At 46.4% G+C, this 144,179-nt stretch overlaps 1 protein-coding gene across 1 annotated transcript; it reads left to right on the top strand.

The window, feature by feature from the left end:
• The first annotated feature begins 63,078 nt into the window (after nucleotides 1–63,078).
• Nucleotides 63,079–118,930, top strand: IVNS1ABP (influenza virus NS1A binding protein). The gene is made up of 15 exons (XM_086956018.1): nucleotides 63,079–63,465; nucleotides 67,583–67,788; nucleotides 68,210–68,324; nucleotides 68,962–69,131; nucleotides 69,222–69,297; nucleotides 70,552–70,725; nucleotides 71,425–71,550; nucleotides 74,562–74,666; nucleotides 76,991–77,114; nucleotides 78,999–79,220; nucleotides 79,691–79,812; nucleotides 97,744–97,870; nucleotides 98,749–98,880; nucleotides 99,178–99,351; nucleotides 117,840–118,930. Exons 2-15 carry the CDS (start codon nucleotides 67,745–67,747, stop codon nucleotides 118,091–118,093), a joined length of 1,965 nt encoding a protein of 654 aa, XP_086812144.1. The 5' UTR covers nucleotides 63,079–63,465; nucleotides 67,583–67,744; the 3' UTR covers nucleotides 118,094–118,930.
• Nucleotides 118,931–144,179: the final 25,249 nt, after the last annotated feature.

Raw genomic sequence — 144,179 nt, 5'->3', positions numbered from 1 at the left:
ACCCAACCATGTGCAACTTAATATTTGGAAAAGGCTAGTCTGCTCTAAAGCAAGATTTTTTGGCATTACAGACACGGATAATGATTCAATTGCTTAGGTGCAGCACCAACTCAGCATCAGTGCACCAGCACATTAGCACCAGCGCAGAACCATCTCAGCATCAGCACAGCACCACCTTCGCACCAGTGCACCACCACCAGTGCAGCCTCACCTCAGCAGTAACTCAGCACCACTTCATCATCAGCACAGCAACACCTCAGCACAGCACCAACTCAGCACCACTTGAGCACCTCTCTCACCACCACCACCACAGCATCAGTCAGCATTACCTCACAATCACTCAGCACAGCACCACTTGACCAACGCCAAAGCACCATCTCAGCATCAGCCCAGCACCACCTCCTCAACAGTGCACCACCACCACTGCAGCACCAACAGAGCACCACCTCAGCACCAGTGCAGCACCACCTCAACATCAGCACAGCACCACCTTCACAACAGTGCACCATCACCAGCGCAGCCTCACCTCAGCATAAACACAGCACCACTTCACAGTCTGTGCAGCACCATCTCCAATGTCAAAGATTCACCCCAGTACAGAGATCTGGGCTTAAATCCATCGTTTTTTGCTCCCCATGCCTTTCCAGTTTAGACCCAGCCATATGCAAATCAGTCTTGACCATGCTTCCCATGGGAACAGTCCAGCCCGAACTGCCAGGCCAGTTCCTCTGTGGACCGGAAACAAGCACCCTGGGACCAGTTTCAGAGCTGTAGCACTTTCTGCCCTAAGTGGGATGGGTATGCCCCAACGTGGGTCCCTTACTCTCGGTGCCACTGGATTCAAACTAGCCTGGCTGATGAGGGGTGAAACCCCGAAACCGGTTATGGATGCTTGTTTCTGGTCCAGGGAAGAACTGGCTTGGCAGGAAGAAGTTGGCATCATTGCAAGGACAAAAAAAATAGGAGACTTTCTTTATGTTAATTCTGTTTTTTAATAGAGTTGTTCAATTGTACATAATGCCTTCTTGGTTATATATAAGGTAACAAAAATGCTTGAAAAACTTACAACTTTTCAACATGCTGGACAGCAGCCACAATGCTCTGCAGCATACCTTAAACCTTTCCATGCGGTGGACATGTGGGCATGTGCGTCTGACGGCCGTCTGAATCACGCACGTGTGGAATTCGCCGGCACCGCAGGGGAATTCCACGTTCATTCAAAAAAGATATTCGCAAAGCCAGGAGCTCTGGCTAAACACTTATAAAGTCCCAAAGGCAAGACCTATTGGCTATGCCAATGCTTGTTGCCACTTCCTTTCCCAAATTATTTCATGTGTTCGTGTCACAGGTAGCTGTACCATTTGAACATGTGTGCAAACACTATAAATGGATAGCCTACCTCCTCCACCATAGTTCATACCAATATAAATGTAAGTGTAGTAATAGTGTGCTTAACTTAAGATGAGTCTTACACGTTCATCATTAGTGATGTCACTGTTGATGTAATTTTGAATGCCATCATTGCTGTTGTTTATTTGGGTTCTAAGCAGTATAAGGTAGGTGCTCAACTTATAGTTGTTACAGGACTAACATCAAGCACATACACCTTCTCCTTACAAAATAAAAACAGGTATTCCCCAAGGACCTATAATCTCTCTTCTCCTCTTTAATATATACATCAAACCATTTCCAGAGCATTCAACAGTTTTGATCTTATCTGCTACAATTATGTGTCTGACACACACATAAAACTCAAATAGGAAACCCATAAAACCTAACAAAGTCAAAGATAAAGACATATACTAATGAATGGCTTACGGCAATTTGAAGTTTTGATCCATTAACTCTCTGCCCGGATGAATTAGGATGGCCACCAAACTATTATAAGAAGTATGAAACCTTGGACATGTCATGAACTCAGAATTCTCACTGATTGTCCAAATGAGAAAACTAACAAACTCAGTCTTCTGCACTATGAAGACACTCTGTTGAATATTTGCCCGTCTTGGATTTCCACAAAAGATTCAAGCAACAACATCACTCATCTTCTCAAAAATTAATTAGCAAATAGTCTGTACCACAGGATTCCTCTCTTAATCAAGAGACTACTCCACAGAATTTCAAAACTCAGCTGCAAGATTAACTTTGCATGTAAAGACTCACACAGATATCTCCCCTTTCCCAGGAGCACCCCAATGGTTACAAGAAGATCTTCAAACTATTATGCATCACTCAACTCATACATGATAAAGGTTCCAATTCCTTCTGGATGACAATCAACAAACACTTCCAACCTAGAAATGTATGTGCTAAACTAGTACAACAATTGATCATTCGAAGTGCTTGTTTCTGGCCCTGGGAAGACCTGGCTGGGCAGTTCGGGCTGGACTGTTCCCATGGGGAACATGGGTCAAGACTGATTTGCATATGGCTTGATCTAAACTGGAATGGTGTGGCATGCAACAAAACAATGGATTTAACCCAGATTTTTGGCGGGGGTGAATGTTTGATTAGTTCAGCATTCCGTCCATCATCTGTTCTTTTTGAAGTTACCCCACCAGTCATTTGCAAGAACAAATCGATCCCACGGATACAGACATTCACACAGTTTAGTCACTAACCCATGCATTCAGTAAGATACATTTAATCACTCACTTATAGAGTCAGTCAAGCAGCTACTAAATCATCCATTCAGACACTTATACACCCACTCATTCTTCAATATGCCTTTCCCTATATATATTAAACATATTTAAACTTTACAGAAACACACAGTCACTGGATGATGTCATCAGTGATGTCATTTGCAATGTCATCAGTGATGTCATTAGCGATGTCACTGACCATGTCATGAGTGATGTAATATGTGATGTCATCAGCAGTGCATTGCAAGGGCGCGAGTTATAGTTAGCAGAACTAACTATAACGGAGGAATTTCTATGGTATTGCATGAGTGAAATGTCCAGCTAACTATAACACCCCTGAAACCTATGGCTTTTTCAGTGAATTTCTAAGGTTTTTTAAATGCTAATTTCTAACTATAACGTGCCTGAAACCTATGTTTTTTTCAGTGAATTTCAAATGTTTTTTAAATGCTAATTTCTAACAATACGTGCCTGAAATCTATGTTTTTATCAGTGAATTTCAAAGGTTTTTCAAATGCTAGTTTCTAACGATGCCTACAGAGGTAGGACATGTGAAGTAAGAAGAAAAAACGCACAGAAAGAAGCAAAAGAAATGCAGAAAGAAGCAACAGAAGTCCACAAAGACGAAGAAAAGTGCAGGAAGAAGTAAGACATGTGCAGAAAGAGGCCTTGTTACAAAATCATCCTGTGCCCACAACTTTTTCAGACGGGGACTGGTGGTAACTGATTCTGACTAACCAAGCCTAGAGCCAGTGGTATGCTAAAAGACACTTAGAATACAGTGAAAACACCTACATACACTAGGAAACACTATGTGTTGGGGTACCCCTGTGATTAGCATGACCTCCTCTGTAAGGCCCTAGTACATAATAGGGCAGGGAGATTAAAACTACCTCTTAAAACGTGCTATGGAGCGCATTTGCACAGTGGTGACGGGGGGCCTGAGGTGACATGTGTGCAAACACTCCCTGTGGCCGTTTTAAGTTGAGAGATTAAGTCCCCCCTTTTTTTTTTATTTCAGTAAACTTTATTGAAAATTATATTTACATGGTGCGTGACATATACATTGGAAGTAATTTGGGTAACGGACAAATGGAAAAAGAAGACGCCCTGGGGGGGGGTTAGGGGGGGTCAAATCGAAAGTAACATAAGTCCATCATCTTGGCAATTAATACTTCTGACTGTGGCTTCTCAGTTCTGGCAGTGTGTTTGTGCTCTCTTGTGGGTAGCCTTTCGGTTTTTTCCCCCGTCCCCCCCGATCTCTGTTCGATTGTCTCTTGCGCGGATGTTGATTCCCAACTCCCACAGTGGCTAAGAAAGAGAGAGAGTGGAGAAGCACAGGGTGGGAGGAATAGGTAGAGTGCTGTGCAGGTGCCGTTGCTTGTTGCTGTGGCTATGGCGGCTTGTGTGAGGACATGTAGTTGTGTAGCGAAAGCCACATTTCGCACTTCTTGTGTGTCATCGGTGTGTTTTTTGGCCGTTATGGTGTCTGCTCCCCTTAGGAATGTAACCCAATTGAACCATGCCTTGACTGTGGCTTTCGCGATGTCCTTCCAATTGTTCAGAACTGTCTTGACTGCTGCCGCCAGTAGCAGGTCTATCAGGTCCCTGTCCTCTTTGGTTTTGATTGAAGGAGCCATAAACCCTGTGGCCAGGCTGTGGAACTCAAATTGAAGTGAGGCGCCTGTTATGTCATTTATCAGTGTGCCTATCGTGTTCCAGAACTTCTTGACCTTGGTGCAGTGGAACAGAAGGTGCGCTAGATCTCCTGTTTGTTTGTTACAGTTCCAGCAGGAATCGCTTTCCCGGATTCCTATGGAAGCTAGGGGGGCGGGGGTCCAGTATGCTTTGTGTATCAGACAGAATTTGGTTTGGTCTAGGGTAGTTGTTACTTTCTTTCTCGACGTGGATGTCCAGAGGTCGATTTTCTCTTCCTCGCTGAGCTCCCTGCCTATAAGTGTTTCCCAGTATGCTGTGACCTTGTTGTTAAGTTTGGTGGAGTTGGGGCTTAGGGCTTTGTAGAGGTGTGCTACCTGGTGTCCCAGTTTGTTTAGGTTGATCGCGTATTGCAGGATTGAGGGTGTGTGTTTGTTGAAGTCTGCCTTGTTGATCGCCACTTTGATCTTCAGGAAGTTGTATAGTTCGATGTTGTCAAGTTTGTGTTCTTCTTTGAGTGTGTCTAATGTGGTATGTGAGCCTTGCTGTTGTAGTTGGCTTACTGTGGAGATGCCATGTTTGTACCAAGAGTGCATGTCCAGTGTTCTATCTCTGTATTTAATTCTAGGGTTGTGCCATATGGACTCCAGCTGGGACTTCTTCACGCTCGTGTCTAGTAGCCTGTCTATCTTGAGGAGGGCCTTCCTAGTGTTCCTTAGTATGGGGTTGTGTCTAATTGCGGGGTGTTTGGTTGCGGTGAGTAGGGCAATGGGTTCCATGCCACCTAGTAGTCTTCTCTCTAGTGAGAGCCAAGCCGGGGTGTAGTCTTGTTTAGGGGTGAGCCAGTGTAGTCCTTGTTTCACTATGCATGCGGTTTGGAATGTTTTAAAGTGTGTTATGTTGAGGCCTCCCAGGCCCTTGGCTAGTCTAAGCTTTTGTAGGCTGTCTGGGTTTCTTCGCCTTCCGTAGGACGGTGTTGAACAGCTTGTCCAGTTTTTTATGGAAGTCCGCTGTGTTGATCAGTGGGAGCATGTTAAGCATGTAGTTTACTATTGAAGTGAGCATCATCTTGACCGTCTCCACCCTCCCCCACCATGTGGTGAATTTGGGTGACCACCCCTCTATCCTTTCTTTTAATTTTTGTAGTATTGCTTGTTCGTTCTGGTCTAGTGTGGACCTGAGGTCTCTCTCGAAAAGGAGGCCCAAGTATTTAATGGACTTTTTTTGCCATGTAAGTCCTGATGCGCCTAGTACCGTCTTCGTGGTGTGGATATTTAGGGGTTTGCACTCTGATTTTTCCCTATTTACCTTGTATCCTGACACGTGGGCATACTGTTCTATGGTGTCCATGAGGGCTTTTATTGACTTCTCTGGGTTTTCAGTTATTATTAGGACGTCATCCGCGTTGGCAGCTAGTTTGAAAGTTTCTCCTTCTATTGGTATCCCCGCTATGTCGGTGTTTGTTCTTAACATATTGAGCAGTGGCTCTATCGCTAGGAGAAAGAGGGCCGGTGAGAGTGGGCATCCCTGTCTGGTGCCGCGTTCTAAGCAGAGTAGTTCGGATGTCCCCCCGTTAACTACTATGCGTGCTCTGGATTCGTTGTACAGGGCCAGGACCATCTTCCTGTAGTTAGGTCCCAGTCCGAATTTCTGCATGCACTGGTCTAGGAATGGCCAGGACACTCTGTCAAATGCCTTTTCTGCATCCAAGGCTATCATTACCGCAGCGTTGTTACTTTTGCCGGCGTGGTTTATTATATGGCAGAGCAGTCTTGTGTTGTTATGGGACATTCTGTTTTTAAGGTAGCCTACCTGCAAGCGGTGTATAAGCTTAGGCAAGTATGCGTTTAGTCTGGTCGCTAGAATTTTCGCATAAATCTTGCAATCTACGTTTATGAGTGAGATTGGCCTGTAGTTTTTGGAATGCTGTGTATCTTTGCCTTCCTTAGGTATAACTATAATGTTGGCTTCTGCCATTGTTGGTGTCATGCTCCCGTTGTTGACACAGTTTGTGAGTACGTTTGTCAGCGTGGGTTTGAGTATCGGTAGGAAATGTTTGTAGAACCTATCTGTGAATCCGTCCGGGCCTGGGGCTTTGTTGTCTTTGAAGCTGGCTAATGCTCTTTCTATCTCCTCGCCTGTGATTTTTGATACTAGCATTTCTCGCTGGGTGTCAGTTAGTACTGGTGTAGTGATGCGTTCGAGGAGTTCCTTACCTCCGTCGCCGCCTAGGGTGGTGTCTCTTTTGTAGAGTTGCTCATAGAAATCTCTAAATGCATTGAGTATCTCCTTGTTAGCTGTCTGGGATTTGTTATTGCTGTCTCTGACTGCTGCTATCGAGTGTTGTTTCTGTTTGCCCTTGAGGTAGGACGCTAGTGCCTTCCCTGCTCTATTGGCGGTACATAGGTTTATGGCTTTGTACTTGTTTATCCAGGTTCCCGCCCTTTCGCTGAGAATTCTGTTTAGTTTGTATTTCCTTTTTGTTAATGTTGTGAGGGTGTTCCTATCTTCTAGGTTGGCTATATGTCCCGTTTCCAGGTTTTTTATCTCCTTTTCTAGGTCCGAAATCTTTTTATTCCTCTCTCTGTTTAGCCTGCCTTTAATGTTGAGTATTATGCCTCTGATCGTGGCCTTTAGGGCATCCCATAGGGAGTTCCTGTCCATTTCCGGGGTGTCGTTAATTGCGAGGTATTCTTTTATTGCCGTCTCTATTTCTGCCTTGGCTGTTATGTTTTCCACCTGCGTGTTGGCCTTTCGTTGTGTTTGCCTGTCAGCACTAGGCTGATGTGTGAGTGATCTGAGATGGCTCGCGTGCCTATTTCTGTCTGGTCGATGAGGTGAGTGTGTGTGTCTGATATCAGGATATAGTCTATTCTGTTGTAGGAGTTGTGTGGGGTTGAGTAGAACGTGTACTCTCTGCCGTCTGGGTTCTGAAGTCGCCATGGGTCTTTGAGTTTGAGTTTTGTGCAGAGGTTCCTCAGAATGTTCCCTTTATGTTATGTCTGGCTCAGTCTCTGCGGGTGTCTGTCTATGGCTGGGTCTAAGACCTGATTCATGTCTCCTGCTACCATGAGGAGTTCCCCCAGTGGTAGGGTGTCTAACTGCTCTCCGACCTTGTCCCAGAAGGACCTGTCATCGTTATTGGGACCGTAGATGTTAGCTGCGTGTATAGGTTCTTCCCCTCTTGCTAGACTGGTCACTAGGATTCTGCCCTCTGTGTCCGCCTGCAGGCCTTTCAGAACTAGCTTTGATTTCTTGCTTACTATTGTGATGACCCCGTTCTTTTTATTTTGTGCGGGTGATCCTATGACTTCGCTTATCCAGCTGGCCTTTAGGCGGCCTATGTCTTCCGCTTCGAGTCTAGTTTCCTGTAAAACATATATGCGCGGCGTGAGGCGTGGGGTTGAGGCCGGCGGACAGCGAACAGCCGCGGAAGGAGGAAGGAGGAGGAGGTAACATCTGAGCTAACTGAGGGCGCGAGCTGCAGGGACTCTCAAGACCAGGAGTCCCTGCGCTGCACAGGTGTGCACGGCCGCGCCCCCAGCAAGACACGCCCCCCGGCCGACCAGCAATCAAAAGAAGGAAGCCTCGCAATAGTAAGCGGGAACCCTTGCACGAAGGAACTTACCGGGTGCTGTTGCTACATAGAACGCCATATCGCCATTCTGCCATTCTACCCCTGCTAGCCAGCTGGCCTCCCCGTATCCCAGGAGGGATTGACCGCCCCGCCGCATGGTAACAGCTTGCAGCACCCGCTTCGCGGGTGCCGCTGCGCGGCGTGAGGCGTGGGGTTGAGGCCGGCGGACAGCGAACAGCCACGGAAGGAGGAAGGAGGAGGAGGTAACATCTGAGCTAACTGAGGGTGGGAGCTGCAGGGACTCTCAAGACCAGGAGTCCCTGCGCTGCACAGGTGTGCACGGCCGCGCCCCCAGCAAGACACGCCCCCCGGCCGCAACGCTCGGTATAAAATCAACGGGCAGGCACTCAGCGGGACGCGAGCGGGACGCCGAGCGAAGCCCGGGCAAAGGGCGGGCCCTCTGTGGCCCTCAGAGGCCTGAGGAGCCTGGCCTGGGCCACAAACCCTGGCCGGATTCCCTTAGCTCCCCTTATCTACCACTGTTAGGAAACACTGGTTATGAACTGTAGGGAAACCAGAAGTATGGCTGCCGCAGGAGCTAAAAAACTTACTGGAACTCTGGATGACTTTATCACCCGCACCCATGCATTAATTGATGAGGGAATAATACTCATGGATAGGAGAGTTTCCCAAGACCTGGCCATGGCCAAGCGTTCCTCTCTGGGCCTCATCGCCCAGGCACAGACGCCTATCACCGATTCTCGGTCGAATATCCAGGCCTTGGTACATAGCACCGGGGCGACTGGAGACCCGGACGTTTTAAACACCCAACAGGACCTGGTGGCCTCTCCTAACCTTAACCTCCTAACAGAGAGTGGAGCGCAACAAAATGAGTCAAACTCCCCTAACACGACAACTGCTATAAATGAAAGGGGCCGGACAGAAGCGGCAATCCCTAAACAAAAACGAAAGGTTAATAAATCATCCATTCCTAAAGGGAAGAAGGCGCAAACTGTCCCTAACGACCAAAAGGTTACTTCCGATCCCGCTATTATGGATAATCCTTTAGTAGTCTTATCCATTCCCACAGGGGGTTTGCAATCCACCAAGAATGGCCTACCCTTGAGCCTACCAGACGATACCATTATCGATCAAAGTCTGGAGGAAATTCTGGAGTTGAGTGTGGAAGCTGGCAACCCAGCAATATCATCACAGGAAGAAATGGTTTAAGCACAGACAATACTACTATTCTTAATATGCTAAAAGCACTGCTTGAACCTATAGAGGGTAGGTTACGCTGCCTGGAAACTATTCTAAAGAACATACATAAGGAAATAAGTGCTCCCAGTTTCACCTTGAATAACAAGACAGTCCAGGTCACCAACCCATCTAAAATGGCCAACAAGCCATCTGTGGTTGCTAACAGAGCTCTGGAGATTAAAAGTGCTGCCCCTAAGAAATCAAGTAACACCCCAATACAGGACGGCTCTAAAATTAAGACCTCTGTAACAGACCAAACTCAAAAAACTGATCAAATTCCGAAAACAACAAAAACTAACCCAACTCTACAGGCCACATCGAGCGATGGCATATCACAGTCCTTAAATCTTGATGCACCCGTCAGAGCCAAGGGCACGACTCGCAGAAATATCCATCTTCCTCCTGATGCCTGTCCCTATGTGGTTATCCTTACCGGTGTTAACGAAACATCTCCATCAGAAGTAGAATCGTATCAGGCTCTAAAAAACAAAGTATGCCACTGGCTATCCAAAAACTATCCCCTCCCACCAAACATACCGAGCAACATCCTAATGGTAGAAAGAACTCCGTGGGTGGGAGGTAATAGAAAAAACCTACTAGGGGACTGCGTAGTGGTCACCTTCGAGAACACGGAGGCTGTAGACTTCATATGTAACAGTGGACCCCCTAGATATCAGGAAAGCACTGTGACTGCTAGACCTCTTTCCTACTTCTATCTACCAGAAAATCAAGTCGATAATCGTTGGAGTTGGCTAAAGGGACCACATGATTCCAAACCTAGACAGAGCTTCACCCCCCCATGGGAAAGACAACCCCACGGTTGGGAGGAGGGGGGGGGATGCGGGATGGAACCTGGTAAGGAGAAGAAGAGGTAGACCGCGTCAAGGCGGTCCCTTTGTTGGTCCACATCATATCCAACCTCACTATTACCATCAGTTTGTAAATGGGTTAGACAATCCTTTCCATTTTCCTATGGCCAATCGCTTTGAATGCCTATCAACCACAGACTGGGTTGACTGACAAACACAGGACCCCCCAACCGGACAGAGCCACCAGATCACTCCGACTCATCTAAGAAGGGATTCCACTATGATGGCTCTGGAAAAATTAAATTCACCTCCAACGCACGACAAAAGCCTTGCTGTTGGCGAGATTCGGGGAACGCATACCCCGCCTAACCATGATCTACCATATTGCAAAATTATTACCTGGAACGTGGCGGGTCTATCTGCAAAGGCCTCCGACCCCATATGGCAAGGGTTCGTAAAACAACACGATATCCTGGCACTCCAAGAAACATGGGATACTACTAAGAGCTTTTCTCTGGATGGTTTCTGTAGTTTTTCTACCCCAGCAATTTCGGGAGTAAGAGGAAGAGCCAAGGGTGGCCTACTTACATTGTGCTCTCTGAATTTGGTGGGGGTTTTCAAAAGACTAGATTCAGCACCCACAAACACGTTAGTTGTGGAGTGGACTTTACCGGATTCACATATTTTTCTGCTTATTAATTTTTACAATTCCAAAGAGGGTTCCTGCGTGAATGAGCATCTGACCTCCCTGTCAGATTTTTTGTCAGTTTATAGACAAGACTGCATTTCCGTCCCAGAGATGGTTATCCTGGGTGATTTTAATATTCACCCCTGTGAGGGGGACTGCTACAATGATAGATATGGGGGATTACCGACAGAGGGCATTCCCCACTTTGAACACACGAAGGAGAGTGAGGGCTTGGAGACTTTCCTCGCGAATTTAAATCTATTTGAACCAGACCAGGGCAAACACGAGCTTAGAGCGCCTACTTTCATCGGGAGAGACGCCAACACCGTCATAGACTATATCTTTGTATCAACCGGGGTCTTGGAAAAGGCTTGTGAGTACAGGGTGGTAACCGCTAGTCATAGTGATCATCACCCTGTCCTCCTAATGCTGGACTTAGACTGCTTCCGGAATGGTAGAATGACAGGTGTGGCAGCTCCAAGAGATCTGACGTCTAAGGACCAGGGAAGGCGTTTAAAATGGGAGAGGATTATCCCTGATCAGTTCTTCCAAATATTAGCACAAGAGACGGAGGCTAACATGGCAGTTTGCTTAGATCCAACTGCCTTGGGCCCAGATGTAGTGGCCGCCTACGTGGATATATGTGCAAGGATCTCTAAGAACCTGGAGGCAAGGTCTGGCGCGCAAGACTGTAAGAAAACCCACAAATGGTTCAACAAGGAATGCTCGTCAAAACACAGTGCCTTGTTGAAAGCACTAAAACATAAACCCAGAGACAGGGTATTAGTGGCTAACCTAAGAAAAGAATATAAAACTGCGGTTATTAAACGCAAGACCCAAATTAAGGAGGAAGCTTGGGACAGCTTACTAGCCACTGATGTATTGAGATTCAGCAAAAAGTTTTGGGCCATCGTGAATCAGCCTTTTTTCTCTGAGGATGGGAAAAATGACACGGACTGTATGATTGAAGATGATTAATGGCTTTCCCACTTCAAACAGATTTATGAATCCAAGGCACCAACCTCGCCAGTCAGTGCTCACGGTCCGTCCAATCTGGCTATGGAATTTAACATCATTGAGGTAGAAAGGGCGATCAAAAACACAAGTAAACACAAAGCCCCTGGACCTGATGGGGTCCCTGCTGATCTCTACATCCAGTATCCGCAATTTTGGTCAACTATATTAACTAATGTCTTTAACGCGATACCTATAGCTGGTTTCCCTTCTTCCTGGTCCACCTCCATTATTGTTCCCATTTTCAAGAAGGGGAACAGGGGAGACCCTGCCTGCTATAGGCCAATCTCCTTGCTGGACTCTGCTGTTAAAATCTTGGGCAGAGTCATCTTGCAAAGACTGGGGGATTGGCTTGAGGAGAGCGGGATCCTATCTGATTTGCAGTATGGTTTTAGAGCACATAGGGGGACCATGGATCAATGCTTAAACCTTCACCTTTTTATTAGCAAATACACTGTGGTGAAAGGGGGGCTACTTTATTTGGGTTTTATGGATTTATCTTCTGCTTTCGACTTGGTTAATCGCTCAAAACTGTGGATTATTTTACGAGACTTGGGTTTGGACACTACCTTGGTTAACTTTTTGCACGATCTCCATCTAAATTTGTTCGCCTCTGTCAGGGTAACAAGGGAAGGAAGATGCACGACGAAGTTTAGGTCAGGGAGAGGGGTCAGACAAGGCTGCATTCTGGCCCCTCTCCTTTTTACATTGTACATTAACTCCCTGGGGAAATCCCTGAACTCAGCTACTTTGGACACGCCGCGAATGGGGGGGTCACCTATCCCGGTCCTTCTATACGCGGACGATGCTGTCCTTATAGCTCGCACAGGTACGGGCCTGCAAAGACTTTTGGATCACTTTGGTGGTTTTATGGAAGCCCTGGACCTAAAGATTAACACAGCTAAATCCCACGTCATGGTTACAGGTTCACGGAAGAAAAACATGAAGCTCAGGTCTTTCAGTTGTAATAACTCTACAATCTCGAGGGTACCTTTCTTTTGTTATTTAGGCGTCACCTTTGACGAGAAAGGCACTTGGGGTGCTCAACTGAAACTAAAGGAGAATGGAGTTAGTAGATCTACCGCAGCTCTCATGCATTTCTCTAAAAGATTTGGTTCGAGACCCATGGAGGCCATGACCCGCATCTATAGATCCAAATGTGTGCAATTGCATCTTACGGGGCAGACATCTGGGGCTATGTTTCAGCCCCAGGAATTCAAATTGTAGAAAATAACTTTATTAGAGCCTTGTTGTCACTTCCGAAATCATCTCCTATATATTCCATCCATAATGAATTAGGTTTGGGATACGTCTCTGATCTCCTAAAAATGTCCCCACTGTTATGTTGGATTAAAACTTGGACAAATGAGGAGATCACATTGAATCACTGCATTCTCAAAGACTGTTGGCTCTGGATAAAGCAGATAGCATACCCTGGCTGGCATATGTTAGAGCGGCATGTGCCAGGCTAGGGCACCCGGACATGTACTCTTTACCGCAGAGCCTCAAGAAAGAGGATGTAAGGTGGGTCAAGCAACATTTTCGAAATCTGCTGGAGACAGAGAGGGAAGCGGTTGAGCTTTGCAAGCCAATGGTAAGGTCTTTATACCAACTTTCGTCATCCTTGGCTATGGAACCTTATCTCAAATATGTAACTAAACCATACCGCCGTTTTCTATTAATAAGGTTCAGGTTCAACCTGATACATCTTGTGCTTGGCTCATATACAAAGTGGGGTATTCCAGAAAACACCCCACCCTGCACCTGTGACTGCTTTTCCACACAGGATACTCTCCATCTAGTCATGCTTTGTGAACATTACCTGGCGGCCCGCAAAAAATTCTTCTTCCCAATTTTGAAAGACTTAAACTTTGCCCAGGTACGGCCGGCCCTCCTATACTTACAGATGTTGAACTCTGTGCAGGTTACATATGGTGTAGCTTGCTTTTTGGTTGCAGCCGTCAGACAAAACAAAACAAAACTTTCTGCTATAAATCATCACCAAACCTGACACTTTCTGTAAAAACATGTTCGGGGGGAACGCCCAAAACTATTGGAAAGTGTATTCCCTATATCTACCTTTTTAAATTTGTTTTTATCTTTAAAAAATGTTTTCCCTTTTATATGTCTTTTAATGGATTTACTTAGGATCTGCAATCATGTCTAAATTTGTTTAATTGTATTTTATTGTATTATGAATTATGTATTGCTTTTATGGTTTTAATTAACCGAATAAAGTTCTTTGACTGACTGACTAACATATATGTCGCCTTTGAGTTTCGCCAGGTGATCTAGGATTTTCCTTCTCTTCACTGGGTGGTTGAGACCCTTGACGTTCAGGGACACTACCTTGATGTCAGCGGTGATGTGATTGTGTTGGTTGGGTGTCATTCTATGTGGTGTTTATCTGGCGGCCTTTCTGGTTCTGTCCTGTCTTTGTCATTATAGTGTGCACTGCTGCACCTTCGTCTGTCCCTGCGTGTCGGAAACTGCCTACTCTTTCTCCTGTGCTTAGAGTTCCAGTGGATAGGAAGGGGTAAGAGATGGAAAGATAGAGAAAGAAACTGAAACAACCCAAGTATGTGCTCCCCACACCCCCCTCCCTCCCCCGTGGCCCCCTTCCTCCCCTCCCCCCTCCCCCCTTACTTGCTGAGTGGGTGTGCGACGACAAAGTTCCTTTGCTCCGCATAGTCCCTGAGGTAGTATACTCAGACTTCCAATTTTTATCCAGCTTGAGTGGTGTGGCTTCCAGCTTCGCTGCCGGTTTGGCGCGTAGGTGTTTGAGGTATGTGGATGTGCATAGTTCGCTTTTTGTCAAGGCACTTTTTGTTTGTTTCCCCGTTGACTCTTTTGTTAAAGGGGTGCTTGTTGTCTCTGAGGTGGAATGTTGGGGTGCTTGTTGTCTCTGAGGTAGATCGCTGTGGTGCGCCCTGGTCTCCCATTTGCATAGACCATAGATTAAAGTTCCTTAATTGGGAGTGCTTCTGACGCGCATTTGAGGTAGATATTTGTGAGCTAGTAGCTTTACATGTGGCTTTTATTCCGATTTTCCCGCATCATCCGGTGATGCGCTTCTCTTTGCTGCTCCGGTGCCTTTGGTTTCCATCTCTTCTGTTGGTGGTCCTTGTAGGTATCTTCTCAGTTCTTCCGGGTCGTCAAAGAGCATTGTCCTCTAGTTGTCAGTGATCTTGAAGCGTGCTGGCCCTGCAAAACTGAAGTTGAGCTTCCTTCTGCGCAGGGAGTCTCTTAGTGCCAGAAAACCCTTCCTGGTTTCTACTGTTGGTTTGGAGTAGTCGTGTGTTAGCACTATTTTGCTGCTTGCCTATGTTAGGTTTTGATTTTTTCGGGCAAATGCGAAGATGGCATCAGTGTGGCTTGCTCTTAGTGGGCAACAGATTATTGGTCTGGGGCCTTTCCCATGTGTTGGTTTTCCTGCTGGTACCCGATAGGCTTTGTCAACTTCGAACTGCCTGTCGAATTTCAGGCCTGTTACTTTGGGCAGCATGTCTTCTAGCATGGCAGCGCAGGTCCCTGCCTGGCCTTCAGTTCCTTCTAGGACGCCTAGTATCCTTATGTTGCCTTTTCTAGCCCAGTCGTCCTGTTCGGCTAGTTGTCTTTGTATGGCTTTTGTACTTTTAGAGCATTCCGCTATTGCTTTGGTGTGTATGCTGGTTGAGTCCTCAGTGTCGCTTATTCTTCCTTCTGCGGCCTCAATTCTTGTGTTGGTGCTGTGCAGGTCCGCTCTTATCGCTGCTACCTCCAGCTGCATATTGTCTATTGTGAGCTTTGTTTCCTTTGCTACTGCATTGCCTTCGTTGACCCTCTTAAGAATAGTCTCTAGAGTGATTGTTTCACTTTTCAGCTTCATTGGTGATTCCGGGTTCTCCTTTCTCTGTTTTTTTAGGTCGCCTGCGGACTTCCGCTCGTACCCTGCCATTGTTCCAAATCCTCTCCTCAGTTGGACGCTTCCCAATCTGCCCTCCTGTTTTGTTGCCGTTAGGGCTTTGGCTGGTTCTGTTCCAGGCGCTGAGGTTGTGTTGTATGTTCGGTACCTGCTTGGTTCTCTAATGTTCCTAGTCCTTGTTTTTGATTTTGCCCCTGCCAGCGCGTGCTTTGTCTCGTTCGCTGCTCCTTACAGGTTAGTTTTGTGCTCTGTTCTTTGTGGCCCACTGGGAGGTGTCTGCTCGCGCTCCGTTTCTTGCACTGCTCAGTCCGACCGGCTTCCTTTCCCTGTTCGCCCTCGCAGGTGTGGCTGCGCTCGCTCTGAATTGCGCTGCCTCTATTGCGCTGCTTAACTCGGAGTGTTTCTACACCTTTCTCGCCCCCTCCGGTGTAGCCGCGCTCGCTCCGTACTACCGCCACTTCAGTTTTGCCTCCCCCTCATATCCGGGATGCTCTTGCCGTTATTCGTTGTGGGCGTCTTATTTCCCCTACGACTTCTCACTGCTCCTGTGCGGGCGCTTAGACCCTAGTGGGCTTTGCACGGCACTCTCCTGCGTATGGGCTTGTCCTCTGTTTCCGTTTCCTGTTTCCTGCTTCTTTGTTCACCCCCGATAGCTCCTTCCGGTTATGGCGGCGCCCACAAGTTTGAGGCGGTTTCACTTTCGATGCTGCATAGATGCCCCCACGGTAGGTGAATCTTATGGCGTCTTGGTTGTTTATCGGGTCTCCCCCTTTATGTGGCTTGTGTTTATCTTCTCTTTTTTATTTTTTTTCTCCCTTCGTTCTGTGCCGTTCCCTTCGCAGCCTTCCCTCCGCCCAGTTCTCTGCCTTTTTGCTGATCTGGGCTTATTCCGCTGTAGCGGTGTGAGCGGGCGTTCGGAGGAGTCGTCGGTGGGTTTATGTGGATCGTAGCGCTGGGACTAGGAGTCAGCTCACCTCGGTCCTTCTCTGTTGCTTGGTGGGTTCGGGTTGAGTCTCCCTGCTACAGACAGCTGGGCGCCATCTTGCCTTCTGTTTCCCCTTGCGTGGTTGGGAGTCGAGGGGGTCAGTTTCTTTGAAAGTTACTTCTCTTCTTTCGCCTTTCTCAGCTCTTCTCGTTGCCTGACTGTTCTGATGCCGGATTTTTGCTTCTGACGCTTGATCCGTCTAGTATGGCTGGTATAAATTCGCCATTGTTGGCCTCAGGGCTGCGGAGCTGACGGACTCAGACGACCGTCCACATTGCCGTCCAAGCCACGCCCCCCAGATTAAGTCCCCTTGAATCCTGACAGTCCCTGGGGTCCAGCTAGCCAACCAGGTACCCCCAGTAAGCGCCACAGAGCTGCATTTCAGAGGTGTAAATAGGGGCATGGTCTGGACCACCTCTCTGCAATGCAGGCCTCTGGCACTTATTGGAGGAACCTGGTGGGCTATTTGGCCCCCAGGGGCCCTCATGATTGAAGGTGATTTAATTCCCCAACTTAAAAGGCACCACAGGGCGTGTTTGCACACATCACCTCATGCCCCACCCCTCCCTTCATCACTGTGTAAACACACCCAGTGGCACGTTTTAAGTTGGGGGATTAAGTCCCTTTGAATCCTGAGGGTCTCTGTGGTCCAACTAGCCCACCAGGTACATCCAGTAAGCTCCACAGACCTGCGTTGCAGAGAGGTGGTCCGAGGCTATGCCCCTTTTTACACCTGCCTTACCGTTTAAGTGGTGAGTGATCTTTCAGAGTTCAACTGTGCTACTGCTTAGCATGTTCTGAATAATTTCTACATTTGCACAAACTGTTTGCAGAAATATCCTTGACAAACCTTTGAAAACGGACTGAGGCACTTTCATAGGTCTGAATGGAGGGCTCAATTATGTGACATCGCTCTAGTGAAATACTTTTCCTCACTCTAGAGGCACGGAAACAAACTATGCTGAAAGCGAAACCGTGAAACTGCAAAAAGATATCTTTGTAAAGGAGGATACAAAACAAGGCACTGCATAAATTCCTCATCATGTAGGGGACATGCTGGGGTAGTGTTTTAGGGTTTAGGGTAGTACAGTGGTATTTGGGTAGTGTAGGGGGTCATGCTGGGGGTAGTGTTTTAGGGTTTAGGGTAGTGCAGTGGTGTTTGTGTAGTGTAGGGGGTAGTGTTTTAGGGATTAGGGTAGTGCAGTGGTGTTTGGGTAGTGTAGGGGGTCGTGCTGGGGTAGATTTAAGGTTAGGGTGGTGCAATGGTGTTTGTGTAGTGTAGGGGGCCATGCTGGGAGTAGGGGTTTAGGGTTTAGGGTAGTGCAGTGGTATTTGTGTAGTGTAGGGGGTAGTGTTTTAGGGTTTAGGGTAGTGCAGTGGTGTTTGTGTAGTGAAGGGGGTCATCCTGGGGTAGTGTTTTAGGGTTTAGGGTAGTGCAGTGGTGTTTAGGTAGTGTAGGAGGTGGTGCTGGGGGTAGATATGGGGTTTAGGGTAGTGCAGTGGTGTTTGTGTAATAATAATAATAATAATAATAATAATAATCCACATTTGTAAAGCGCGAACAATCACCCGTAAGGTTCTCTAGGTGCTGGGGGCCGTCCGGAAGATTAAGCAAGCTATTGCCCAGAGTCACATGGTGCTGGGCTAACCTGCCGCTGGCGCCGGGGATCGAACCGTGATCCCCAGATTCCAAAATCAGTCGCCCTGGCTGCGGTGCCACACTACACTAGGGGGTAGTGTTATACGGTTTAGGGTAGTGCAGTGGTGTTTGGGTAGTGTAGGGGTCGTGCTGGGGTAGATTTAAGGTTTAGGGTGGTGCAATGGTGTTTGTGTAGTGTAGGGGGTCATGGTGGGGGTAGGGTTTTAGGGTTTAGGGTAGTGCAGTGGTATTTGTGTAGTGTAGGGTGTTGTGCTCGGGGTAGGGTTTTAGGGTTTAGGGGAGTGCAGTTGTGTTTGTGTAGTGTAAGGGGTAGTGTTTTGGGGGTTAGGGCAGTGCAGTGGTGTTTATGTAGTCTAGGGGTCGTTCTGGGGGTAGTGTTTTAGGGTTTAGGGTAGTGCAGTGGTGTTTGGATAGTGTAGGGGATCATGCTGAGGGTATTGTTTTAGGGTTTAGGGTAGTGAAGTGGTGTTTGTGTAGTGTAGGGGTTGTGCTGGGGTAGTGTTTTAGGGTTTAGGGTAGTGTAGTGGTGTTTGTGTAGTTTAGGGGTTGTGCTGGGGGTAGATTTAGGGTTTAGGGTAGTGCAGTGGTGTTTGTGTAGTGCAGGGTGTCGTGCTGGGGTAGTGTTTTAGGTTTTAGGGTAGTGCAGTGGTGTTTGGGTAGTGTAGGGGGTTGTGCTGGGGATAGATATAGGGTTTAGGGTAGTGCAGTGGTGTTTGTGTAGTGTATGGGGTCGTGATGGGGATAGTGTTTTAGGGTTCAGGGTAGTGGAGTGGTGTTTGTCTCGTGTACGGGGGTAGTGTTTTAGGATTTAGGGTAGTGCAGTGGTATTTGGGTAGTGTAGGGGATCGTGCTGTGGTAGATTTAGGGTTTAGGGTAGTGCAGTGGTGTTTGGGTAGTATTTGCAGGTTCGTGCTGGGGGTAGTGTGTTAGGGTTTAGGGTAGTACAGTGGTGTTTGTGTAGTGTAGAAGGGTCATGCTGGGGTAGTGCTTTAGGGTTTAGGGTAGTGCAGTGGTGTTTGTGTAGTGTATGGGGTAGTGTTTTAGGGTAGTGCAGCAATATTTGTGTAGTGTAGGGGGTCGTGCTAAGGGTTGTGTTTTAGGGTTAAGGGTAGTGTGGTGGTGTTTGTGCAGTGTAGGGGGTTGTGTTTTAAGGTTTAGGGTAATGCAGTGGTGTTAGGGTAGTGTAGGGGGTTGTGCTGGGGTAGTGTTTTGGGGTTTAGGGTAGTGCAAAGGTGTTTGGGTAGTGTAGGGGGTCGTGCTGGGGTAGTGTTTAGGGTTTAGGGTAGCACAGCGGTGTTTGGGTAGTGCTGGGGGTCGTGCTGGGGGTAGAGTTTTAGGGTTTAGGGTAGCCCAGTGGTGTTTGGGTAGTGTAGGGGGTCGTGCAGGGGGTAGTGTTTTAGGGTTTAGGGTAGCGCAGTAGTGTTTGGGTAGTGTAGGGGGTCGTGCTGGGGGTAGTGTTGTAGGGTTTAGGGTAGCGCAGTGGTGTTTGGGTAGTGTAGGGGGTCATGCTGGGGTTAGTGTTTTAGTGTTTAGGGTAGTGCAGTAGTATTTGTTTAGTGCAGGGGGCGTGCCCGGATTAGTGTGTAAGGGTTTAGGGTAGCGCAGTGGTTTTTGGGCAGTGTAGGGGGTCGTGCTGGGGTAGTGTTTTAGGGTTTAGTTTAGCGCAGTGTTGTTTGGGTAGTGTAAGGGGTCATGCCAGGGGTAATGTTTTTGGGTTTAGGTTAGCGCAGTGGTGTTTGGGTAGAGTAGGGGGTCGTGCCGGGGATAATGTTTTAGGGTTTAGGGTAGCGCAGTGGTGTTTGAGTAGGGTAGGGGATAGTGCCGGGGGTAGTGTTTTAGGGTAGCGCAGTGGTGTTTGGTAGTGTAGGGGGTCGTGCTGGGGGTAGATTTAGGGTTTAGGGTAGTGCAGTGGTGTTTGTGTAGTGTTTGCGGGTTCGTGCTGGGGTAGTGGTTTAGGGTTTAGAGTAGTACAATGGTGTTTGTGTACAGTAGGGGGTCATGCTGGGGGTAGTGTTTTAGGGTTTAAGGTAGTGCAGTGGTGTTTGTGTAGTGATTTAGGGTTTAGGGTAGTGCATTGGTGATTGTGTAGTGTAGAGGGTAGTGTTTTAGGATTTACGGTAGTACAGTGGTGTTTGTGTAGTGTAGGGGGTCATTCTGGGGGTAGTGTTTTAGGGTTTAGGGAAGAGCAGTGGTGTTTGTATAGTGTAGAGGGTAGTGTTTTAGGGTTTAGGGTAGTACAGTGTTGTTTGTGTAGTGTAGGGGGTCATGCTGGGGGTAGTGTTTTAGGGTTTAGGGTAGTGCAGTGGTGTTTGTGTAGTGTAGAGGGTAGTGTTTTAGGGTTTACACTAGAACGGGTGATGTAATATGTGACATCATCAGCAGTGTATTGCGGGCGCGCAAGTTATAGTTAGCTGAACTAACTATAACGGGGAAATTTCAATGGTTTTGTATGAGCGAAATGTCCAACTAACTATAAGGCCCCTGAAACCTATGGATTTTTCAGTGAATTTCAAAGGTTTTTTTAAATGCTAATTCCTAACTATAACGTGCCTTAAACCTATGTTTTTTTCAGTGAATATATATATATATATATATATACACACACACACACACACAAGGCACTAAGCATTCAAGAATAATTCATATTCGTTTCCATAACCAGGATGATTTAAGAATAGTCACAGTGTTCTTTGTAGATTAAACTCTAGTTCCAATATTGTAAACAGTTCATGTTCAAAGTTTGTTTTTCCTCAGCAATTACTAAATTGAACCTTAGTTTCAATAGTTGAAAATGAGTTCAAGTTCAAACTTTGTTTTCAACAACAGTACGACTTTACAGTGTTGGCTGTAACTCCTTAGGAAAGTAAACTCAGTTTCACAATGAGTTCAAAGTCATTGTTTTCAGCAATGAGATTTCAGGATACTTTTCTGTGTCTCTGGTAAAGGGATCTGGGATCAAGTAAAAAGTCCTGGCTGCAGCAACATTGTAGCATGACTGCCTACCAAGGATGCTTTTATCCATTAGGACAGTTATAGCCAGTTATCTAAGACGTCTAACCCCTCTCGAACAGGCAAGAGCTCGGCCTGCTGGGAATCGTATTTGCATCTAGTGCACTGACACACACTGCGTTGTCCATGCGTGTGCTGCTTCAGTCCACACAGCACCAGCACTCTGTGATTACTGCTGAACGTCCATGGAATGCCAAACATGAAGTGTGAGTGCTCTTGACACTTCCTCCAAGTCAATGAAACAAACTGAGTGGTAAACGACCCCTCCTGACGACCAGGGCCGGACTGGAGAACCAAAGCAGCTCTGGCAATTGGGGGGGGGGGGGAGTTTGCAGGTGTGAAGCACTGCAGCTTTTGATAGTAAGGGCTGATATTGCAGTACTGCTGCAAAGCCGGCCCACACTACTACAAAACAGGCCCCCACTCTTCTAGCCTCCCGGATAAATACCCGATGCCCGTTACGGCCAGTCCGGCCCTGCTCTTGCCTCACTTCCTGATAGGTCCATCATTAGCGCTGCCTGGGAGGTCCCTAGTGGTACAATAGTAGGGGGTTAAGCATTAGGTCAGGGTTGAGGTGCATTGCTAGAGCTGATTATGAAAGCTCTGATGATAAAGTAGCAGTGTAGGGGCTACAGGTCATGAATGAAGTGCATTTTCAAAGTTACTTGCAGGGCCCTGGTACTAGGATGCTAGGAAAGGGGCTTCACGTTAGAATTGAGGTGCATTGTCACCGCTGCTTGCAGAGCCCTGGTAAAGAAAAGCAGGAGTAAGTACTGCAGGTCAGAGTAAAGTTGCACTTGGCTTTTGATCTATCCTGTGCAGGTGCAGCCATCTGTTGCTAGCATTGCTGACCCGCCAGGTGGAGATTTAAGACAAATAGCTCAAGATCTATTCACAAGAAAAAAAGCTCAGATGTACCCACGTGATAAAAGATTAAACAAGCATTTGCAATGCAATAGGTCTCGCATTAGGAAAGTTTGAGCTATTGGTATTGTAAATGACAATTTTTTTATTTATGTTTTGTTTTTGAAAACAGCGAAATTAATAGCTTTGTCATTTACAATGCCAATAGTTATAACTTTCGCAAATGTGACACCTATAGCATTTGAAATGCAATATGTGTTGTATTTACGTGACTTACATGTATTGATATTACAAATAACAATGGCTTTTATTTTTTTTAAATAATTAATACTTAAATAAAAGTTATTGTAATTTATCATAGCAATAGCTTAAACTTTTGTAAATAACTTTTGTGAAGATTATGTGCAGTGTATTTTATTGAGACAAAAACCCAAGAACAGAAGTAAAATATTAACATCTTTTTGTTACACTTGTAATAAAGCTTGAAACATTGAGAGAACATATTTGAACCAGTTGTTGTTGAATGGTTGCACAGATTGATGCTGTGGTGGCGCTGAGTGATGTTGTGATGGCGAACGAGTGATGCTGTGGAGTTCAGTGATGCTGTGGTAGCGCATAGTGATGTTGTGGTGCCCCTGAGTGATGCTGTGGTGGTGGTGAGTGATGCTGTATGCTATCCTATGTTTTGTTTTACTATCCTATGTTTTGTTTTGCTATGCTATGTTTTGTATCCTATGCTTTGATTTGTTATGCTATGCTATGCTGTGTTGTGTTATGCTATGCTAAGTTTTGCTATGCTATGCTATGTTTTGCTATGCTATGCTTTGTTATGCTAAGCTATGTTTTGTTTTATTGTGCTAAGCTTTGTTGTGCTATGTTTTGTTGTGTTTGGTATGCTATGCTGTATTTTGCTATGCTATTATATGTTTTGTTTTGCTATGCTATGTTTTGTTGTGTTTTGTTAAGCTATGCTATGTTCTGTTGTGTTTTGCTATGTTTTGTTGTGTTTTATTATGCTATGCTTTGTTTTGCTATGCTGTTTTGTTATGCTATGTTTTGTTATGCTATGCTATGCTTTGTTATGCTATGTTTTGTTAGGCTATGCTAAGCTTTGTTTTGTTATGCTATGCTATGTTGTGTTTTGTTATGTTATGCTATGTTTTGTTGTGTTTTGTTATGCTATGTTTTGCAGTGCTTTGCTATGCTATGTTTTCTTATGTATGCTATGTTTTGTTGTGTTTTGTTATGTTGTGTTTTGTTATGCTATGTTTTGTTATGCTATGCTTTGTTTTGTTATGTTATGCTATGTTTTGTTATCTTATTCTATGTTTTGTTCTGCCATGTTTTGTTGTGTTTTGTTACGCTATGTTTTGTTATACTATGCTATGTTTTGTTTTGCTATGCTTTCTTATGTTATGCTATGCTTTGTTTTGTTATGCTATGTTTTGTTATGCTATGCTAGGTTTTATTATGCTATGCTTTGTTGTGTTTTGCTATGCTATGTTTTGTTTTGCTATGTTTGTTTTGCTATCCTTTGCTTTGTTTTGTTATGCTATGCTATGTTTTGCTATCCTATGCTTTTTTTGTTATGCTATGCTGTGTTTTGTTATGCTATGTTTTGTTATGCTATGCTGGTGAGGGTGTGTGAGGGTGAGTGAGGGTGAGTGAGGGTGTGTGAGGGCGTGTGAGGGTGTGTGAGGATGAGGGTGTGTGAGGGTGAGGGTGTGTGAGGGTGTGTGAGGGTGAGAGGGTTGTGAGGGTGAGGGGATGTGAGGGTGAGGGGGTGTGAGGCTGAGTGAGGGTGTGTGAGGGTGAGGGGTTGTGAGGGTGAGGGTGTGAGGGTGAGGGTGTGTGAGGGTGAGGGGATGTGAGGGTGAGTGAGAGTGAGGGGGTGAGGGCATGTGAGGGTGAGGGGCTGTGAGGGTGGGGGTGTGAGGGTGAGTGAGGGTGTGGGAGGGTGTGTGAGGGTAAAGCTGTGTAGAGGGTGAGCGGGTGTGAGGGGGTGTGAGGGTGAGGGGGTGTGAGGGTGAGGGTAGTGAGGGTGAGGGGGTGTGAGGGTGAGGGGTGTGAGGGTGTTCGAGGGTGAGAGGTTGTGAGGGTGTGTGAGGGTGTTTGAGGGTGAGGCAGTGTAAGGGTAAGGCTGGGTGAGGGTATGTGAGGGTGAGGGGGTGTGAGGGTGAGGGGGTGTGAGGGTGAGAGGGTGTGTGAGGGGGTGTGAGGGTGAGAGGTTGTGAGGGTGAGGGAGTGTGATGGTGAGGGGGTATGAGGGTGAGGGTCTGTGAGGGTGCGGGTGTGTGTGAGGGTGAGGGGGTGTGAGGGTGAGGGAGTGTGAGGGTGAGGCGGGGTGAGAGGGTGAGGGTGTGTGAGGGTGAGGGTGTGTGAGGGTGAGGGTGTGTGAGGGTGTGGGGTTGTGAGGGTGTGGGGGTGTGAGGGTGTGGGGTTGTGAGGGTGAGGGGGTGTGAGGGTGAGTGTGTGAGGGTGAGGGGGTGTGAGGGTGAGGGGGTGTGAGGATGAGGGTGACTGGGTGAGGGGGGGTGAGGGTGAGGGTGTATGAGGGTGAGGTGTGTGAGGGTGAGGGTGTGTGAGTATGAGGTTGTGTGAGGGTGAGAGGGTGTGTGTGAGGGTGTGTGGGTGTGAGGGTGAGTGAGGGTGTTCGAGAGTGAGGGGTTGTGAGGGTGAGGGTGTGAGGGTGTGTGAGGGTGAGGCGGTGTGAGGGTAAGAGTGTGTGAGGGTGTGTGAAAGTGAGAGGGTGTGTTAGGGTGTGTGAGGGTGTGAGGTGAGGGTGTGTGAGGGTTAGGGGGTGTGAGGGGGTGTGAGGGTGAGGGGGGTGTGAGGGTGAGGGGGTGTGAGGGTGAGGGGGTGTGAGGGTGTGAGGGTGAGGGGGTGTGAGGGTGAGAGGGTGTGTTCCTAGTATAGGTAGCATGATTTCTGACTGCGAGGTGGGTCGCCAAGATTTCGAAAACTTTAGTTAAACTCGCCAAGATTTCAAAAACTGCAGTTAACCTGGCAGAATTTGCTTATGCCAGTTAAACTTGTTTTCATTTACAGCGATGACAGCCTACTTTGAGAAATGCATCGCAGCCCATTTAGTTTCAAAGTTTCCAACATTGTACCATTTATTGCTCTGGAACATGTTCATTTACAGAAATACTTTGGTGAAAAACTGCAAGCAATTAGAGTGAGTATTCAATGACAGGCGTGTTACAAAATGTCTCTATTGACCCCCAATGTATACTTTTCGAGTATTTTGGCTCTGCCATTTCTTTTGCCCCTACTGTTAAGTCTAAACAAGAAGCAATGTTTTAAAAAAATAAAATAAAACAAAGAGCTATGACTTGCACACGCATATGCCTCTTGACACACACATGGATGCGTCATGATACTACAGCGGCCCACCCTGATGACGTATGCATGTGCATATGTCACTAAGCATGCCCATTCATTAACGTGACACAGCGGTGCTGACACATTGGCAAAGTCAAGAGGTCTCAACTTTGAGACCCATTGGCTTTGTCAGTGCCTTTTGTACATGCTTTGAGGCATGGGCAAAAATGCTGCTACTGTACTGCATGAACAAAGGGACAAAAGACGAGATGATGGGGACACGTTAATTTTTTAAGTACAGGTGCATAATTGTTTAGGCACACAAATGCACCATTTTATTTTATTTACCAATCCGAAATGGAGTGGAAATGTAAAAAAAAAATGAAAATGAAGTACATTGAAAGCAGTTGTGTTAGTAAAATGGAAGGGCAGGAAGCAATTTACTGCAGGACACTCCTAAAAAAGCCTAGAAACTTGCATTGCTGTAGGGGTAGGGGGCAAAAGGGTTGGCGGGTGAGGGAAGGAAGGGAAAGAAAGACGAGAAGGAAGAGCAACAGGGAGGGCAGGAGGAGGAGGCACACGCACAAAGCAAAGAACAACATGGATTGAAGGGAGAAGCACATAGGCGAGAGGAAAACGAAGTACGGCGGGAAAGCAAACGGGCGAGAAAGAGCCACTCGGAGCATGGGGGAGAGAATCGCACAAAAGCGACTCCATAAAAAGAGCAGCATGGCAGCAAATGGCAGCTGCCGGGACCTCCAAAAAGAAAGAACGCACATAAAAAAAGAACGCAAGGTAACGAATGGTGGAGCAATGGAGGTTGTTTTAGGGTGGAAGAAATTACAGGCTGAGGGAAACTACTGGGAGTGATCTGCCAGGAGAGCAATGCAGGCAACTGTGTGGGTAGGGCATCAAAAATAAAAGTCAAAAAAATCCAGGCAGGGGTGTGAGATGTAAAAAGGAGTGCCCAGGCATCCACATTCCAGATGGCGGGGGACGGCCACAATAGTTGCAATTCACAAACCGGGCAAGCCAGTGCAGGAGTGCGGCTCATACAGGCCAATCTCGCTGCTTAATGCAGAGGCAAAAATATTAGCGAAGGCTGTGGCCACCAGACTCCAGCCCAATCTGGCCGACATAATCTACCCGGACCCATCGGGTTTTATGCCCCACCGTAACACGGCACTCAATCTGCGGCGGTTGTTCGGTGTGCTAGAACGCAGAGAGCTCCTGGAGGAGGAAGCATTCATTCTCTCCCTGGATGCCCGTATGGCTTTCGATCTGGTGGAATGGCCATTCCTGTTTGCAGTCCTCCAACATCTGGGCTTCGACCCTAAATTCTGTAAGTGGGTGGGATTATTATACGAGCAACCACTGGCTAGGGTGGTGGTAAATGGATGTCTGTCCAAAGAGTTCGGCCTGGGAAGAGGGACGCGGCAGGGGTGGCCGCTATCCCCCTTCTGTTTGCGATATTTCTGGAGCCATTGGAGGCATGGGTGAGACAGGACGTAATGATAAAGGGTATACAGTGGGCGATGGGATGGGAAGATAGAATCTCATTATATGCCGATGACATACTGCTGTATCTCTCCTCCCCGAGGAGGTCTATTATTTTATATTGGACATCTGTGCGGCGTACGGGAAGGCGTCGGGCTATATGATAAACTGGGACAAGTCGCTATTATATGTCCTCAGTGGCCCGCCACCTCGGTTACCGAGAGGGTGTGCGCTACAGATAGCTACAGACGGCTTCAAATATTTAGGGATCCTCATTACGCCTGATAGGGCACAATTTGTGGATGAGAATCTGATGCGACGGCTACGGTGACTCAAGCAGGATGTCCAGCATTGGAGCACGCTGCCCCTCACGCTCCTCAGCCGAGCGGCACTGTTTAAGATGATGGCGCTGCCGAGATTTCTCTATGTTTTGCAGAACACCCCGTTTATGGTCCCGTCCACGTACCTCAGAGCAATAGAGGCAGAAATGTCCACGCTGCTGTGGGAAGGGAAGACACCACACATTGCCTTGAAGAAACTGCATAGAGGCTGGTCTGATGGAGGAATAGCTTTACCCGATATTAGGGCCTATTATTGGGCTGCGCATCTTGTCCCGATTAACCAATGGTTGCATGTCCCCCAAGACAAGCCAGCTTTCAGGTTAGACAGATATATACTACAACAAGATGGTATCATGGATGCCCTATATAATAAGAGGCGAAAGCAGTCAGCCACCGGACCAATGCTTCATACGATAAGCGTCTGGTTCATGGCGCAGCGCTCGCTAGGTTGGGAGGGGGTGATTACATTGGCAACGCCATTGTGGGACACTCGAAAGTTAGGAAGACTAAGGAACTCTAAGGGGTTTAGGAACTGGGATGCCATTGGGATGTCGACGGTTGGAGATTTATGGCAGAAGGGAGCGGTGATTCCAGTTGCGCAACTACAAGCCACCTATGGCCTGGCTGAGACGGAGCTCTTCCGCTATACACAAATTAAGCATGCTCTGACAACGACTTTGCCGCCTGGCGAGACCCCAGAGGAGTCTTCGCCATTGGAGGATAGGCTCCTGACTGACCACCTTCAGAAAAAGGCGATATCGATGACATATAAAAAAATCATCAACAACAGACCAGACCCCACAGGATTGTTGAAGCAGGCATGGGAAAGGGATGTGGGAGACATTGACGAGGCAGATTGGAGGGAAGCGCTCGCCTCCCCGCGAGAGGCGGCAATCCCGTCCAGACTACGTCTAGTGCAACTCAAAAAACTACATCGCACATATTACACGAGAGTGCTGTTAAATAAATTGGTAGCGTAGATACTCCACAATGCCTGAGAGGATGTGGGGAACAGGGGACCTTCTTCCACACGATATGGGCCTGTCCGGTGATTGGGCGGTATTGGGCAGCGGTACTGAGAACGATTTCCCAAGTAACAGAAGTCACAATGTTACCTGAGCCAAAATATTGCTTGTTAAATATCTGGGAGCCAACAGATCTAAATGGGACAATGCAAGACTGGGTAACCATGGGGCTCGGGGTCGGGTCCGACTCTGGCCCAATGGTGCGCAGATATGGATCTGGCAATGGTGGCGGAGAAATCTGTCTTTGTATATAGAAGGTGTCCCCGAAAGTGGGAAAGAGTGTGGGGGAAGTGGAACTCGTATAGGGGAGACATATGCGGCCCACCGCCTCCGGAAGATAGCGACTCAGATGGGAGTGAGTGAATGCCCTTTTGTTTAGGAGTCTGAACTGCTGAGCCGTAAGCCGGGTGGGCTCCGAATTTCGATGCGCAGAAAGGGGTTCCGCAAAGCTGTAATTCTGAAGAATTTGGTGTATGTGATTTCTCATCTGTATCCACTTCATGCATACATAACTGTACTGTTTTGCTTATATTCTCTAATATAAAGTTTTACAACAAAAAAAAAAGATAGCGGGGAAGTGCATTCCTTTCAAGTCTGATGTGGGGGCGGGGGAGCGGCAGCCTTTGAAGTCTGATGCAGAGGCACAGGCAAATGGTGGTGTGTGATGTGGCTGTCGTTGTGCATGCGCCTGTCTCACATGAACTGTGTCTAATCCGCAGCTAGGTAGACTTTTCAGACCGCTTACTAGAATCTCGCCGAACAATGCTTACGCATTGCTTCAGCGAGACCTAAAAAAGAACGAGGACCATTGGCTTTGTCAATGGTTGTTAGTTGCATAAGATATATAAGCAACAACCATGACTTTGTTGTATATAACATTGAGAATGTTTCAGTTTTGAAATGTTGAGACAGTGAAAGGACTACATCCAGTCACTTTGTAGTTACATCAAAGGCAGTGAAGGGTGGTGCTACTGCAGAATTAAGATGCATTTTTTTCATCCTGAGGGTGAGGGCAAAAATGGAGAGCCCGATCGGGACCCGTCTCACCACCTGCTTTTGAAAATTGCCGGTGCTGAGCACCTGCAGGACCGGCCCACTTAAAGCCCAGGGAGTGGGTGCTGGGCAAAAAGTTTATCGCACTGACACTCAGCGCTAAAGCAGGCCCCACCTGAAACCACAAGGTGGCTCATGATGCACCATACCATCATCCGAGAATCACATTCACTTGAGAGATTTGACATCTGATTTCTAATATTTTCATTAAGGAATTTAAGTCTGAGATTGTTGTTATTGGGAATAATAACAGAAAAATCAATATAAAAACGTTTAAATTAGTCTTTCAAGTTTACACTCAGTAGGTGCTAGAAGGGATTTCTAACTGCAGATAATGCCTGTTCTGTTTGAGCGAAAGACTGTATTTGTCTGGCAGGATGAGTAAAGTTTAAAAACGATCACGTCATATTTTTCAATTATTACTGAAATGTTAAATGTATGTACCTTTTATATATACTTAGAAATGCATATGTATATATAATAATAAAGACACAAATACATACAGTTCTAATAAAATGTCAGACCAACACACAAACAGACACACACAGACACTCTGGCATACACACACACACAGATGTGCACCTATGCACACACAAAGTTAGAGAAGAGCCTCTGCAAAATCCAGTAAATTGAGTGAAATGGTTTGTACATCATCAAGTGGCATAAATGGTATATTCTTTCCTACGTTTTACCATGTGTTTCCCTGCCAAAATAAAAATCAGAAATCAAATGGAGTTTTTCACCCATCCATATTCAACAAATAGATAAACTGTGGTTTTGATGGCGTGCCTTTTAGAGAAAAGCGACATGGAATATCTCAACTAACTTTTCAACGGTGCCTTTCATTGCCCAAGTTTTACTTGCTTAGTTAAGTGCTCATTAGAAAGCTTGTGGTTTTCATGCAGTAAACAACTCAGTGGAACAAACACAGGTTGTCTCTTGTGTCGCTGTTGTGCCTAAAAAATTACTTCGGTCAGACTACGTGTCTACGTCGTGTTTTGGTACCAGCAGCACCGCACGCAGAGCATGGTGTGAATGCGCCACGGCTTTCAAGGCACTCGGTGAAGCCCCGAGAAAGTCTAGACTGGTTCGCGAGGGTGTTTACAGTACGACTTGTTGGTGTTGTGGTATCTTTCGGCCTACGCTGTGCGTGCTCTACCTGGTCATTGCTGACTTCTGCCATTCTGCCAAGTCCTCATTTATTCCATTTTACTAATTAAATCGTATTAACCTTTAGCTTGGAAACCTAGACATGGCAATTTCACAACCAGCAAAGTCCTGTGGTTAGAGTCTTTAACTTTATAAGACACTGAAGGGACCAAACACGACACTGAAATTAAACAAGTCTTCTCGGCTCGATGCTGTTTGGGAGGTGGGAGGGGAAGTAGGAGAGGGGGGAGTGATCGGGATGAAAGCGCTAGTGGCCGCATGCTGGCAAATGGTGACCTGCAGAGCGCGTGAATGGGAAGAGCGGCCGTGGGAGGTGGGAGGGGAAGTAGGAGAGTGGTGGTGTGCGATCTGATGGGGAAGGGGCGGGGGAGAAGCGAGCGCGCACCCGTCGCACATGCACTGGCCATAATCCGTATTCCAAAACGCTCTTGGTAGGATTTTCGGGTGGCCCTCTATATCTCTCGCCAGCAATGCGCAAGCGCATTGGCAGGTGAGACCTAAAAAGGACAAATTATTATTAAACTTAGCGAGTTGACAACGTTGGAAATTTGGTAGAGGCATTGCCTTTTTATGTATAGTCATAATAACTAGCAGCCCGCCCCGGCTTTGCCCGGGGCATAAGGGGGCTGGGGGAAGCATTTTTAGCCTCTGTGCACCCCCCATGACATTGCCCAGACCGCATCCCTCCTGCTTCCCGCCCCGACATTGGCGACATTGGCCATACCGCCTCCCGCCCGCCGCGACATTGGCCATACCGCCTACCGCCTCTCGCCTCCCGCCTCGCGCCTTGTGCCTTGAGCCTCCCGCCCGCCTCCCACCTCCCGCCTCTCGCCTGCCTTTTCCTTACCTGAGCCGCCACTCCTCGCCGCAAGTCACCGCTCCTCCCCGCATATCGTCATACCTGAGCCGCCACTCCTCGCCGCAAGTCCACTCCTCGCCGCAAGTCACCGCTCCTCCCCGCATATCGTCATTACGTTACGTGTAGGTCGCGATCAGCGCTACGTCACGGCCGGCGCTTGTTTTAGGGGACTACTTTGTTTACAAATGTTAATTTTTTAATTTACGTTTTTTTTTATTTAATGTCGCCTATGTCCATCTACACACCCTGACATTTTCATAGATGTATCGGGTGTGTAGATTGGCGCTGTGGTTCCCGAGTTTACCTTGCCAAAAGGTGCAAGTTCTCTCTTTATAATAGTAGTATAGATGTAAGAGCAAAGATGCAGCCTGAGCTTCAATAGCGTACTGTGACATAGCTACATCCTACTGATGAGCCCCAAGAAGGGCAAAACCAGTCTGGGGTTCCTAATGTTATTTCTGCACGAAGCCTCGCCCAGCAGTTCGAGACAGTGTTCCCAAAGAGCAGGAATTGGTATTGATTCACATCCACCCAATCCCTACATAGTGAGAGCAGTGTCGGGATTGGCAGCACGGGAAGCTGGGAGCTTCAGCCTTTGCCCAGAGGAGGAGAAGACCGGAGAGCAGAAGACCGGCAGGTACGTTTAAAAAAAATTATTATCTCAGCTCCCTCGCGCAGGCTCACGAGGGGCTTCCACCACCCCACGCTGCCCCAGCCAACCACATTTCCCTGAGGCCAGCCACTACTGTGAGATTAATTCAAGCATTCCATCCATCACCTTGTTGTTTTTGCACAAGATGTTGCACAGACAGGTCTGTTCACACAAGGACTGGATCTTACCTGCCACCCGTCTGTTCAATTTTTGAAACACAAAATCTAATCATGTGAGAGCAAAGTGTCTGCAGACTGGACTGGCCAAACCACAAAGGGAGAAGCATCAGTGGGCTGGACAGTATGAGGGTGTCTTAAAGAATGATCCTCACCACATTTAGCCCAAAAAGTAGTTCTTAACGAGGAGCATAGAGTTACATGATTTGATACTACACAAAACATGCACGCTGATACTCTGTGAGTCCATACAGTCATAAAATATGTCAGGAGTGTTCCTTTTGAGCTTCCTAAACCAACAATGGCTTTTAATGCCATATATTTGGTTACTTGTGATGTAAAGTGAAGCATTTGGATAATATCAGCAGACAAGCAAATAGAAACACAATCACGTGTTCTCCAAAAGGTCAGCCTATTTGGTGAAATTGCGAGATTTTGACTCGAATTCAGGTTCCAAAACTAGCTGAGCTTGCCTCGGACAGGCCTCAGAAAATAGTTTTTAGGTCTGGCTTGACAGCACAGCTTTTGCTAGATCTTATCCAGATCAACGAAAAATAGCTTTAAGAAGCACTACTGGAGAGGGCGTTGGCTCCTCCTGCATGTTGATTCCCTTAACTACAGCACTGGATACGGCAGAAGTTGTATGCTTCTACTTGAAAAGAGTGCTTGTATTACACAGTATGCCTTGTAGGAAGGCTTATGCTCAACACAGTAGGACTGAATTGGTTATAGAAACAAGCCATTGATGCCACTTGACCGATGCCATAGGTCTAATATTATGAAATGTCATGACAAAGATAGTACTACTGATTTATTTGTTATGAAAAGCAAATGTTAAAGTCATTAGGCCTGAAAAAGTGGATTGTTTTACACTGTTGTAAAGCCTGCCCACAAGTCTTCTGTTACATGGAATCTCACAGAATATCATAGCAAGCAAAGGCTCAGGTGCTGGTTACCCACTGTGATAAACCCTGGGAGTAGAAGCTTTGCACTATGATACTCTTTGTTAAGCCTTCTAAAGCGGGGTTGTATACATTTCTGCCAAATGTAAATTTTACATATTTGTTATTCTATGCTTGTATGCCTGAAGGTACCTTGTGGCAAAGGCTGCGCTCAATACAGTAGGCCGCTGTTGGTTATGACATGACTGGTTAGTTAGGAAAAAGGTATGTCAGATGCCTTATATCTCCTCTGTTTATTATTAAAATAATTATGACAAAGGCAGTTGTTGCTTACTTATAGTCAAAACAATATGTTACAGATATACACATACATACATAGGGTTCAATGTGGAAAGTTTGAAATAAAAATGTCAGCTGGTGATTTCAACTCAGCAAGACGAACTTTAAAGAAAGGATTGGGTGCCTATACCTTACATTTAATGGGAGAAAAGACTGTTTGAGATAGGATGTGTTTAATTAAATCATGGAGAATGGAATAAAATGCATTTTTAAACGTCATTCAATTTTATTTTCAAATACATTTAATTTTGAAAGTGCCAAGTCTAAAAATAAAAAGTTCTCCTGTCCCGGCATGCAGACTTTAGGGAAACTTTCTGACAAGCTGAAGTAAATGTTAACCAGCCACTAGTTATTGGACATAACTATGTAACATAAGGAAAAAAGGCCTTACAATGAAAATATTAAAAATGTAAAGCACACACAAATAAAATAAATATATATATATATATATATAACCTACAGGCTGTTGCCAGTAGGTAGTTATGGTTAGGACGTAGTTTTCATAGGAAAAACGTTTTTGATTTGCCAATAACTTTGGCGCCATTTAACAAATCTTCGCGAAATTTCCAAAACTAATAAGGAGTCCACTTCAGCTTCTGTTCTGAAGATTTTGGAGTGATCATAAAGCAGGTGCCGAGAAAAGGGGGGGGGGGCCGAAACGCTTTTTCTCCAGGTTAATTTCCATTGGAAACTTTAGACACAGCTACAGCCCGAACTGCTGAACTGAATTACACCAAATTTGGCAAAAAGGAAGCTCTTGGTTCAGAAAGCACTCTTTTTGTTAAATGGTGTAAACCGTTCAGTAGTTCCTGAGAAATGTAAAGATTTCTCAGATATACTACTGTGGCCGCAGAGGGTCCACGAACCTTCCCGATCTCAAGCCTGCAAACTGATTGGCTGCCAACACTTCAATCCAGGAAGTGTTGGCAGCCATCTTGTGACTCGGTTGAACTAAGTCACAAGAAGAAAAGTTTAAAAACCTAAAAAAAACAAGAAAAGGGGTCAGGGTAGAAACTCCCTGACCCTCTAAGCCTGTTCAGAGGGTCTCAAAGGGACCCCAGGGCCAAAAAAGCATTATTTAAAATTTTCCACAGGATTCGCGGTGGTTCTGTGAATCGTCTGAATTATTATTATTTTTTTCAAAACGAAGTGCGGGCTCCTGCAATTTGTTTCCTTTAGGCCCCCTGGTGGGCCAGGTCCCGGGGGCAATTACAAATAGAGATGCAGGGGCCCGCGGGGGTCCCCGCAGCCCCAGAGACTGCCACCTCCCCGGGGCTTATACATTGGAGAGCCGGGGGACCACGCGGCCCCCTACAACCACAGGAACTGTCACCTCCCTGGGGCTGTGTATGTGTAATGCAGGGGGCCTTTGGGCCCCCCACAGCCCCGGGGACCGCCACATCCCCGGGGCTAAGTAGATTATAATACGTGGGGGGCTCCTGCCCCCCACACAGCCCCGTGGACCACCCCACCTCCCTGGGGCTACTTTCCAAATGGAAAGGGGACACGCAGCCCCTAGGGCCGGCTCCAGCAATGTCCTGGGGTTCCCACCCCGGTACATTGCAGTTTGCTGTGGGATGGCGGAGTGCCATATCATAGCAAACAGTGTGCTCGCTTTGAACAAGAGAGAGCGCTTTGCTCTCACTTGTTCAAAGCGAGCACACTTTGCTTTTTACCCGAGGGAGCTGCATGTTAGCAGTTCCTTGGAGGTTAAAGGCCATGCCACCTCCTACAGGACCACGGGGGCCTTCAGGCTCTCCCGCGGCCTCCAACTAGCTGACCATGCACCGGGGGGATGGGGTCCCTGGGGCCAAAAATGACCCAGAAGGAGGGCTGCTCTCCCCATCCCTTTTTTATTTTGAAAAAAATGGCCCTTTCGCTCCTGAGGGTCCTAAGGAGCCAACTAGCCTACCTGTCACCTCCAGTAAGCCCCACATAGTGGGATTGCTGAGAGGTGGTCGAAGGCCACACCCCTTTTTCCACCACTCGGCAAATGCGCCTGTCAGGGCACTGTTGGTGGGGCAATGAGGTCCCTTTGCGTCATGAGGGGCTAAAGACTAAAGCAACAGTGCACCAGGAGGCAAGTTTGCAGAGTGGTGGAGAAAGGGGTTGTGGCCTCTGAGTACCTCTCAGCAATCCAGCTGTGTGGTGCTTTCTAGAGGTAACAGGAGGGCTAGTTGGCCCCTAGGTACCTTCAAGAGGCAAGGGGACTTCATCCCACTAAGGACCCCCAGCAGCAAAGGGGACTTCATCTCCCAACCAAGAGCCCTCTCCTGGTGCACTACTGAGAGAAGGGATCTTTGGGGTGTGTGGAACGAGAGGCAGTGGTTCAGGGGGGTTTGGTGGGCGTGGGTGAGAACGTGATATATGCTAGAAAAGGCCATAATATGGGCTCATTTATCTAGATGAAAAAGTTAATGCAACATGCAAATTTACAGTATAGTATGATGGAAGCACTTCAATCTCTTCCTCTATAGCACAATGCACTTTTACATTGATTGATGTAGATTTGCGTACTGCACTGATAGGTCTAATTCCAGTATTCTGACTCCCAGATTATTTGATGATCTTTTTTGAATTTTTATAGCATTGTGTATATTTATTATCATCTTGAAGGTCATGAATTATTTTGTCCTTCTGCTTTTCTATTATCTGAGGGTGGTTGGGTGGAGATGGAGGGGGTGACGGGTATTATGCCTTGGATGAAAATGTGCACTAAAGATATTTAAAGAAAGGAGACTTGTCCACGCCCTATCGAATCGCTAGTATTATATTAAAGACCAGGGGCAGTGTTTGATGCACAGTTTCAAAATTCACAATATTTTTTTATAAGAGTTTTATATATTGCGAACTTGGGTCGAAGGTTATCAGAGCGCCTCACATGAGCAGTTACGTTACAGACGGACACGCTCATTAGGACTTACGTGCATTGCAGCGCCTAGGGCTGCTCCGCCTCCATGAGAGATTTTGTAGGAGAGGACTTTCAGAAAAGGGCTTTAAGCCCTGCCCCTCATTTCCATTGGCCGGGGTCACCGTTTATGGTGAACGGTGGCCTGCCATTGGAAATGAGGGTTTTCTGTTCAAGCCCTTTGTGTTCGAGCCGGACTGGCTTGCCTGCTTTGCATCTGTTGTGAAGACATTTCTTATCAGCTTGTTTATTTAACACTCTGATAAAATATGGCTTCACAAGAACTGTGAAGGAGCATGCACCAGGAGTCCTGCAACCACGCTGGCTTCACGCCTGCAGCATGCGCCATTCAGCTCTCTCATTTGTCTGTCAGCGTCACTGAAACAGATGCCCCGGGTCTCAGCCAGCAGAGGGGGGGGTCTGCAGCAGACACTGTGCAAACATGCAGTGAATATCAGGAGTAGATGCTGCTCTATGAGCAAGAGAAGTGGAATTGGCTCGTTCACGCCCTCAACGCGAGCGGAGAGACCTCTGAAAGGTTACTTATATGTGTGCGGTTTTCATGAGCACCCGAAGCTACAGCATCGAGCTCTATCACTGTCGCCGCAGGCTCTGAAAAGACACCAGGCTTGCGGTGAGCATAACGTGTCGCTCCCATTCTATTTCGGAGAAAGGGGCCTCCATGGCAATCCGAGCGAATTTCCTAAAGGTTTCATACATAGAAAGCACATTGGGGCTGGGCTTGGGAGGAGTCAGTTGCAGGCTCTCTCTGGTTGTACCGAGCTGGCTAATCAAGGCCCCTGATCTGTTTTTAAGTCGCTGGATTTCACTTCAGGACAGTTTACGTTTGATCTTTTTTGTACAACACTAGCTCCTGAAAACAGGCTTGGTGAAGACGAACTGAAGAAAATGATAGGCCAATATACTTAGTAGGGTGAGCCAAGTCTCTACCCTCACCTTGGAGGACTAATTGGTGTTAACGAAAAACAGGCATAAAATTGTATTCAAAGCACATCCATTCCATTGCTATTGATCCCTTACTGCTCCTGAAATTTAAATAAGTTCTTCAACCGACGAGAAGACGACGCCATGGATAGTTTTCTCTACGCACTACTGTCAAGGGACTCACCCCTTCCAGATGCGCTGTCTCCTGAGTATGTCGCTGTGGCTGCCTCTGTACACTTGCGCTGCGTGCCAGGAACCTGCACAGCAAATGATTGACAGGTGTTCGTTAGCACAGTAACTGCTGGCAGGAGTGCCCTTGTGGCTAGTCGCTTCTTAATCACCCCCCCTTCTAATTTTTGTGGGCTGTTTATCCACTTTCATTCATGAATTATTTAAAGGTTGCACGACACCCCGCCTTGTAAAGTTATCAAGTTCAAATGTCATGTGATATCATGCGGACAAAAGCTGTCAGATGTCTAGCAAGCCTTTTAGTTTCTTCTTTTTGATAGGGGTGGGCACAGTTGGATGAGATGAAGAAGCTTGAACATGGAGTAGATATGTGCAGTTGCTCCTCTTTGCTGGAGGCGAAGGTTCATGTGCCTAGCCACTATCTGTGATTTATTTTATTTAAGAAGTTTTATATAGCGCTGGCCTGACCCGAGGGTATCGGAGCGCTTTACAGCAGATACATTGCAGAGATTCCCAACAAACAAAACAAAAGAAAGACACTTCAACATTGCAGGAAGCTGGTTGGGAGATCTGCTTCGTAGTCTTGAGGACATTGAGTTAGAGCACTGCGAGGTGTCTGCTTTCCCGCTCCGATTGATCCTATCGACTCCCTAGAGAGCGGTTGAAGAACAGGATTTTGAGGTGGCTTTTACATTTTACAAAAGAGGGAAATGGTTCTGATGTGAGGGGGAATAGAATTCCAGACTTTAGGCGCGCTTCCAGCGAAGGATCTTGGTGCAGTTTTTTGTTTTCGAGATTTTGGCGGGATGAGTACTAGTGAGTTTGAGATTCTGAGGTTCCTGACCTGACCGGCTTTTTTGAGTTTGGCCGCCAAATATTCGGGTTTGCCGGTATGTAGGGCTTTATGAGTGAGGCAGACTGTTCTGAAGCTAATACGAATTTCGACTGGGAGCCACTTAAGTTGTCTGAGTGCAGGAGAAATGTGGTCGAATTTCTTGATTCCGATGACCATTCTGGCTGCCGCATTCAGAGTTGTTTTGATGGGAGCCTGATGTGATTTTGCTATTCCTGAGAGTACTGCGTTCCCATAGTCCAGTCTTGACAGCACCAGTGTTTGAGTGGCCTGTTTAAGATCACTGGGCGGAATGAAAGTTTTTATTTTGTTCAGTAGTTTGAGGTTAAGGAAAGCGCTCTTGGCCGAATTCTTGATGTGTCTGGTCATGTTCAGTTTGGGGTAGCATGATATCTAGTGATTTGACAGAGTCTGCGAGGGTGAGATTCCCATTGAGAACATCGACAGCCTTTAGCCATTCAGCAATTTGGGGGTTCTCCTCGTTGTTCGAGATGAGGAGTATTTAAGTTTTGTCAGGGTTTAGTTTATGGTGCTTACATGACAGCCAGTTTTGAACATCTCTCAGTACGTCATTGAGTTTTTGAATGTCTCTGAAGGAGGTGGTTTCCAAATATATCGTCAGCATAAAGATGGAAGCGGATGTTGGCTGTTTTGAGTAGTTTGGTGAGAGGTTCCATGTAGATGTTAAAGAGTTGTGGGGAGAGCACAGAGCCTTGAGGGACTCCCTTGTTGACAGGGTGGAGGTCGGAAGCAACGTTTTTTATTTTTTGAGTGCGATTGTGCAGGAAGGAAGGAAACCATTGGAGGACCACCTCGCCAAGACCGGCTCTTTCTTGGAGCACCCTAATGAGGAGTTTGTGGTCTTCCGTATCGAATGCTGCCGATAGGTCTAGGAGAATGAGGAGGCAGCATTGGTCAGTCTAGTGATTTGTGGAGGACCTCCAGGTCTCCAAGCAAGCCTGACGAAAACTCGAAAAGATATGGCACAACGAACAGCCACCGGACAGCTACGTGGCCCACAAAACCCCCACCCGCAGACACCATCTGCTCATCAGAGCCGCCAAAAGGACTTCCTTCAAAGACCGCCTAGACAACAATGCACACAACAGCAAAGAGCTCTTCAACATCGTGAAAGAACTCTCCAACCCCAGCTCCAACACCAACGACATCCCACCTTCGCAAGACCTATGCAACTCCCTTGCCACCTTCTTCCATCGCAAGATTGCAAACATCAATGGGAGCTTCACCGTCTCGTCTACCCCGACAGCCACTGAGACCTCCATCCCCACGACTACCACCAGCACTGACCCCCTGCTCTCCTGGACCAACATAAACGACGACAACACCATCAAAGTCATGAGCACCATTCACTCCGGCTCCCAGTCAGATTCGTGCCCACACCACATCTTCAACAAAGCCAGCACCACCATCGCACCCCATCTCCGGAAAGCCATTAACATCTCCTTCGAGATCGCTACCTTCCCGGAGAGCTGGAAGCACGCCAAGATCAACGCATTACTCAAGAAACCCAAGGCCGACTCGAAGGACCTCAAGAGCTTTCGACCCATCTCACTGCTCCCGTTCCCGGCGAAGGTCATCGAGAAGACCGTCAACAAACACCTGACCTGCTACCTCGAGGAGAAAAGCATCCTGGACCCGTCCCAGTCCGGGTTCCACAGCAACCACAGTACCAAAATGGCTCTCATCGCTGCCACTGACGACATCAGGGCTCTGCTGGACAACGGCGAGACCGCGGCCCTCATCCTCCTAGACCTGTCAGCCGCCTTAAACACTGTCTGCCACCGCACCCTATGCACACGCCTCCACAACGCTGGAATCTGGGACAAGGCGCTGGACTGGAGCACCTCCTTCCTCTCCAGCAGAACCCAGAGCATCCGCCTCCCCCGTTCCACTCAGAAGCCACCGAGATCACCTGCGGCGTACCCCAGGGCTCATCCCTCAGCCCGAAATTGTTTAACATCTACATGGCACTGCTCGCCCACGTCGCCCGACTGCACGACCCTAACATCATCTTCTACGCCAACAACACACAGCTGATCCTCTCCCTCACCAAGGACCCCCTCACTGCCAAAACCAACCTCCACGAAAGATTGAAAGCTGTCGCCGAGTGGATGAAGAACAGCCGCCTAAAGCTAAACTGTGACAATAAAGAAGTCCTCATCCTCAGCTCCACCCCTTCAGCCTTGGACGACTCCTGGTAGCCGACTGAACTGGGAACAGCACCGACACCAACCGACCACGCACGCAACCTAGGGTTCATCCTCGACTCCTCCCTCTACATGACAAAGCAGGTCAACGCCGTCTCATCCTCCTGCTTCAACACCCTCTGCATGCTCTGCAAGATCTACAGATGGATCCCCACCGAAACAAGAACGGTCACCCAAGCCCTCGCCAGCAGCAGCTTGGACTACGGAAACGCCCTCTACGCAGGAGCCCCGGCCAAACTCCTGAAATGTATACAACGCATTCAGAATGCCTCCGCACGCCTGATCCTCGACATCCCTCGCCACAGCAACATCAAACCCCTCCTGAAAAACCTAGACGGTCTTCCCGCCAACAAGAGGATCACCTTCAAGCTCCATACCCACGCACACAAGGCACTCCACAACACCGGACCAGCATACCTCAACAGACGTCTCACCTTCTACAACCCCAATCGACAACTCCGATCCGCAGACCTTGCCCTCGCACCGTCCCCCGCTTCCGAAGAGCGACCTCCGGCTGCAGATCGTTCTACCACCTCGCCGCCAAGACCTGGAACACTCTCCCCATTCTCCTATGGCAGACCCAAGACCTACTTACCTTCAGATGACTACTCAAGACCTGGCTATTCGAGCAGTAAGTAAGTAAAACTTTATTGACTGTGCGATTACTTAAAATCTATACAGTATAGAACACATAAACATCACCCCCCACCCAAAATATCCTACCCCATTTAAAACCCTATATTCAGCTTTAAGATTGCGTAATAACTGTTTTTACTGCTTTATGGCCGTTAAAATTTCAGTTAAAAGACAAAGCAAGCAAAAAAAAAAAAAAAACCTCCGAGAGTCTCAAGTTGTGTGGAAGTTCAACAGGGTTATTCTCTCCATAGTGTCAATTGTCAATAGAAAAGTTCTTAAAAAGCCCCCTGTAAGACCCTGGTTAGATTTCTGATTCCAGTGATTCCCATGGCTTTGAAAGAAATTCCGAAATTAGGTGACAACTATCATGATTAGAACACCAGGTGGTTCTCGTTGCTAAATAACAGGGTCCTTAAGTTCTGTGGCCTTTTGATGGGAATCAAGTGCAGTTCTAACTTGATGGATAAACTTACCAACCCTAGCAAGTAGACAAGACGTAATTTCTGAAAAGCACCAGTCTGAAGCCTCTCTGCAAGTTCTATGGCCCAAATTTCGTAGGGCTGGGCACAGCAAACGGTGGCGATCGCTGGCCAGTTTTGTTCAGCAGCATAAAAGGTGTAACCAAGATTCTCTACGGTAGTTGCATAATCGGCAGGCAATGGTACAGTCAGTTTGTGCCCATTTTGGGTTAAAATCCACGATCCTAAGGGCCAGGAGGCGCAGATACAGAATTTTCTTTCTTGCTTGAGTAGAGACTGAGTCTTGCAAGTATGGTTGGGGTTTGCCGGGAATGTATGACTTATCCAGGGCCAGTGTGAGAGGGTTGTCCCGGAGTGATGACCGATCCAGTTCAAACGAAATGCTTTGGACTTGGCGCTTTACAGCTTGGGCCCAGGCAGAATAAGAAATTTCATGAAGGGGCAAGCTCTTTCCCTCAATTTTCAGTAGGTCAATTCCTTGTTCCAACTTAGAGTGCCAGGGGGAGTCCGCTTCTCCAAATGTAATTTTTAAGAAATATTTAAGATTATTTTCAGGGGCTTTCAGTACTCTGATATAATATTTTAACAAGTCCCCCTGTAATACCAACTCCGGGCGTTTCAAGCCTATTTCCAGCCTTAGCCTGGTGTTCCTTGCCTGTCTGGGAGCCTGTAACACAGACTTGTAGGCTTTCATCTGGGCCGCATTGATAACTTTCTCAAATGCTCCTGGATAGACTAGGTGGCCATACGTGGTAGCAGGAATCAGTTTTGCCCTAAGTACAGTCAGCATCGGTTCTATTGATGGACTAACTAGGCGATGACTAAGGCGTCTAAGGGACAGGATTATTTTGTCAATTCTCGGTTTTAACTCCTTTAAATGTTTGGCTGCAGTAGCCCTCTATGACACCCATACGCCCAGATAATTATAGGATGTGGCTGTACTGATTCGGTGCTCACCCAAAGACCATGTTGCTTGTTTTTTGTGATGGTATTTACCAAAGATTACTATCTTTGTCTTGCTCTCGTTGATTCGTAGGCTGTTTTCCTCGTTGTATATTGCAAGATTGTTTAATGCTCTTTGGAGCCCCACCCTGGTGTGGTCCATGACCACTGTGTCGTCTGCATACTGAAGTGTTCCCAAGACCAGCTTCCCCAGTCTCAGAGGTACCAAATTGGCATCTTTCAGGGTTTGCTCCATGTCCGCTGTATACAAGTTGAAGAGTAGGGGGGCCAAGACACATCCCTGCTTTAGTCCAGAATTAGTTTTAATTCTTGATGTTGTGATTGTTGGGCTTAATTTCACCTGGACCCATGTCCCCTCATAGAGGGCTTTTATAGCTTTGAGCAGGGCTTGAGGGATCCCCCAGGATTCAAGTTTTGCCCATAGCCGACTTCTATTTACTCGATCAAAGGCCGTGGAATAGTCAATAAAACAACAAAACAGGGGCAACTTATTCCGCAAAACGGCTTGCTTTGAGAGGTAGGACAGCGTTATGATATTGTCCAAGGTGGAACTATTGGCCCTAAAGCCAGTCTGAGAAGGCGGGAGAATGCTGTTCTTATCCACCCAGGCCTCTAAGTCCCTGAGTAATAGGCCGGCATATACCTTGGCTTCTATATCGAGAAGGGCTATGAGCCTGTAGTTAGCAGGGTTCAAGTGGTCACCCTTCTTATGTATTGGAAATAGGACCGAGCCTTTCCAAGATGTTGGTAAAATTGTTGTGGGGAATGAATGATTATACAGCGGGGTGAGTATAGATGCAAAAAAGGCAGGGGCAGTTTTAAAGACCTGGGCAGGAATACCATTTGGGCCGGGGGCCCCGTCTGATCTTATGGTTCTAATGTACCTTACAGTGTCTTCCTCTGTGTATATGACGGACTGACTGGGCCCCATGATGACTTTCAGCGCGCTCTGAGATTTAATAGTTACAGCTGCCACCTGCAACCACTCTGAGCTGCGAGGGTCCATCTTGTTTACCCCGCAGGTGTACAGCCCCTTCACATACTGTTCCCACACAATGCCTGCAACACTGTTTTCCTTGTGCTCGCTTCTGGGGCTCAGACTATTAATGTATCGCCATAGCTTACTATTATCTTTTTCTTTAATTAGGGTGAACACTGTGAGAAGTTGGCCCGATATGCAACGTTCGCTATTCTAGCGACCGCTATGTATCGTTCCAACGACCCTTATGGTGTTTGGTTGTAAGTCAACCTATAGACCAGCTATCCTAGTAGCGTGGATACGAGCAGTCTAAGGCTAAAGACTCGAGAGGGCGCGTTAAGCCAGCTGTTTACCACACATGTACCCCTTGAACACCCAGTGAAAGGACACCACACAAGTGTTATGAAAATAAACAGTATATTTATTAAGAATCACAACAGCCCTGTACTCTTTATGAGGACAGGGTACTAAGCACAAACCAAATCTCTTTAGCAAATACTTCAAGTGCACAATTAAAACAAGTGTCCGAGGACACGGAAAGGTTAAGGTCTCGGGTGGACCCGATAAGGCAAGTCGGAAGCGAGGGACTCGGGACCCTAGAGTAAAGAGGCTATGCAGGCACCGAAATGCCGAGTTACCTAGCCACGAGGGCTGCGGCTGCACAAGTCTTACAGGCGTCGGGGTCTTCGCTGACGAGCCAGGAGCCGGAAGAAAAGGAGTTGCTGGCCGGCGACCAGTGATGAATAGTTCGTAGAGATCCAAGCCTGGATCGGAGATTGATGATACCTGAAAGCAGAGGGGACCAAGTTCGTACTACTAGCCAGTAGTCAGAGGGTACCAGGAAGGCACCGGTTGGCCGTCACCTCGACCAGGTGAGTGGGCGACGCTAGGCTCTGCAGTCTCACGGACCAGGAGGCGTTATCGGCGACCACGGTGGAGGTGCGAGCTGTCCCACGAAGGATGATGCTGTCGGCGTCGCTGGGCCCAGGATGGGGCAATAAGCCTTGGCAAATCTCAGGGCCACGTGGTGGGCCTAAGATGGCATCTTGAGTGGACCAGGAGGGTCCGGGGTGCTTCTCGAAAAGATGGAAGCAAGGGCCGGTCTGGAGCAACCAGACCAGCAGTGTTGATTTTCGGATGTCGTCACAGAAGGGCACAAGCCAGCGGCTAGTGACCAGACAACGTGCTGAGCAGCGAGCAGAAGGGCCCCACGCAGATCGTGGAGATGCTGGGAGACTGCACTTCGGTGCTGGAGCGGCTCAGGGTCGGGGCTTCTCGGACCCCAGAGCACTCACCAGAGAGTTACCTTGATGGTCGTGCTGGTTAAGAAAGCGTGCAGGTTTTGATGATGGCCGGTCCCTCGAGGTCTCGTCGCACCCACAGATCACAGCTGAGCTGATGACGTGGGTAGAGGTCAGAGGTGCCAGGGAAGCCGGTTCTCGTCGAGCTGGGCCGTCGGATTCCTTGAGGAAGGACTTACAGCAAACCGCAGAGTTCTTAGGTGGTGCCCGCTGATGCAGGGTGACTACTCCTTAGTCACAAGGGAGAAATCTTGAGAAGAGTCTTGAATGTCCTTTCGTAGAAAGTAGTTCTTGAATCAAAGATGATCTAATTTGGAAGGGTCCCCGCTCCGGCCTTTATTCTAAAGAAAGGGGTGGGTACATGACTAGGTCCTGCCCTAAGGGTGGGACCAGGAAGGGGGGTAGTTACACCCCTCTCCCCTGCCGGACTTTCCCCAGGCCAGGGCTGTCGCCCCTGGAACTGGTTCTAACCGGCAGATGCGTAGTGAGCACCGGGGTGCCACTCCGCAGTCACCTTCTCGCAAAAGCCCTACCTACCCAGAATACACAAACCCTGTCTGGGACGGTGCGAACACCGCCCTCGACAGGAAACCCTTTGTCCAAGCTCTCCTCGCTGGAAGGACTCCCAGCAGCAGGAGGTCAGACTCGTGTCTGTGGTGGCAGCATCCATTTTGTGGAGCTGAGGCTTTAGTTAACTTTAACCGGGGTTCACAGTTACGTACATGTCGTGTCCCTCTAGAAGGGCGGAATGCTAACCTCGTCGCCAGAGTTGGGGAGAGGGCAGCATCCCGATTCGTATGACACCTTACTCGACATGTCTTGATAACGCGACACCGAAGTTACCGATATGGTACGCGTTATCATGGAACAGCCATTGGGTCTTGATTCCGCAAGCTGCAACCGGGCTCGGCTCGAGCCAGAGCTTAGTTCACACGAGCCCATGCACTCTGCCTTCAGGATTGTCAAGGCCTGCCATAGGAGTGACTGATAGGAACTCGAGTGTCCATTGTATGGTTAGATATAGTGCTACTATATCTAAAGCAAAGTGTGTGTACACGACTTCGCCCCAGCTGTCACGCAGCCAGTTGTGTCAAATTTAGGAGGCCAGCCAGGGGTGGCATAATACATGCTGCAGCCCCTGGCGGCCCTGGGTACACCTATGCCCTGAGTTACAGGGTCTGATAAGGTGGCCCAGTACCAATTGGTAAGTGCACCTAGGGTACATGTCGTAATTTTAGAAAGAGAACAGCCAGGCTGTGGGTCTGATTAGCAGGCCCACAGCCAGAGAAAGTCGTAAACCAGTGAAACAAAAGCGAAAAATCTGGGTGATCATGGGATTGCAGGCCCTACTCTCCTACATGACCCCCCCCCAAACGTCGGAACAATAAGCTAACCTTGACCAGGTGAGTCTTCTTGTTCTAAGTGGAAATATCTGGAGAGCCCATCGGCATTGCCATGATCAGTACCAGGTCTATGTTCCACTGTAAAGTCCATCCCCTGTAGGGAAATGGACCACCTAAGCAGTTTGGGGTTTTCACCCTTCATCTGATTTAGCCACAAGAGGGGCTTATGGTCGGTCTGAATCTTGAAGTGAGTGCCAAACAAGTATGGCCTCAACTTCTTCAGGGCCCAAACCACAGCAAAGGCCTCCCTCTCAATAGCTGACCAATTCTTCTCTCTAGGGGTCAGCCTTCTGCTTATAAAAGCAATGGGCTGGTCTTGACCATCAAAATTCAGTTGAGAAAGAACAGCTCCCACACCCAACTCAGAAGCATCTGTTTGGACAATGAATGGTTTGGAGTAGTCCGGACTCTTGAGGATAGGCGCCGTGCACATGGCCTGCTTTAGGTCATCGAATGCTTTTTGACAGCTCGCTGTCCACTGAACCTTTTTTGGCATTTTCTTACTTGTCAGTTCATTTAATGGTGTCACAATTGAACCATAGTTCCTGACAAACTTCCTATAGTAACCAGTCAGGCCCAAGAAAGCTCGAACCTGAGTCTGGGTGGTTGGAGGAGCCCAGTCCCTGATTGACTGTATCTTGCTCTCCAGTGGCTGAACCTGGCCTCCACCTACAAGGTGGCCCAGGTATACAACCTGTGTCTGCCCTATCTGGCACTTGGTGGCCTTGATAGTGAGGCCTGCCGCTTGCAGAGCCTCTAACGCTTTCCGCAGGTGGACCAGGTGATCCTCCCAGGTGGAGCTAAAGACAGCAATATCGTCAAGATACGCCGCACAGAAGTCATCCAGCCCGGTAAGGACTTGATTCACCAACCGTTGGAAGGTGGCAGGTGCATTTTTCAGACCAAAGGGCATCACCACGAACTGATAATGCCCACCAGGGGTTGAAAATGCGGTTTTAGGCTTGGCGTCCTCAGCTAACCTGATTTGCCAATACCCAGCTGTCAGGTCAAACGTACTTAAGTAGTTGGCCGAAGCCAATCTATCGATAAGCTCGTCTGCCCTTGGTATTGGGTGGGCGTCAGTCTTAGTGACTGCATTGAGACCCCTGTAGTCTACGCAAAACCTCATCTCTCTCTTACCACCCTGGGTGTGAGGTTTCGGCACTAGAACTACGGGACTAGCCCACGGGCTATCCGAGGGCTCAATGACTCCCAGCTCCAACATTTTCTGCACTTCACTCTTGATGCAGTCTCTAACGTGATCAGGCTGCCGGTAGATTTTACTCTTAACTGGCAAGCTTTCACCAGTGTCAACCTCATGGGTGCACCAATCGGTCTGACTGGGTGTTAGAGAAAACATATGTCTGAACGACTGAAGAACCTGTTTACAGTCGTTCTGTTGATGTTCGGAGAGGCTGCCACAAAAGACAACACCATCTACCGATCCATCGTCAGGATTCTGAGTGAGCAGGTCGGGGAGAGGGTCGCTCTCCTCTTCCTGTCCCTCATCTAGGGCCATGAGCAAACTCATGTCCTTCCTGTCGACATATGCTTTTAGCCTGTTGACATGAAGCACCCTGTGGGGGCTCCGGGGAGTTCCCAGGTCGACCAGGTAGGTGACCTCTCCCTTTTTCTCCAGGATGGTGTGGGGCCCGGACCATTTGTCCTTGAGTGCTGCTGGGGCCACTGGCTCCAACACCCACACCTTCTGTCCGGGCTGGTAAACAGTCAAGACAGCCTTTTGGTCATGCCAAGCTTTTTGGAGTTCTTGACTGGCCTTAAGGTTTTCAGATGCCTTCTCCATGTATTCAGCCATCCGCGAGCGGAGGCCAAGCACATAGTCCACTATGTTGGCTGCAGGCTTTTTGAGAGGTCTCTCACATCCTTCCTTCACCAAACACAGGGGTCCCCTTACAGGATGTCCGTACAAAAGTTCAAAAGGGCTGTAGCCAACCCCCTTCTGTGGGACTTCTCTGTAGGCGAACAAGAGGCAGGGGATCAGGACGTCCCATCTACGCCGAAGCTTTTCTGGTAGTCCATGAATCATCCCTTTTAGGGTCCTGTTGAATCTCTCAACAAGCCCATTGCATTGTGGGTGATAGGGTGTAGTGAACTTGTAGTTGACACCACATTCCTTCCACATAGCAGTTAAATAGCTTGACATAAAGTTTGCACCTCTGTCGGAGACGACCTCCTTAGGGAAGCCCACTCTGGAGAATACTCCAACTAGGGCTCTTGCCACAACAGGTGCTGTAGTGGTCCTAAGGGGAATAGCTTCAGGATACCTGGTGGCATGATCCACTACCACCAGTATAAACTTGTGCCCTGATGCTGTAGGTGGTTCCATGGGACCGACGATGTCGATCCCCACCCGTTCAAAGGGCACCCCCACCACAGGCATTGGTATAAGGGGGGCCTTTGTCGTGCCACCTGACTTACCACTGGCTTGGCAAGTGACACAGGAGCGGCAAAACTCCTTGGTATCTTCGTTCATGTGAGGCCAGTGAAAGTGCGAGACGAGCCTGTCCCACGTTTTCGTCTGGCCTAAGTGACCTGCTAAGGGAATCTCGTGGGCCAAGGTAAGTAGGAAACCATGCTGAGACAAGGGTACAACCAGCCTCCTGGTCATGCCAGGCTTGGGGTCTCTTGACTCAGTGTACAGGAGTCCATCTTCCCAGTATACCTTGTGGGTACCTGTGGCGTTCCCAGCAGCCTCAGCAGCAGCCTGCTGTCTGAGGGGTTCAAGAGAAGGGCAGTCTAACTGGTCCTTCCCCAGGTCTTCCCTTGAGGGTCCCCCTGAACCCAAGAATTCAACTTGATCAAGTTCGAACTCCCTAGGCTCAGTTTCCCTCAATTCCTGTAGGTCAGCCTCCTCTGAGACTTGATCCTCGACCTGGGGCAAGGGGGAAGGCGCAGCCTTAACCCTACTGCTCTTTTTCTTGGGAGGTGTCTGGTCCGTTGTTCCAGGATCCAGCACCTGTTCAGTGGGGCATTTCCTGACCTGTGACCTGGTCACAGCGAACACATGTGCTGGCAAACCTAACATTTCCATGTGAGTCCGGTGCTCCACTTCTGACCATTGTGATGACTCCAAATCATTGCCCAACAAACAATCCACTGGGAGGTCTGGACTAACTACAACCTTCTTTTGGCCAGTTACCCCTCCCCAGGAGAAAGCTACAATTGCCATACTGTGATTGGTAGTGACATTGCTTGCATTGGTCACCAGGAATTCTGTACCTGGCATGATTTGTCCAGGGTCCACAAAGTTAGGCGTCACCATGGTGACGCTGGCACAAGTGTCCCTATAGGCCTGAGCCATCTTTCCATTTATGAAAGGCGTTTGTCGGTATTTGCCCAAAGTATTGGGGCTTACGTCAGGGGACACGTCCGCGTCCCCTGTACTGACAAGGACAGCCTGAGTGAGTGTGCCAACTAAGTTGTCACGCCCCTCAGAACCCAGGGTTAACCCTACTAAACCCTTGGGAGGCGCACTACCACTGCTGACTGTACTAGGGGGCACAGGTGCCTTAGGGGCTGCAGTGGCAGGAGTCTGCCCTCCTCCTTTCTTGGTGCACTCACTAAACCAGTGAGATTTACTTTTACAGTACTGGCACCATCTTTTGGATTGGCCTTCTTTCTTCTTTTGGGGAGCCTGACCCCCACCCTCTTTGGGTTGTTGGGGACCTGTCGAAGACTTCTGGTCATTTTGTTCCCCTTTAGAATCTTTACCCTTCTGGTCTGCTTTCTTCTGACCACCTTGATTCTGGCCCTGGTTCTGTTTAACTCTCGTCCGAACCCATCTGTCTGCCTTCTTTCCCAATTCTTGGGGAGAGGTCAGATCCGAGTCGACAAGATGCTGATGCAACAACTGGTTCTGACAATTGTTTAAAATTTGTTCTCTCATCATCAAATTATACAATCCTTTGTAATCAGTAACCTTACTGCCCAGCAACCAGCCCTCAAAAGCCTTAGTGGCACAATCGACAAAATCAGACCAATCTTGAGACTGCGTTTTCTGGGTATCCCTGAACAGCACCCTGTACTGTTCAGTGGTTAGGCCGAACCCTTCAACGAGTGTATTTTTCAAGACTTGGTAATCGTTAGCGTCCTCTACCCTTGTGGTGAGGAGCTTGTCTCTTCCTTTTCCTTCAAAGGAGAGCCACAAGATAGCTGCCCACTGACTCTGGGGAACACCCTGCACAGTGCAGGCCCTCTCCAAAGCAGTTATCCATTTGTGGATGTCGTCCCCTTGTTTAAAGGGGGGCACTATCTTACCAAGGTGTTTCGTATCGAAACTCTTTTCCCTATTGCTAGGTACATTGCTGCCACCAGTGGGGACTACCCCACTTAACTGTTGCTCTCTCGCAAAGGCAAGCCTCTCTTTGGCCAGGGCGAGTTCTTCCCTTTCGATCCTCAGATTAGCTGCCCTTTCCTTAGCTTCGTACACTCTCCGCTGAGGGGACGTCATCCCTCTTTGAGAAGAGTTGTGAGAGCCATTGGTTTGAAGGGATCTGCCAGAGTCTCTTGACAGAGATCGGGCTCGTCCATTCCCAATGTTAAGCGGACCTGACAGTAGCGCTGGGGGCGCCCCAGTACCACTATCATGTTTGCTTAAGTTGGACCTGCTTAGTCTAACGACTTCTACCTGTCCCTTATCTGCCTCATCCCCAGAGGGATCCTCATCCTCATCGTCCTCCACATCTTCGTTCTCAGTTGCGAGGTGGATGAGGTCAGGATCGTCTCTGGTTCCCTCAAGGGGAGGCATGTCTCCTTCTGGATTAGAATGGCTAAGAAGCTTCTCAGCCTTTCTGGCATCATAAGTCTCTAGGAGACCAATCAGAAAGGAGGTGGTGGGGTTAGCCCCTTGCTTAATCTTCCTAGAGGTACATACTTGTCGTAACTCATGGAAGTTAAGCGCAGTATATCTTGAGGAGATGACCTGTGGAGGGTCGACTGACACAAGGGGAGACTCAGAGTTTCCTCCTTTGTCCGACATACTGCTTCTAGTGTGGTGTAAGTGATGCACCTACCTACACTACGTGTTTACCTACTGTTCCCTTGCTAAGAGTTGCAGCCAAGGTGTGCTAAGCCTTGAGGAGCTACAACAGCTGGTTCAGTAGAACTCAGAGTATTCTAAGCTTTAGTTATATGTACTAACAGTACTTGTGTGATCTTTCAACAAGATATTCTTAGGATACGTGTGGTAAAACAACAGCAAGCTCAAATCCCAACCGCTGCTCACCAATGTGAGAAGTTGGCCCGATATGCAACGTTCGCTATTCTAGCGACCGCTATGTATCGTTCCAACGACCCTTATGGTGTTTGGTTGTAAGTCAACCTATAGACCAGCTATCCTAGTAGCGTGGATACGAGCAGTCTAAGGCTAAAGACTCGAGAGGGCGCGTTAAGCCAGCTGTTTACCACACATGTACCCCTTGAACACCCAGTGAAAGGACACCACACAAGTGTTATGAAAATAAACAGTATATTTATTAAGAATCACAACAGCCCTGTACTCTTTATGAGGACAGGGTACTAAGCACAAACCAAATCTCTTTAGCAAATACTTCAAGTGCACAATTAAAACAAGTGTCCGAGGACACGGAAAGGTTAAGGTCTCGGGTGGACCCGATAAGGCAAGTCGGAAGCGAGGGACTTGGGACCCTAGAGTAAAGAGGCTATGCAGGCACCGAAATGCCGAGTTACCTAGCCACGAGGGCTGCGGCTGCACAAGTCTTACAGGCGTCGGGGTCTTCGCTGACGAGCCAGGAGCCGGAAGAAAAGGAGTTGCTGGCCGGCGACCAGTGATGAATAGTTCGTAGAGATCCAAGCCTGGATCGGAGATTGATGATACCTGAAAGCAGAGGGGACCAAGTTCGTACTACTAGCCAGTAGTCAGAGGGTACCAGGAAGGCACCGGTTGGCCGTCACCTCGACCAGGTGAGTGGGCGACGCTAGGCTCTGCAGTCTCACGGACCAGGAGGCGTTATCGGCGACCACGGTGGAGGTGCGAGCTGTCCCACGAAGGATGATGCTGTCGGCGTCGCTGGGCCCAGGATGGGGCAATAAGCCTTGGCAAATCTCAGGGCCACGTGGTGGGCCTAAGATGGCGTCTTGAGTGGACCAGGAGGGTCCGGGGTGCTTCTCGAAAAGATGGAAGCAAGGGCCGGTCTGGAGCAACCAGACCAGCAGTTTTGATTTTCGGATGTCGTCACAGAAGGGCACAAGCCAGCGGCTAGTGACCAGACAACGTGCTGAGCAGCGAGCAGAAGGGCCCCACGCAGATCGTGGAGATGCTGGGAGACTGCACTTCGGTGCTGGAGCGGCTCAGGGTCGGGGCTTCTCGGACCCCAGAGCACTCACCAGAGAGTTACCTCGATGGTCGTGCTGGTTAAGAAAGCGTGCAGGTTTTGATGATGGCCGGTCCCTCGAGGTCTCGTCGCACCCACAGATCACAGCTGAGCTGATGACGTGGGTAGAGGTCAGAGGTGCCAGGGAAGCCGGTTCTCGTCGAGCTGGGCCGTCGGATTCCTTGAGGAAGGACTTACAGCAAACCGCAGAGTTCTTAGGTGGTGCCCGCTGATGCAGGGTGACTACTCCTTAGTCACAAGGGAGAAATCTTGAGAAGAGTCTTGAATGTCCTTTCGTAGAAAGTAGTTCTTGAATCAAAGATGATCTAATTTGGAAGGGTCCCCGCTCCGGCCTTTATTCTAAAGAAAGGGGTGGGTACATGACTAGGTCCTGCCCTAAGGGTGGGACCAGGAAGGGGAGTAGTTACACCCCTCTCCCCTGCCGGACTTTCCCCAGGCCAGGGCTGTCGCCCCTGGAACTGGTTCTAACCGGCAGATGCGTAGTGAGCACCGGGGTGCCACTCCGCAGTCACCTTCTCGCAAAAGCCCTACCTACCCAGAATACACAAACCCTGTCTGGGACGGTGCGAACACCGCCCTCGACAGGAAACCCTTTGTCCAAGCTCTCCTCGCTGGAAGGACTCCCAGCAGCAGGAGGTCAGACTCGTGTCTGTGGTGGCAGCATCCATTTTGTGGAGCTGAGGCTTTAGTTAACTTTAACCGGGGTTCACAGTTACGTACATGTCGTGTCCCTCTAGAAGGGCGGAATGCTAACCTCGTCGCCAGAGTTGGGGAGAGGGCAGCATCCCGATTCGTATGACACCTTACTCGACATGTCTTGATAACGCGACACCGAAGTTACCGATATGGTACGCGTTATCATGGAACAGCCATTGGGTCTTGATTCCGCAAGCTGCAACCGGGCTCGGCTCGAGCCAGAGCTTAGTTCACACGAGCCCATGCACTCTGCCTTCAGGATTGTCAAGGCCTGCCATAGGAGTGACTGATAGGAACTTGAGTGTCCATTGTATGGTTAGATATAGTGCTACTATATCTAAAGCAAAGTGTGTGTACACGACTTCGCCCCAGCTGTCACGCAGCCAGTTGTGTCAAATTTAGGAGGCCAGCCAGGGGTGGCATAATACATGCTGCAGCCCCTGGCGGCCCTGGGTACACCTATGCCCTGAGTTACAGGGTCTGATAAGGTGGCCCAGTACCAATTGGTAAGTGCACCTAGGGTACATGTCGTAATTTTAGAAAGAGAACAGCCAGGCTGTGGGTCTGATTAGCAGGCCCACAGCCAGAGAAAGTCGTAAACCAGTGAAACAAAAGCGAAAAATCTGGGTGATCATGGGATTGCAGGCCCTACTCTCCTACAAACACTGTAAGCCAGTTCCTTTCTGTCCGCTGTCTTTTCAACTCCCAGACTTTCTTCTTGTAAGTGGCTCGCAGAACAGGGATGGAGGACATCTGTGACCAGTAGATGCCTTTCTTTTTTGCCTTGATTGCCTTGTTAAGGGCTTGTTTGCTTTGAGTCAGGCTCCGCGATTTTTTACGTCTTAACCTGGAATGTTTTAGACAGCTTCTTGCTTGGTTGGTATTACTCAAGTTCTTCCAAAATCCATGGTCAGTGTTTCCCAAAAATGTGTGATGTTCTTTATGTCTTGTGTATTTAGTTCTGCCTCCCTTTTAGCTACATACTCCAACAGGCTGTGACTGAGGTTAGTCGTCCATTTTATTCTTTTGAGGATAAGATGACGTTCGTCGCCTGAGGTTCCTCCGATTATTTCCTGGGCTTCCACCTGTTTCCGCGCTGTTCCCGCGCCAAATTGAAAGAGGCGCATAGAGGTCTGTGTTCACTTTCATCTCTATCGTCCACAGTGAAATCACATAATTTATGGGCCAGCCATTCATTGGTGAAAATATAGTCAATGGTGGAAACATTCCTGAAGGTCGGTTTGGCGATCCATATGGGATGGCTGTTTTTTTTTTGTCCCATGTGTGGATTGTAGATTAAAATTTGTGAGAAGTGAAATCAGTGGGCCCAACTTCTTACTTTGGGGTGCAACAGGGGTCTGACCCAGGCCTCTTATATTGAAGTCTCCCGCCATTATCCCATTGTGATGCTCAAAGCTTATGAGTAGGTTTTCCAAAGTACTGGTAAGAGATTCCATGGCCTGATACTTTTGATGTTTGGTTGGGTTAATGTAACAATTGATTAATAATAGAGGGTGGGACTCTTATCCCGTTTTCAGCCCCTCTATTGTAATTGCTTGAAGGTCAGATGCCACCACTTTTAGTTCTCTGATTTTAAGTTTGCAAGTGTGACTTACAAAAATGGATAGGCCCCCAGACGGGTGTCCAAAGATGGTCCTTTTGGTCGCTGATATGAAGTATTCATAGAAGCCGCCAATTGGGGTAATGTTCCTCGCCCAGGTCTCCTGAAAACACAATATGTCCCCCTTTGCGAGATAGTCAAGTGAGGCCATGTCTCTAAAAGGTTACTTAGCCCAGCAATGTTCCATGAAATAATGGTTAACCTACGATCTTGGCCGCTAAATTGGTTTGAGCATGCTCTGTTTTCATGGTTATATATTTGGTTAGGGACCCTAACGCCATGTGACCTCCGTATGGTCCAGTCCTTGTTGGAGCCGCTGCACTCTTCGCTGTGTGTCTCTAAGCAAGATATTAATTTTTAGCGGGGATCTTGACCTCCCTGTATTCGCCCCCCACCTGCGAGCAGTAGCAAACACTCCCCCCCCTCCCAGCGCCTTGAGACCCTCACGGGTAAGTAGTGAGTGCTACAAATGCTGTGATTGATTGATTGATTGATTGATGTTGTTGATGATGTTGAGCATCTGTGCTACAGCCTTTTCTGAAGCCAGATTGATGGAAGTCCAGGACGTTGATGTTGTCCAGGTGTTGGGTTAGTTGTTAGGGTACGCATCTTCATGGATTTTGGACAGAAGGGGAAGGTTAGATACAGGTCTAAAGTTATTCAAATCTGATATGTCACGGCCGGGTGATAAGTTGATGCAACTGGATAGCCCATTGGCTGGCAGGAAGAAGTGTCTGTTAACCTCCCTGCTCTCACCTAGGGTATATGGAGCAGTGGCCTACGGCAAATTGGCACGGGGCGTTGGTGGGAGGCAAGCAGGACCTTAGACTGAGAACTTAGCCAATCAGTGTGCATGGCATGAGACCAGCTGCTGCGCAGTGTTAGTCCACCCGCTGCCATGGGGGGAAGTGGACCCTTCCACTGTCCCAAAAAGTTACTTCTGCAGTACTTTTTGAAAAGTGGTCTAAAGGGTGGAATACATGATCCTCAGATGAACTAGCAAGAGACTCGAAAATGCTTGGAATTTTAAACTGGTAAATACATGTTGAATTGTGAGAGTGAACACTAAAAAGAACTAACAGCCAGATATAGTCATATAAAGCTTATGAGTAGGTTTTCCAAAGTACTGGTAAGAGATTCCATGGCCTGATACTTTTGATGTTTGGTTGGGTTAATGTAACAATTGATTAATAATAGAGGGTGGGACTCTTATCCTGTTTTCAGCCCCTCTATTGTAATTGCTTGAAGGTCAGATGCCACCACTTTTAGTTCTCTGATTTTAAGTTTGCAAGTGTGACTTACAAAAATGGATAGGCCCCCAGACGGGTGTCCAAAGATGGTCCTTTTGGTCGCTGATATGAAGTATTCATAGAAGCCGCCAATTGGGGTAATGTTCCTCGCCCAGGTCTCCTGAAAACACAATATGTCCCCCTTTGCGAGATAGTCAAGTGAGGCCATGTCTCTAAAAGGTTACTTAGCCCAGCAATGTTCCATGAAATAATGGTTAACCTACGATCTTGGCCGCTAAATTGGTTTGAGCATGCTCTGTTTTCATGGTTATATATTTGGTTAGGGACCCTGACGCCATGTGACCTCCGTATGGTCCAGTCCTTGTTGGAGCCGCTGCACTCTTCGCTGTGTGTCTCTAAGCAAGATATTAATTTTTAGCGGGGATCTTGACCTCCCTGTATTCGCCCCCCACCTGCGAGCAGTAGCAAACACTCCCCCCCCTCCCAGCGCCTTGAGACCCTCACGGGTAAGTAGTGAGTGCTACAAATGCTGTGATTGATTGATTGATTGATTGATTGATGTTGTTGATGATGTTGAGCATCTGTGCTACAGCCTTTTCTGAAGCCAGATTGATGGAAGTCCAGGACGTTGATGTTGTCCAGGTGTTGGGTTAGTTGTTAGGGTACGCATCTTCATGGATTTTGGACAGAAGGGGAAGGTTGGATACAGGTCTAAAGTTATTCAAATCTGATATGTCACGGCCGGGTGATAAGTTGATGCAACTGGATAGCCCATTGGCTGGCAGGAAGAAGTGTCTGTTAACCTCCCTGCTCTCACCTAGGGTATATGGAGCAGTGGCCTACGGCAAATTGGCACGGGCGTTGGTGGGAGGCAAGCAGGACTTTAGACTGAGAACTTAGCCAATCAGTGTGCATGGCATGAGACCAGCTGCTGCGCAGTGTTAGTCCACCCGCTGCCATGGGGGGAAGTGGACCCTTCCACTGTCCCAAAAAGTTACTTCTGCAGTACTTTAAAAAGTGGTCTAAAGGGTGGAATACATGATCCTCAGATGAACTAGCAAGAGACTCGAAAATGCTTGGAATTTTAAACTGGTAAATACATGTTGAATTGTGAGAGTGAACACTAAAAAGAACTAACAGCCAGATATAGTCATAAAAACACACCTGTAAGAGATAGATACTAAAAAAGTAGAGTGTTAGTTATAATTAACATATCTGCATAACAACAAGAGGATTGAGGAAATATTAATAACACCATATTCGGAAATTCATCGAGTCAAAATTCTGATTTTAAATGATTCACTTCAAGAGTATTTTGAAAGAATAAGGTAGCCAGACATGTTTTGCCCATTATTTCCTAATTCAATAACTGTACACCTCTGGTCTTCTCCCACCAGGTGTTGGTATTCACTTCAGCCTTTAAGTAGCTTAAAAGCCAAGTATTGTCCATCTGGGGGCAGCTTGGCACTCGGTGCTGTTGTGTTAATTTCTTTGACTCTTCTGTCTTGCAACCTTACTAGACGCATGTCATTTTACCTGGTAAGGGCTGGAAGACAATGACGAGAGTGCTCGTGCTCCATATTGGCTCTGGTCACCAAACACTGCCTGGAGCGGGACAGTAAGGGAGGTGGGTAACTTTCAGAGATGGTACTGTCATGTCCTGAGGTAAAGCCTTTTTCTGCATCTCTGATACACGATCACTACAATAACACTGTTTCCACCTGGCTCTCTGCCTCTGGACTGCTCTTTCCTGACAACTGAGAAGCTCAGTTAGTTTAATAAACCCTCAGGGCACACGTCCTGAAAAAAGAAGTAGGGGGACTAACCTAGTTAATCAGTATGCAAGTGGCATCGCATTGTGTGACATCATGGCGCGTGACATCACAGCATGTGACATCACAGGAACTGGCATCACAAGAAATGATATCAGATCTTAAGCCCTCACATATATGTTTAGCAGGTGTATCATGAGTGCATTTGAGCACATTTCGAGTATACTTGCAAATCCTCCTGATTTAGGCAGAAGATTCTCACTTTTGTATGCTACAAATATAACAATGTTACCTTTTGTCAGTGTTAAGCTTTCTATAGCCATAGTGCTTTAAAAGAAATAGTGCTGTTAAAATTATTACAACACCTTCTCAACGGTAGTAAGCGTATATAAATGCTATTTATTTTGTGCAAATACTGGGAAAGATCAACACATCGGATGTTCTAACAGTGCATGCAAATCTCCTAAACAGACCCTGAACAAAGTGAAAAGCTGCCTCTCCTAAGTATGTGTGAAGTGCTAACAAGGTGCGAGCCTTTGTTTCCCCTCTACTGCATTTGCATCAGGTGTGAGGCTCCTGACTGATGCCAGCCAGGAAACTCCAACAAAAGGAGGCCTGATGACCGCTGAGACTCGGCCTTTGTTAAGGGCCCAGCAGGAGTCAGAAATAAGAGACCCCGTCCCTGCCTGCACGTTGTTGTGATCGAAAGCAGACAACAATGTGCAGGCGCTGCTGAATGTGTCCCGGTATTTGGAAATTACACCGGGACAAATTCAGCATCTTTTTCATTGGGGCCAAACTTCTTGGCAGGGTGGACGGCATCCACCCTGTGAAAGAAGTGGGAACGCGTGGACCCCCGACTCGTGCTCTGATAAACAAGGACAACCTAAACATGTTAGCAGCAGATATAACCCCACGAATACAGAAACTGCTGGGGCGACAACCTACATCGAAAGCTAAAGAAATTCAACGTTGTGTGCTGTGAAAGTTAGGTTTTTTGAAGCAGCCACGTCACTTTTTCAATTCTTCTAATATATTTTCTTGACGTACTTGCTCATTTCTTTCTCTGCATTAGCATGTCATTCCGATAACCTTGAATGTGCAGCAGAACTAAAAGTTCCTACTACAAGCAATTATAGGTGCTTGTACTATGAAGTCAATTTAGATAAACCCAGATAGGGGCTCATTGATTCCTCGTTTATATTCTGCTAAATCACAGCTCCTCCTGGAGAGGAAAGTGTGCCACGCGCTGTGACATAAAACAGTGATGGATATAAAGAGAGCAAATGGAGGGGTGAAGAACGAGGAGAGAAAGAGGGAGCTAGAAAGCCAGATTTTAAAGGAAGGGTGATGCAGGAGAGGAATCACAAGAAAAAGAATGTTTGCTTAGGGAGTTTGGGAGAACTCCAGGGGATAGACATGTGGATAGATCATGGAGTGGGAAGCACTTAAAAGAAAAGGAGGCGTGAGAAACAAGGATACCCAGAAAAGGAAAACAGAATATAAGAAACATAAAAGAACAAAAAAGAGGAGCAGCAGTGAAAAGACTGCAAGATGGGCAGAGGAAAGACTGAAGACAACCAGTAGAAAGAAAAATAGGAGACGCAAGTTTAACACAGAGAAAGACGAGAAAGTCAGGAAGATATGAAAAGGAATATTAGAAGGCAGAGGACAGAGACGAACACAAAGACTGAAAACTTAAAAAGGAGGAGACAGACAGTGGCACAAAGGAACAAGCATTTGCAATGCAATTAGGGTGACCAACTGTCCATAAATTTCACGGACAGTCCGTAATTTGGACCTCACGTCCGTTGTCCGTGAGGAAACCTTTTACGGACGCCTTTTGTCCGTAATTTTGGCCATCACATTGAGCAACACGGCTCTCCTGTGAGAGGCCTCACCTTCCTGATGGGGCGCCTCGCGCTCCTCCTTGAGCAAAAGAGCCGCCCCACCCCGCCCATTGTCATGCTGTATGGGGCTGATTGCCACAAACAGAATGACAATGGGGCAGTCTGGGCTGGTAAATCATGTGGCGGCCTCCTCATGCCTCGGTGTACAGCAGGGCGTTCTGTAAAATAAAAGGCAAAACACTAATGCTGCAACTTTAGCACCGTAAGAAAACAGTTTATATAAAGAAGCCTGTAAAATAAGTTAAAAAGAACGGGTTATCGTTCTTTCACTGTCTCAACATTTTTTAACTGAAGTATTTTCAATATTATATCCAGTGAAGCCATGGTTGCTGCTTTTTGTATTTTAAGCAACTAACAACCATTGACAAAGCCAATAGTCCTGGTTTTTGTTGGTGTAATGATACTTGCTGTATTATATATCTGGATGCAATGACAGAAATAACATAATACCAGTCGGGTGGAACACTACGCTAGCGCTGATTTTTACCCTAGGTGTTTTAAACTACGCCCTTAATTACATCGAACACCCCCTTTAAAGGGACCCCCCAGTTTTTTTACACCCCTCAAGCCCTGGAAACAACACCATATCACAGTCACCTCACATCTTGGCACTGTGCATCATGTATGACTCATGAATTCTACATTTTCAGACTGTGCAGGGGCATAGTGAACTTTCTCCCACCCCTTGCTTTAGGAACTACAGCGAGGGTGAAGTTCTTCATGGGCCGCTACTGTCTGCAACTCTGTAGACAAAGGCTCAGCTCATAATGTGAAAAGGTGGGTGAGTAAATAAGTGAAGGAATGCGTGAATGGCTGGATGGATGACTGAAAGGATGAATGGATGAATGAAAGGGTGAATGGATAGATAAAAGAAAGGATGGATGGATAAGTGGAAGTATGGATGAGGGAAAAGTTAATAGATGGATATATGGGTGGAAGGGTAGATGGATGGGTAAAAGGGTGGATGGGTGTATGAAAGGATGGATGGATGAGTGAAAGCTTAGATGGGTGAGTGAATGGGTGGATAGATGAGTGAAAGGGGTAGATGGACAAAAGGATGAATAGATGAGTGAAGAAGTGAAAGGGTGGATGGATGAGAGAACGAATGGATGGATGAGTGAAAGGATGGATGAGTAATAGGATCAATGGATGGAATAAATGAATGGATGAGTAGATGGATGGGTGGATGATGGGTGGATGATGGATGGATGTATGGATAAGTGAAAGGGGGATGGAGAGAGAAAGGGAGGACGAATGACTGAAAGGGTGAATGGGTGGGAGGATAAGTGACTGGGTGGATGGATGAGTAAGTGAATGAATGAATGGCTGGATGGGTGAAAGGGTAAATGGCTGGATGGATGAGTGAATAGATGGATGGGTGAAAGAGTGGATGGATGACTGTACGGATGGATGAAAGGGTGGATAGATGAATAATGGATGGATGACTAAAAGGGTGGATGGAGGAATGGGTGAGTGTAATGATGGATGGAAGGATATATGGTGGATAGGTTTGCAAATGGTTGAATATGTTTGGATATAAATGGGCACATAGATGTAAGGACAGAATGAATGGTGAAAGACTGAATAATAGATAAAAGAATGATTACACCTTGTAGCACCACTTATCTTAAGTAGCATTTCCTATACATTGACTTTCACGTTAATATGAGTCATTGTCTCTATATAATGTGTGTGATGTAACGCACTCCGACACCCTGCTCTACATAATTGGGATGAGTAACACTATAAGAGAAATTAAATACACATGAGAGACGGTCTAAGTGAAGATGAGGGGCACCATTGAAGGGTGATAGCAAGGCAGGACTGGCCGGACCGGGCATCAGGTGTTTCCCTGGGAGGCTGGAAAGGGGCTGGGGGGGTTTTGTTACTGGGGGCTGGCACTGCAAAGTTCCTTATATATCCAGTAGTTTTCAATCAAGAATAAAAGCGGCTTCACTTATATTCAGGTGTGGTTCACCATTGTCTGGTGATTAATGTACCTGCTGGAGCAAGATGCAAATTTTAAATTGTCTAAGGCAGCAAGCTGCAGCCATACTGAAAAACCATGAAGTGCACGATTGCCTCAACCTAATATAAACCTATTTTGACTTGTACTTAGATGGTTGTCTATTTACTTACATATATACTATTGCGCGACCACCTCGGACGTATCTGTAAAACTTACCTTTTGTCCCCAAGTTTTGTCCTGAATTTTGATCTTTTGTACTGAATTTTTGTCCTGAATTTTGACCCTTTGTCATGAATTTTTACGCTCACCGTCCTGAATTTGCACCTATGCCAGTTGGTCACCCTAAATGCAATAGGTCTCGCATTTGCGCGAGTTTAAGTTATTGGCATTGTAAATAACAATGCATTTTATTTAGGTTTCAAAAACCAAAAGATAAATAAAAGGCACTGACATTTACAATGACAATAGCTGAAACTCGCGTATATGCTAGACCTGTTGCATTGCAAAAGCTTGTTTTTGGTGGTGGGCACGAGGTCATTAAGATTAAGTGATTTGCCCGGAATCACAGGATGTGGAGCCTCCTTGCCGAGACTGGAACCCAGCTTCGACGTCCGCTCTAGCCGAAAATAAAAAACACAAAAACTGTCGCTGACCCTTTTTGAATCGTGGTTCTGCGCTTGGTTCTGTAATTCACACGTTGAAGCGTGACAGCTTTCTAGAAATAAACCTTTCCCGCCATTTTAAAATACGTGCGGCAGCCTCAGGCTCGTTGGGTTGCTGCCGCTAGTCAAATCCTGTCTGTCAGGACGTCACGTGAAGGTACAGTCCTTTTTACCGCCCAAATGACCCAGTTTCTTAGGCTAGTCTGACACGCCCGACTGCAGATAGGTGGGTGGAGTCAAAAGTGACAGCGCAGACGCCATATTGAAGAAGGGCAGTTTCAGAGTTCACTGTAAGTATGCCGAAATAAAGGGTTACTAAAAATAAGACAACAAATGTTTACTTGGGACAACACAACTTCTATGTCAATGCAATACATTTTGCATATTAAAAGTAAATACCTGTAAACAAACACATTCCCGTATAAGGTATCTGCCTGTTGTCTATGGTGCAATAATAGACTTTGCATAATGTGTTTCCATTTAGTGGCTTAAGTGGTGCCCTCCCACTACCTGCTGTCTAATACAAGAGTTAGAGTTTTAAAATGGCAGACTAGGTCGCACCGCCAGCGGACTGCCCCAACGCAATTCTCTAGAAGGCTCTACGAAGAGACTGGCTTGTGAGCCACTGATTGGCTTGTGCGGGAGGAAGACCTAAAGGGAGGGAGGCTTGTGACGTCAGGCCTTTAAACCGGCCGGATGGGGTGCTGAGCCGTGATTGTGCGCGTGCTGTGGTATTGGAAGTGGTTGCAGAGCAGATCCACGTCTCGTAAGAAGTGACTGTTAGGAACGCGCGCGACTCGTGCCTCCACCTTAAGCACCCCACAGTACCTGTAGGAGCCACCCAGAGCCTTCAGCTGTAGCCCCCACCCCCAGGAGGAGGTCAATATGAGCTTCATCGTGTGTGCTGAGAGAAACCAGGTACGTGGGGGTCAGGTGGCAGACAGAAAAGACCGGTGGGATGTACGGCCTAGGAGATCAATGTTCTAATGCTGTTTTACGTGCTTTTCCTAGTTCTGCTAATGTGCAAGTCTCCGTGTTTCCTATTCTCATTGAATGCAAGCTTGCAAACTGCCTTTAGCCGGCTGGTACTTTCCAGGATATGAGGCAATATGTTCGCCCTCTAACATCCTGGTTTTGAAATAATGTACTGAGAATTCTCTTCCCCCTCCCCTTTGTTATTTTAGGATATCGTAGGAGATGCTTGGTGGTTATTAAAAAAAATGTAAAGCGTCCCCCCCTCCGTATTCTAATTAATGTTACCTCCTTTCAACTGCCTTAAATGTAATAGACGAGTGGAGGCCAAGGATCGCCTCTTATAGCTCTACTTCTGTACCGGATAGTTCATTACAAGTATGTGGGAAGGGCGCACGAGAGCGCGGGAAAACGGGGTGCGTTTTTTTTATTTGAGGGTGGGGGCGTCCTATAGGAATCCGCACCAATAAACATGTACGGTGCCTCCTGCTACATGTTGGTGAGGTAGGCCAACCTGTTATAAAAAAAAACATGTATTCATTAGCGTCCCCAACATGTTAGGCGTTTTGTGTGCATCCGCTTTGGAAGGCGCGCTTGCCCTTCAAAGGCCATTGGCATTTTACTTCCTGTCCATTGCACTAAGTCTTTGAGACAGGCGAAATGCAAAAGTCTTTGAGACAGAGGCGCAATGCAAAATGGCGACGGGGGCTGCAGAACGTGAAGGGACCACCTGAGTTTACCATGTATCAATATTCATGGTTATGGACTAAATGGGGACCACTTAAAGGGGTGACAAGCGATTTTGACCCCTTGATTTTGGAGCTAGTGTTGCGCCTCTCATGCTTATCACCCGCGGCCATACATTTCAATAGTTTACAAGCGCAAGGAGGGAGTTACAAAAAATATATATATTAATAATCGGGAGAATATATTTCTCCCATTGACTTCTATTGAAGGTGTGTTGGTTTCAGTCGAAAGACGGACACACTAATGTCTAAATTCGTGTGATAGCGGCTTGCTTTTAAGATTAATAAGGACTGCTGGCAAAACTGCACTTTGCCGCTTGGGCGCTGTTCGCCCTGGCAACGGTGCCATTTTGTTGTCGCAGGCATCCTCTTGTGGTGAGTTAGGGCAACTGTTTGCATTGTCTTATTTTGACGGCTGCTGTATAGCTAGCCAAGGCGAGAGTACATTGTTGGGTGTGAATTGTATGCTTCCCGCCTTGAGGGCATTTATCACCTTTCCTTCATCAATGCCCCATTCGCACTGATGGTGTGCGAGCCAGTTCAGAGGAGCGCAGCTGGAGGCCGCCGAGACCACTCCGTAGATGTCTGCGACACATCCATCGACGGGTGATGATTGCACTGTCAATTTACGAGATAATCGTAGACACAATACAGTAACGAGTATTATTACCATTGATGTGGTTACTGGTAGCTTGACACTGCTTAGAAGGCAGGCTCTGATCTGCACGTCGAATCGGCGCTGTTCCGGGGTGCCACGCACATATGGATGGAGGGGGGCTTCGTTAGCTTGTAGTGTCCATTGTCTGTAGCACCTGATGGCTACTCATTTTGCTTAGTGTATTTTTAATCGTATGCTGTTTAGACATTGCACAGGTTTTCCCCCAACCATACCTCGATGTGTGTGAAGCGTAGCGGGTGGTAATAGTGCACGGCCCGTCAGACTCGCATACTCTGTTTTTGGTGTCTGGTCCTGCAGCTTCCTTGTAACAGGCTCCATTCCACAATCTGGTCTAAACCGGTCCATGCTTTGTGCGGTGAAAACGATGCTACTAAAATAACCATGTGCTTTTCACGCTTGACGTTCAGTCGCCATGCAGCGTTTTTTCGGTGCTGCATAAAGTGCGTCTGTAAAGGAAATGTACAAGATGGCAGCTGTCCGTGCACAGGGTTCGAGGATGCAGGAATGGTAAGGCAAGCGGTGCCCCTAGTGACAGTCGTATTTACACAAGATGGCTGATGCATGTGCTCGCCATTCAGTTTGAATGGGAGACCTTGCCTTCTCCAACCATGGCAATCGCTGCCTATGTTCGCGATTTTATTAAATGTGTCTTTTAACTAAACGGCCGGTCAAAGGTGAACCGCTGTTTTTTTCGGTACGTATTTCCGTGCTATCGATATGAAAGTGCTTTTCGCTTGCATCATTTCAGGGAGAAAGGGGGGGGGGGCGCTACGCTAGACAATTATTTAGGTCTTGGAAATAACCCTTAGGTGCTCTCCTGAATTGCCAGGGAACTCGTCATAATGCGGCTCTGCTTATCACTGTATTAGGCCTTTTGACGCATTTAAAACAAAATAGGGTTCCCAAACTGTCAAAAAATAATCATGCTTTCTTTACAAAACTAAAGACCCCTTTGAAATGAGGCCGCCCTTCAATTGCACTTCTCAATAATCAATACCACAAGTCCTGTTCCTAGTAAATTCTCAAAGTACCTTTTCTTGTGGTGGAGGGGCTCAACAGTATTTGGCATCGAGGGGCTGGGTAGTTGATAGCCTTACTAGCTGGGGAAATGTATACATTATGAAATTGGATGTGTCCCAATAGTTGCCTATTAGTATCACTAAACGAAGCAAAGATTTACTCTGACAAACCCTGGTACATCCATATAGTACCAGCCACGGTTAATGTTTACAACTGCATGCGTAGTTTTGTGGTGAAATGAAACGGTAGCTAATGTGAGCTTGAATCAGTGGTGCAGTCATACTTTGACAATTAGTATTGTGTCACCTTGACTAGTGCAGTGGATGGATTTTGGATTGGAATCTGAGGGTGTTCTCTCAAAGGGGCGTGGCCGATTTAAGGGGTTGGCTTAAACACCTGTACTTCGCATAGTGTGCCACATGACTGGTATGTTGACGTTTATCATTGCACCCCGATATATTAATGCAGCAAGTAACTTTGCATCTACAACAAGCCAGGACTATTGGCTTTGCCAATGGTTGTTACATTGAATATGCTTCTGGTGTGACATGAGACTGAAATAACTATCGAGTCTCTTTGAAGTTACATCAAAGGCAGTGAAGGATGGTATTGCTGCAGAGTTAATCTTTTTTTCACCCTGAGGGCAAAAATGAAGAGCCCGATGGGGACTCGTCCCTGCACCTCCTTTTTAGAACGGCCGGTGCTGAGCACAAGTTTAGCTGGGACATTTCACTCGAAGCATGAGCGCTGCAAATCGATGAGTACCTTCCACTGCCCTTTTCACCGGCCGCGCTTATTACTTAACTCGCACGGTGCACCCCTTCAGCCACAATAATGAAATCATATAAAGCACATGCATATATAATTTGTCTATTCCGCTCTCCCCTCGGCAACAGTCCGAAGAGACAGGTCGGTTTTCTTTGTAGTATATTTAAATACGAGCTAGATTCAAGCGGCAAAATATCGACCTAGAGTTGCATGACACAGGCAACCACCAGATGGCATTAATATGTACACAACGTGAATTTGTCCCTAGCTCCCTATACCTAGTTATCGGTAAGAAGCCTTTTTACCTGCAGGGAGTCTTGTTATGGGTGCGTTACGATCTTTATAAGGGAAGCCATTTCATAACCAAAATCGCTAATGAAGTATCATATCGACCCTAAAACCTTCAACTTGGAAATATTTTACATTTATAGAGGTCTGGGCTCAAGCTTTTCTACGTTGAACACTGTTTTGAAAGTTGTATTATCAGAGAACCAATTTGTCAATCTCTTATCACTTCATAAATCACTGTCTCGTCAAGTGCTTGCCCCTTTGTATGCAATATCAAATCATTTTGTTGGAGATACGAATAGTGTTAAGGTTGGTGGTTAGCATGTTTGCGTATATCTCTCAAGGTTGTCCACTGCAGGGGAGGAGGGATCTGTTCCGTTTCTCAACCAGAATCCAATCCTGGCTGAGGCTTGTAGGTTTACGTATCAGACGTGGACCTGAAGTGCTAGTTCACAGGTAGTTAAATGTTGGTGTCTGAATAGTTCACTGTATGTAAGTTAAGATCACACTAATTTCCCTGTAAACCTAACCACAGCCTTCCTTTTACTAAATTCTATTTCAGATTATGATTCATGATTATCACAAAAGAAGCTCGTGTCTATAGCCATTAAGGACGTGATTACATCATTCGCAAGCCTGGTAGTTTGGGTTCACCATTGCATTTGGAAACAGACGGTTATGCCTGCATTTCAGTCTTCTTGAAGAATTGAATTGGTTTTACTCGATGTCTGTCAACTGTGCTTCAGACACTTCCTCCTCTGATTTTGAGTACGTATGTTTAAAATTGAGTTTACATGTAAAGACAGCTTGCTTCTGTCTCGTGTGTTGTGACTTGACACTGAGGGCGTAAAGTTTCACATTTTACAGTTGTAGAATGCAGACCGTTTTTTTCCTTCTGAGGGAGGGATACGATTTTTTAATAATTGCATATAAACTTGGTCATCTATTTTGAATGGAGCTCCGTGTTAGGCAACATAGAAAGCTGTTACAATCTTATGTGGTGCACGAAAAAAATAGTTTAATGGCCCACACCTAGTACATCCTTATTTACCCTAAAAGCTTGACTGCTAATTCTGTGATTGTCTGACATGATTTCTCACTTGCGGCCTCAGCATGTATGACACACAGCTTTAACTGGCTTGCCCGTATGTAAACATCTGCTTTTTTTTTTTTTTTTTTCATTCTGCAGCAAAATGATTCCAAACGGGTATTTGATGTTTGAGGATGAGAACTTCATTGAATCTTCCGTTGCCAAATTGAACGCATTGCGAAAGAGTGGACAGTTCTGTGATGTTAAACTCCAGGTAACAAATCTTTGTAGCACATTGCTGCTGTTTTCTTTACCAGATACTTTACTTTTCATGATTATATTTGGGATCTGTTGGCTATGTGTACCCACCTAGCTAAACAATCGGCAAGCTAACTTCCAGCAAGTGCTTACTGTCCTTTAGGAAAAGGTAGCACATTAAACTGCTGTGCACAATATTAGACTCTAAAGAGGAAAGACCATAGGAAGCTCCTCTAAGTGTTTGACATCTTGGATTAATTCTTAATTACTTGAATTTGGGATAGTGGTTACAGTATTCATGCTTGAAAATTCACGTCTATTACCGCCTACTTGAGTTTTCTTTTGCCGAACTCGTCCATGAGTGTTTTTAAAGGCTTGCCTTTGCCAAACAATTTCCCTCCCCTGGGAGCTGAATGTGGGTCTTTCGTAGCTGATGGATGCAACAATACTGCTAGAAAGGAGTCTAAAGTCTTTTGTATTCGAGTTCCTACCCTATGTGGGAGTGGAGTGTACATGTGGGTGTTTTTCCCCATCTCCTGTGGGTTCCTGAAATCTGAATGGGCCATGTTGATCATTGTGACTAGAATATCTCTGCGCATGACATCATCGTTCCTGTTGCTTGCATTAATTTGATTTTATATTTCATTTTAAAGGTATGTGGCCATGAAATGCCGGCACACAGAGCAGTCCTTGCTTGCTGCAGTCCCTTTTTGTTTGAAATATTCAACAGTGACAATGATTCCCATGGTGTTTCTCATGTTAAATTTGAAGACCTTAACCCAGAAGCAGTGGAAGTCCTACTAAATTATGCTTACACTGCACAGTAAGTACATATTTATATTGCGCTCTCACCCCACACTAGTAAGCCTTACATGGTTTTTCCCGGACTTATTTTCTTATATTCTCACTGTAGGCTAAAAGCAGACAAAGATCTTGTAAGAGACGTGTATTGTGCAGCTAAGAAGTTAAAAATGGACAGAGTAAAGCAGGTATGTAACTTCTAAAAACAATCTAAAAATGTCTGCTAAAAAAAATGAGTAAATTAAAAGTTTTATGTAGCCTAATTGCTACAAGGTAGGGGATGGGTTACATTTGTAGCAAAGTGCCGCCCAAAATGTAATGTTCAATACATTTTAGTTGCCCATGAGGCTACAGAAACATGCATTTTCAGGTCGTACCTGGGCAGCGCATGCGCTGTGAGGCATTCTGTATTGAGGTAGGGACTTGAAGATCCGCCCGGGACCCACATTTTTAATTGGCTTGTGTCTTTGTGCTCTGTAAATTGTAGCTATTAATTGGTCAAAAAAGCTTAGTAGTCTCCCTTTAGTACCGAAACAGACTCCTTAGCGCACGTATATCAAAATATAGTTATATATAGGTGTTGCCACCCGTTTGACACAATTGCAATACGTAGTCCTTGGTAATACAGGTATTCAATTTATTCTTGAATGTTGCAAGTTCTCCACACAGCCGACACGTGTTTCATTGTGACCGGGAGTATAACCCAACGACTTTTTCAAGGCTATTTTCAAATCCGTTTTCTTTTATTAGTATGCAGTGATAATTCCAACCCGCATAAGGGTTCTACAGGGGTCTTCTGTTATAATATCCACTATAGTATGTCCACTGGACTCCACTTAATACTTTGGTTGAATTTGGCTTTCGCCTCATTAGTTTTCCTCCGTAATTCCCCCCGTTCAGGATCATAGTGTTCGCTCGGTCCCTTTAGTACCACCTGGTCTTATTTTGTAACCTCCCACAGCAATGCCCCCTGTTACGTGTGGTGTTGCTCGGTAGGCATTAATTACAGCCTCTGAGCATTGTTTTCTCAAATAGTTGTCCTGCCTGCAAGTGCCTGTGGTTGCAGGCAGAACACATCTCTCCTAACGCTTTTTTATGTTTGAAGCACACATTAGCAATGCAATAAGTTTCGCATTTGCGACATTTTAAGCTATCGACATTGTAAATGACTATGTATTTTATCTGTTTTGAAAACACCTAAATAAAAGGCATTGTCATTTTGCAGTGCCAATAGCGCAAACCCTCATAATTGCAAGACCTGTTGCTTTTTAAATGCTTGTTTTTCCTGCTTTGCAACCTGTTCTTGGGCTATTTTTTGAGGGTGTGTGGGTCGCTATCACTTGTATGGGTAAAAAATCCTCTTGCCTTTAAGATTTCTGTACTTCACTATGTACAATTTGCCGTAAAGTAAATGTAATTAACACTTCCAAATTTCTTACAAGGTTTGTGGCGATTATTTACTATCCAAGATGGATGCTCAGAGTTGCATTTGTTATCGGAACTTTGTCAGTTGTATGGGAGATTGGCGCCTGTTAAATAAGATTGATAGTTACATCCAGGAACATCTACTGGAGATTTCAGAGCAAGAGGACTTCCTCAAACTTCCACGGTTAAAGGTACTATATTTTTGTTGACATTTGTACTTAGGAAAAAAAAAAGCAAGCTTAGGATAAAGTTTTTACATTCTGTATTGCCACCGTTTGTTCTGTAGCCCTCCCTTTACAAGAGATGCGGCTGTTTGCAGCAAACCTTTTTATTTCGCACAAATCCATGCAAGACTATCTAGGCAAAGGCTTGAATGTAGTCTTGTATTTAAGTTCCCAGATCAACCATTATACGATCTGCTGAGAAGATGAATGTTTTCATTGGCCAACTGTCCTCGAAAATAATTTGATATCTCGATTTCCTAAATCGAAAACTATTTAATGGCTTATTCTATGAAGTTGACAGACTTGTCTGGAAATATTAAGCAGAGCAAGTTCCTGTACCTGTAGATCCAGGCTACTCCCTCAAATCCAAAAGAGGGCAGTTACTAATGTGCATACTGTCATAGTTCCTTGAAATGTATATGAACAATCACTGCAAAGCAAAGAGGCAGGTTATTGGAGCTCCCAAATAAGGTGTGTACCCGCCCAATATTTTGGGGTATTCCTCAGACCGGAACCACCACCCCATACCAGTTTCTTGAACAGGAAACTCAGACGCCACATGACTGACATAGGCACATAGATATCTTGATAATCAAGGCTTAACAAAATGCATCAAGTGTTAACTTTCAGAGATGCACTAACCCTTAAGTTTGTTTTTATCCACAGCTGGAGGTAATGCTTGAAGATAATGTCTGTCTTCCTAGTAATGGAAAATTGTACACAAAGGTAATCAACTGGGTGCAGCGCAGCATTTGGGAGAATGGAGACCACCTGGAAGATCTAATGCAAGAGGTTTGTTTTGATGGAGAGGGAGTGGGCAGGCATGATTTTTTTTATGGACTTGTCAGAATGCGTAAAAGGATGGTTCATGTAAAGGTTTCCCTTTTCTGTTTTTTATTTTTCTCCGTTTTCTTTTATTCATGACCCTAAAGAACTTACATTTTACTATAGGTACCCCTAAGCTGAACAACTGGGGGGTTTCCAGGTGAGCCGAGAGCACCTTTCAGTCTGGCCGTTTACTTTCTTTTACACTTTCCCATGTGATGTGTAAATTTCAAATTATCTGTAAATTTAGTTTCGGATTTGAGACAGTTGTGCACAAATGTAACCAAGAAGTTGATTTTTTTTCTCTCTCAACAGGTTTATACTTGATAACTTAAGTAGGTAATGGCTTCTAACTGTTGTTCCTCCCCATTGATTTATCTCCCCATAGGTTTATTAACAAAACTAGGATATCCAAGACTGAAGAAGCAGCAAGAAATCTCAAGGGTATTGACACGTAACGAAGCAGCAGTCCTGCCCCAGTTCTCCTAAGAAAATCTACCCTGGGCAGAGAAAGATGATTATTTTAATTGTGTACTCCAAAATGGGAAATCTTAGTTTGTTCTTGCCAGTGCTTGGGTTTACATATATGTACAACCACAAGCCCGAGGGGGAAGTCTCTGCATCAGTTTTTTCGGAATTGGTAATATGTGCTTTAAGACTTTCAAGGTCCTTTTTCATCGATCGTTACATTGCTGCCTGTGAATCTAGATTGGGAAACCGGTTGTCTGAACTCCCTTGAAGTGTATCAGTGGGCTAGCATATGTATTGTACAGTCACTGACCTGTGATAGTAGCAGACCAAGAAGCCAAATCATGGATTTTGTTATACTAAGAAACCCTACTTCCAAGACCTGAATACGAAATTTAGGAAACGTTGGTTAAATTAAGTCCCAGTTGTGGTGATCAGTTTCGTCACTGCATGAAAAAACATTACTTCAGGCCAAATGCAGGCGCTGTAGTCTTAAGTGAGTGTTCAAATCCATCAAAATAGTCAAATTGATGTAAATTTAGCTGCCATTGTACACTGAAGTATGAAATGCTTGAATTAATCTCCAGCCTCTGGTAGAAACTCCGGGCTGCATCCCTGTCGAGTTATTTTGCACACCAGGTCACCTCAGTTTGAACTCCGCCCTATCGAAATCAGTGTTGCCACTGCCCCAATAAGAACTGTCTGGCCTTCCCTGAACTAGTACAAAAGTAATCCAAAACCGTTTCTCCCTCCTTAGGGCTCATCCATCTGGTATCACTTGGTTCCAGTGGCACAGCTTGTACAGGACCCACATCTAAACATACCTGTCTCGCTTAGGCCACTACGTAAAGCCTGGCCTCGCAGTTCGGGCTGGGTTGTTCCCGTTGAAGCAGGGTCAAGACTGAACATCCCTTTTTGTGCACTTCATCATTCATAAGAGCTTATTGGCAAGTGCTCCTTTAGAGATTACATTAGTTTTTCAGTGAAAACTTGGCCACATTAAACAACAGTATAGCACTTCAGCAATGCCCTTTAGTGTGCTTGAGCGTTCAAAGTCTCTAAGCTATTAATGAACCACTTAATTTGCCAAGCTATGCATTTTTAGCAAGGCGGCTTACTCCCACGGTGTGTAAATGGTGTTTCAACATTGACACCAACAAAGAACATAACTGCTTTCAAAAGCGTTTATTGCTTTTTTTGGTTTTTTCGTCTCACTGCAGCAGTATAAAGAAGACTGAAGTTGCTGCCTCTTCATGCCTGAAGCTGTACCTTTTCAGGAAAATGGTTTGTTTTGCAGCACCACCCAAAGAGGTCTTTGTTTTCAGTGGTCAGTTAATGGCAGCCCCTGCTCAAATAATAGACCTCTGGCACGGTCTCAGAAGTGCTGAAGTCATAGGTGTTGGTTCAGTTTGCTAAAGCTGATAGTCATTCGACTTCTGTAGTTTATGTAATTCCTGTGTGGCTTGTTGGTAAGATTCTGGTCAGTGAAGTGAAGATTCAGGTCTAAGTCCACCAAAGCGGCAATTAAATATATATATTTTTTGCTACTTCCAGTTGCACTTAAAGTTCATTTCAACTGATCTTGATAATGTCCACACTGAAAGCTAGAATTATAGTAGTTAGACTCTGTTGATATCTGCTCCCTGGATGACTTTACAACCTCAAAGCATCAAATTAGGTTCCAGTGTTTCCGTCCCTGCTATCTTGCGTGGTTAAGTATTAGTATGATCTACTAAGTAGATTAGTTGTGGGAACAGTGGCAATCCTTTCCCAATCTTATTTCATAGAGCAGCATTGGAAACGCTGACTGTCTTAAGTGCGTCAAGCAAAATTTCAGAACTTGAAGATCTCATGTGCACAAAAAGCCAACGTCCTGTGCAGACACATTCCTTCGGATTAATGCAAATACAGTAACTGTGTAAAATGAGTTTGTATCCTGAAATCTCCTCCCACCTTGTAATATTTTTGATTTCCAGCAGTATTCATGACTGATCAATCTCTGAGGTCTTATGTTTTTACACTGACTCCCTCTAACACAATAGGCACAGACTCCCTTACAATTCAGATGCACTCTTATTTTTTCATGATCTAATGTAGTGCACCAGCTGAAACGCCACAATGTTGGATTTAAAAATCCCACCTATGGGAGCCAGATCAATGGTGAATGCAGACCTGTTGGGAATGAAGGGTGCAATACTGTTTGGTGTCAGCCCTACTTTGCTTGTTTACATATATACTTGAGAGCACTGTTCAATTTCAGCATTTTTCTCTTGCACTGAAAATCCATAAACAGTTGTAGCATATTCTACATCTAGCCAAACCGAAGATCCGCATACAAGTATCTGAAGATGTTAAACCATGCCATCTGCTTCCCTTTTAATCCTGTGAATCAACTAGATTTCCTTCGGAGCGACGAAAGCTGCACTGAGATTACCTTTTGGGGTTTGCGTAATCTCGTTTGGTAGCCATGGTTACAGTAGCCACATGGGTGTTCTGTTGCTGTTTTGCAGGTTCAAACGTTGTACTACTCAGCTGATCACAAGCTGCTTGATGGAAATCTGCTAGATGAACAAGCCGAAGTGTTTGGCTGTGATGACCACATTCAGTTTGTGCAGGTACAAAGTGCACACCCTTGAGGTAACAATGGGTAACGGTTTTCTAGAACATTTTATAGCACACCTAAAGTTTAGGGATGTGCACACTTTTGCTTCAATAGTTTATTGGCAGTCACTTTTCCTAGTTTCTTTTTTTACATACTATTTGAGTTGTAGGTTTCTAAAACCAATCCCTTCATGAAGGCAAATTTAGCTAATGTGATATGGATTCCTTTAACGTGGAAACAATAAATAGAGCAGGATTCGGCTGATGGGCGTGGGGAAGTCGCAACTCATTCCAGGTAGTGATCTACTAATGAATTCTGGTCAGTAGTCCAAATGTTCTTAACTTTCTGACCCTGAAGCCAGCTTAGATGGCTTTCTGACTAACTATAATCGACTAGTTGTGGTAAATGACTGTAAGGGTATTTTGATGAGGTTCTAGTAACCCCACAACAATGGCACTTTGCTAACTTGGGTCATAGTCAAGCTTTCTATATAGCTGGTCACAACAGACTTTAGCAGTTTGAATTCTGATTGTATAGTCTTATGAAGACAAGTTACGTTGTTTGGGCTTGCAATATAGGCAGGACAGATGATGCTTCCGGGTTGAACACTGACTGGAATTACAGAGATATATAGGACCGTGTTGACTCTTTGAAATCCTCCTGTTATGATCTACATATTCGAGCGGAAATACCAGTTTAAGTACCTGAAGAAATCAAGTTCATTAGCCCTTACTATCAGATTAGTGGCCACATGCTGCTTTAAGTGTCCAAGTTGGTGCCATGGGTGGCGCCACTTGTAGCCTGTCATCTGGGGCACTGAAGTTTAGCCATAAAGAGGCAAAGTGGGTATTGGGCGTTCTCTGAAATATTCCAGCATCCTCACTGGTTGGAGACTAATCAAACCAGTTGTTTCTGGGTGTTAAGGTAATTGGAGAAACCATTCAGTTATGGTCTTAATTGTGAAGTTCACTACATGAATGTTTTAATTGAACGTCTGCTTTTTAGACCAGATGATCCTTACACTTTTTTTAGGCAGCAAAGTACTTGGGGTAAAAATGTAACTGTAAACCTAGCAAAATGGTTTTGTTCCCTTTAAGCTACGGACAAGAAAAGTAAACCAAATCAGTTAATGGCAAGCTGCATTAAAAGCTACTTTAGAGACAGTTGATTAAAGTTGTACAAACCTGTCTCTTGAACCGTATCACAGCTCCTCGTCTACTCCTATAACCTAAGATTTATTGTTTCCTCACACAAAACTTTCTTAATGGAAGTAATTGTATCGCTGATACAACTCCTGGCACGAGTTTTTTTGCTGTTACCCCACAATTCATCTGGATGTTCTTAATCCTCAATCTCACTAACAGTGGTCTTTACTTGGTTGGTTAAAGTTCTCGACTGAACCTGATTCGAAATGCTTCCTCATTACAATGTAAATCTTCTGTTTCTGGCAACTAAAATTAGAGGTTAGTTTTGATCCTATTAAGTTCCATGTCTGATCTTGGCTGGTTCTTGATGTCTGGGATAATAACGAGTAGAGTATCTCGTTGGAAGTTTGCCCAGCTGCTGGCAGATAGATGACTGTGTTGAACGTTCTTAGCTTGTAACTGGAATACTGCTTAACAGTTTAGCTTCCTCCATATTAAATCTAATTAGATGGAAGGGAATTTGCAGGTGTTTCATGACAGTCGGTGGTACGTCGTGGTGTTGTGGTATATTTGTTGTGCTAAGACTGTCTGTTTCCTCAAGTATGACCGCCTGGCCGAAGTACTGAGTACCAGTAATTCTAAAATACTGAAGTCTTGCTCTTAACTCGCCAGTCATTATCTCTTTCTGGCTATGTGTTTTTAACTATTGAATGAGTGTACTAAAGACCTGATGGGGTTGACAAGGCATATTGCAGCCAAACATACATTGCTATAAAAGACTTGGTTTCCTGAACACATGCATCTCAGTACAAGTACTTTGATTAAAAATGTGCAACGAATATTGTTGTACAAGGAAGCAATCTGCACATTTAGTGACTTGGCTTCACTACCTTGAGTACAGGCATTTTGCTAACCAACGGTTGTGGTAGACTCTTTAGGCCACTTACTTTTAATCCTGGGCCAGATAAAAAAATCTTATCGACTACCATTATTATATAATGGCTTTTGAGTTTGGTTCAGTTTCGCTGTAGAATTGTATTTAGGTGTGCTATAAATGTGGCTTTGGAAATTGGGTTTAAATTGAGGTTAAGAAATAAATTTCTAGTGGTGATATGGGTTCACTCAGTGGAGTAAAGGTAAATCAAGGTGTGGTGTATGGATAGGTTTCTGTAGCTGCCTTTTGATTTTGCAGAAAAAGCCACTGCGTGAAAACGACAAGCACATAAGTAGCAGTTCCTCTGGAAGTCTTTCTCCAAATGCTGTGATGCACAGCCCCAAACGCGAATGGAAAATCATTGCCTCGGAGAAGACCTCAAGTAAGTTTTTGTGATTTCCAGCTTTAATATCTCCAGACTAAGCACTTGTTGCAAAAATAGTTTTTCTAAACTCCTTCAAGAAGGCTAAATGTTTAAAACTGTTATTGTGACTCTTAGCCAGCGTTTGTAGGGTCCTCAAAGTAAATTCCGACTGGCGATGTATGGTGTTCTGCTCATGAAAAAAAAGCTGTTGATTAAAAGAAACTGCCTTTACACTACGGCCGTTACCCTGTAATACCTTTATCACACATCCATTACAATGCACATGCCAGTACCACACAATTTTACAGCACATATGCCTTTACCATGAAAATGTATTTTTTTGTATGCATTGTGTGTGTATAGATCTATATAGTGGCTAGGAGATTCATATCCCAAACGCTGCTCTGTGTTCAAATGATCCAGAAAAATACGCACACTCTGTCATGTGCAGTAGAACACTTATTGCGTAAAATTTGAAGGTAAATCCAGCAAATGGCAGGAAAGTATCACTGAGTTTGTGCATTCTTCTGGATCGTCTGGGCCCAGAGCTGTGCTTGGGATTTACACTGGGAGCCTTGTCCCTGCATGCACTGTACCGCCAGGACTTGCGGGAAACGAGACCCTAGGGACTAGGATATATGTATATATAAAACTTGATACTTATCTGTGAAATACATTTTATTTGTGAATGCATGTGTGATAAAGGCATATGCATTGTAATGGACGCTTTGTAAAGGGATGTATGGTTCCATCATACATGCGTTGCTTAAATTTGCCATTTTCAACTCAATACATGTTAGTTCTTTCCAAAACACTTCATCGACTTTAAGGGTTTAATGCTCAAAACCCAGGTTTTGTACTTGGAATTTGTGCGTGTAGTGGCCAGCACAGGCAGTTAAAGAATCTGACCGGTAGACTGTTCCCGGCTCTCAAAGGAGAGTGAGACTGCACCAAAAGATCTCTGAAATCTCAACAGGCTAAAACATTTCCACGAGTCACTATAACTCAGCTAATCATAAATCCTCACAATAAAGAATAAAGCTGCTTGGACAATAGAAAAGCCCTCTTGGCCATGGGTCCTTTTACTAAATCTTCTGGTAGGCTTTTAAAGTCACTCTATACTCTGGTGTAATATGTAGGCGTAAGAGTCCCCTTTTTTTACGGCTAATGGCAGCCACAATCTGGTCTGAATGTAGTCATCCCATAACACTCGTGAACATGCCTAAGAATCCAGTGCTTGCTCACTTAAGCAGATAGAAGAAATGATTCTGCTTTTTGTGAGTGTTTGACATTCCTTGCAAATGTACTGGATCTATTCCCACTTTCTACTTTGTATCTAGTTAGTAAGCAGTGGTTTTCAGTTGGGATTAATTAACCATATTGGTATTGTGAAAAACGCCCGATTATTTATTTTTCTGTCCACTGCTCCTCTTGGTGACTTCTAAGTCTATGGTAATTTAATTACTGGAAAGTAACAGCCTCCAGAATCGTCCACTCTTTAAAAGCACGAAATTGTGTGTGGGCTAGAATATTTTACATCATTTTTAAAACCGATGTATTGGTTATTTAGTCTTTTCTAGCCTAAAGGGATTGGTGAAGCTTGTTTATCTCAGATCCTTTTACTAGAGTTATATAACCTGATTCCTTCTGTTTCGTTCAAATGGGCCGTGAAGTGGATTAGGGCTTTTGTCCAAAATTCCACTCACCCAAAGTAGCAGTGCTATGAAAATGCTAAATATAAGATGGTGTGATATTGATTTGAACCCAGTGTTAATCTAGTCATGCTCCCTTACTCCTTATAGTGAATGTATCTGAATAGCATTGTTTAATGAATCTGCACTCCTTGCTTTACTGAACTAGACAGCAGTCTTTGGAAACCTAACTAATTTGTTTCACTTTCAGGTAACACCTACTTATGTCTTGCTGTCTTGAACGGTGTTTTGTGTGTGATTTTCCTCCATGGACGAAACAGCCCTCAAAGCTCTCCCTCCAGTACTCCACGTTTGCTCAAAAGTTTGAGTTTTGAGATGCAGCCAGACCCTATTGAGAAGGTTATGTCCCCCATGCAGTATGCTCGATCTGGACTAGGAACTGCGGAACTGAATGGAAAGCTAATAGCTGCAGGTGTGTAAGAGGGGATTTCTCGTTTGTACATTTTATGTAATGAACACACGTTGGGAATATTATCTATAGATCCAATGGTCCGTATCCTCACACTCTCGTTTTCCTTGTGAAGTATGCAACGGAGTATTTAACCCACAAAATAGCTCATTTTAAACTCGACTGCACGTGTCCCTTCAAACACATGACCTACTATTAAATCACTTGACTCCTCCCGCAGATTTGTTTTCCTTACACAAGAGCAATAAAAGGTGGATACAATCTAGTGGTATGTAGTTTGTTTGTCGGTCACAGAATCAGAGCCCTTACACTCAGTCGTGCGTTCTCAATGTACCTGCATTGATGGCAGAGCAAATACTTTATTTACAAATACCTGTAAGCTAAACTTCCTTTCTGAGCATTTACTGTTTGATGAACACAATGTCGTAATCTGATTAATTCATGACCATAAAAGGTATTTTTGTAATTACCAGGTGGTTACAACAGGGAAGAGTGCCTCCGTACAGTTGAATGCTATGACCCACAGAAGGATTGCTGGACTTTCATTGCACCAATGAGAACACCACGGGCACGATTTCAAATGGCTGTGTTAATGGTATGTGATTATGACAGGGGAGACCCAATAAACCCTTGTAGGCTTGGGCAAAAGTTCATTAAGGTCAAAGGGGTGCTACAAGGGATTTGTTTGTAACAAAAAAATCACTCAGTTAGAAGTCGTATTCATAATATCTAACTCCAATGTACCCACAAGGTATCTCAAATATCAATGAATAAAATTCAATTGTTGGAAGGAGAAGGAGACACGGAGAGAATAAAAAAATGTTGTACGAAAGTTTTTATAAATTCAATGAAATAAATTGTAAAGCAAAAAGTAAAAAGATACAAAATATAAAGCAACAAAGTAATGAACAGAGGTATATATCACTTCACCACATCAGTTCAAAACTTGAACATCAACTCCAAAAAGAATTTCTAGCAACAACCAAACGAAATTAATTCATCATGGTTGTGTGCTTGTGCACAAGCAGCATAGGTGGAGATGATGTAGTTGTCGACGTTTCGGTCTTAAACTGCTACCGTCATGAAGACCATCAGGACTGTTAAGTTCATTGCAGGTAAAAGAAACCCCCTGAAGATTCCAGTTGCACCGTTCTTATTTGGAACGGTGTATATAGTAACAAATCTAGTACGTCTTGAATGGAGTCTTAACGGTGGTATAAATCCTACCAGAGAGAGTCGCCAAGGCGCATAGAGTTTTAGGTCCAAACGAACGGCAAGATGTGTTCCAGTTGCGTTGTGGGAGAGCTATAATGGTATGTGGCCATTTCATGCATGAAACAAAGCTTCCCAACACTTTAAGGCTTGTTTATTTGGCAACTACAGTCCACTTAATTAAGTAGTGGGTGTTCAAGAATATGAATTTAATCATGACGTGATGCTTTAAATAACTTCTAGAATTCCACCGCTTCGAATCTGCCATGCAACCAGCCTGGTTGGAAATGTGTAAATCTTGGGTTATAAAAGGGAGCCATGCTTTACGCGTTGAGTGGTTAACCACCTCAAAAAGTGCTCCAGTGGAAAACAAGGGGCCCTGTAAACACTCCAACTCAACGATGGCGACTGATCTAAGTGATCACTCTGTTCTATTGCATGGTAAAAATATTTCCCCATGCAGTGTGGAATCCACTTTGAAGGGGAGGACTAGAACGGTATCGACTGAGTTGCCATGAACCTATTTTTCTTCCTAGCATACCCATGACTTTTCCACCGTCTGTTTGTGGTGCTACACCAATGCAACAAAAGAACACACATTTATTCCCCTCTGAGGTTTGACACCACCTCATTGCTCCGGAAGTAGCGCACATGTATGGGATTGCACTGTGAAGTTGTGCTGCTGTAAAGTATGTCTTCCAGGTCAATCCTACTCCAGCAACTTTACCACAGGTTAGATCTTACGCCTATTCTATGTACGCCAATGTTTGAGACAAAGTTGCTTATGAAGCTTTTTAGAACTTTCATTCTGCTAATCTGCAGTTCTTGGGTTAGGGTGTGGAGACCACTTTTCTTGTATCCTTAACCCCCCCCCCCCCCCCCCCCCCCGTCCCCCGGCTTGGCATGAAAATAGACACTCCTGTATGTCAAATCGAATTATGGTTTTACTTTCTAGCATTAGGCAGCTCACTCCTGGTTGTCTACGAACTTTGTTGCTATTAAAAATAAAAAGTTCAGCTTGAAAGAGCAGGAATATGCCATCAAGATGGGTCTTATTCTTGTATTCTTGTCCTCTGCCTGCACTGGTGCACAATTTGCAGTCCAGCACAAAGTCCAGCATGCTTGCGTTGTGGTTCGAGGGTGTCTCTGTTGCGTGTAGGATTGTTTTCATGTAGGAAGGGACCTTCCTGCACAAAAACCTTTCGGGGGAAACTGTATTTTAAGTGTGCTGCAGCGCACTTTAAAAAGAAACCATGGTGGTTTCTCCTTGTTTCTCCTGTTAAAGGCGTATAATTTGCATCCATTCCCTGGCTTACCAGTGTTGGTATCTGTAAATGCTTCTGAATACATGGGTGGATGCATGGGAACACCCACGCTCCACCAATGTAGAATTTCCCGGCATAGTGTAACACAATGCAGCAACTTCTGCTGCCTTGCAGCAGATTTACAAAGCCTTGCAGAGGACCTCCGCGTGGTATGGTAAATCTCATTCTAGGTTTTGCCACCTTGCATGGCTCAAGGGCGATGTGAAACTTTAATAATTCTGGACCCCAATCTTCAATTTGTCTTACTAAATTCCACATATTTAGTTGCAATGCCCATTAATTCTTCCAAAAGCCAAATTACTGGGTCAGTACGAGTTGTTCAGAGAACCTAGTGAAACGGCCCAAATAACGCGTGCTTTAACAATAGCAGTCTGCTGTACTAAGGACAGACAATTGGATTACATGAATTATTGGTTGGAGACCTCTGAGTAATTTCGCTATTCTGTATCCAATTAATTGATTTTAAATTAAACCTCTGCTCAGTTAATAACTTTGGCCCAGAGTAGGCAGGGTTAACTCGAATGAAAGTTGTAAAAAGAAGTATCCGTACCAAAACTGTTAAAGCACAATAAAAATCACACACCAATTTATAGAAGTATAATTTTGAATGAGCAACGGACAAAAACAAATCTGATTGGGGTAACCGGACACCAGGTCTTCTGCATCAAAAGGCGCCAATTACAGATATCTGGATCCACTAGATTGGGTCAAAGTTGAGGCTGACTGGGGTGAATGGAGGGTGGGTTGGCTACAAGGTCCAGGTTCATCTCAGCGAAAAGTTTCCCGTCAACTTAGCTTTTTTTTTTCCCCCTGAGGAATTGCCTCTGTGGGGCGTGCTGCTGGCTGGATCGAACGAAGGGCTTGACAACTGTGGTGCTACTATGCAGAAGTGTCCACTTTGCAGTCTTGAGGTAGAAAGTATACTTGAACACCAGCCTATGGTCCAGGACCTTTTGGGAACGACTTGTTGAGTTAGGACTCTGTCTTTTCAAAAAGAAGGGAGGAAGGAGATCACTTGATCAATGGACACGTTTACCACTCAAGGGAGTGGAAGGTCCAGTCGCAGCGTGTGCCCGTATCAATGGTTACAACAAGGGGGGTGCTGGACTGTTCCTAAGCGTGACTGAGGGAAAGACTAACTGGCGTGACCAAAGGTGTAAATGTAACACCCAAGGGCATCCATTTTGTTGGATGGATTTGCCTCACACACCCCGAAGGATGTCATGCTTCATCATCGGCGGTTGCTCCTCGTCGGGGAGGCGGTGCAATCCCCGACGGGCTCACCTCAAAGAGGGGCTCTTTGGCGGAGATCTTTTTCCAACTGCCTTATGGTGAGGTGTGGGCAGGGTGGTATGTGATAGTGAAAAAGGGATATTAAAATGTAGCCAAGGGTACCGGAATGAATTTTATTCTGGGGGTCCCTAGCTGCAGTTAAAAACAGGGGGCTAGCTCACTAGGAGTCAACGAGTAAGGTCAGGTGAACCTAGATGGGGCTAGTGGTGCAAACGGTCGACATGTTTCTCGCAGTGGGCAATAGTTACCCGCGATTCATCAGGACCTATAAAAGGTGATTAACCACATGCTGGTGTCATGTGTGGGTTTGTGTGTGCATTACCTCTGTGGGAGTTGTCCTATGCCTAAACATGGAAAAGAGATAAAACAACAATGGTTAAAAACAATTTGCAAGATGCAAAGTCGGTCACGCCATGTGAAAGAACTGTGAATAGCGTGGCATGCTATAGGTGTACTTGTGGTTCAAGTAACAGTCAATACATGCCTGAGTGGTTAAGTATGCCAAGTGTCTGAAGTATGGCACACAGAACAATCACTGAGTAGGTGAGGTGGGTATTTTTGTGAAGTGTGAGGAGGTTTTAAAAGGTTAAAAACGATTAACATGCAGTAGCTATGCAGGCTCAAGTGTGCACCTGGGTTCATACCATGTGGAGGCATCAGTAAGTAACAGAGGGAGACATCCATACAAACATGAAGGTTATAAAGTGAGCAATTGCACATACACTCTGACTCCAGGGAGCCTCAGTTCTAACAAACTCCCATTGTCCACTCACCTATCTGTCAAGAACTAACTGCCACCAGAGGGGTCGGCGGGATAAGGCATCAAGGATGAGTCCAAAAGTCAAGACTGGGGTAAAAAGTAAACAAAACCGCCAGGCAACCATTAATGAGAGAGCAGTATCTTCTACCTCGAGTGACTCCTAGTCTAGAGCCCTATTGTCCCGCTGTAGCACTCACCTCTGATCTCTTGCGCCCTGGCTGCTTGACCTACCCTTCTCCGCCGAGCTCGAGTAGATGTGGGAGCTCGGCGGGCAGGGTTATTTACATTGGTAACAGCGAATCAACACGGAGCGAGCGTCCCCGCCTATCGGCGAGTCACGTGGTTACCGCCGTTTGTGGGGCGGCCATCTTTAACTAGTGGGTCTAGGACGTTTGGTGGGCTATGATGTGTATTCGCGCACCTTTAAACTATGTATAGTGCGTGAGAAGCCCATTGCTCATGGCGTTAGAACACGTAGGAGCCGGGTTACAATAAGTTAGGCCTTGCTACAGTGTTGACAATGTGATGGGGCGACCTCGTGATGCTAACAAGTGTGGCAGCGGCCATGATTGAATGGTGTCACAGCGCCTAAGCCCCTGGGTGAGTCCTAGCGGCGAGTCACGTGGTTACCGCCGTTTGCGGGGCGGCCATCTTGAACTAGTGGGTCTAGAACATTAGGTGGGCTAGAATGTGTATTCGCGCTCCGTTAAACTATGTGTAGTGCGCAAGAAGCCCGTTGTTCAGGGCGTTGAATCACGTGGGAGCCGGGTTAAAATAGTTATGCCTTGCCTCAGTGATAAAAATGTAATGGGGCAACCTCGTGATGTTAATACGTGTGGCAGCGGCCATAATCAGACCCCCCAGGATATTGCTGCATGGATTGGCAAATTTAGCGGCACAAATATGGAAATTTAGCGGCACAGATATGGAAATTTAGCGGCATTTTTGCGGCACTTTGTTTTACTGATAATCATTCATTTTCAGCCTGAAATCAATTGACCTCCCATGGAGGCTGGCCCTTTACTTCAGTTGTTACAGGGTACATGTTATTTAGTGTTGTAAGCACTATTTTCTTTATTGAGTTTCTCTTACTGTATGCACGGCGTGCCTTGCCTACATTCAGTGCGCCATGCGGCCCCATCACGCCTCTCTCCGGGCGCCACACTTTAGGTTTCAGCACAGCGCCTTTAAGACAGAAGAAGAATAAATGAACCAGTTGTTGAAATATAGAAAAACCTGAATTTCTTTTGCTAACACTTACCAATGGAGCTAAAACTTTTTCGTGAAGAGTTGACCCTTGGAAATGTTGCTAGTTCAAAGATTTGACTTCCTCACAAAATCCAAGTTCCTTCCTCGAGAATCTGTGAATTGTGCATGCAGATGCGATTTCAAGGGGGCCACAGATGCAAAAAAAAATGTCCAGTCCTCATGATCTGAAGAATTACCTGCAGGGTCATCATTTTGTATGCTGCATGGGGGGTGCAACATTACACCTCTAGTAAGTCCAAAATCGGTTTGTATTCACTTGATACCTTCTAAACCAAAAACAAGAGTATAATCTTGTCCCCTTCTGGAAAGATGGACTTAAATTACCTTGTTTTTCAATATGCTTTATGTTCCCTCCATTAAAGCTGTAGCTTCTGGGGTCTGTCTGGAAGAGGAGCTGATTAAAAACAGTCTACTCAGTCTTCCTATATTCAAATTTATTAATCTGATATTGAGGTTTTCCATTCCTCCTTCAAAATACGCAGTCTTCCATGGAAGGCAAGATCGGTCGAGGTTCAAGTCATGGTTTTTGGGAGTAGGAAGGGGGTGGGATGCAGAGCAGGTATGCTAACTTTTGGAGGCTGAGACTGGGATTTCCAAGATGGAGGGACACTCCAGCCTCATCCCTTCCCACAAAAAGGCTTGTAGCTTTAGGATGGAAGGATGGTCCAAAAGCTTTTCGAGAGCGGTAGAATTTTCATCTTCTAGGCCCATTGCGTCCCAGTTACTACCACACCGGGAGGCCGGGGGCATTTACCTGGTTTGCGTTAGGGCCCGCGTCTGCGTCACTGCATCTGCAGCTGCGCAAAGTAACTGCATCTACTTCTGCAGTCTGCATCTGCTAATTTCTAAAACCAGGTATGTTCTTGTTTACAAGATATGTTTTGTTAGATTGGCTCGTGGGGCAAGGCATGGAGTTAGTGTAATCTTAAATCATTTTCAAACTGTTAGTTATTTGTCTTAACCTTGGTGACTCGAGAAGGGATTGGTGGATTACGTACGTGTTCCAGTCAGGGCTGCACCAGATTTGTGTCTGTGGACTGTGGGTCTGGGGCTATACAATTATCATTCTGGAAGCACAATTTAGGTCGACAGGAGGCATGGCCCCTCAATAACATTCAAATATCTGGTAACTGTTTGCGACCAATGGGCTTTCGGAAGGGTGAGGGTGCCGACAGATGTATTCTTAATTTTAAGGTAATGTATTCTGTTCATACCATGTGCCTTTGGTATGCAGACCTTCGGGTTTCAGTGCTGGTTTTGCTACCTGCTTGTTCTGTGACATGAAAGAGGGACGTTGTCTTCTCATGCTCTGTGTTGAATTGAATTTCAGACACAACACATATGTTAAAGCCTTGGGTGCAGCCAGGTGCATACACATCCGTTTAAAGTTAAGCGCGAGAGAGTCTCTGTGTGTCAATGTCATGGTCCGCACAGGGGCTCTGCACTGTATACGTGTGTGCCCTACTCAGAGGAAGAGATTGCCAACTGCATTGCGTCCCAGTTACTACCACACCGGGAGGCCGGGGGCATTTACCTGGCTTGTGTTAGGGTCCTCGGCAGCGTCACTGCATCTCCAGCTGTGCAAAGTAACTGCATCGGCTTCTGCTAATTATCAGCTGTGAGTCTCTACAGCTGCAGTTAAAGTCACGTCTCCCGGGGTAAAAAGAGGGCGCTGACGCTGTAGAGCGCTTGCTGTGCCTGGTGCTCGATGCTCTGAGCAGAAATGCAATATTGCTTCTCAAAAAGTCGTAACATTATGTTCACATTCCAAGCTGTTCATGCCTTACATCGCACTGCTTGCACTGTGACAGATTTCAAAGGCTGCACTGTTGCCGTTTTTACAAAGAAAAACCGGATGTGACGGATCGGGTGAATCAAATGATGCGCCTGGAAGACACTCATGCAAATCGTTATTTGTGAAGTTGTTACAACTTAAAACAAAGTCCAACACCGTATATAAGGGGATATTAGGATCGGAGAGGCCCAGAGATTCTTATCTGCAGCTTGTTGGATGCAAAAATCTATTGTATGAATATGGAGGATGGCATTTTCCAAATTTCGCGGGCAGTTTTGTAAAAATCGCGGCATTTTTACAAAACTGCCGATTTCGCGATTTTGTTGCAAATCGCGAAATCGCGAAATACTGGAGGGTCTGCATAATGGAGTGGTGTCACAGCGCCTAACCCCTGGGTGAGTCCATAGACCAAGCGTACTGTAGGCGGATTCGTGTTGTATATCGGAGTGCCCACGTTTCTGAAGTAAAATGCTCAGAGTTCATAGGTAGTATTAATTGGAAAATGCAGGGTTGTCCATGCAAAATGTGTCAAAAATATCCCCTGAGGTACTGTGGCGTTAGTTCTGTTCGTGGTGTTGACAATGTTGGGGGTAAAAACCCATATTGGAGTGTTTGTTTAAGTATACTATGCGGTATGAACCCAGTGGAGGGAAGGGGGGTATCATTACAGTTTGCAGCCCAAAGCTGGATATGGGGCTGCATGGAATGGTTGGCAGCAGTGTTCAAAGATGGGATTGAGATGGCTCAAAGCGAATGCCACGGGATGTCTTCATTGAGACCCAGTCTGTCAGAGGATAGACGGTGAACCCATCTGTGTTCCTTCCGAAAAAGGGCATTCTTGGGGCAATTAGGGCTGGACTCGAGTACTACCCACTTGACAGAGTCCTCGTCATGGCCTTGGTCTACATAATGTTACACATCTTTGTGTGTGTCTTTTTGCAGCGGAAGTTGCTCCGATGTTCAATAATCCGAGTTTTGATGGGGCGAGTTGTCATTCCGACATACTGCAAACCGCAAGGGCACGTGAGGAGGTATATGCAATGTGAGGTGTTGCAATTGGTATGGTGCCTAAGCTCCCATGTGAAGGTCTCAGAGAGCTGTATAGTTTTAACTGTCATGGTGTACCGGCAGACTCCACACATACTGCAGGGATAGTGGCCCGTGACCGGGGGAAGATGCCACAGTGTCTGTTGGGTTTCTTTTATGGCCTTCTTAGGTCGGGTGCTGATTAAAATATCCTTTAGGTTCTGTGACCTCTTGAAGGCGAACCTGGGGTCTTCCAGGGTCATGTCGCCCGTGCTCAATATTCCCCAATGGTGCTTGATAGTCTTCCTGATTTGGTTAGACCTAGGGGTGAACGTGGTCACACATGTGATGGGTTGGTTCTCAGTAAGGACCTTTTCCCGGCGCTCAAGCAGTGCCTCGCGATTGTTATTCCTTGCCCGTTTCTTAGCTCTCAGAACATCGCTTTTAGGATAACCCCTGTCAAGCTGGTTCCTGGACAAGATTGTGGATTCCTTTTTATAATCACGCACATCGCTGCAATTGCGCCTAATCCGCAAGAATTGCCCGAAGGGCAAATTGGTGCGCAAGGCCTTCGGATGGTGACTTTTATAGTGTAGGAGACTGTTGCGGTCGGTGGGTTTCCGATACATGGTAGTGCTTATTGTCCCCTCGTCTAGTCTGATTGTTAAGTCCAGGAAAGCGATCTCCTTGGGTGATGAGGTCATGGTAAATTTCAGATGCGGGTTTAATGCATTGACCCACTCTAGAAAAGCTTCCTGGGAGGTTGTAGGCCCTTTCCACAAGAATTGGACTCATGGTCTATGTGTGTATTTTCGAACTTGGCCATGTACAGACAGGCTACCAAGGGAGCAAATGTACTGCCCATAGAGGTGCCTTGGGTCTGGTGGTAGAATTTGCCCCTAAATTCAAAATAATTTTCTGTAAGCGCTAGGGTGGCGCATTCCATGACAAATTATTGTGGAGTGTTTGAAGTCCACCTCTCCTGGCTTAGTCTCTCCTCAATTACCTCTAGAGTGGCCCTCTGAGGAATGTTCGTATAGAGGGCCTCAACGTCCAGGGTAATCAATAGATCAATCTCCTCAGCGTGCTGGACACTGTCAGGATGCGTAACACGTCTGTGGTGTCTTGGATGTAGGAGGGGATGTTTTTGACAAGGGGTTGCAGAAAGTGGTCACAAAATTGTGAAAGGGGCTCCAGGACCGAGTCTATCCCTGAGACGATTGGTCTCCCTGGTACCGGTCTGGTTGCTTTGTGAATCTTCGGTAAGATGTAAAAATAGGGGACCCTCGGGTCCTTTTTGATAAGGAAGTCTGCCTCCTTTCTCGTGATCCATTGATCACATTCTGCGCTTGTGACCAGGCTCGTGATGGTAGTTAGCAAGTGCTGGGTTGGATCGTTAGTGATGGGAGTATAGTACTTTTGGTTGCCCAGTTGTCTATTGCATTCTATCTCATAGTCTTTGGTATTCATTAGAACAGTGGCGCCACCTTCGTCTGCTTGTTTTATAGTGATCAGAGGATCATCAGCCAGTGATCTCAGAACTGTCATCTCATCCCTGGAGATGTTGCAGTGTGGTGAGTGTCTGTTCAATTTAGAGATGTCTTTCAAAACCGCTTGTTCGAATGTGAGCACCTCAGAGGGGACCATTCCATTGTGCGGTGTGAACGTAGATGGATTATGTAGTCCAGAGTCATCTATCGGTTCACTGGGTTTGCCTTCAAAAAAGGCTTTTAACCTGACTTTTCTGAAGAACGACTTCAATTCCCTAGTCTCTTGGAATTGATCAATCTTGGGTGTCGGTACAAATCCTAGACCTTTTTGGAGTACCTCCACTTCTTTCTGTGAGAGGAGACGGTCAGAGAGATTGACCACCAGGCTTATTGTGGTCCTGATCGGCTCGTGCTCCTCGTGTCCATCCCTTGTGGGCGTGGTTCCTCCCATTGTACCCTCTTTTCTGGTGCGTTCCCTCTTTTTCGCCCTCGCCCTCTGCCCCAGCCTCTGCCTAAAAAAGGAGGGTGAGCAGGGTTTTGAGGGGGGTAGAACGGGGGGTATTGGGGGGCAAACGGGGGTTGGAAGTGGGGGAACTGGGGATATTGCCAAAAGGGAGGGGGCCCGGTGAGGGGTCCTTGGTTTGGATAGTTAGGGTAACTTTGTTGCCCTCGGCCCCTTCCTCTTCTAGCTCTGGGCGGCATTTGCGCTGCACCATTTTCTCCACTACTATCGGAGCCGCTGTTAGAGCCCCTTCTGGAGGAATTAGTACTGGAGTCCGAGTTATAGTCTGTATTATGGTTGGTCCCTGGGGGCACATAGTCATCCTTAAGGTATGGATAGACCTTCTCTTTAGAGAATTTCTTGATGTCCTTTTGCAATTTGGCAACCTTCTGGTTCATCAGAAATTCTTTGTGCTCCGCCATTTCTTTGTTGATTTCCGCTAGTTTTGTCTTAAAGCCAGGATTTTGTACCGCTGATTTCAAGGCCGCTTCAGCTGCTTGTATTCTAACTAGAAGTGCATCTGCTAGGCGTTTGGCTGTGTTTACTATCAGGATGAGGAGGTCGTGTGTACACTTCCATGCCACCTGTGACCACTCAACCTTGAATTGACCATCCTCCCAGAATATCCTTGGGAAATTCCTAACGATCAACCCATTAGGTGCTATTTTGGCTTTGAAATATTGGGCTATCATCGTGCCGTGGATAGTTATCCTTATCCATTCCCGCTTTAGATCTGATAGGGATTGCCACTCTGTAGTATTACTCCCCGTGGCTGGTTCAGCGTCGATACCAAACAAAGATGGTATCCTCATGATAGCTGATGCATCCTCCTCACCAAAACTCAGTCCTTGACCCTCCATAGTGGAATGGTCAAGGGTGGCTGGTCTCGGTAGAGTGGAGTCCTTCACAGAAGGTAAAGAAGGGGGGAAAAAAAGGGGAAAAGGGAAGGTTCCAAGTGCCAAAATAGGCTCTGGACCAGGTGTGACCCACCTATTAGGTATGAGGTCAACAAATTTTGGGGGATCTGAACAATCTAACCCACCTAGAGGGAGCTCCCACGGTGTGAACCGTGCTCAAGTATTTTCAAAAAGAAGGGAGGAAGGAGATCACTTGATCAATGGACACCGTTTACCACTCAAGGGAGTGGAAGGTCCAGTCGCAGCGTGTGCCCGTATCAATGGTTACAACAAGGGGGGTGCTGAACTGTTCCTAAGCGTGACTGAGGGAAAGACTAACTGGCGTGACCAAAGGTGTAAATGTAACACCCAAGGGCATCCATTTTGTTGGATGGATTTGCCTCACACACCCCGAAGGATGTCATGCTTCATCATCGGCGGTTGCTCCTCGTCGGGGAGGCGGTGCAATCCCCGACGGGCTCACCTCAAAGAGGGGCTCTTTGGCGGAGATCTTTTTCCAACTGCCTTATTGTGAAGTGTGGGTGTGTGGGCAGGGTGGTATGTGATAGTGAAAAAGGGATATTAAAATGTAGCCAAGGGTACCGGAATGAATTTTATTCTGGGGGTCCCTAGCTGCAGTTAAAAACAGGGGGCTAGCTCACTAGGAGTCAACGAGTAAGGTCAGGTGAACCTAGATGGGGCTAGTGGTGCAAACGGTCGACATGTTTCTCGCAGTGGGCAATAGTTACCCGCGATTCATCAGGACCTATAAAAGGTGATTAACCACATGCTGGTGTCATGTGTGGGTTTGTGTGTGCATTACCTCTGTGGGAGTTGTCCTATGCCTAAACATGGAAAAGAGATAAAACAACAATGGTTAAAAACAATTTGCAAGATGCAAAGTCGGTCACGCCATGTGAAAGAACTGTGAATAGCGTGGCATGCTATAGGTGTACTTGTGGTTCAAGTAACAGTCAATACATGCCTGAGTGGTTAAGTATGCCAAGTGTCTGAAGTATGGCACACAGAACAATCACTGAGTAGGTGAGGTGGGTATTTTTGTGAAGTGTGAGGAGGTTTTAAAAGGTTAAAAACGATTACATGCAGTAGCTATGCAGGCTCAAGTGTGCACCTGGGTTCATACCATGTGGAGGCATCAGTAAGTAACAGAGGGAGACATCCATACAAACATGAAGGTTATAAAGTGAGCAATTGCACATACACTCTGACTCCAGGGAGCCTCAGTTCTAACAAACTCCCATTGTCCACTCACCTATCTGTCAAGAACTAACTGCCACCAGAGGGGTCGGCGGGATAAGGCATCAAGGATGAGTCCAAAAGTCAAGACTGGGGTAAAAAGTAAACAAAACCGCCAGGCAACCATTAATGAGAGAGCAGTATCTTCTACCTCGAGTGACTCCTAGTCTAGAGCCCTATTGTCCCGCTGTAGCACTCACCTCTGATCTCTTGCGCCCTGGCTGCTTGACCTACCCTTCTCCGCCGAGCTCGAGTAGATGTGGGAGCTCGGCGGGCAGGGTTATTTACATTGGTAACAGCGAATCAACACGGAGCGAGCGTCCCCGCCTATCGGCGAGTCACGTGGTTACCGCCGTTTGTGGGGCGGCCATCTTTAACTAGTGGGTCTAGGACGTTTGGTGGGCTATGATGTGTATTCGCGCACCTTTAAACTATGTATAGTGCGTGAGAAGCCCATTGCTCATGGCGTTAGAACACGTAGGAGCCGGGTTACAATAAGTTAGGCCTTGCTACAGTGTTGACAATGTGATGGGGCGACCTCGTGATGCCAACAAGTGTGGCAGCGGCCATGATTGAATGGTGTCACAGCGCCTAAGCCCCTGGGTGAGTCCTAGCGGCGAGTCACGTGGTTACCGCCGTTTGCGGGGCGGCCATCTTGAACTAGTGGGTCTAGAACATTAGGTGGGCTAGAATGTGTATTCGCGCTCCGTTAAACTATGTGTAGTGCGCAAGAAGCCCGTTGTTCAGGGCGTTGAATCACGTGGGAGCCGGGTTAAAATAGTTATGCCTTGCCTCAGTGATAAAAATGTAATGGGGCAACCTCGTGATGTTAATACGTGTGGCGGCGGCCATGATGGAGTGGTGTCACAGCGCCTAACCCCTGGGTGAGTCCATAGACCAAGCGTACTGTAGGCGGATTCGTGTTGTATATCGGAGTGCCCACGTTTCTGAAGTAAAATGCTCAGAGTTCATAGGTAGTATTAATTGGAAAATGCAGGGTTGTCCATGCAAAATGTGTCAAAAATATCCCCTGAGGTACTGTGGCGTTAGTTCTGTTCGTGGTGTTGCCCCAAGAATGCCCTTTTTCGGAAGGAACAGAGATGGGTTCACCGTCTATCCTCTGACAGACTGGGTCTCAATGAAGACATCCCGTGGCATTCGCTTTGAGCCATCTCAATCCCATCTTTGAACACTGCTGCCAACCATTCCATGCAGCCCCATATCCAGCTTTGGGCTGCAAACTGTAATGATACCCCCCTTCCCTCCACTGGGTTCATACCGCATAGTATACTTAAACAAACACTCCAATATGGGTTTTTACCCCCAACATTGTCAACACCACGAACAGAACTAACGCCACAGTACCTCGGGGGCTATTTTTGACACATTTTGCATGGACAACCCTGCATTTTCCAATTAATACTACCTATGAACTCTGAGCATTTTACTTCAGAAACGTGGGCACTCCGATATACAACACGAATCCGCCTACAGTACGCTTGGTCTATGGACTCACCCAGGGGTTAGGCGCTGTGACACCACTCCATCATGGCCGCCGCCACACGTATTAACATCACGAGGTTGCCCCATTACATTTTTATCACTGAGGCAAGGCATAACTATTTTAACCCGGCTCCCACGTGATTCAACGCCCTGACCAACGGGCTTCTTGCGCACTACACATAGTTTAACGGAGCGCGAATACACATTCTAGCCCACCTAATGTTCTAGACCCACTAGTTCAAGATGGCCGCCCCGCAAACGGCGGTAACCACGTGACTCGCCGCTAGGACTCACCCAGGGGCTTAGGCGCTGTGACACCATTCAATCATGGCCGCTGCCACACTTGTTAGCATCACGAGGTCGCCCCATCACATTGGCAACACTGTAGCAAGGCCTAACTTATTGTAACCCGGCTCCTACGTGTTCTAACGCCATGAGCAATGGGCTTCTCACGCACCATACATAGTTTAAAGGTGCGCGAATACACATCATAGCCCACCAAACGTCCTAGACCCACTAGTTAAAGATGGCCGCCCCACAAACGGCGGTAACCACGTGACTCGCCGATAGGCGGGGACGCTCGCTCCGTGTTGATTCGCTGTTACTAATGTAAATAACCCTGCCCGCCGAGCTCCCACATCTACTCGAGCTCGGCGGAGAAGGGTAGGTCAAGCAGCCAGGGCGCAAGAGATCAGAGGTGAGTGCTACAGCGGGACAATAGGGCTCTAGACTAGGAGTCACTCGAGGTAGAAGATACTGCTCTCTCATTAATGGTTGCCTGGCGGTTTTGTTTACTTTTTACCCCAGTCTTGACTTTTGGACTCATCCTTGATGCCTTATCCCGCCGACCCCTCTGGTGGCAGTTAGTTCTTGACAGATAGGTGAGTGGACAATGGGAGTTTGTTAGAACTGAGGCTCCCTGGAGTCGGAGTGTATGTGCAATTGCTCACTTTATAACCTTCATGTTTGTATGGATGTCTCCCTCTGTTACTTACTGATGCCTCCACATGGTATGAACCCAGGTGCACACTTGAGCCTGCATAGCTACTGCATGTTAATCGTTTTTAACCTTTTAAAACCTCCTCACACTTCACAAAAATACCCACCTCACCTACTCAGTGATTGTTCTGTGTGCCATACTTCAGACACTTGGCATACTTAACCACTCAGGCATGTATTGACTGTTACTTGAACCACAAGTACACCTATAGCATGCCACGCTATTCACAGTTCTTTCACATGGCGTGACCGACTTTGCATCTTGCAAATTGTTTTTAACCATTGTTGTTTTATCTCTTTTCCATGTTTAGGCATAGGACAACTCCCACAGAGGTAATGCACACACAAACCCACACATGACACCAGCATGTGGTTAATCACCTTTTATAGGTCCTGATGAATCGCGGGTAACTATTGCCCACTGCGAGAAACATGTCGACCGTTTGCACCACTAGCCCCATCTAGGTTCACCTGACCTTACTCGTTGACTCCTAGTGAGCTAGCCCCCTGTTTTTAACTGCAGCTAGGGACCCCCAGAATAAAATTCATTCCGGTACCCTTGGCTACATTTTAATATCCCTTTTTCACTATCACATACCACCCTGCCCACACACCCACACCTCACCATAAGGCAGTTGGAAAAAGATCTCCGCCAAAGAGCCCCTCTTTGAGGTGAGCCCGTCGGGGATTGCACCGCCTCCCCGACGAGGAGCAACCGCCGATGATGAAGCATGACATCCTTCGGGGTGTGTGAGGCAAATCCATCCAACAAAATGGATGCCCTTGGGTGTTACATTTACACCTTTGGTCACGCCAGTTAGTCTTTCCCTCAGTCACGCTTAGGAACAGTCCAGCACCCCCCTTGTTGTAACCTTAGGACTCTGTCTCCCAGAATCCTCCAGCAGGATCCAGGGCAAATCTATTTGGAACGGGTCAGCTCCGCTCACCTTCGAAGGTTTCTTGCAGCTTTGTGTTTTCTGGAGCTTTACTGAGGCTAGCAAACTAGCCCTTGGAGGCCACTCTTCTATCCTGGGTTCAAGTGTGATCAGATCCAGTCCTTGCTGTTTCTCTCCATAGTCAAAACAGCAGGCTCTGTCTTGATACTGTCCTTTGGTTCTGCAGGTGCAGTCCATCCGCTTTCCACAGGTCCAGCAGTGTTCTGAGGAAGGTAGCCAGGGCTACCACTTTTATGCTTGGCACTAGATTGTTGGACAATTGCAGGGGCAGCCCTAGGTGTGGGTTAAATCTGCCGGTGACGGGGGCTGCCCTTTTGACGTCTGTACAGTTACTTGGTGGCCCCATTACTCCCAGGCCATCCTGTAAGTTCACACCACTTGCCAGCCACTACAGGCTGCCAAGTGATAGTTTGTGATTCGCTCAGAAATGGCTACTAGAGACTTTAGGCAGGTAATTGCCATCGTTATAAATGGCACTTCAAAAGAAGTATTTAAAATATGACTTTTTCCCTAGATTGGATTTTAAATTCCTATTCATTGGATTCATTAAATCCTCGGTCTAGCTAACCAGTTATACATTAGGTGTTTTAATTTAAACCAGCACTTTTGTATGTTAAAACCAGTCTTCCCACAATGAAAAACTACTTAGATGTGTTAAGTTTCGCATGTCATGGCAGTGGACAATCAAACTTTTTTAAACGCCATGCAACCCTGCCCTATAGGCATTTAGGACCTAGCTTAAGGTTAACTTCCCAGTATTAAAAGGAAGGTTTTGACCTGCTAAAAGGTGTTGCCAGGTCAAATTTGCAGTTCAAACTACACAGTCGGCTGTAGTGGCAGTCCTGGTTTCACTTTTCTCTTAGTGATTGCGCAGCAGTCCACTAGTGACATTTAACTTGTAGTCCATGTAATAGACATATAGGCAAGTTAAATATGTCAATCGGGTTAGCTATGTAATTTTACATGTTTTTATGTTTGAGAACTTGCACTGAACATTGGCGCCTCAGTGTTCAGAGTGGGTAAACCTACTAAATCTGTCAGGCTTTACTCACAAGTGTTGCCTCCGAATATCTATTGTGTGTTGTAGTTGGGATGGGTCTTTTTGAAATTGCTCGTGGTTGGGTGATGAGAGGCATTTGCTAGCACAATTAAATGCATCCTCTGTAGAGCTCTAGTTTGGGTTTAATCTTCCTGACTGTGTAATGCCACCAGGGTTAACCCATTTTCCATCATACACGCTATAACGTGTATTTTGTGCATCAGTACTCCCATTCTACAGCATCTCGCACACTACACTGCTGTAGCGAGATGAGCACTAGATTGGTATTAGCCTACAGAAAAATTGACTAATACTGTGGTATTTGCCTACAGAAAAATTGACTAATGCTGTCCGTGCACACTAGAAGAGGAAAAGCACCACAACAGACTTCCTAGCAAACGTTCTTTAGGTAAATCTGATGGGTATCAACATGCACATTGGCTTTCTGTAGTCATTGGATTGCAGTAATGCTAAAATAGTCTAGTGGGTCCAAAAACAATTCAGGGAAGACCCTCTGTTCGCTTGCTGCTTTCTACTCTAAAGCCTGAAGAGTGCAAAGCCACCACTATGGATGGCACATGCTGATGTGAACACCATTAGATACTAAAGAATATGCTTGGCCAGGACAAATAGAACGCCTGTGAGCGGAGGGGCACTCTGACTTCCATTTAAGATTAGAAAGGAACTTTATCAGAAGTCTTCCTCCGCTGTATTCCCACTTTTTAAATCTACTTACTTTCAATCTAAGTGCACGGTTGGAATGAGTAAATGTAAAGACGGAGTACCTTTTTTGTGGTTGGAGCCTGACTAATCTTTTCTGATCCTTTTATTTAAGAAAAGTGCATTTCCACATCTGGCAGCAGTATTGAGCTTTTACGGATGCTGTTATACTCACATGTACTACAGTTACAATTTGTTTAATATGCAACCAGCCTAGCCACAGCTGCTCACATTATCAGACACACTAACCAGATTGATAGATCATGGGACTCAACTTCTCATGCGGGGGGTTGGGGAGGGCTCGTTACATGTTTTAGACATTGTTTTTGTGGCTAAATGCCACTCTTTCGTTGGCATTAAGAATTAGTGACCTAATTTTAATAATAAATGTGGCACCCCTATGTTCTGCAATGTTCACCAATAAAAACTGCAAAATGTTTTGAATGGAGCAATAGTTAAACCGTGTCTTTTTATTTATTTTTAGGGGCAGTTGTATGTGGCAGGTGGATCAAATGGCCAGTCCGATGACTTGAGTTGTGGAGAAATGTATGATCCAAATGCAGATGATTGGACTCCAGTTCCAGAGCTGAGAACCAATCGCTGCAACGCAGGTGAGAATTTTCGCGCCTAGCTAGTTTTTATTTATTGAGCTAGGTTGTAGTCTAGTGTTAACTGAATCTGCTGCCGGACTTTTGCTTTGTCGCCGCTTTAATCACTGCCTTAATTTTACATTCTTGCTAAACACCTAAAATCACTGTTCATTTTAGTTTGCCATCAATTAATCGGCAAAGTCCGTTTTTTATATACAAAATAGCACGAGGCTACTTTAAAATTCATGCTATACATAGAGACATGCTGATGAGCAATTGTACTTATAACTTTTACTGAATTTATTGTTGGTTCCTTGAATCATGCAGTCAACTGCATTTGAAGATGCATTGAATGGGGCTGTCCATTATCTATCCAGGCATCTACAGGGTTGGTGTTGCACATTTGTTTCAGAGGTCTAAAGTCTATTAGTTTGTCACAATACGCAATGAGTATGTCATGTAGCAACATTGGCATCTTACATGTTTGCTCCGCGATCCCTGGATTGCGATGTGAGTGAGAAGTATCTATTTAGAAATGCACTCCTGCTTCAGGTTCTGGTTTAGGTTGGGCTTTGACTGTGCTTACCCTCGTGCTGCAGAAGTTTTGGATAGCTCACAATATTGGAAGTTGCCCTTTTGTGCATTTCTAAAATCCCTTTAGTATTCAGTTCCCCGGTTTGGTGCGGTACGTTTGGCCATCACATAAATGTAGTCTTCCTGTAATATAGATAGCATGTCAATTTCCGTAAAGCCAATGCTCTCTTCTGAACTGCAAAGCTGCCCTGTTGACTCCGGACTACTATACCAAATACAGGTTAATGACCCAACAAATTCTCAGCAGAAAGATCTTTTGGTAACAGTAATGTGACCAGAGATAATGAAATGCTTCTTTATTGTAGGAGTGTGTGCTTTAAAAGGAAAGTTGTACATCATTGGTGGCTCTGATCCATATGGCCAGAAAGGACTGAAGAACTGCGATGTGTTTGATCCAGTATCTCGATCATGGACCGGTTGTGCTCCACTTAACATTAGTAAGTTGACTCATTTTTTAACTTTTTACTTCATGTCTGCAGTGTTTCTTTAGCCCAAGTAAAAGTTTGTTACAATTTCAGAGTTCTGGTACACGATTCAATTTTATTTTAGTATCTTATCAAAGGAAACAACTATTTTGTTTCATTTTACTTTCAAAGAGCATCTATAGGTTTCCTTTCATTTATGGAACAGTTTGTTCCGAGTGGCCGAATTTTCAAATTTAGTGCCACATTTTGTTCTGTTAAATTGTTGCAGTGTACATAATACAAAACTATAAAACCACTCTTGTTCCTCAGGACGACATCAGTCGGCAGTATGTGAACTGGGTGGGTATTTGTACATCATTGGTGGCGCAGAGTCCTGGAACTGCCTTAATACTGTGGAACGCTACAATCCAGAGAACAATACTTGGACACTCATTGCACCGATGAACGTAGCCAGACGAGGAGCAGGCGTAGCAGTTTTTGATGGTAAGCAATTAATGCACTGCTGAAACTGGGTAATGAAGTATGACCTTTGGGGAAACTGCCTGCCTGGAAGTAGTACGGTCTACATAAAAAGAAGGTTCAAGATCTGTTCAATCAGAAAATTTGAAATGTCAATAGCCAGGTCTAATTTGCCACAAGGTATTCCATTGATGAGGCCAATACGAGGGGTAAACTCTCGGCTTCAGATTAGATAACGTGGTATGTCGATCTACTGCAAACTGAATACTATTAGCATATTAACTTTATTGACTACCACTTTATGCAAGAATCGACCTTTAAACGCCAATTGATAAATTCACTTCATCAAGAGATACCCCTACTACAGAACTGGAGTTACAGGACAAACTACTCCTTCCTCTTTCAAGCATGCTTTGTACTATTGGTGCATGGATCATACCAACAAAATATGTTTTGAGATCAGGAGAGCCAGAGCATTCCAGTATGTTAACTTTTTGAAGCTTTGGTCCACATTCGGCGGTGCCCAGAGGTAGAAGTGGGTAAGGTTAAAACACCCAGCATTCACCCCTGCAAGAAGGGGGGGGGGGACAACTGTAGACTGGATACATATACATACCATTTTAACTTTGTTCTTGTTCAGTTGAATGATGGGTTTCTTTATCCAGTGCATGGCACAAGCCCTCACCCACTGCTGGCAAAATCTCTCGGCGGGGAGTGGCACATCCAAAGGTTAAATAGTCCACATTTGACTGACTGTTGTGGTTGTGGAATTTTAAAGCAGGTGCTCTTGCTAGCATGCTTTTTCTGTACATCAGAGCAGCTATAGACCCAAATCCCACAGACTCCTATTCCCACTGGACCAGAGCAGCATCACTATCCAAGCTCCGTGATCACATGCAGGTGGAATACAACACTATTTGCTGGTAGATAAAAGGCTGTTCATTTTGGCCTAATGAGCGCAGTAATGTTAACTATCTGTTCAGTGGTGATAGTGGCCTTAAAGACTTCCGTGCATATTTCGCTATACCTTTGTCTCCACCCTTTTACCGATCCGTATGGATTTGGAAGATGTCAGCGGGCCCCTTCACCTTGTTCAGGATAATTATATGGACCCTTCACCTTATTCAGGATAATTATATGGACCTCCACAGGAGTGTGTACTTCCTATAGCCCGACTCTCAGGATATATTGTTTGGGGTCAAGGACAAGTTTTCATGTGTATGTTCTTGGGACAAGTAGATAGCACAAAACCTTTGGCGGACAGTTTACTGTACCACATTATGGATCAGCTTCCTTCATAATTGGGTTTTGGAAGGGTCACCCATATATACTATGATAGTGTTACCATCCATGAAGGCTGGCTCTTTAACATTGCAGAAAGCTGCTGGCCCAAGAATGAAGAGTAATCCCACTACAACAAAAAACTATCTCCAAGTTGGCTTGTTTGGGAACCCTAACACTATCTTTGCTCGTTTTCAAGTGTCTTGCTTTCAAAAGCCACTTTATTCTGAAACTCCACATGGTTCCGCACTTCAGAATGCATCAATATCAACCAAACTTAAAAAATTCTGTTTGTTTTCTTAAAGCCTAGACTTCTAATTTTTGTGATCTTTCTTTCCGTCCTCCCTAATATTGACTGCTGCGATTTTCAAAGGGCATTTCTTGGCCACTTGCGAGGACCATAGTGAATAAGACTCCTCCCTCCTAACCTGTAGCCAGTCTTGTATGCATGTGAAGATTAGTCCTGCTGTCCCCTCTTGAGATACCTCTACATTGTTAAAAATCTCCCTCCGGCCATATCATGTCAAGAGATCGAAGCACCTCCACAGCCAGTTACTAACCACCAGTCCCACCTGAGCTCCCTGTGGTCTTTGAAGGCCTGGGATGGCATTTGCACTTCTGCTGACCTAATCCTCCTGTATCCAGGAATGAGCTTAAGGCCTTGAAGAAGCCCTGTGGGCCTGAATACTCCGAGATGGTACAAAATGTTCACTATGATCTGCTCCACAGGTATTCTATTTGCATGAAATCTGCGACCTTACCCTTTCTCGGAGGACTTTTATAATTCCCTACTCGACCAGACCTGTTGTCCCAGGCTATTGCCCCTTTGTTGCACATCTGCAAATATTTGGCTGAAGGTAAAATAAGCTATGCAAGCAGGCAGGAGCATACAAACAATTTGCTTATTAAGCTGAGAAAAAAGGTGATCTTGCATGCCCCATAATTCTTCCATCATAGTTAAGAGAACCGTAGCATAGACTGAATTCGGAGGTCAAGCAAGGGTATGGACGTGCATTGCTGCAATGCACGTCAATACCCTTTCCCAAAAAACTGGGAAACTGATAGATTGGTCCTGTTTAGGGCCTCTGTTGCATCTGCGGACTAATGGAAAGTGGGCTCGGGAGATTTGACCAAACCTCCATTGATCAGAAGAAATCGCTTTAAACAAAAATCGGTAAATGCATGGCTACCCACAGATTCTGGGATTGGCCTTTTGTTTAGGCAAGCGCCCAACATCTGTTGCTACCACAATACTGAATATACGCAATGTTACATTGCCAGAAGGTCTTTTAATGTATTGTGTTTTTTTTTTAAAGTGTAACGGTAAACTCGGTGATCTATTACAGTAGCTGCAGTTTTAGTGGCCAGAATACCAGTCAGATCAGTGACCAGGTACAATAAAAAAAATCTATGAAAGGATATCCATACTAGTGAACAAGTTGCAGGTAAGCAGCCTATTTTACCCATACTACATATGGCTGGTATCCGCCTTTATTTCAGAAAAAGTATTGATACTTCTCTTCCAAGGGATTCTGATCAAGTCTTTAGCATTGAATAGTCCTTCCTACATGCAGGGACCCCGGAGCACATATTAAGAAAAAACATCTACTTAATGTACGTAGTACTTAAAATGTTCTCCCCATCTCTTCCATGCCCAACTTAGTGAGTTTTCATTTAAAAACGTTTCCACTAAATATTTCTCTAAACTGAAAAAAAAACTATAAAGTGTAATCACAGGTTTTATTTGAAGGATCCTGGCGCACTGAGCTGTGCAGTTTTTTTTCTCCATTTTGTACAGTTTTCTATCCAACTGTTTTTTGCACCTCGAGTAGTTTGGACTATTCGGACTTTTTTTTGTCACATTATGCCATTTCACTGTTTGTGAAGTGCCCTAGTGGTGGAAAAAAAAGGCAGACTGATCCACACAGTGTGTATTACTTGTCTTCCTGCTTCTCCTCGTCAAAAACTGGCAACTATTGTCAGAAGTTTTTCAAAAGAACTCTAGGACCAAGAGCAGATAAGGCTGCATGGCCTTTAAGAATGGAAAGACAGGATCTTCAAGTAGCCTTGGGGTCCCAACCCTCCTTCAAAGATCCCTCCTCTTATGAAAAGTCGGCACACGGAGAAAGATTTACTAAAGTAAATGTGAAACACCAACGCTCTGTCCACTTCAGTGTTGTTGAAGCAGCTGTCAACAAGGTAGCAGCCAAGACATTCACCGGCTTCTCAACGCAACATCAGTCATCGAAGCATCAGACGACTGCATCAAGATAGACGTTCAGGCATTTGCCAGCAGCTCCATTGGCGCTGAACAATACTAGCCAGCAACGTTGAAGTGCGCTTTTGAAGGGTTTGAGGTACTCTTTGGCGGTGAAAGAGGCCCCTCGAGGTACTGGCTAAATCAAAGCATCAAGAGGTCACGATCTACGTCCACATATAAGATGAAATTGACATCAATATGCCATTCGCACTCATCGGATTTGCGGATTTTGCCTTCAGGATCAGTCGAGCCAGGATCTCCAGCACCAGATGAACCACCTGTGAATCTCTCCACGTTAGCTGGAAAGTGTGTGCAAGTGGTATGACCCTCCGACTCCCAGGTCCGACTATTCAGAACTACTCCCCATCCAGTGTCGTATGCCATTACTAAAAGGCACTCCACCTCTGGCATTCTCTCCAGATTCACCATCTACGCTTCCAAAGAGACATGCACTTTTCCATGTAGTTTCCACGAAAGTCCAAGATCCCGCAGAGGTATAGATAAATGTCTAGGACCCTGCAGAAGCATTAATCTTGGTCCAGGACTTAGCAGAGGCGTAGGTCAAGATCTCAGTCCACAAGAACCAGGTCTACTTCCTGATCTCAAGGAGTTTACTGGTCCAGAAAGCACCATATTGGGCGTAGAACACCTTCCGTGTCCACCACTTCTTGTTCCTCAAATTATTCAGACCCTATCAGACACGGCCTGCAAGCGTTACTCTGATGGATGACTTAATCACATTTACACAATGTGTTAATTAGAGGTACGTCTAAATTGAACATGGACATTCCAGCGCATACTGCATTGTCCTCTTAATCATTGAAATGCTGCATCACAGAGCAGCATTTAGACCACTCCTACCTCTGGTCCCAGGTCTGCTAGAACCAGTGATGCAACTTTTCCTGATGCAGGCTTCTCTTAGAGCTGCACCAACTCTGGTTCTTAAATAGAAGGCTCCGGACCCGGTATTCCTGAAGACTGATGCACCACCAGACTCCCTCATAAGGGCTGCTCGAAAAACGCACAGTTACCTCTTCTTCAGTGCCTCAAGACAGTAAGCAGATCGACACTGTGAAAAGATGCTCCAAATCCGCTCTTTTCATAAAGGTGGCCAGCCCTTCTACTTTGTCAGGGAGGTACGATGGGCCACTTTGATAGCTTTTCTGGGAAGAGTCCCAAAGGAAAAGGGGCAGGACTTTTTAATTAATCCTCCAGTAGGGCGGACTAATCTCCAACCAGGTCATTAGTGCAGCCGAGGATGCATCCGACCTAGCTGCACATGGATACTCCCATGGCATCTGTGCTAGGTTTTCCTGGCTTTGCCTCACATCTCTGAAACCTGAGGCCCAACATAGGATTCTCAACCGTCCGTTTACTGGCAACTCACTGTTTTGGTTCACGTGTGGACAATGAAATGGACAAGTTAAAAGCTAAACTAAATGTGTTCAAAGCTGTGGGCCTCGGTGAAGATACAGACCATACAATAGGTGTCCCTATCAATAAAGGGTTCAAACCCTTCACTAGGTCCCACAATAGCAACACCAGCCCTAACTCATTATCATCCCCACAGACCAGCTCGGGACGAGGAGCAGAGTCCACCTGCATCCTCTTTCAAAACACCAGCCAAGCAAGGAGCCCTTCCCCATTCTCCGTTACCTGCTCCGGTGGTGGAGGGAAGTATATCAAACACCTGGACGCGTGGCGCTCCATAACAAGTGACAAGTACGCCTTTTTTTTGTTCAAAATGGTGACTCACTTCAATTAAAGTCCCCTCCTCCCTCTGTCCCACCTCCAAAAACATGTCAAATCCTCCTGCAAAACAGTCTCCAGTCTGCTCCGAAAGGAGGCAATCGAGGAGATCCTACTTTCCCAAAGAAACAGGCAGTTTACTCTTCAATTTCCTGGTGAGGAAAAAGGTCAATTGCAAATTTAGGTCTATTCTGGATTTTGAGTTCCTACGCGAAGATACGTTCAGGATGCTTGCCCTTCACCAGATCTACCCCCAACTGCATCTGAGGGACTGGATGGGTCTCATTGACCTACACGGATGTCTACGTCCACGTTCCGACCTCCACTGAAAGTTTCTGCGCTTCAAAATGGCATCCAAACACTGCAGCATAAAGTACTACAGTTCGGCCTGAGGTGAGCACCTTGTACGTTCTCGAAATACATGGCCTTAATGGCCGCATCCTTCAGGAGGAAGAGAATATTATTCTATCCCTACTTGGACGACTGTTTCATAAAAAGCCACTCCCTTTCACAAACGGAAAGCCATAATGTTTGCATCAAGACCCTGCAAAGTCTAGATTTCAGGTCAATTTCAAGAAAATTAAACATCAACCCAAACCCTGTGGCTACCTTAAAGACGAGATTCTAGAGTGTATCCGTAGGGGGAGAGATTATCCATAGTCTGTGTTAAAATCTCCTGCACGTGCGGCATCCATTGACGGGTGGCTTCTCCTCTGGGGTAGATAGGCTCTTGCATTTTCATCGTCCCCAATGTCAGGTTGCACATGAGACCTCTAAAACGGTCTCTAGAAAATAAGTGGTCTTAGACCGCTGGGACAACAGGCTGACTCTCACATGGTGCGATACAATTGCTACCAGGGTGGTCTCAACATTGGAACCTGCTGGTAGTAGTTTCTGTCCAGCAGGACCCTCCATACTCCTCAGATACCTCCCTCCAGGGATTGGGTGCTAACATGGGCCTCCTGCAAACTCTGACTGTGATCGGACAAGGAACAGCAGTATCACATGAACATGCTGGGGCGGTCCTTCTATCCGTCAAGTCCTTCTGTCTATCCATAACTAAAAGCTCTCTCCCGGTCCCAGCCCTATCCCCGTAAGCGCAGGACATTTGGAACTGGCTAATTGCCAGGAACTTAGCAAACTCCGCCATCCACCTGCTAGGAGTACAAAACACTCAGAGACATCTCAACTTCTTAAAAGAGGTCTTGCATGACGTCATGCAGAATAGTCATGATTTTCAGAGAATGGGTTCATCCGCAAATAGACTTGTTTGCAGACTAAAACGTCAAAATGCCTAGATTCCATGTCCAGGTTCTCTCGTTTAGGGTTGGAGGGGAATGCCTTTCTGATTGGTCAGAGAATTTTTTTACGCGCTTCCCCCCAACTCTGCTTATAACTACAGTGTACAAGTCCAGGTTGGTCCTCATTGTTCCAGAATAGCTGCACCAGTGGTGCAGAGACCCCTGGGTTGTAGAGACCCCTTTGGGGAAGGAGGCAGTGCATTCATTAAAAAAAAATATTCTTGTAAATTTGAGGATTTTTCTCTTGTTGATTGTGAGGCTGCCCTTTTTAAACTTACTTTGACTGTCTAGTTTACTCTGTCTGAGGTATTGATCTATCGCCCCCCCTCCCAAGACCGGTTGGTCTTTAAGCGTCTTCACTCCCAGATTTGATTGCTCCACATATACTCAAATTGGTTAACTTTACAGTCTTGGGTGATTTAAATCTCCATTTGATAATGAAGTGCTTTGGTTGCAGACTTGTCTTCAATGAATTTAATACTTTGTAATAGTGGTCCAACGCATACAGCTGGCCACTTATTGGATTCCATCTTCTCTAATCTATTTCATATTAAATGCCCGCCTGCCCTCCCCTTATGCTGGTCAGACCACCGATACCTGGTACACAACTTCAGTCCATAAACTGGGGTAAGATGGACAAACATTTAATCAAATTCTGTCCAACAATGCCCCTAACATTGATTTTATATCACTATAATCTTCGGAAATTATTTATAATTTGATTTCTAACGCAACAAATGACTGTCTAACACTGTGAAAAAAATTCAACTGCCCCAATGCTCTTTGGTATACAGAGCAATTGAAAAAAGTAGATGCAAAGTCATGGAAAGATGTTGGAGGAAGAATTACTCCCCCCACATCTAAACTCTCATATAAAACTGCTGTCAAAAATCACGTTTTATGCAAACTAGCTCGAGCAGAGCATGTTTCCTCTACTATTTCGAGGGCTCAGAATTGCTCTCGCACTTGGTTTTCTATGGTCAAGAAATTAGCAGGCTCTGACACCCAGCCTAGCTCTCCTGTTTTGGATTAATAACCATGTAAAACTCATGCTAATTTTTTCATAAATAAAGTGGAGCAAATACATTTGACACTAGTTCAAAGGCACATACTCAGTCCACTTCCTCTTCTAAGTCAACTATTGTTGCCTAACCTCTTATAAATCTAGAGAAGTGGGCACCTCATAACATTAACTCTTTAAAAAAAAAAAAAATTGCCAGCATATTAAATCAGGCACTCCCTGTGATATTCTCCTGGCCTCTGTACTCCTGCAATTCGAACAGCCATCTTTGAGAATTGTTATGGAATTACTTAATGCCTCGCTTCAAGAGGCCATGGTACTGCCTGATTGAAAACATGCTATGGTCCTCCCACTATTAAAAAAAAGCAAATGCTGACCCCCACCCAGCCATCTAACTTTAGGCCCATTTCTTTGCTTTCTGCGTTTTCCAAAATTTTGGAAAAGCGTATAAACTCACAACTGACCACGCTTATTGAATCTCCTAATTTTTTTTTTTTTACATCCTTCTCAGTCCGGCTTTCTCAACAGACAACCCTTCTTGGTGTTACCGAAATGTTCCGACTACGTTTGGTCCTTATATTAGACCGAAGTACCGCATTTGATACGGTTTCTCATACTGTATTAATTGAATCCTTACAATCTCTGGCCATTTCAGGATCTGCACTTGGCTGGCTGTCCTCGATCTGCACTTGGCTGGCTGTGGTTTTATTTTTTTATTTTTTTTACTAGACTGACATTTCAAATGTTAAGCTTCCTCAAAGGTCTACTCCTCTCCGTATGGGGTACTGCAAGGATCAATTTTAAGTCCTCTTATGTTTAACATACATGTACAACCTTTGAAAGCAATCACCGAAGATGTGGGGTTGAAGGGTTGAAAGTCGAGGTATTTGTTCCCCGACAGGGAAAAAAATGATCTGGGTGTCATCAGCATAAGAAAAAAGCGACAACCCCGCCTCTTCCGCGATTGCTGCCAAAGCCCTACATTTAGCAAAGTCTGGTGTGCAGTTTTCCTCTATATTGTACATCTGGCAGCCATTACTGCTGAGAGGAAGTCTTCCATGCGGATATTTCTTTCAAATGCTTGTGGGCAAAGATTTTTTAGAAGGGCTAAAGAAGGTATTTCCTCCTGTATGATACCCTACTACCCTCTAGGGAACTAAATATTGATATTTTGAAACTAATGGTCCTACCTTTAAGTATATGCAGGTTTTTTACAGCACTTCATGTAAAAGCTGCTTTTCTAGTAGCTATTAAATAAGCACCTAGAGTTGGTGAGATCCAGTCTGTGTGCTGAAGACTCCTATACAGTATTTCATGCTGAAAGGGTGGTCTTGAGAACTCAACCTAGTTTCCTTCCCATGGTGGCTTCTAATTTTCACATAAACCAAACTGTTTTTTTTTACCAACATACTTCCCTAATCCCTCCACCGGGGATGGCTTTGCATTTCTAAAACCTAAAACAAGTACTCGTTAAAGGTTAGGCAATCTGACCATCTTATTCGTTAACTCTTGGTATGATGAGATCAGGCATAGATTCCTTAAAGCAGACATCTGTAGGTGGATAGTCCCCTAAATTGTGTTTTCTTAGGAGTTAACCAGAAAACACTTACCAGCTGGGCCTAAGGTCCGTTCTAATAGGGGCAAGGTGGGAGCAGCTGCTTGAACAAGAAATGTACCCACTTCCAAGATTTGCAAATCTGCAACTTGTACACACTTTGATCAAACCTTACTGTCTAGACTCGGAGACAGATACTCAAGTAGAGCAGGCCTCTTTAAGGAATCTTTTTCGATAATTGTAACATGCTTTTGAATGTTCTGCATTTGTCTGCAGCTATGTGGGATGGACTAGCAATTCTCCTCCAGGGGAATCTGTCATAAGCAACCCTCCCTCATCACCGGACAAATCTTTCATGCAGTAGCTTATACATCCGTATACTGTTCGTCATCGTAAAAAGACCCGACCCAACTCACCTGTGGGGCATGATGGGATAGAGGGGGCCCTGTGAGGTCTTAACAAGACCTGACCCAACTCACCTGTGGGGCATGATGGGATAGAGGGGGCCCTGTGAGGTCTTAACAGCAAGGTGCTGGTTTCTGTTATGCTTTAAATGCAGCCTATAGCCAAACAATGCCTCTTTCCCTTGCATTTTACTTTCAAATTAAGGCTGTGATAACGAACTGAGATGGTTTTTAAGTGAAGACTTAAATGTAATTTGGGCATGTTTAGCCTTTTTTGTTTCTATAAGGTTTGTGTGCGCACATGTGTATGTATGGTCAAGGCATGTGAGCTGTGGATCACATGCTTTGCATACTCCTGCCATCTAGTGTTGGATCCGGATGTTTGCACTTTGTTTTTCTTCTAAGTCTTTTCCAGTCATGAGGTAGGTGATAGTGCGCATGGGCATCAACTTCATTGTTCGATTGTTTTTTTTTTATCTGGTTTGGCTGGTATTGCTGCGCTCCGTAATCAGTCCTCTGGTTCACACTCTGCGTACTCTCTCTACCTAAACAGTATTGTTTTCAAATGCTTTTTCTCCTTTCACGGTTCGATATCTAAGGCTTCGGCGTCACCTCCGCCTCAAGGCCAAGGTCCGCAATGAGAAGAGGCTTGCCTCATGGCTCTGCGCCAAAACCTTCTGAAAAGCCTTCTGGCTCAGGACTGAGTCTACCAAAGCCCACTTCGAGCCAAAATCTTCCAGCTCGAAATCCAAGATTTGGTTCAGAACGGAAAATTAAGAAAAATCCCTCTGGAGTCGAAAGGACATTCCGGCTCCACTCCGAAAGCTTCAGCGTCAAAGCAAAAACTTGCCTACAACACAACCAGATCCAACCTTAGACACGGTACCTCCTAAACTGGATCTAAAACAGACTGCTGTATATTCACCCTGACACAAGGTATATCCATGCCAAAACACCATCCAAGCACAAGCTTTCAGAGGATGTGACTTTCTAGAGATCAGTCCCAGGGGTAGAGGTAAAAACATCCCTCGCACTTGCCCCTTCCTCAAGCAGTGACTTCCCATCACTTCCCTGACTATTCCACACCTGTCTGTGGAAGATTTCAAAACTTTCTCCCCATTTGGAAATCAATAACAGATAAATGGGTGTTTGTAATTATCCAATATGGTTATTGTCAATATGGTTATTGCCTGGAGCTTAACAATCCTCCAAATATTCCTCCTCCTATCTCATTACACAAAATATCACCAAACCACCAGCACTTGCTTGCACAAGAAGTGCAATCTGTATTACACTAAAGCGGCTATAGAACTAGTCCCACTTAGGTACCAAGTGTCAGGGGTTTATTCCCTTTACTTGCTCATACAAAAAGGACGGCTCCTTGAGACCTATTCTACATCTCACAGTTAAACAAATGCATATTGTCAGAGCACTTAAACATGGTGACTCTTCAAGTACTTCCCCCTTTTACAGCAAGGTGTCCTTGTCTACTCTAGATCTAAAGGATGTCTACTTTCATATTCAGATTTATTCCGCTCATACAAATACCTCAGGTTAGTGATACCTAGAACTAGTAATGTTTGCCTATTTCGCATCACCGCAGCCCCCAGTGTTCACCAAATGTCTTGCAGTAGTAGCTGCTCATCTTAGAAGACCATGTATTAAATGTCTTACTCCAGTATTAGAACTTTCATAGATTCACATGCCTGAATCATTCCCCGTCGTCTAGACGGGAGTCTCCAGTATATAAAAAGGCAGTGCTTAGTAGTGTAGCAAACTGAAAAGAGGCCTAGGCCCATTTCCCTTTTGCAACCCATAGCCTTTGTTATGTAAAAAAGGTCCAAACTTTTCCCTGAACCAATCAGAGCTCCTCACCCTCTAGAACACTTCTGATAGAACCTTCTGCCCCTCAGATTTTTCTACCGCACGTTGTGCAAGGGAGTCTCCTTTGAGCTCTGCTCAAACTCTTTACTTCTACAGTATTTTGACTTGGATTTTTAGGTTTCTACATCAACCATGTCTGAGAGAAAAAAGGATTATTTAGAGCTTGTTCAACCTGCTCCAAGAAGAGGTTGTTTACAGAGGAGCCTCACAAGGACTGCATCTACTGTCTCTATCCAGATTATAAGGCAGTAGATTGTAAGATGTCGTACCTTTTCAAATAAGACATTGACTTTCTGAAGCCAGATCAGTAGCCTTCCCTCACGATCTTTCAAAGCCAGGAAGGCAATCCTCTCAAGTGAGAGTGAGGAGGAATCTGTGGCGTCTAAGATCTCAGAAGAGAAGTAGATCTCCTCAGACACATTCCTCAGGGGAAAGACCTGAGAAGGGTCTTCAGGGCGCAGTCCCTCAAAATCCCCTTCAGTCTCACCTAAGGGGAAGAAGGGATCTGCTGGTGAGGTGAAAGGAGCAAAAGCCACCTCAAATCCACCAGTTGCCTCAGAAGGTCAAGATTACCATCAAACTATCTTCTTCTGCGCCTTCTGAGGAGTTTTCAACTCCGTCGACTAAAAGGACCATCGACGACTAAAACACCTCCGCCGTCGACGGAGAAGGCTGGTAAAAAAAAGTGATTCAGAAAAGGGGGTGGTGATGAACAGAGTGTCTGAATTAAGCAGACCACTCTTACCCAGTCCAAAGATCAGGGCTTGATCCATCACCGTTATTTAGCTCACTGCACCATCCCAGCTCAGAACCTGGCTATATGCAAATCAGTCTGTCCCTGGCCCAGTGCATCATGGGAACAGGGCAGACTAAACTACCAAGCCAATTTCTCACCAGAAAGGAGACAAGCTTCTGGGGACCGGTTTCTGGCATTTCAGCCGTCGCCGGCCCGACCTGCTTGAATCCTGATGGTGCAGTGAGCAAGGGACTCATGTCTGAGCATACCCTTCCACGCTTATGGTGGACAAAACGATTCAGTGAGAAACCGGTCCCAGGAAGCTTGTTTCCTTCCCAGTATAAGAATTGGCTTGGTAGTTTGGTTCAAGCCCTGATCTCTTGACTGGGTAGGAGTGTTCTGTTTAATTCAGATACTCTGTCCATCACCACCCCCTTTTCTGAATCATGGTGAGAAAAGGGTCTATGATTTCACCGTCGACTACTAGATCGTCGACTGTTTCACCGTCGACGAGGACTGTCGACAGCAGTGTCGACTAGGACAGCGTTGACTGTCACTACAACGTCGACGCCGATGACTTGGTCGACGACGGCGATGGGAATCTAGTCGACTGGCTCGTCGACTATGAAAAAAACACCAGAAAAAAGGTTGGTGCCTGGGGGAAAAAACCTATTACACCGGAGGTTACATCTCCAAGCAAGGTCTCCCCATTGCTACCGTCTCACTTACTGGAAGAGGAACATTCGGAGGAAGATGAGTAGTATGGTATTGCCAGTAGCCCTTCGCAATTACAGGTCAAGTACCAGGAAGACGATTCGGTGGAAGAATATGGGGGTTATCAAGAGCAACCCCAGGAACAACACCGATATCTGCAACAACGAGAACAGATGACCAGTGTCCCATCCTCTTTGTTGATGGATCTCCAAGGAATGTTGGGAGGATTATAGAAGAAGATACCCAGCGACTCCAGTCACTCCACAGGCCGTAGAGTCTGCTCCGCGTCAACGCTCGTTCCGATTCGTAGAAGAGAAATTGTGCCGGAACCTACTGTTAGGTCCCCACCACCACACCACGGATAAGGAACAGGAAGATGGTGAAATTGCGGACACAAGTGCAGAATGGCATGACTATATCGCCCCATCACCTGCGACTCCTCCGCAGAGACCAGTGGACTCTTCACCGGAGGACATAGGTGGATTTTATAATTTAATGGAGAGAGCCACTAAGGTTTGCACTGACCATGACAGAGGAGAAGACGGAATGTTTTCTATATGACTTAAAAGATTCGTATCAGAGATCTGTACGATCTTTGCCTATAGTGTCTCATATCTGGAAGGAAGGATTGAAGGTCATGGAGACGCCATCGACGGTAACACCAGTTCTGGCCACACTGGTTAAAAAGTATAAAGCACCGGTCGATGCTCCATCTTGCCTTGCGGGTCATCCCAAACCGGATTCTGTTATCTCGCAGGCAGCACAACAAATCCAGGAAGCCATCTGCTCCGATTGCAACACCTCCAGACAAGGAGGGCAGAAGGTTGGATAACGCAGGGAAGCGTTTTTCTTTAATGTCAGCTCTGCTGGTAAGAGCCGCTAATGCCCTGGCTATATTGGGGAGGTATCACAGGCAGATGTGGTGCGACCTGTCTCCATATGTTAACCTGGTGCCAGATCCAGAGAAGCAGGAGGCAAAGAAAATTCTCATGGAAGGAGAGAGGGCTTCGGCTGAAGTCATAGACTGCGCTATGGATATAGCGACCACAGCATTTAGATCCTTGGGAGGAGCGGCGGTCCTGCGCAGGCAAGGTTGGCTGCGAGCAACAGCATTTAGACCGGAGGTGCAGAACAAAATCTTAGACCTCCCTTTCAATGGAGAAGAATTATTTGGAAAACATGTAGATGACACGCTGGAAAGTATCAAGAAGGATACTGATACGGCAAAGTCTCTGGGAACTCTGCAGTACAGGAAAACCCCTTTTCGTGGCTCCAGGGGTAGAGAACCGTCCTCGTACAGAGAAGGATACCAACAGGGGAGATATTAGTCTTCTTATCAGTCCTCATCACAGCCGTTCCATCACAGCCGTTCCGTCAGCAATATAACCAGCTTCAGTCAGGAGGATACACAAAATCAGCTCCTAGAGGACGTGGTGGCCGAGGAAAGGACCACCTGTAGGCAATGACCACCTCCATCTTCCGGCTCTGTCAGATGCTCCCCTGGGTGGAAAGATTGCTCACTATCTACACAATTGGCGGAAAATAACAACGGACCAATGGGTCCTCAAAATAGTTCAATTCGGTCACACCCTCGAATTTATTCAGACACCCCCTTGTACTCCACCGATGCACAAGAGAGCCAATCATCTGCATCAACTCCGGCAGGAGATTCGGACAATGCTCCGAAAGGGAGCAATAGAACCGGTACCGAAATCCCAGGAAAACAGGGGGTTTTACTCCTGTTTTTTTCTTATCAAGAAAAACAAGCTCCAGTGGCGCCCCATCCTGGATCTCAGATCCTTAAAAACCTATCTCCTGAAACAATCTTTCAGGATGGTATCTCTACAGGACATCCTTCCGTTCTTAAACCCAGGGGATCATATGACCACATTGAACCTACAAGACTCGTATTTCCACGTGCCGATGCAGCCTGCACACAGGCAGTACCTTTGGTTCTGGGTAGCCGGAAGACATTACCAATTCAAGGTACTGCCATTCGGCTTGAAGTCAGCGCCAAGGGTTTTCACGAAATGCCTGGCTCCAGTGGCGGCTGTGTTGAGAAAGCAAAAACATCAAATATTTCCTTACCTCGATGACTGGTTAGTCGAAGCAACTTCAAAGACACAAGCCAAAGTGTCAACGCAAGCTTGCATAGACTTATTTGCCGATTTAGGATTGACTTTAAACGAGAGAAAGTCGAACCTCTACCCAGCAAGAGTAATCACATTTCTGGGAGCAATATTGGACACGGAATGCAACAAAGCGTTTCCTTCCGAGGAAAGACAACTGAGTATTATGTCCCTCTTTCAAGACTTGAGAAGAAGAAAGTCTTTCAGTCCGCAGGTACAAATCCTTGCTGGGCACAATGTCCTCTTGTATTCCACTGGTACCTTGCTGCAGGCTAAGGATGAGACAATGGCAGGAACAGATCGATCTCCAATGGCGTCAGGCGGAGGGATCCTTCGATGTAATAAGGGTGACACCAGTGATGCGACAGGCAGCAGAGTGGTGGACGCAAAAGTCAAACGTGTCTCCAGGACTGTCGTTTCTAGCAAGTGCCGCTCTGCTAGAGGTAACGACGGATGCATCATTAGAAGGATGGGGAGCTTTCCTTCAGGTCCGCGGCCGTTGGAAAGCAGAGGAGCAGCAATTGCATATAAATCTGCTGGAGCTCAGGGCGATCTGCTTGGCATTACTGGCTTTTCTGCCAAGGATAAAAGGTGCGCCCGTGTTAGTAAGAACAGACCGCACCACGGCGATGCATTATGTAAACAAGCAAGGGGAACAAGATCTCTCCCTGTCTCAGGAAGCCCAGGAGATTTGGGAATGGGCTATTCAGCAGGAAATATCATTGACAGCAGAACACCTCCCGGGGATCAAAACATCAAAGCGGATACACTCAGCAGGCTAAAATCGTCCTGCCATGAATGGGAGCTAAACCAGGAAATCCTGGACAGCGTCTTTCGGAGATGGGGAACACCGATGGACCTCTTCGCTACAAGGGAAAACAGAAAATGCCAGTACTTCTCAAGTTGGCTTCCCCAGAGAGGATCTTGGGGCAATGCTTTTTCCATGGCATGGTCCGGCATCTTTACCTACGGTTTTCCTCCAATTCCTCTTCTCCCCCGCGTACTGGTGAAGATCAAGAAAGAGACGTGCAGACTGATCCTAGTAGCCCTGTGGTGGCCCAGACAACACTGGTTCATGGAACTGCAGCTACTGTCGGAAGACCGTCCAATTTGGTTGCGCATGATTCCATCGCTTCTGACAATGTCCAAGGGGCAGGTGCGCCATCCGGACCCGAAATCCTTGCGATTAGCACCCTTTCTCCTGAGCACTGAGTTTAGCCATCTGAAAATCTCACAGGAATGTAAGGACATCCTGTCCAAGGCCAGAGCGGAGAGTACCAACAGAACTTACAGGATGAAATGGAAGAGGTTCTGTCTGTGGTGTGAGAGACTTAATGTTCATCCTCTTAAGTCAGGCCCATCTTTATGGTCCTCAAGGATTATCAAACAATCGATGAAAGGAATCAGTCTTTTTACCAGTAAAGCCTCCACCACAATTATGGAAACTAAATATTGTACTCTCTCAATTGATAAAGCCACCATTTGAACCGATACACAGGGCAGACCTGAAGTTCTTGTCCTGGAAAGTGGCTCTTCTCATTGCGTTGACTTAGCGAGAAGAGTAGGTGAACTACAGGCGCTCATGATTCAGGAGCCTTTCTTGCAATTTCAAGAGGATAAGATGATTCTCAGGACAAACCCGAAGTTCATTCCAAAGGCGCCAACTGATATTCATTTGAACGAACCATTGGTGCTGAAGCGTTTCTTTCCGCATCCATCAACAGCGGCAGAAAGAGTATTACACTCTCTGAACGTTCAGAGATGTATGAAATTTTACTTGAAAGAAACTAAGGCGTTTCGCAGGTCTTCCCAGTTGTTTGTCGCCTTCAGCGCACCCAGGAAAGGTTTCCTGCTGTCAAAGAAGTGAATTGCCAGATGGATTTCCAGTGCAATTGTCTACGGTCATCAAGCTGCTGGAAAGCCTTTGAATGCACGAGTCCATGCTCATTCCACGAGGGCAGTGGCCGCATCCACTGCATTATTTGGAGGAGTGCCAATCCAGGATATCTGCAGAGCAGCAACCTGGGCATCTACGCACACCTTCACCAGGCACTACTGCCTGGAGGCAGCTGCAAAATCTGATAAGGCGGTACTGCGGAATATCATCCAGTAACGGTGAGCCTTTTTTGCATCCCTCCATCCATAAGTTCTCTTGTTTACAAAGCCACATTTTATAGAAGTATGTATATTTATATATGAGAGTATGCTTTATTTGCTAATGGTATTGCATGATTATGTAATTTATCAGAAAAATGTGCTTTGTTTTTTCACTGCTCGCTATTCTTATTCAGGCATGTGAATCTATGAAAGTTCCAATACTGGAGTAAGAAAACAAGTTATTTAACTGTAACTTTAGTTCTCCAGTATTGGAATCTTTCATAGATTCACATGCACCCACCCTCCTCCCCTGAGAGGCTCACCTCTGATTTAGCACAGGAAGTGTATTGCACAAGTGCACGAAAAATCTGAGGGGCAGAAAGTTCTCTCAGGAGTGTTCTAGAGGGTGAGGAGCTTTGATTGTTATGTAAAAAAGGGCCAAACTTTTCCCTGAACCAAAGGCTATGGTCTGCAAAGGTGAAATGGGCCTAGGCCTCTTTTCAGTTTGCTGCACTGCTTTTTTTATATACCGGAGATTCCCGTCTCGACGACTGGGAATGATTCAGGCATATGAATCTATGAAAGATTCCAATACTGGAGAACTAAAGTTACAGGTAAGTAACTTGTTTTCTTCTCTTACCTGGGAGACTGGCTTGTCAAAGCAGACACTTACCAGAACTGTATTCTACACACTCAGACAACAGTGCACCTACTTCACCAGTTAGGTTTTACAATAAATTCAGTTTCACCTGTTCCAGGCACAAGTGCAATCTTATCTGGGAGCTTCCCTCAACACTATCAAAGCTCCAGCCACTCCCAATGTAGCTAGAATACACAATATTTAGGCCACACTATTACAAATCCAACCAATCATTAACAGCGAGAGTCTTCATGCAACTGCTAGGCTGATATTTGTAAGGCAGCAACATGGTCTACACTGCACACATTCATTAAACACTATTGTGTAGATATGTTAGCAAGACCACAGGCAAATGTAGGCTAAGCATTACGTAAAACTATATTTCAGGCACCTGCTACAGGTTAGCCACCACGTTTACTGCTATATAGTCAATGCAAAGCATGTGAGCTGTAGCTCACATGCTTCAAATGGATGTTAGTTACCCAGTAAGCATCTGTTCTTGGTATGTAGAAAGCAACATATGGGAGTAATGTAAGTCTGTGGCAGGCATGCATGTTCTCACAACAAATTGATAGTTAAGGTTATAGTGATCTCATCTGGGCTTGCATATTTCAATTGGGCAACCAGTTGCCAGAGACTGCTAGTATAACAATCATTTGCAGGTAACCAGTTTGATACTTTTTCTTCAGTTATGTATATGCTTTACAAAGATTTTTTTTCTTTTTCCTTTATCCTCTGTAGGAAAAATGTTTGTTGTTGGAGGCTTTGATGGCACACACGCTCTTTGTTGTGTGGAGGCATACGATCCTGCCAAGAATGAGTGGAAGATGATGGCAAGCATGACTTCTCCAAGAAGCAATGCAGGAGTCATAGCACTGGGAAATACTGTGTATGCAGTTGGAGGATTTGATGGCAATGAGTTCCTGAATTCCATTGAAATGTATAACCCAGCATTGAATGAATGGAGCCCCTTCACCAAAATTTTCAAATTATAATTGTTCCTTTCAAACTAACAGGCTTAGTGATGTAATTGTGTTTTAGTAGAGGTGAACATGTGAATAGGGTTGGGGGGGGGGGGGGGGGTATAGAAGTTGCCAACAGCAACGCTAAGCTTTTGCATATTGCATACTATTGTGTTGTACATATTTTTATTTTGGGCCGTAAACAATTGTTTCTGAATACTAATTTTAGTATATTTTTTTCTTTGTGGAATATGAATTGTAAAGCAAAATATGAAACGATAAAACTGAGGAGCTTCCCAAAGGATTGTTTTTGCTAATTTGCACATGGAGCTCTCCCTCTGTAGTGCCTTTGGCTTATGGAGGAGGGGAAGTAAGAGGTTGGGAAGTGAAGCATTTTTTCTTGCCTTTTCAGTAAAAAAAGAAAATGAAGCCTTATATTAAAAAAACTATTTTCATGAAATGTTGGCACCTGCAAATAAATTGCCTTTTTGGAGCTGTTTTTTGTACTTCATAAAAATATTTTACATTTTAATGGGTAGGCAGCAGATGCATATGGTTGTTGGGGTAAAGGCTCAATTTCACAGCTTTTGGTAGAAACAATTTTGTTCTATGCCAGGAACTTCTATGCTATTTGCTTCTGTTGTCTTATTTTGGTATTTAACTTTGTATTTGATTTCAATCTAGTTTCTAAAGGAAATAAGTTATGTACGTGTCAGTACTTATTTCGACATTCAGACAAACTTAAAAGTGCATTTAGCTGTAGGCTTTAAAGTGTCCTCTTAAAGCCTTGTAAAGTATAATTGTAACAGTGGTTAATTTAAACATCTTCTCGAATAAAACTTTTATACATTCAACTGCTTAAAAAGCAAACTCATGCATGTTAGTCAGTCGTGTTTTGACTCTTCCTGACACTAATTGTAGCAGCAACATTCTCCCTCTAGATTAAAGTTGTTTCAGAATAATTTCCAGGCCAAATCGCAGAACCCTTAATTGTGCTCAATCTCTTGGTTTCTTCCTTGTGTTAAAGTTTTGCAGCAAGAATTGCTTCTAGATTACCATGTTGTGAATTAATCTGACATCTGCGAGTGTCCAGAAATGTTCTCTGCTAACTGTTTTCTTTTGGGACAGGAATGTCCCCTGCATGGTATATGGTCCTGTTCCTTGCCCCATGTGCTTGACTGCTTGTAGAACTCTTAGATTTGGGCCTCTGCGCGCACACTAAATTATCTCCAATTATGTGAGGTCCCAGATTTTAAGGGTGCCCATGGTGTGGTGCGCCATTAAAGTGGGCAGAGGACTATGGCCTGTCCTGGTTGGCAATCACTTGGGGTAGTACTTCACCCATTCTTTTGCCCACCATGGCACTTTAGATTGGACTGATCTATTTGCCAATCAATCTGCTCTTCTTCAATAGGTCCTGTACTGCCAGGCCAGACCTTCAGAGAACTGGAACATAATGAATTAAAGTAACGCTGCTCCCTGATTGGAGCTTGGTTCCAGTGGCACAGTGAGTACAGTACCCACTCTGGGCATACCCTTGCCACTCAACGGTAGTATATCAAACACAAAGTGATGGAAGGAATGCCTGCAGGAAGTCTGTCAGGAATACCTGTGTTATGCAATATCCACAGGAGCAGGTGATGGTCCAAATGCCCCTCTATTTCCACCTGGGCTGAATTACTGTGTAATACCTAGTGTCCGATACCAGCAGAGGGCATGGATGCGAAGATGCTAGCTCCAGATATGAGTGCTGCTTCTACTGCTTACTAGCTCTTCTGCTGGTCTTGACAGCAAGGTCTGCACTACCTGGCACCTGCAGTTTGGAACAACATCTTCATCTCATGAAATACTCATTTTTCATATATGAAAAAGTTACCTCTGGTAATGCTTTTTCTGGTTGATACAGTATCTGCCTGTGGATTACTCATCTTTTGAACTATCCCAATGCGCAGCATTCCACAAACTTTTTTCAGCTCTCCCTCGTCGATGAGGACGTCACAATAGAACTGCTCCGAAACACAACTCAGTGTGTCGTGGGTTCAGAAAATGTTTCCGTGCCTTCGAGGTGAGCTGGTGAACCAACATTTTCACAAATGTACAATGTATGCAAACAGTCAAAACTGGAAATTCTTCATCATAGACAGTTCCTAGTGCCAAGCATCTCATGATTCCAACAACAAATCACAAAATATATAAATTGATTATTTTTTGGTATAAGCAGTCGGGGAGGTGGATGGGTCAGTGAGAAATTTACAGGCAGATACTGTATCCACCAGGAAAATTGTTACCGAAGGTAAGTAACTTATTCTTCCGATGGATAATGACTCTCCAAGCAGTCTTACTCCCGGTGGAGAATGCCTGCCTATACCAAAAAATCCTGCAAGCCAGAATGTGCAAAATGGACATCCCTCTTCACCTCTAATCTAAGCAATAGTGCTTCCCTGAAGTGTGGAGGGAGCTTCAAGTTGCAGCCTTGCAGATGCATACCACGGGGACACCTCTAGCTGAAAAAAAGACTTGGCTCTAGTAGGTGTGCGAATACCTTATTGAGGCTCATTGGCCAAGGCGTGTTCTTTTGTAGATAGCGTTGCCCTTCATCTTGCTCTCGTATCCGATTAAGAGTTGATCGTCCAAGCTGAAGTCCTTTGTTTTGTCCAAGTGCAAGCTGACCACCCTATTAGGGTCCAGGCGATGAAGTCTCTCCGACAATGAACCAAATTCCACTGAGGCATGATAAAGGGAGTGGGAGGAAACCTATTTGTGAGACCTTTAATAAATCTCATAATTGGGGAGATGTAAACGATGAGGGTTTTTCTGGTAAACAAAGTCTGACGAAGTCAAGTAGCCTTTAACTGTAGGTACTGCACAACCCTGTTGTGTTGGGGAAAGAGAAACTCAGAACATTGGCTAAATGGACCTGCAAAGGATCAATTGATCTCTCCACGCCATTTAACGAACGACCCACCTACCAGAATAAAATGACTTGATGGAGTGTCTTCTGGCTGACAATATAAAAAACATCCAGTAGGAGAGAGCTCAGGTTGCCCCGTTCAATCTCCAAGCATGGAGATGCAGCCTCTGTAGGTGGGGGTGTAGAACCAGCAACTGCTTAAGGTCTGCCCTGAGAGAGAGCGGAGGGTGTGATGAGAGGTGAAGGAGGTCTGTGTACCACATGCTTCACGGCCAATCAGAGGTGATCAATATGACTTGGGCCTGGCGAATCTTCAGAACTCGAGGAGTGAAGGATATGGGAAGAAATGTGTAAAGAAGCTGAGTTCCCAAATCTAACAAACACATCTCTCCCGCCAAACATTCCTAACATCGGATACTGGGGGCTGCAGAATGCTGCTCCCTGTGTGTTCTTGTGAGTGGCAAACTGGTCCGACGGAGGAAACCTCCATATCCTGAAAAGTGAAGGTCCACTTCCGGATGGAGACTCTACTCTTGATCGACCTAATACTGCATGCATGTTCAATTCTGCGGCCAGAGGATTTGCGATCACGCAATTCTGATGGTCCTGAGCCCAGGACCAGAGTCGCAGACATTGTATCGCCAGGGAGGACGAGCCCCTACACACCGGAAGACGAAGCAGCTACATCTTGCTGTCCGCCAGCATTCAACTCCATTACGAGTGTTTTATATTTCCACATCACAAGGCGCGATTTTAAAGCCACCATTCCAAATTTCATTGAACACAGGCACTACTTCGTTTTAAGATACACCAAGAGCCTGTTAAACTTCCAACGAGACAAGGTGCCATCAACAGCGACCTTGTTTCAAGCGTCAAGTCTACCATCTAATGTAGGCTCTAGCTATAGTGTTTTTACGGTACCTGTTGTCTGGGACACCTCGAACATGGTTATCAAGTGTTTATTTAATGAATAACTTCGTCAGCAATATGTATCCTTCGTTCATGGAATCATAAGGAATCCCACTACTATTACCCATTCCATATACACATCACGTTTGTATGGAGACCCCCCCCCTTGGGTGTTTTTGCTGCATGGATAGAAGTCCACCTTTGAATTAAAATTGTGTCTCCTGAAGAAGGCGGTCCCCTGCCGAAACGGGCGTCGAGTTCTTATGCTTGTTTTATTTTTGATGTGATTATTTGTATGCTTTTGTTAATATATTCCATTATTTTATGTACTATGAATTTTATGTTTATTCATTGTGACTATTGTATGTAATTTTGACAAAGCGATTTTAAAACCCGTCATATTGGTTTGACCCCCTGTCATTTCTAATATGATTTTTAAATATACAAAATAAAAATATACGTTTTATATAACTCCTCTAATTTTTCCCTACTATTCCTTCTTGATAACTGGCCTGTCTTATCTGTACACTCATATACCTAGACGTCCTAGGATTTTTCTCACATATCCGACGGAGGAAACCTCCATATCCTGAAAAGTGAAGGTCCACTTCCGGATGGAGACTCTACTCTTGATCGACCTAATACTGCTAACAGACTGCATGCATGTTCAATTCTGCGGCCAGAGGATTTGCGATCACGCAATTCTGATGGTCCTGAGCCCAGGACCAGAGTCGCAGAGCTTCTCTGCAAAGAAGATATGACCCAACTCCTCCCTGTTTGTTGATGTACCACATCGTGGTAGTGTTGTCTGTTGGGATCTGAACTGACTGCGAAAGGAGGTAAGCAAGGCCTTGAGAGCCAAACGTATCGCCCGCAATTCCAGAAGATTGATTTGAACCAATCTTTCTGCTGGAGTCCAAATACCTTTGACCTCCAGATGGGCTCCCCACCCTAGAGTGGAGGCACCTGTTTTCACTGTGGCTGACGGAGGATGTTGAAACTGCTTCCCTTGAGACAGGTTGCCTGGAACACCCCACCATTACAGCTCCACTGCAGGGTCTGGAGATTCTGAGCACCTCTTTGAGATCACCTTTATGTTGAAACCACTGTCTAATCACTGGAGGGCCCTCATATGCCAGCGTGCATGGTTGACCAACAGTATACAGGAAGTGAACAGAACGAGCTGGTGCAAGACCCTCAGGACTGGATCAGCTGCTCCTTTCTGAAAAAGTGGAATCCTGCCCTGGGTGTCTTGAAACCTCTGTAGATGTGGGAAGGCACGACTTGCAGTAGTGTCCAGTACTGCCCATATGAACAGGTTCTGCTGAAAAAACCAGGTGCGATTTGGGTACACTTATTGAAAAACTCAAGTCAAGCAACAGTTGTCGTTACTTGCAAATTATGTAACAGCATCTCTGACTTTGCTATGAGTGGCTAGTTGTCCAGATGGGGGAAAACTGGAATCCCTGACTGTTGGAACTGGGGTCACCAGTCCCCTAGGGTAGCATGGCACGAGCGGGTAGGCATCAGAAAGCATATGTGTTAAGCAACCATGCAGCACACGCAACCACTGAGTCAGAAACCTGGGCACGCAATTAGTGACACCACTCCAGTGAGTTTGTGTAAAAACTCAAGTTAACTTTATTAAGATAGATAATCAGGTAGATGGAGCAGGATCAGGGTAGAAGAAATTCATTATACCATTAGCTTTTCAATTTACCTCTACAAATACCTATGTTGCATTTCCCTGTAATAAATACTAGATGAATGAATCTTGCATATGCAATAAATATTAGATAAATAAATATTTGAAGAGCACAGGCCTGACCTCAGCCTTGTTCTGAGCCAGCACCTGAAAGTAGTACATTAAGGAATTATAACAGGAAGCATGTCAATGAATAACAGTAGGCTTTCTAGTAAATTTAGCACTACGTGGAAGAAAACATTTCAGCAATCAGGAATATGCATTTCATGCAACAAGGATGGCATCCCCTTAAGTAAACACCTCCTTATGTAGACATCCCATTAGTTCTAACTAAACATGGCATTAGGCAGGAATGTAGAACACTTCCTAACAGATCAAGCCACATCACATTAGGTAAATATAAACAGTTCCTTATTTAGGGCTTAACTTGCCATTAGGCCTTATTACATCAGACCATCCAGCCAAGGTGGAACATTCCATGGTCAATGAGCAAACATCTCACCACCCTCCCTGACCAACAGGCCAGTAACACCCAAGAGGCAAAACATTCCATTATAAATAAATGACCTCTTGTGTAGGTTAAACCATTCTATGAGTTATTCCTAGAAGGAGTGAACACTTTCCTTAAATATGTAAAACATTTCATTTAACCGTAGCATTAGGTTGGCAACACTCCCTTCCAGTTTTAGAAGTAAAACCTTTTAACACTCAGGCATAGGCATTTCATGTAACACTCTTCGTTAGAAGTTAGGCCATTCCACCTTACATGAGTGATAAACAGTTGCTCAATAAGGAATCCGGAATAATCTTCTGGTTTACCCCTTTGGAGGTGAGAAATCAACTTTTACTTGTAAAACACACTCCTGTAGGAATAACGTTTTCTTAGATAACTGACAGGCATCGCCCTAGGCAGAGTTAGACATTTAACTACCCAGTGCCAAATATTCCTATTGGGTTTTCCATCCTAATATGCAACAGTGCCTTTCATCACTCCTCTAAACAGGAATACACATTTCCTTACTCAGGAATCAACATTTCCTCATGAAAGGGAAAACATTTCATGTAAGGCCATTCAATTCTTTATGTCACTAACTTATTTAAATAAAGAATAAAACATTGCCTTACCCAGCATTGGGCATTTCCCGGAGTTATACTTAGGGAACATTGCACTTGGCATCTTACCCTTCCCTATGCATAGGTAAAACATTACAGTACATTTGTCATTTAGTCAATATTAACACTCTCAGGTCTGTTAATGTAAATTAAACTTCAACAGTGCACTTGCTTAGACTCCAGAAATACTGTGTATGGATACTATGCAATGTACTATATTCGTCTCCCCCAGCACCAGTATTCCCTCCTTCTTCTTACTACATAAACTCTGAGGATTCAAATATACCAACTTTACATAGCCAACAGCAAGTTTTCTGGGATTATCCAAGAACTCAACTCCAGTAGAAGAAGGGGGGCAAACTGTCATAAGATATCAAGAGCCAAGGGTTTTATATTGACTTTATGCTCCTGGAACCCCCACTGGTGATCAGGCTTCTTGAGTCAGCCAGTATTTTAATTGTTAAGACTTTCGTTTCCATACTCTCCTCCTCTTGTTCTTAATTATGGACAGTGGAGGGAAGAAGCTGAACGCGTAGGAGGCCTGACCAGTTCTCCCACGCTACCCCACACTCATCCCTGCTTACTTGAGAAGGGGGCCGGCAGACGGATCTTCCGCCCACCCCCTGTACCTTGGGACCGCTTCTCTCCACACACCCTCGGTCTCTCCGCCTCCGGAGAGAACAGAACCGGAGCGCTACACACAGCGCATCAGCCGCTTGACAGGCTGCTCCTCACACCCGGATCTGTCCCTCGGCGCGCAGGTCAGACGCAATCACTCGCCGAAGCCGCCTCCTCACAGCGCTCCTCAGCCGAGAGTGACGACGTCAATTTCCACACCCCCGGCCTCCACTGCGCATGCGCGGGGGAAAAGCGACTCCGCTCCGGGCCTGCTTAATCCTCGGCCCCTTCTCTCCCCACAGTCCCACAATTCAATGGGGAATTAGCGCGCTGGCACCGGGAAGGAGCACTGCGCTCTCACTTATCCCAGGATTCACCGGACGCCGACACAGAGCGCGACAGGTGCCCCCGGGGTCCCGTTTTCGGCGCTGGCCTCACAAGGTTGCCCAGGCTCAAGGGAATCCTCCACACAGTTCTCAGCGCAGATGAGGGGCCAGGTTATAGCGCTTCTCAGGCCACAGTTTTTCAACTTCTCAGCGCTTCACCTAGGGCAGCCCTGTTGTGCAGTTTCTTCACTAGCGCTTCCCCAGTGGGTTTAAAGTAAAGACAATTTACACAGGACCAGCCATCTAACAGTGGCAAGTTGGCAAAGGGAACACAGGTGTCCTCAAGGAGCGCAGGGGAGGATCTCAGCGCAAATACCTGGTTTAGTCCTTATTAGTCCTGTGAGGATTTAGTTTTCTTCTTGGCGTGGTGTTTCTTGCGCCCTTAGTTTAGTTGCTTGGTTTCTTGTTCCTTGTTTTAGTTGCTTAGTTTCTTACTCCTTGAAGGGGGGATAAATTGGTGGCTGGTGTTCCAAGTTCTTCTCAGCCAATCCCTTCAAGTGGTCCCTGGGGGATCCCTGCCGCGGGGCTAGGTTAGTGGGGGGGGAACAGGATACCTCAACACTTGCAAAGCAGCACACTAGGCCCTGTCATTCCAGCATCATAAGACCCTGCCCTGACCCCCACTGCCTATCCTCCTGCGTAGGTACTTCCCCAGGTCTTCCCCTCTGCTTCTCCCCTTCTTCTCCTCAGGAAAGTTCCCTCCCTTTCCTTTTATAGTGACAGTTGACAGTTGATAGTGTCAGTTTGTGTCAGTTGGTGTCACCTCACCTCTTCCAGAAGGTTCCAGAGGCTTCCGGAGGTTCCACCATTCTACCTGTGGACAGGCTGGCAGGCTAAGATGGATACATTGCCTGAGGGTTCCAGCCTGCCCCTGGCTACTAGAATGCGCCCTCTAAACCACGCTGCTGCAGCAGAGGTCTGTGGCGGCCATGTTAGGTGTAGAAGGTACCTGCATTTCAACACTAGTTTTAAACTAAACAGGGCATTCTCCACCACCCAAGGCCTACACACTGTTGTTTCCATAGGGGCATTCTAAATTAACAGGGGATAAAAAGCGAAAAATTTCTGGGGAAAGGGCCAAGTCTCACACATCTCCCCCCCCAGCCAAAAGCCAGGGTAGACTGATCATTCCCTTGACGGGCTTCCCTGCTTGGGGCGGAAAAAGGTGGACGCAGGCCCAATACCACCATGACATCCTCGCTAATCCACCCATCCCACTGGTGTTCCTAGTGGGAGGCGCCAGGACAGACCTCCAATCCAGATGTCTCTGGCCCTTACTCTCTCTCAGAGTGGGGGGCAGTCGCCCCAGGCCCGTGGTACCTCTTTCCACTCTCCTCCTCAACTTAGGGTCTAAACCCTTAAGTTGAATTGGTGACAGGGGCGAGACTTACCTCTCCCTGCACCCCCTCCCAGGGTTCCGCACCCTCCCTCCTAGATGACACATCGGGACAGCCTAGTCTCCCAACCTGGTGTCCTCTTAAAGCACACGCCAGGCCCAGTGACCACAGCTGGGGCACCTCGGGACACCCCTGGGAGTCACAACCGGAGGAACTCTGAATACAGAGATTCCTCCCGCCAGGTCAGGCAACCCCTGAACCTGGCCACCCAACCCAGGATCTTAACCCCGTGGCTGGACCGGTGCCAGAGGAGAGTCTTTCCTCCCTCTGCACCCCCTTCCAGGGTTCCGCACCCTCCTCCCCGGATAGGTACCCCTAGAAGTCACAACCGGAGGAACTCTGAATACAGAGATTCCTCCCGCCAGGTCAGGCAACCCCTGAACCTGGCCTCCCAACCCAGGATCCTAACCCCATGGCTGGACCGGTGCCAGAGGAGAGTTTTTCCTCCCTCTGCACCCCCTCCCAGAGTTCCGCACACCCTCCCACCCGGAGAGGTACCCCTGGGAGTCACACCGGTAGGGTCCATAGTTACTGGTACCCCACCCTCCAGGTCAGGCAATTCCTGATCCTGAAACCCCAGTCCAGGTCCTTCCCCCTGTGACTGGTCCAAACCCCGAACCTCGGGTACGCTGCCACCATGGAAGCACCTGGTGCACAGAATTCCAAGGCCTTCAGCACTAACTCTTCTAGCTGAAGCTTGTGCACCAGCTTCCTCTCATCCATTGCAAGGCTCTCACTCTCCCTCTCATGCTCTATCATCTTAGACGACACACACCCCCTTCCAAGGTTCTCTGGTGTGCCCACCTCCCTGGGTGTGACCTGCCCCTCCTGTCCCCCATCCCCTCTCCCCTCTGGGTGGGCTCCTACCCATGCCCTCAAAGCGGTACGGAGTTCCTTCTTCCCGGTTCTCCGCCCAACAGGCACCCCCATCCCCTGACAAAACTCCATTATGCCAGGTGGGGACTCAGATGAATCTAGGAAAAGATACCAGGACGTGGGTGACAGGATTAGGTCTAACAGATCTTGATACACTCTACAGGCTAGACAATGGAGGGGTCAATTACTTTGGCTTACACACAATAATTGTGCAGCCCAATTGCTGTGCACCCTGTCCCAATGGAGGGTGCTGCATGGCCACAAGTCCTGGATCCCACCGCTCGACACCAATATGTTGGAACTGGGGTCACCAGTCCCCTAGGGTAGCATGGCACGAGCGGGTAGGCATCAGAAAGCATATGTGTTAAGCAACCATGCAGCACACGCAACCACTGAGTCAGAAACCTGGGCACGCAATTAGTGACACCTCTCCAGTGAGTTTGTGTAAAAACTCAAGTTAACTTTATTAAGATAGATTATCAGGTAGATGGAGCAGGATCAGGGTAGAAGAAATTCATTATACCATTAGCTTTTCAATTTACCTCTACAAATACCTATGTTGCATTTCCCTGTAATAAATACTAGATGAATGAATCTTGCATATGCAATAAATATTAGATAAATAAATATTTGAAGAGCACAGGCCTGACCTCAGCCTTGTTCTGAGCCAGCACCTGAAAGTAGTACATTAAGGAATTATAACAGGAAGCATGTCAATGAATAACAGTAGGCTTTCTAGTAAATTTAGCACTACGTGGAAGAAAACATTTCAGCAATCAGGAATATGCATTTCATGCAACAAGGATGGCATCCCCTTAAGTAAACACCTCCTTATGTAGACATCCCATTAGTTCTAACTAAACATGGCATTAGGCAGGAATGTAGAACACTTCCTAACAGATCAAGCCACATCACATTAGGTAAATATAAACAGTTCCTTATTTAGGGCTTAACTTGCCATTAGGCCTTATTACATCAGACCATCCAGCCAAGGTGGAACATTCCATGGTCAATGAGCAAACATCTCACCACCCTCCCTGACCAACAGGCCAGTAACACCCAAGAGGCAAAACATTCCATTATAAATAAATGACCTCTTGTGTAGGTTAAACCATTCTATGAGTTATTCCTAGAAGGAGTGAACACTTTCCTTAAATATGTAAAACATTTCATTTAACCGTAGCATTAGGTTGGCAACACTCCCTTCCAGTTTTAGAAGTAAAACCTTTTAACACTCAGGCATAGGCATTTCATGTAACACTCTTCGTTAGAAGTTAGGCCATTCCACCTTACATGAGTGATAAACAGTTGCTCAATAAGGAATCCGGAATAATCTTCTGGTTTACCCCTTTGGAGGTGAGAAATCAACTTTTACTTGTAAAACACACTCCTGTAGGAATAACGTTTTCTTAGATAACTGACAGGCATCGCCCTAGGCAGAGTTAGACATTTAACTACCCAGTGCCAAATATTCCTATTGGGTTTTCCATCCTAATATGCAACAGTGCCTTTCATCACTCCTCTAAACAGGAATACACATTTCCTTACTCAGGAATCAACATTTCCTCATGAAAGGGAAAACATTTCATGTAAGGCCATTCAATTCTTTATGTCACTAACTTATTTAAATAAAGAATAAAACATTGCCTTACCCAGCATTGGGCATTTCCCGGAGTTATACTTAGGGAACATTGCACTTGGCATCTTACCCTTCCCTATGCATAGGTAAAACATTACAGTACATTTGTCATTTAGTCAATATTAACACTCTCAGGTCTGTTAATGTAAATTAAACTTCAACAGTGCACTTGCTTAGACTCCAGAAATACTGTGTATGGATACTATGCAATGTACTATATTCGTCTCCCCCAGCACCAGTATTCCCTCCTTCTTCTTACTACATAAACTCTGAGGATTCAAATATACCAACTTTACATAGCCAACAGCAAGTTTTCTGGGATTATCCAAGAACTCAACTCCAGTAGAAGAAGGGGGGCAAACTGTCATAAGATATCAAGAGCCAAGGGTTTTATATTGACTTTATGCTCCTGGAACCCCCACTGGTGATCAGGCTTCTTGAGTCAGCCAGTATTTTAATTGTTAAGACTTTCGTTTCCATACTCTCCTCCTCTTGTTCTTAATTATGGACAGTGGAGGGAAGAAGCTGAACGCGTAGGAGGCCTGACCAGTTCTCCCACGCTACCCCACACTCCTCCCTGCTTACTTGAGAAGGGGGCCGGCAGACGGATCTTCCGCCCACCCCCTGTACCTTGGGACCGCTTCTCTCCACACACCCTCGGTCTCTCCGCCTCCAGAGAGAACAGAACCGGAGCGCTACACACAGCGCATCAGCCGCTTGACAGGCTGCTCCTCACACCCGGATCTGTCCCTCGGCGCGCTGGTCAGACGCAATCACTCGCCGAAGCCGCCTCCTCACAGCGCTCCTCAGCCGAGAGTGACGACGTCAATTTCCACACCCCCGGCCTCCACTGCGCATGCGCGGGGGAAAAGCGACTCCGCTCCGGGCCTGCTTAATCCTCGGCCCCTTCTCTCCCCACAGTCCCACAATTCAATGGGGAATTAGCGCGCTGGCACCGGGAAGGAGCACTGCGCTCTCACTTATCCCAGGATTCACCGGACGCCGACACAGAGCGCGACAGGTGCCCCCGGGGTCCCGTTTTCGGCACTGGCCTCACAAGGTTGCCCAGGCTCAAGGGAATCCTCCACACAGTTCTCAGCGCAGATGAGGGGCCAGGTTATAGCGCTTCTCAGGCCACAGTTTTTCAACTTCTCAGCGCTTCACCTAGGGCAGCCCTGTTGTGCAGTTTCTTCACTAGCGCTTCCCCAGTGGGTTTAAAGTAAAGACAATTTACACAGGACCAGCCATCTAACAGTGGCAAGTTGGCAAAGGGAACACAGGTGTCCTCAAGGAGCGCAGGGGAGGATCTCAGCGCAAATACCTGGTTTAGTCCTTATTAGTCCTGTGAGGATTTAGTTTTCTTCTTGGCGTGGTGTTTCTTGCGCCCTTAGTTTAGTTGCTTGGTTTCTTGTTCCTTGTTTTAGTTGCTTAGTTTCTTATTCCTTGAAGGGGGGATAAATTGGTGGCTGGTGTTCCAAGTTCTTCTCAGCCAATCCCTTCAAGTGGTACCTGGGGGTTCCCTGCCGCGGGGCTAGGTCAGTGGGGGGGGAACAGGATACCTCAACACTTGCAAAGCAGCACACTAGGCCCTGTCATTCCAGCATCATAAGACCCTGCCCTGACCCCCACTGCCTATCCTCCTGCGTAGGTACTTCCCCTCTGCTTCTCCCCTTCTTCTCCTCAGGAAAGTTCCCTCCCTTTCCTTTTATAGTGCCAGTTGACAGTTGATAGTGTCAGTTGGTGTCAGTTGGTGTCACCTCACCTCTTCCAGAAGGTTCCAGAGGCTTCCGGAGGTTCCACCATTCTACATGTGGACAGGCTGGCAGGCTAAGATGGATACATTGCCTGAGGGTTCCAGCCTGCCCCTGGCTACTAGAATGCGCCCTCTAAACCACGCTGCTGCAGCAGAGGTCTGTGGCGGCCATGTTAGGTGTAGAAGGTACCTGCATTTCAACACTAGTTTTAAACTAAACAGGGCATTCTCCACCACCCAAGGCCTACACACTGTTGTTTCCATAGGGGCATTCTAAATTAACAGGGGATAAAAAGCGAAAAATTTCTGGGGAAAGGGCCAAGTCTCACACATCTCCCCCCCAGCCAAAAGCCAGGGTAGACTGATCATTCCCTTGACGGGCTTCCCTGCTTGGGGCGGAAAAAGGTGGACGCAGGCCCAATACCACCATGACATCCTCGCTAATCCACCCATCCCACTGGTGTTCCTAGTGGGAGGCGCCAGGACAGACCTCCAATCCAGATGTCTCTGGCCCTTACTCTCTCTCAGAGTGGGGGGCAGTCGCCCCAGGCCCGTGGTACCTCTTTCCACTCTCCTCCTCAACTTAGGGTCTAAACCCTTAAGTTGAATTGGTGACAGGGGCGAGACTTACCTCTCCCTGCACCCCCTCCCAGGGTTCCGCACCCTCCCTCCTAGATGACACATCGGGACAGCCTAGTCTCCCAATCTGGTGTCCTCTTAAAGCACACGCCAGGCCCAGTGACCACAGCTGGGGCACCTCGGGACACCCCTGGGAGTCACAACCGGAGGAACTCTGAATACAGAGATTCCTCCCGCCAGGTCAGGCAACCCCTGAACCTGGCCACCCAACCCAGGATCTTAACCCCGTGGCTGGACCGGTGCCAGAGGAGAGTCTTTCCTCCCTCTGCACCCCCTTCCAGGGTTCCGCATCCTCCTCCCCGGATAGGTACCCCTAGAAGTCACAACCGGAGGAACTCTGAATACAGAGATTCCTCCCGCCAGGTCAGGCAACCCCTGAACCTGGCCTCCCAACCCAGGATCTTAACCCCATGGCTGGACCGGTGCCAGAGGAGAGTTTTTCCTCCCTCTGCACCCCCTCCCAGAGTTCCGCACACCCTCCCACCCGGAGAGGTACCCCTGGGAGTCACACCGGTAGGGTCCATAGTTACTGGTACCCCACCCTCCAGGTCAGGCAATTCCTGATCCTGAAACCCCAGTCCAGGTCCTTCCCCCTGTGACTGGTCCAAACCCCGAACCTCGGGTACGCTGCCACCATGGAAGCACCTGGTGCACAGAATTCCAAGGCCTTCAGCACTAACTCTTCTAGCTGAAGCTTGTGCACCAGCTTCCTCTCATCCATTGCAAGGCTCTCACTCTCCCTCTCATGCTCTATCATCTTAGACGACACACACCCCCTTCCAAGGTTCTCTGGTGTGCCCGCCTCCCTGGGTGTGACCTGCCCCTCCTGTCCCCCATCCCCTCTCCCCTCTGGGTGGGCTCCTACCCATGCCCTCAAAGCGGTACGGAGTTCCTTCTTCCCGGTTCTCCGCCCAACAGGCACCCCCATCCCCTGACAAAACTCCATTATGCCAGGTGGGGACTCAGATGAATCTAGGAAAAGATACCAGGACGTGGGTGACAGGATTAGGTCTAACAGATCTTGATACACTCTACAGGCTAGACAATGGAGGGGTCAATTACTTTGGCTTACACACAATAATTGTGCAGCCCAATTGCTGTGCACCCTGTCCCAATGGAGGGTGCTGCATGGCCACAAGTCCTGGATCCCACCGCTCGACACCAATATGTTGGAACTGGGGTCACCAGTCCCCTAGGGTAGCATGGCACGAGCGGGTAGGCATCAGAAAGCATATGTGTTAAGCAACCATGCAGCACACGCAACCACTGAGTCAGAAACCTGGGCACGCAATTAGTGACACCACTCCAGTGAGTTTGTGTAAAAACTCAAGTTAACTTTATTAAGATAGATAATCAGGTAGATGGAGCAGGATCAGGGTAGAAGAAATTCATTATACCATTAGCTTTTCAATTTACCTCTACAAATACCTATGTTGCATTTCCCTGTAATAAATACTAGATGAATGAATCTTGCATATGCAATAAATATTAGATAAATAAATATTTGAAGAGCACAGGCCTGACCTCAGCCTTGTTCTGAGCCAGCACCTGAAAGTAGTACATTAATGAATAACAGTAGGCTTTCTAGTAAATTTAGCACTACGTGGAAGAAAACATTTCAGCAATCAGGAATATGCATTTCATGCAACAAGGATGGCATCCCCTTAAGTAAACACCTCCTTATGTAGACATCCCATTAGTTCTAACTAAACATGGCATTAGGCAGGAATGTAGAACACTTCCTAACAGATCAAGCCACATCACATTAGGTAAATATAAACAGTTCCTTATTTAGGGCTTAACTTGCCATTAGGCCTTATTACATCAGACCATCCAGCCAAGGTGGAACATTCCATGGTCAATGAGCAAACATCTCACCACCCTCCCTGACCAACAGGCCAGTAACACCCAAGAGGCAAAACATTCCATTATAAATAAATGACCTCTTGTGTAGGTTAAACCATTCTATGAGTTATTCCTAGAAGGAGTGAACACTTTCCTTAAATATGTAAAACATTTCATTTAACCGTAGCATTAGGTTGGCAACACTCCCTTCCAGTTTTAGAAGTAAAACCTTTTAACACTCAGGCATAGGCATTTCATGTAACACTCTTCGTTAGAAGTTAGGCCATTCCACCTTACATGAGTGATAAACAGTTGCTCAATAAGGAATCCGGAATAATCTTCTGGTTTACCCCTTTGGAGGTGAGAAATCAACTTTTACTTGTAAAACACACTCCTGTAGGAATAACGTTTTCTTAGATAACTGACAGGCATCGCCCTAGGCAGAGTTAGACATTTAACTACCCAGTGCCAAATATTCCTATTGGGTTTTCCATCCTAATATGCAACAGTGCCTTTCATCACTCCTCTAAACAGGAATACACATTTCCTTACTCAGGAATCAACATTTCCTCATGAAAGGGAAAACATTTCATGTAAGGCCATTCAATTCTTTATGTCACTAACTTATTTAAATAAAGAATAAAACATTGCCTTACCCAGCATTGGGCATTTCCCGGAGTTATACTTAGGGAACATTGCACTTGGCATCTTACCCTTCCCTATGCATAGGTAAAACATTACAGTACATTTGTCATTTAGTCAATATTAACACTCTCAGGTCTGTTAATGTAAATTAAACTTCAACAGTGCACTTGCTTAGACTCCAGAAATACTGTGTATGGATACTATGCAATGTACTATATTCGTCTCCCCCAGCACCAGTATTCCCTCCTTCTTCTTACTACATAAACTCTGAGGATTCAAATATACCAACTTTACATAGCCAACAGCAAGTTTTCTGGGATTATCCAAGAACTCAACTCCAGTAGAAGAAGGGGGGCAAACTGTCATAAGATATCAAGAGCCAAGGGTTTTATATTGACTTTATGCTCCTGGAACCCCCACTGGTGATCAGGCTTCTTGAGTCAGCCAGTATTTTAATTGTTAAGACTTTCGTTTCCATACTCTCCTCCTCTTGTTCTTAATTATGGACAGTGGAGGGAAGAAGCTGAACGCGTAGGAGGCCTGACCAGTTCTCCCACGCTACCCCACACTCATCCCTGCTTACTTGAGAAGGGGGCCGGCAGACGGATCTTCCGCCCACCCCCTGTACCTTGGGACCGCTTCTCTCCACACACCCTCGGTCTCTCCGCCTCCGGAGAGAACAGAACCGGAGCGCTACACACAGCGCATCAGCCGCTTGACAGGCTGCTCCTCACACCCGGATCTGTCCCTCGGCGCGCAGGTCAGACGCAATCACTCGCCGAAGCCGCCTCCTCACAGCGCTCCTCAGCCGAGAGTGACGACGTCAATTTCCACACCCCCGGCCTCCACTGCGCGTGCGCGGGGGAAAAGCGACTCCGCTCCGGGCCTGCTTAATCCTCGGCCCCTTCTCTCCCCACAGTCCCACAATTCAATGGGGAATTAGCGCGCTGGCACCGGGAAGGAGCACTGCGCTCTCACTTATCCCAGGATTCACCGGACGCCGACACAGAGCGCGACAGGTGCCCCCGGGGTCCCGTTTTCGGCGCTGGCCTCACAAGGTTGCCCAGGCTCAAGGGAATCCTCCACACAGTTCTCAGCGCAGATGAGGGGCCAGGTTATAGCGCTTCTCAGGCCACAGTTTTTCAACTTCTCAGCGCTTCACCTAGGGCAGCCCTGTTGTGCAGTTTCTTCACTAGCGCTTCCCCAGTGGGTTTAAAGTAAAGACAATTTACACAGGACCAGCCATCTAACAGTGGCAAGTTGGCAAAGGGAACACAGGTGTCCTCAAGGAGCGCAGGGGAGGATCTCAGCGCAAATACCTGGTTTAGTCCTTATTAGTCCTGTGAGGATTTAGTTTTCTTCTTGGCGTGGTGTTTCTTGCGCCCTTAGTTTAGTTGCTTGGTTTCTTGTTCCTTGTTTTAGTTGCTTAGTTTCTTACTCCTTGAAGGGGGGATAAATTGGTGGCTGGTGTTCCAAGTTCTTCTCAGCCAATCCCTTCAAGTGGTCCCTGGGGGATCCCTGCCGCGGGGCTAGGTTAGTGGGGGGGGAACAGGATACCTCAACACTTGCAAAGCAGCACACTAGGCCCTGTCATTCCAGCATCATAAGACCCTGCCCTGACCCCCACTGCCTATCCTCCTGCGTAGGTACTTCCCCAGGTCTTCCCCTCTGCTTCTCCCCTTCTTCTCCTCAGGAAAGTTCCCTCCTTTTCCTTTTATAGTGCCAGTTGACAGTTGATAGTGTCAGTTTGTGTCAGTTGGTGTCACCTCACCTCTTCCAGAAGGTTCCAGAGGCTTCCGGAGGTTCCACCATTCTACCTGTGGACAGGCTGGCAGGCTAAGATGGATACATTGCCTGAGGGTTCCAGCCTGCCCCTGGCTACTAGAATGCGCCCTCTAAACCACGCTGCTGCAGCAGAGGTCTGTGGCGGCCATGTTAGGTGTAGAAGGTACCTGCATTTCAACACTAGTTTTAAACTAAACAGGGCATTCTCCACCACCCAAGGCCTACACACTGTTGTTTCCATAGGGGCATTCTAAATTAACAGGGGATAAAAAGCGAAAAATTTCTGGGGAAAGGGCCAAGTCTCACACATCTCCCCCCCAGCCAAAAGCCAGGGTAGACTGATCATTCCCTTGACGGGCTTCCCTGCTTGGGGCGGAAAAAGGTGGACGCAGGCCCAATACCACCATGACATCCTCGCTAATCCACCCATCCCACTGGTGTTCCTAGTGGGAGGCGCCAGGACAGACCTCCAATCCAGATGTCTCTGGCCCTTACTCTCTCTCAGAGTGGGGGGCAGTCGCCCCAGGCCCGTGGTACCTCTTTCCACTCTCCTCCTCAACTTAGGGTCTAAACCCTTAAGTTGAATTGGTGACAGGGGCGAGACTTACCTCTCCCTGCACCCCCTCCCAGGGTTCCGCACCCTCCCTCCTAGATGACACATCGGGACAGCCTAGTCTCCCAACCTGGTGTCCTCTTAAAGCACACGCCAGGCCCAGTGACCACAGCTGGGGCACCTCGGGACACCCCTGGGAGTCACAACCGGAGGAACTCTGAATACAGAGATTCCTCCCGCCAGGTCAGGCAACCCCTGAACCTGGCCACCCAACCCAGGATCTTAACCCCGTGGCTGGACCGGTGCCAGAGGAGAGTCTTTCCTCCCTCTGCACCCCCTTCCAGGGTTCCGCACCCTCCTCCCCGGATAGGTACCCCTAGAAGTCACAACCGGAGGAACTCTGAATACAGAGATTCCTCCCGCCAGGTCAGGCAACCCCTGAACCTGGCCTCCCAACCCAGGATCTTAACCCCATGGCTGGACCGGTGCCAGAGGAGAGTTTTTCCTCCCTCTGCACCCCCTCCCAGAGTTCCGCACACCCTCCCACCCGGAGAGGTACCCCTGGGAGTCACACCGGTAGGGTCCATAGTTACTGGTACCCCACCCTCCAGGTCAGGCAATTCCTGATCCTGAAACCCCAGTCCAGGTCCTTCCCCCTGTGACTGGTCCAAACCCCGAACCTCGGGTACGCTGCCACCATGGAAGCACCTGGTGCACAGAATTCCAAGGCCTTCAGCACTAACTCTTCTAGCTGAAGCTTGTGCACCAGCTTCCTCTCATCCATTGCAAGGCTCTCACTCTCCCTCTCATGCTCTATCATCTTAGACGACACACACCCCCTTCCAAGGTTCTCTGGTGTGCCCGCCTCCCTGGGTGTGACCTGCCCCTCCTGTCCCCCATCCCCTCTCCCCTCTGGGTGGGCTCCTACCCATGCCCTCAAAGCGGTACGGAGTTCCTTCTTCCCGGTTCTCCGCCCAACAGGCACCCCCATCCCCTGACAAAACTCCATTATGCCAGGTGGGGACTCAGATGAATCTAGGAAAAGATACCAGGACGTGGGTGACAGGATTAGGTCTAACAGATCTTGATACACTCTACAGGCTAGACAATGGAGGGGTCAATTACTTTGGCTTACACACAATAATTGTGCAGCCCAATTGCTGTGCACCCTGTCCCAATGGAGGGTGCTGCATGGCCACAAGTCCTGGATCCCACCGCTCGACACCAATATGTTGGAACTGGGGTCACCAGTCCCCTAGGGTAGCATGGCACGAGCGGGTAGGCATCAGAAAGCATATGTGTTAAGCAACCATGCAGCACACGCAACCACTGAGTCAGAAACCTGGGCACGCAATTAGTGACACCACTCCAGTGAGTTTGTGTAAAAACTCAAGTTAACTTTATTAAGATAGATTATCAGGTAGATGGAGCAGGATCAGGGTAGAAGAAATTCATTATACCATTAGCTTTTCAATTTACCTCTACAAATACCTATGTTGCATTTCCCTGTAATAAATACTAGATGAATGAATCTTGCATATGCAATAAATATTAGATAAATAAATATTTGAAGAGCACAGGCCTGACCTCAGCCTTGTTCTGAGCCAGCACCTGAAAGTAGTACATTAAGGAATTATAACAGGAAGCATGTCAATGAATAACAGTAGGCTTTCTAGTAAATTTAGCACTACGTGGAAGAAAACATTTCAGCAATCAGGAATATGCATTTCATGCAACAAGGATGGCATCCCCTTAAGTAAACACCTCCTTATGTAGACATCCCATTAGTTCTAACTAAACATGGCATTAGGCAGGAATGTAGAACACTTCCTAACAGATCAAGCCACATCACATTAGGTAAATATAAACAGTTCCTTATTTAGGGCTTAACTTGCCATTAGGCCTTATTACATCAGACCATCCAGCCAAGGTGGAACATTCCATGGTCAATGAGCAAACATCTCACCACCCTCCCTGACCAACAGGCCAGTAACACCCAAGAGGCAAAACATTCCATTATAAATAAATGACCTCTTGTGTAGGTTAAACCATTCTATGAGTTATTCCTAGAAGGAGTGAACACTTTCCTTAAATATGTAAAACATTTCATTTAACCGTAGCATTAGGTTGGCAACACTCCCTTCCAGTTTTAGAAGTAAAACCTTTTAACACTCAGGCATAGGCATTTCATGTAACACTCTTCGTTAGAAGTTAGGCCATTCCACCTTACATGAGTGATAAACAGTTGCTCAATAAGGAATCCGGAATAATCTTCTGGTTTACCCCTTTGGAGGTGAGAAATCAACTTTTACTTGTAAAACACACTCCTGTAGGAATAACGTTTTCTTAGATAACTGACAGGCATCGCCCTAGGCAGAGTTAGACATTTAACTACCCAGTGCCAAATATTCCTATTGGGTTTTCCATCCTAATATGCAACAGTGCCTTTCATCACTCCTCTAAACAGGAATACACATTTCCTTACTCAGGAATCAACATTTCCTCATGAAAGGGAAAACATTTCATGTAAGGCCATTCAATTTTTTATGTCACTAACTTATTTAAATAAAGAATAAAACATTGCCTTACCCAGCATTGGGCATTTCCCGGAGTTATACTTAGGGAACATTGCACTTGGCATCTTACCCTTCCCTATGCATAGGTAAAACATTACAGTACATTTGTCATTTAGTCAATATTAACACTCTCAGGTCTGTTAATGTAAATTAAACTTCAACAGTGCACTTGCTTAGACTCCAGAAATACTGTGTATGGATACTATGCAATGTACTATATTCGTCTCCCCCAGCACCAGTATTCCCTCCTTCTTCTTACTACATAAACTCTGAGGATTCAAATATACCAACTTTACATAGCCAACAGCAAGTTTTCTGGGATTATCCAAGAACTCAACTCCAGTAGAAGAAGGGGGGCAAACTGTCATAAGATATCAAGAGCCAAGGGTTTTATATTGACTTTATGCTCCTGGAACCCCCACTGGTGATCAGGCTTCTTGAGTCAGCCAGTATTTTAATTGTTAAGACTTTCGTTTCCATACTCTCCTCCTCTTGTTCTTAATTATGGACAGTGGAGGGAAGAAGCTGAACGCGTAGGAGGCCTGACCAGTTCTCCCACGCTACCCCACACTCCTCCCTGCTTACTTGAGAAGGGGGCCGGCAGACGGATCTTCCGCCCACCCCCTGTACCTTGGGACCGCTTCTCTCCACACACCCTCGGTCTCTCCGCCTCCGGAGAGAACAGAACCGGAGCGCTACACACAGCGCATCAGCCGCTTGACAGGCTGCTCCTCACACCCGGATCTGTCCCTCGGCGCGCAGGTCAGACGCAATCACTCGCCGAAGCCGCCTCCTCACAGCGCTCCTCAGCCGAGAGTGACGACGTCAATTTCCACACCCCCGGCCTCCACTGCGCATGCGCGGGGGAAAAGCGACTCCGCTCCGGGCCTGCTTAATCCTCGGCCCCTTCTCTCCCCACAGTCCCACAATTCAATGGGGAATTAGCGCGCTGGCACCGGGAAGGAGCACTGCGCTCTCACTTATCCCAGGATTCACCGGACGCCGACACAGAGCGCGACAGGTGCCCCCGGGGTCCCGTTTTCGGCGCTGGCCTCACAAGGTTGCCCAGGCTCAAGGGAATCCTCCACACAGTTCTCAGCGCAGATGAGGGGCCAGGTTATAGCGCTTCTCAGGCCACAGTTTTTCAACTTCTCAGCGCTTCACCTAGGGCAGCCCTGTTGTGCAGTTTCTTCACTAGCGCTTCCCCAGTGGGTTTAAAGTAAAGACAATTTACACAGGACCAGCCATCTAACAGTGGCAAGTTGGCAAAGGGAACACAGGTGTCCTCAAGGAGCGCAGGGGAGGATCTCAGCGCAAATACCTGGTTTAGTCCTTATTAGTCCTGTGAGGATTTCGTTTTCTTCTTGGCGTGGTGTTTCTTGCGCCCTTAGTTTAGTTGCTTGGTTTCTTGTTCCTTGTTTTAGTTGCTTAGTTTCTTATTCCTTGAAGGGGGGATAAATTGGTGGCTGGTGTTCCAAGTTCTTCTCAGCCAATCCCTTCAAGTGGTCCCTGGGGGTTCCCTGCCGCGGGGCTAGGTCAGTGGGGGGGAACAGGATACCTCAACACTTGCAAAGCAGCACACTAGGCCCTGTCATTCCAGCATCATAAGACCCTGCCCTGACCCCCACTGCCTATCCTCCTGCGTAGGTACTTCCCCAGGTCTTCCCCTCTGCTTCTCCCCTTCTTCTCCTCAGGAAAGTTCCCTCCCTTTCCTTTTATAGTGCCAGTTGACAGTTGATAGTGTCAGTTGGTGTCAGTTGGTGTCACCTCACCTCTTCCAGAAGGTTCCAGAGGCTTCCGGAGGTTCCACCATTCTACCTGTGGACAGGCTGGCAGGCTAAGATGGATACATTGCCTGAGGGTTCCAGCCTGCCCCTGGCTACTAGAATGCGCCCTCTAAACCACGCTGCTGCAGCAGAGGTCTGTGGCGGCCATGTTAGGTGTAGAAGGTACCTGCATTTCAACACTAGTTTTAAACTAAACAGGGCATTCTCCACCACCCAAGGCCTACACACTGTTGTTTCCATAGGGGCATTCTAAATTAACAGGGGATAAAAAGCGAAAAATTTCTGGGGAAAGGGCCAAGTCTCACACATCTCCCCCCCAGCCAAAAGCCAGGGTAGACTGATCATTCCCTTGACGGGCTTCCCTGCTTGGGGCGGAAAAAGGTGGACGCAGGCCCAATACCACCATGACATCCTCGCTAATCCACCCATCCCACTGGTGTTCCTAGTGGGAGGCGCCAGGACAGACCTCCAATCCAGATGTCTCTGGCCCTTACTCTCTCTCAGAGTGGGGGGCAGTCGCCCCAGGCCCGTGGTACCTCTTTCCACTCTCCTCCTCAACTTAGGGTGTAAACCCTTAAGTTGAATTGGTGACAGGGGCGAGACTTACCTCTCCCTGCACCCCCTCCCAGGGTTCCGCACCCTCCCTCCTAGATGACACATCGGGACAGCCTAGTCTCCCAATCTGGTGTCCTCTTAAAGCACACGCCAGGCCCAGTGACCACAGCTGGGGCACCTCAGGACACCCCTGGGAGTCACAACCGGAGGAACTCTGAATACAGAGATTCCTCCCGCCAGGTCAGGCAACCCCTGAACCTGGCCACCCAACCCAGGATCTTAACCCCGTGGCTGGACCGGTGCCAGAGGAGAGTCTTTCCTCCCTCTGCACCCCCTTCCAGGGTTCCGCATCCTCCTCCCCGGATAGGTACCCCTAGAAGTCACAACCGGAGGAACTCTGAATACAGAGATTCCTCCCGCCAGGTCAGGCAACCCCTGAACCTGGCCTCCCAACCCAGGATCTTAACCCCATGGCTGGACCGGTGCCAGAGGAGAGTTTTTCCTCCCTCTGCACCCCCTCCCAGAGTTCCGCACACCCTCCCACCCGGAGAGGTACCCCTGGGAGTCACACCGGTAGGGTCCATAGTTACTGGTACCCCACCCTCCAGGTCAGGCAATTCCTGATCCTGAAACCCCAGTCCAGGTCCTTCCCCCTGTGACTGGTCCAAACCCCGAACCTCGGGTACGCTGCCACCATGGAAGCACCTGGTGCACAGAATTCCAAGGCCTTCAGCACTAACTCTTCTAGCTGAAGCTTGTGCACCAGCTTCCTCTCATCCATTGCAAGGCTCTCACTCTCCCTCTCATGCTCTATCATCTTAGACGACACACACCCCCTTCCAAGGTTCTCTGGTGTGCCCGCCTCCCTGGGTGTGACCTGCCCCTCCTGTCCCCCATCCCCTCTCCCCTCTGGGTGGGCTCCTACCCATGCCCTCAAAGCGGTACGGAGTTCCTTCTTCCCGGTTCTCCGCCCAACAGGCACCCCCATCCCCTGACAAAACTCCATTATGCCAGGTGGGGACTCAGATGAATCTAGGAAAAGATACCAGGACGTGGGTGACAGGATTAGGTCTAACAGATCTTGATACACTCTACAGGCTAGACAATGGAGGGGTCAATTACTTTGGCTTACACACAATAATTGTGCAGCCCAATTGCTGTGCACCCTGTCCCAATGGAGGGTGCTGCATGGCCACAAGTCCTGGATCCCACCGCTCGACACCAATATGTTGGAACTGGGGTCACCAGTCCCCTAGGGTAGCATGGCACGAGCGGGTAGGCATCAGAAAGCATATGTGTTAAGCAACCATGCAGCACACGCAACCACTGAGTCAGAAACCTGGGCACGCAATTAGTGACACCACTCCAGTGAGTTTGTGTAAAAACTCAAGTTAACTTTATTAAGATAGATAATCAGGTAGATGGAGCAGGATCAGGGTAGAAGAAATTCATTATACCATTAGCTTTTCAATTTACCTCTACAAATACCTATGTTGCATTTCTCTGTAATAAATACTAGATGAATGAATCTTGCATATGCAATAAATATTAGATAAATAAATATTTGAAGAGCACAGGCCTGACCTCAGCCTTGTTCTGAGCCAGCACCTGAAAGTAGTACATTAAGGAATTATAACAGGAAGCATGTCAATGAATAACAGTAGGCTTTCTAGTAAATTTAGCACTACGTGGAAGAAAACATTTCAGCAATCAGGAATATGCATTTCATGCAACAAGGATGGCATCCCCTTAAGTAAACACCTCCTTATGTAGACATCCCATTAGTTCTAACTAAACATGGCATTAGGCAGGAATGTAGAACACTTCCTAACAGATCAAGCCACATCACATTAGGTAAATATAAACAGTTCCTTATTTAGGGCTTAACTTGCCATTAGGCCTTATTACATCAGACCATCCAGCCAAGGTGGAACATTCCATGGTCAATGAGCAAACATCTCACCACCCTCCCTGACCAACAGGCCAGTAACACCCAAGAGGCAAAACATTCCATTATAAATAAATGACCTCTTGTGTAGGTTAAACCATTCTATGAGTTATTCCTAGAAGGAGTGAACACTTTCCTTAAATATGTAAAACATTTCATTTAACCGTAGCATTAGGTTGGCAACACTCCCTTCCAGTTTTAGAAGTAAAACCTTTTAACACTCAGGCATAGGCATTTCATGTAACACTCTTCGTTAGAAGTTAGGCCATTCCACCTTACATGAGTGATAAACAGTTGCTCAATAAGGAATCCGGAATAATCTTCTGGTTTACCCCTTTGGAGGTGAGAAATCAACTTTTACTTGTAAAACACACTCCTGTAGGAATAACGTTTTCTTAGATAACTGACAGGCATCGCCCTAGGCAGAGTTAGACATTTAACTACCCAGTGCCAAATATTCCTATTGGGTTTTCCATCCT

The sequence above is a fragment of the Lissotriton vulgaris genome, chromosome 1_1 (genome assembly GCF_964263255.1).
Source record: "Lissotriton vulgaris chromosome 1_1, aLisVul1.2, whole genome shotgun sequence".
Taxonomy (NCBI): domain Eukaryota; kingdom Metazoa; phylum Chordata; class Amphibia; order Caudata; family Salamandridae; genus Lissotriton; species Lissotriton vulgaris.
This window is presented reverse-complemented; position numbering and strand designations above follow the sequence as displayed.

Excerpts from the sequence above, each read along its gene's own strand:
- IVNS1ABP (XM_086956018.1), top strand. The coding sequence starts at position 67,745 with ATGTCTGTCAACTGTGCTTCAGACACTTCCTCCTCTGATTTTGA. Across the intron at positions 69,298-70,551 it reads AAATGGACAGAGTAAAGCAG|GTTTGTGGCGATTATTTACT; the intron begins GTATGTAACTTC and ends ATTTCTTACAAG. Across the intron at positions 97,871-98,748 it reads AACCAATCGCTGCAACGCAG|GAGTGTGTGCTTTAAAAGGA; the intron begins GTGAGAATTTTC and ends TCTTTATTGTAG.